At 47.1% G+C, this 135,665-nt stretch overlaps 10 protein-coding genes and 1 long non-coding RNA gene across 12 annotated transcripts; 3 read left to right on the forward strand and 8 right to left on the reverse strand.

Moving 5' to 3' along the window:
* Positions 1-13,156: 13,156 nt before the first annotated feature.
* Positions 13,157-31,274, reverse strand: LOC128729307 (neurobeachin). Its single transcript, XM_053822977.1, has 22 exons — positions 31,116-31,274; positions 29,815-30,046; positions 29,404-29,722; positions 29,087-29,333; positions 28,867-29,013; positions 28,506-28,793; positions 27,749-27,889; positions 27,533-27,669; positions 27,396-27,465; positions 27,180-27,323; positions 25,459-26,045; positions 22,404-25,398; positions 22,158-22,329; positions 19,970-20,758; positions 19,084-19,193; positions 18,221-18,511; positions 14,407-17,326; positions 13,994-14,334; positions 13,816-13,912; positions 13,544-13,740; positions 13,319-13,470; positions 13,157-13,254 (listed from the first exon to the last, which is right to left on the reverse strand). The coding sequence occupies exons 1-22, from the start codon at positions 31,272-31,274 to the stop codon at positions 13,164-13,166; spliced, it is 10,626 nt and encodes a 3,541-aa protein (XP_053678952.1). The 3' UTR covers positions 13,157-13,163.
* A 4,338-nt stretch (positions 31,275-35,612) lies between these two features.
* LOC128728488 (protein croquemort-like) lies at positions 35,613-37,641 on the reverse strand. The gene is made up of 3 exons (XM_053822114.1): positions 37,528-37,641; positions 36,879-37,050; positions 35,613-36,805 (listed from the first exon to the last, which is right to left on the reverse strand). Exons 1-3 carry the CDS (start codon positions 37,639-37,641, stop codon positions 35,613-35,615), a joined length of 1,479 nt encoding a protein of 492 aa, XP_053678089.1.
* Positions 37,642-40,166: 2,525 nt separating this feature from the next.
* Positions 40,167-64,936, reverse strand: LOC128728489 (proto-oncogene tyrosine-protein kinase ROS). The gene is made up of 14 exons (XM_053822115.1): positions 64,670-64,936; positions 53,884-53,946; positions 49,003-49,062; positions 48,564-48,908; positions 48,231-48,473; positions 43,831-47,944; positions 43,540-43,759; positions 42,775-43,472; positions 42,490-42,683; positions 42,300-42,407; positions 41,582-42,207; positions 41,358-41,503; positions 41,217-41,273; positions 40,167-40,624 (listed from the first exon to the last, which is right to left on the reverse strand). Exons 1-14 carry the CDS (start codon positions 64,934-64,936, stop codon positions 40,167-40,169), a joined length of 7,599 nt encoding a protein of 2,532 aa, XP_053678090.1.
* A 3,535-nt stretch (positions 64,937-68,471) lies between these two features.
* On the reverse strand, positions 68,472-79,730 carry LOC128728491 (uncharacterized). Its single transcript, XM_053822117.1, has 8 exons — positions 79,691-79,730; positions 78,602-79,434; positions 73,552-73,709; positions 72,982-73,084; positions 72,690-72,839; positions 72,457-72,604; positions 70,403-70,435; positions 68,472-68,539 (listed from the first exon to the last, which is right to left on the reverse strand). Exons 1-8 carry the CDS (start codon positions 79,728-79,730, stop codon positions 68,472-68,474), a joined length of 1,533 nt encoding a protein of 510 aa, XP_053678092.1.
* LOC128728466 (transmembrane protein 205) lies at positions 76,526-77,665 on the forward strand. The gene is made up of 3 exons (XM_053822093.1): positions 76,526-76,764; positions 76,854-77,092; positions 77,178-77,665. Exons 1-3 carry the CDS (start codon positions 76,526-76,528, stop codon positions 77,663-77,665), a joined length of 966 nt encoding a protein of 321 aa, XP_053678068.1.
* A 2,254-nt stretch (positions 79,731-81,984) lies between the features above and the next one.
* LOC128729117 (tyrosine--tRNA ligase, mitochondrial) lies at positions 81,985-83,455 on the reverse strand. The gene is made up of 2 exons (XM_053822766.1): positions 83,313-83,455; positions 81,985-83,233 (listed from the first exon to the last, which is right to left on the reverse strand). The coding sequence occupies exons 1-2, from the start codon at positions 83,453-83,455 to the stop codon at positions 81,985-81,987; spliced, it is 1,392 nt and encodes a 463-aa protein (XP_053678741.1).
* Positions 83,456-84,768: 1,313 nt separating this feature from the next.
* On the forward strand, positions 84,769-87,225 carry LOC128729257 (vacuolar protein sorting-associated protein 4). Its single transcript, XM_053822923.1, has 5 exons — positions 84,769-84,838; positions 85,009-85,179; positions 85,276-85,649; positions 85,734-86,444; positions 86,521-87,225. Exons 2-5 carry the CDS (start codon positions 85,044-85,046, stop codon positions 86,620-86,622), a joined length of 1,323 nt encoding a protein of 440 aa, XP_053678898.1. The 5' UTR covers positions 84,769-84,838; positions 85,009-85,043; the 3' UTR covers positions 86,623-87,225.
* Positions 87,226-87,334: 109 nt separating this feature from the next.
* LOC128729259 (uncharacterized) lies at positions 87,335-88,216 on the reverse strand. The gene is made up of 2 exons (XR_008411063.1): positions 87,649-88,216; positions 87,335-87,578 (listed from the first exon to the last, which is right to left on the reverse strand). It is a non-coding gene; the product is annotated as an uncharacterized LOC128729259 (long non-coding RNA).
* A 3-nt stretch (positions 88,217-88,219) lies between these two features.
* On the reverse strand, positions 88,220-92,870 carry LOC128729258 (vesicle-associated membrane protein-associated protein B-like). 2 transcript variants are annotated; one of them, XM_053822925.1, is made up of 5 exons: positions 92,481-92,870; positions 91,031-91,183; positions 90,722-90,952; positions 90,479-90,633; positions 88,220-90,028 (listed from the first exon to the last, which is right to left on the reverse strand). In XM_053822925.1, the coding sequence occupies exons 1-5, from the start codon at positions 92,536-92,538 to the stop codon at positions 89,792-89,794; spliced, it is 834 nt and encodes a 277-aa protein (XP_053678900.1). In that variant the 5' UTR covers positions 92,539-92,870; the 3' UTR covers positions 88,220-89,791. The 2 variants fall into 2 exon arrangements, with proteins under 2 accessions (XP_053678900.1, XP_053678901.1); XM_053822926.1 differs by having other exon boundaries at positions 90,713-90,952.
* Positions 92,871-96,219: 3,349 nt separating this feature from the next.
* Positions 96,220-97,923, forward strand: LOC128728492 (poly(ADP-ribose) glycohydrolase). Its single transcript, XM_053822118.1, has 2 exons — positions 96,220-96,223; positions 96,341-97,923. The coding sequence occupies exons 1-2, from the start codon at positions 96,220-96,222 to the stop codon at positions 97,921-97,923; spliced, it is 1,587 nt and encodes a 528-aa protein (XP_053678093.1).
* A 17,296-nt stretch (positions 97,924-115,219) lies between these two features.
* Positions 115,220-120,154, reverse strand: LOC128728494 (zinc finger protein 16-like). The gene is made up of 2 exons (XM_053822119.1): positions 120,131-120,154; positions 115,220-117,376 (listed from the first exon to the last, which is right to left on the reverse strand). Exons 1-2 carry the CDS (start codon positions 120,152-120,154, stop codon positions 115,220-115,222), a joined length of 2,181 nt encoding a protein of 726 aa, XP_053678094.1.
* Positions 120,155-135,665: the final 15,511 nt, after the last annotated feature.

Below are 135,665 nucleotides of genomic sequence, written 5' to 3' on the forward strand. Positions count from 1 at the left end.
AACAGCAACGAATCCGTGCTCCAAAAATATGCACAAAAATGTGAAGAAAGCCAAGATTGACAGCAGGGATAAAAGAGGAAGAAATTCCATTGGATTGGTTTGGAAAATACACGGAAATTTTAACAAAACAATCGTTAGGGAACATATTTGAAGTGAAGCAAAAAAAAATCATCGACTGCAAGCTATTTTTCAGGAACTTTACGAATACGTGCGCAACAGAAGAGCAAAATAATTAACCGTAACTCGGTTCTCGAATGAAATCATCGGAAATGAAAATGGAAACCCTTGCGCACTGAAAAGAGCATTTTCCCTCTCTAAAGCTTCATTCCTTCTTAACACACCTCGCTGTATTTTGGCAATTTTCCCACATTTTTCACGCGCTGACGGCAGGTTAGCAAAACGGAAAAAAAATCAAAGCAAGCTTCCGAAATAAAGAGAGAGGGGGGGGGGGGGGAGAGTTCAAAAGCCTGGTGCGTGTGTGTCGCTTCTCTTCCGAAGGAGTTTTTCTTATCCGAGCGAAAAAGCGGATGTGTTAAGCGCTAAAATAGATGGAAAAATCGAAACAAGTAACCCCCGGTATGGTATAATCGAACCACATACCTTTCAGGACACCTTCCCGGGTGCCGTATGCGTGTGTGCACGTGCGTAGAGCTTGCTGTGACACGGCTTTTCCTCCTTCCTTCGCGTGCGATAAATGCCCTCACGGGGGTGGGTTGGTATTTCGATGATTTATCGCGCGATTTTCCTCAAACAGCTGTTCCCAAAGCGCGCTGCGCTTAAAGACGATCTTCTTGTGGATATCCTGATCCTGATCCTACCGATGTATAATGCTGCGTCTGCACCAGGTGTGCGTGCGTGCGTTGTGTGTGTCTCGTTCCTTGCACACGTATAAAGGGCGCGCGCCTTCCTTTTCTCGAAAAGCTGGATCTCCTTTTTCCGATGCGCGTAAAGGGTTACTTTTCCCCCTCCGTAGTTCCTTGTGGGAGGGAGGGCGCGCACGGCTCGTGTCCTTTTTTTCTCTCTTTCCGTTTCTCCTCCCCCAACACTCAGAGGGGGCGTTTTTTCGGATCAACAACAAAACCCACTCGATTTGATCGCGGCAAAAACTGATGGACGAGCCTAATGGAGGGGGACACGGCGAGGTGGTGGTGGTGGTGGCTGGTTGATCGAAGGCAACTCCTTTTTCCTTCCGTTTTCCGGAGGCAACACCACGATTCTCTCTCTCCCCCTCTTTGTCCTCCTCCGCGCGAGGAACTCTCCGTAATGCCCCGCGTCTAAAGAGCACACACACACACACGACGACGACGCTCGATTCAGGACCTCACGCCCAGGGGTGGGCGTTGGTGGTGGTGCACGGGGTGGGACCGCGCGCCATTATTCGTGAAAGTCGTTCACGGCCCGAAGGATGCAACACCGGCGTCATCGTGACCACCGGTGGTGGTGGCAGGAGGAGGAGGAGGAGGGCAGCGGTGCCGATGACGATGACGATGATGAAGAAGAAGCTGCTCCTCTTCCTGCTGGTTCGCGTACGTTCCGTTCCTTCGCCTTAACACACCCGTCATGGCCACTCGAACGGGAGGCTCTCGCACGGGAACACCGCCCCGTTAGGGACACATCCGCCCAGGAAGCGGCAGGACTTCCGGAAAGAGGTTTGAACAAAAAAAAAACAAACAACAACACTGCTGCGGTGGCTGCTCCTTTTCTTGCGCCAGGACGCGAGCGCGCGCGCGTGTGTTTGATTTGTTTGGCTAACGCGACCGGCGACGGCGGTGATTTGACGTGCCTTCTCGTGTGATTATAACCCCGGATCGAGTTGACCTCTTCTGTTGGTTGGACCCATTGTTTTTGTTGTTATTTTGAATCTGCGTGTTGTTGCTGCTGCTGCTGCTGTCTGCAGATGTTGTTGGCCGTTGTTCGAGAGTGTTGCTGCCCCGTGCACTTCTCACCCTTCTCCACCCTTCTCTCTCTCTCACTCTCTTTCTGGCTAACCTTCTGGTGGCGGGTATTATTGTTATTGTTCTCTACGCGCTGTTGATATCACTCCCTTTCCCGGCCGCGATTTGTTTGATGCGATCCAGGGATGTGTGTGTGCGTTTTTCCGTCAAAAAGAGCCTTCTCGAACAGCCCAACAAACAAACAAACAAAAACTCCACCACACACAAGCCCCCTCTAACACGTCCGAGTAGACGGCGTTTTCTCTCTTCCTTTCTCTTAGCAACACTCCACCGCACAGCACACAGACGCACACACACACACACACGTGCAGGGGGAAAATGCGATGATGCGAGCGACACCTTACACACGCACACGTACACAAACACACGCACAGAGCTAGGGAGGTGCGCGTGTGTGTCGAAGATAAACCGGTCCCGAAAAGCGTCTCTCTGCTGCTGGAAAAGCGCTTTGCTTCCGGGCGTTTTTCCGCCGATATGTGCCCTGCTGCTGCTTTCGGAAGGATGCTCTGCAACACACCTTGCGAGGGACGGAGCCTTTAATGGCACCACCAAAGACGCTTTCTGTGGGGCTTTCGTTGAAGTGATTCACTCTTTAAGGGATGCGCTTTTTAATTGATGCGCTTCTCGCTCTCGCCTGCTGCTGTCTTGGGGGTTGTTCTGCGTCCAACTGACAGTGTTGTTGTTGTTGCTGCTAGTTGCTTCCCATACACACACACCCCTTCGATGCACTTCCCCCATCTACCGAGCTGCTGCTGGTGACGGGTTTGTCGTTTTCCATTTTTCACCCCCACGAGAGGGGTCCTTTCTTTCGTTTTATTATCCTTTCCTCGCCGTTGCACTTTTGTGCGGTGAATTCCAGACACACACACGCACGCACCTTCTGGGAAATCGGGACGTGTTGATGTACTCCTTCCTTCCTCCTCCTGCAGGGGGTGATGATGATGATGATGATGATGGCCCCCCTCTGCGGTCACCAGCCCGGTGCGGGTGAAAGATGTGAGCCGGGGGGGTGGGGTTGTTTGTTGTCGCGAATTTGGGTGTCTCTCTTCTCTCTCTCTCTCTCGACAGATGGAGACCACCCTCCCCCCCCTTCTCTTCACACTCCTTGTCACTCTATATCTCGATGAGTTCTCGGGCTTTTTGTGTGTGTGTCTCTCTCTCTCTCTCGAGGGCACAGGGGAAGGTAGTGAGGGAATGCCCCTTGCCCTTTCTTCACGCCGGTGGCACACACCCACACACCGCAAGGATAAGGGATGTTGTGTGGGGGAGGAAAAACAGCTCCCACTTTCCTCTCTCTCCACCTTTTGATGTTTTGCCGCAACGCCGCCAAAGCAAAAGGGCTTGATGTCCGTCGTCGTCTCCAACCTCCCTCCCTTCCCCTCCACCACTTCTTGAGGCTTTTCCACGGGGCGAATTTCCAAACGCGCGTCTCTCTCTCTTTCTCGAGGATGGGGGTGGTATAATTCGGCGAACGGCGGATTGGAGTGTTGCCCCCTTTTTAGCCCTTCGAGGAGAAGCTGCGCCCCCTCTCTTGCCGTCACACACGCACTCGTCTCTCCGCCTGGAGGATATTATAACTCGATGTGTACGATCCTCCCCGCCGAGATGGTGCAGGAAAACAACACACCGAAACACCAACAAAAAACACAAAAAAAAAACAAAATACACCGTGTGGCCAGGAGGAGGAGAAAAAAAACTGTTTTCTGATGGTTTGCTGGTGGTGGTTGGTTTTGAGAGCTCTAGGCTTATGTGACAGCCACACACCACACTCGCGTAAACGGAAAGTTTCCAATCCCAAACCGAATCTCATTCGGGACCACCCTCTGGTGGCGGCTGGGGATGTGGTTTAGAGTGGCTGGTTTAGGCGTTTAGGGTTGTGTGTTTTCATTTCATCTAAACTAAGCGCGCGCGCCGCTCGCACACACCTATTCCGTGGCTCGGCGTTGTAAATGTACTGGGGATCCGCAGGGCCGGGGGGGGGGGGGGGGGAGCAAAGAAAAGGGGCATCCGGCGAGGGGACTGGCAACCCTCCACTTTCTCACTCCTTCAGGATAGGGTGGTGGTTTTGATCCACATGTTTAGGATTTTTATTTGTCCCCCATTTTGCCGCTTTACCTGCTTTTTTCTCTATCTCTATCTCTCTCTGCCATTTTGTGCCCGGAATGTTGTTGTTTTTATTGGCACGCCTGTAGGTGTTAGTACCGGGCAGAGGTCGCCACTGAGCGGCGGTTGGTGATGCTTCACAAATTTGTGCAAAATAATCAAAACTCGATGGTGCACAAATCGAGAGGTCTCTTCCTGCATCCGCAGCTAAACACGAGCCCCGCATTTGCGAGCGGGAATTTTGTTTAAAAACTACGAATACTGCTCTCGTGTGCGATGTTCTCTCTCGTGGGAGGGGTGGAATTATTTCACTGGGAATATCAATATGTCTAGCGTAAAATATAGGTTAAAGAACAATGATCAAAGTAAGCCGGCCCAAGGCTAAAAGACGATTGTTGCGGGCTATATATGTAGCGATGAAACGTAAACGTTACTCCTCATTCGCGGACGGCATCGGCTCGGTATCGAGGATCGGAATGATCACCTCCGCCAAACGGTGCAGTTTGATGATCTCGCAAAACTCCGGCATCCCCAGCTTATCGATCTCATCGACAACCCCAGCCGCGAGCCTGTAGTTCCACATCTGCTCCACCAGCGCGTACTTGCAGAGATCCATCATCGACTCCACGCCAAAGTAGTCTGCCAGCTTGATCACATCCTGCAGCATCATATTTCCCGCGAACGACTTCAGGCTAACGTGGCCCGTGTGGATGTACTCCAGGAAAAGGTTCACCGCCGGTGTGGACGGGTTGAACGCAACCCGCAGCACCTTTCCATCCGGGTTCTCCTCATGCCACTTCCGCAACGGGGACTCGTTCGACACCTTCGCCAGCATCCGCGTCTTATCGAATCCGTACTTCACGGCACCATCGAACTCGAGCTTCGCGCTCGGCGCTCTTGGTTCCACCTTGTTCGCCTTCGACGGCCAATCGATTTCCTCCATTATGCGGTCGCTCGAATCCAACAGCTCCTTCAGCTGTGGCTCGGGATATCCGTGGATCAGGACCGCCGAAAACTCGACCGTCACCGCACACTCCTTCGGTTGGTTCACGCTCTCGGTCTCCCACCAGTACGGATCGACCGTATCCGTCAGCAACGACTCGAAGATGTCCACCGACGTTTTAATCTCATCCCGTGGCTCCATGCTGTGGATCTTGCTACGGTGCCGAATGTTCCCACCACGGGGTGGACACAACAGCACACACAACGCCCCGTAACTCGTTTGCGGATCGCTGCAGGCCGGTTCCACCTCCAACATCAGGCTCACGTCCAGCATGCCATTGTCAATGATGGCACTGAATTTCCACGAGGTGCCAAACTCCTTCAGTCTGAACGTTGGCAGATTTTGTTTCTGCAGTCCGAACTGGTACACTCGCTTGTACGAGAACTTGACGATTTTATCGCCAATCAACTTCTTCGTCAAATCCGCCGTGGGTATCATGGTGTGCTGGTGTTGGCTGTTTTTTCGCTGAAAATCCGTGCTGCTGTTAGGAGAATCGATCAGAAGCTTTTGACTCACCGGATGTACGGGGGATGGCAACACACCTGCGTCGTTAGGTAAGTACACTCTGCCCTGCTTTGCTGCTATCAATGCAACCTATTGTGACAACCCTTGGTGCCGGTTGGTTCAGCCGAGATTGAAAAGAAACTTTCGCAGAAACACACACGCGCTGTCGGCAAGTGTTCGAAAGAGAACTTTTGGTCCACGACACGAGGTTAAACGCAACGGATAACACACACGCGCTTTTGCAGGATTACGAATCGGTGCTTCACTAGTTTTAGTCTATCGTCTATTTAGTCGTTCACTACTACGACTCGGAACTGTGCATTCACGCACACTCAATTGTTCGCGGAAGGATGTAGGAGCACGAATGCGTCTCAACACTTGCCGTAAAAACACCACACTGAACGATTTCAAATGTTTTACACTTGAGCGAGGGACTTTTAACACTTTGGTATTAACACGCTTTTCACCAGAAAAAAATACCACGATTCTAGGGCACGTCCTGAAACACACGTCTGCACAAGTCAGAAGAAAGATTTGGAATAATGTCGGTTATCGATTCGAGCTAGAATTTGTAGTACCGACTTTGCACAACGGGCAAGTGTGCTGTGGACATTTTAAGTAAATGGTGCGCGTGAGTCTTGATTCGACGCAGCATACTTTGGACGTTCGGTTTTCGATCAGAAAACATACCAAATGGGATCAATAACTCATTGAATTGGATTGCCAAATCAACGGATATCACTTAGCCATGTTAAGTTGGCAGTACCTTTAATTAAATTGCGTATTTTTGTATTTTAACCGAGTGACTTTTTACCTACAGTGCGATCGGGAAACTGCAACATATTCGAGCAGCTCGATCACTTTCGATAAGCACACAGCGAGATATTGCTTTTTCGTTTCAACTCTCATGGCTTACTAAACTGCTCGAGACGTTTTAACCGATGTTAACCCTTCAGCGTTCATTCTTTAAATTAATCTGTGGATACTCATTCATTTGTTTTATGAACTAACAATTTATTTAACTTCACAATTGATGTATAATCCAGCAACAAATTTATTAGGAGTGTATTTTAGTCGGGATATGGCAATTAAAAACCAAAAAACCACCATTTTAAATCTGGAGTTGAAATATGCAGGAGTTCGGAACGTTTAAGATAATAAAATGCAAGATGATAAATTATAAAAATTGTTTTATTTGCAATTATTTTAATTTTTTTTACCTAAATTAATGTTTTCATAGAGATCAATGTTCATATTTATTTTAATGAAAAAAAATTATTATCTTTTTTATTTTGTAGAAATAAAATAACACATATATCACTGTATATCGCAGCAACACCAACGCTAGTGCAAAGCGGAACGCGTTGCATTAACTTGATACGTATAACGATGACTATATTTTATGATGTAATCAACTATTATAAAAAATAATTATTTTACAACATAATTATTTCTTACGTACTAAAGCATTTGTGCTGCATGGGGCTGTATACGCGTTAATTTTAGCACTCATTTTTTTAGCACAAAGTTCAAATGGGTCGTTAAAGTGCTCGACTCGTGCCATCGCACATGCATATAGCGAGGCATTCGAAGGTGAAAACGAGACAATACGATTACATCACAGAAATTACTTTGCATGGCCGCAAAATAATTCCAGAAAAATACGAAAATTCAATGTGCGCATGTTGGTTAGACAAAGGAATCCACACATGGATGTACAATTACAGCTTGAGACGGAGCTATTATTGAATATTAGTTATGAGTTTAGTAAAAAACATATTCTCATCATCGCATCTCATCAGCTCGGACACATGTGATATTTATTTGCAACGCATATTGCGTGTTAGTCACTAACGCTTTACCTGGAATCGTCAACAAAAATGGCTGACCAATGTAACAACAATGGCTCCCGTACCTTACCAAATGGATGAAAAATGGAAAGGCACAAAGATGAGCATTTAGCCAAATTCTTTATGCCATTTCGCTCAAGGCCAAGTCAAATCCGCGCCATTTTTTTGCCCCACATCGATGCATTCTTTCGCTCTCACTCCCACCCCACCCCCTCTCACAATCCTCTCTAACCTTGCCTCCCACGGTCCACCATCTCTCCCTTTCTTTCCTTAAACCGTCCTCCTCATTATCCACACAAGGCTCCCGGTTTTTTTATGGTACCGCCAGGGATAACTCGAAAGAGGGCGAACTGCATTCTAATCCTTCTTCCCGTTCGCTATGCTTTTGCGTTTTACCGGTTTTATGTCACTGCTGAAAATGCGTGAGCCTTTTGGGAAAGGGTGCTTGATGAAGTGTTCGCTTCACGTTGCACGATGTAATTAGCTATGTGTAACGAAAATGAATCGTGGTTTTTTGTTAGTTTTTTAAAAGGCTTTTGTTTTGCATAAGGAATATGGCGTGCTCTAAGATCAAGATCGGAAATCGGAATCAAGATCGGAAAGCTGAACCATCTTTTCCATAAGCCAATATCTAAAGATGCGCTTTGTAGCTCGTATGACTCATTAGTTGAATAAAAACTAGTAGCTCATCAGCAATATTCATCAAGCTTTATATCCTTCCGATGTAGGTGATCCTTCCTGAGTGTTCCCGAAGCAGTTTTCTGGTTTCCTAAGCACGTACAGAGCTGCTTCGTGACGTTCTAGTGGGGGCTTAAAAAGAAAGAAAATTAAAAATAAGGTCAGCGTGAGCATGAAGATGATGCAATGATCGGAAGGGCTTGCCTTGAGCGAGATGTCGGGTTCTCTTCGAAGCCCTCTGGAGAGTCAGAACGATCTGGAGGGGCTGTAAAGTTAATATTACCTCTTTTGACATTTCATTCGTTCCGGAGAAAACACAGATGTGGCTTTTTTTAGACAAGTAGGCGTTTTTGTATAGACTACTATTGCTATTGTGGAAGCAAATATTCTTCTCAACTGTATTCTGAGTTCAAAAGATATGAATTCGTTTACCTAATAACGCTGATTTCTTGTGATTGATAGAATTTAGACCCATGAGTCATGATGCCAGAGAATGATTCGCGTTAAGATTCGTAAAAGAAGTGCGAATGCTGGCTTTCCAAATAAAGTAGCTAACACAAACTTTGTTTTGATGAATGAAGAAAGAAAGTTTTATTTTCTTGTAATTTTTTGTTGTTGTGGTAGTGTGTGTTGTTGTTTTGTTGTTGTTTAGCTTGCTTGCATCCTTACGTCTCGTTATAAACATCTAAACCCATTACTTGCGCTCATGGAGAATAAACTAAGTTAAGTATCCTTTGCCCAACAACCGTTTCGCTTAACATTTTATGCTACAGTAAGTACCGTTCAAGGGCGCGAGGGAGGAAGGGAGGGAATGGGGTGGGCGGGAGGCGACAGTAACAACGAAAACATAAAAAACACACACACACACGCGCTCACTCCTCTCCTTCTCTAACCCTCCCCCTCCCCCCCCACCTCGCACTCTCTCACCTCACTCCACCCACCCCACCACCGTTACATCCGGCATATGCATCGAACGAAATGCTACACATTAAACATACTGACAAAATAATACAATTAATGGTCTACTACGTATTCACTAACACTTGAATGCGCGTGCCGCTCCCTACTAGCCCTTTTTTCTTTTTTTTTGTTGCTCTTTTTTTTAAACATTTTCTCGACTGGCTCCGGCTCTGTCCGTCGATCGCCGTTGATTACTTCTTATGTCTTAAGATGCCCCCTTCCCCCCCTCCTCCCACCAAAACCCTGCAGCTGGAGGGATGCGTGTTTTACTTTAGATAAGTTTTTCTTGCCTGCTATTTCTATCGTTAATTATGTATTAATTAATAGCGAACCACCGCAAGGACCCGGCGGCCTGTGTAACGTACAATACCATACCCCCTCCGGGAGGGGGTCGGACGGGTGGGGTGAGGGGGCGAAGGGAGACGACACCGAGCTGCCCGAGGGGACACAGAGGAATAGCGCGCCGGCGGTACTACGACACCCCAAATCGCAAACATCACAAAAATCGGGGGGTCCAAAAAAAGGCAGGACACTTGTGGCCTTTACAGGAGCAGTGGGAGTGAGGGGGGCGGGAGGGGGAAAGAGAGGAAGGGAGTTCAACTCATTTGTTTTCATTGCCTGCTAGATAGAACATAAAATCACACACATAAACACTTGAACACACACACGCAAAAAGCCCAAACATAGATTACAGTTCGCTGTAAAATGAAACGGTGCTCTATAAATATGTGCGTGTGTGTGTATGCATGTGTACACGCGTGTGTGTTATCGGGAGCAAGGCGGGGAGAGGGGGGGGGGATGGGTAAAGGACGAAGCTATTGTGGGGGCGGAGGGCTAGTATCCTCGCACAAGTACACGCACGTATCCAAATAAAGCCACCAGGCAGATGGAATGGAGGCGTGGAATGTGTGGGTGAGTGCCGTTTACTTGTGTATCTGTGTGTGGCTGTGTTGCTTTACTTTGCTTTGCTTTTTTTCCATAGTCAATAATTAATCTACAAATGTCCAATAAGTGCACAAACTGGTTGCACATAAGTTCCTCGGTATCAAATGCTAGCCTGTAGTGTGTCCTTGCTTTGGTACAAGTCCCGATTCGCGATTCGTCTCTCTCTCTCTCTCTCTCTCTCTCGCTCTCCCTCTCTCTCTGTCGCTATATCCTTTTTGTCCTTGCACCTTGCACCTGTGTGCGCTCCGTTTTCGCATCCCGACCGAAGCTTAAGACGTTTAATTATGTTTGCTGTTTTAAGCGTGTTTTATCAAACTTATATGTTTTTCTTCCATTAAGTACGTTTGCTTGTTTTTTTTTGTTTCTTTTACTTTTAAACACTACACGAGCACATTTAGGCAGGATTTTTTGTTTTGTGTTAATTTTTCTTTTGCGTTCCTTCCACCCTTTTTCACGCTTTCCCCCTCCTCACGTCTATGTTTTATTTTTCTTTTCTGTATTTTTTTTCGTGATTTTGCTTTGCATGCTGCTACTACTTGCGGGTTTCTTCTCTTTTTTACTTTCTTTTTAGTTTTTTTCCACTATCTCCTTTTTGCTGCACTGCCCCCACGCACTTCGAAACGTTCCGCTTGAATTGTTTAATATTGTTCTATTTAATATTATTTTGGCACGTGAAATAAGGTTTTGCGTTATTTGCATTTTATTCCCCCCTCCTTTCTCGCACCCCTCACTCGCGCTCCTTTCCACTTGCTATGTTACGATTTGGCTGCGGTTCCTTTCCATCCTTTTGTGTTTGGTTCGCGTCTTTTCACAGTTTTCCACGTTGCTATTTTCCTTCATATAGCAGCTGCTTATGTGTACTTTTTTTCTCTTTATTTTCACCGTGTCGCTCTGCTACACTATTCGAAAGTGAAATCGGAATACTTAAATCTCATGCGACTATCCATGATGGAAACCGAAAAGCAAGAAGAAAAGAACCGCGAGCATTCCAACACGCACCTTGGACAGAAAGCTCGCGTGTGGTGGGTAGGCGGGCAGGAGAGAGGATGTGTGTGTGTGTTTCTGTGTGTGGGTGTGTCTGTGTGCAAAGGGGTTAATTGTTCAATGCAAACGCGCGCGCACTGCCGAAGGATGAATATGTACGGGTACACGATATTCATAATTTTTACGTTCAGCTTTGGTTTCTTTACTCATACGTTATTTTTCTTCTCTCTCTTTCATTCTCTCTCTCTCTCTCTCTCTCTCTCTCTTCTGCTTTAATTCTTCTGTATTGTAATGGCTAATGTAAATATTCGCGGACGGATAACCTCAGAATGTTGCATATCTCTCTACACTGCCTACCACATTGCCCTGTTCTCTACTCTCGTTTCGCTTTTGCATGCCGCTAAATTTCTACTGCACGTTTCGCGGGATTCTGCCTACTGCATCCTTACTCGAATGCCACATCTTCCCTTCTATCCCGACTCGAGCCGACTCGCGCTTGTAAACCTTCTCCCAACACGCACGCTGCTAGCAGTGATTGGTTGGTTGTTTTGCGTCTGTGTGTTTTTGTGGAGCTAGTTTTTTTATCTGTTACCTCAGTTTTTGCTAACCTTTTTGCAGTTCTCTCACTCATGCGTCCGTTTAATGTAAATGCAGTATTTTTTTTCTTTTGTTTCTGTCTTCTTCTTGTCTCTCGTCTATCGCTAGTTCACCTCTGCTCTAAACCCCACACGTTGCAGCAACTTCTGTTAGCTCAATATATGTATATATATTTATATTTATATATATACTTTTGTTTGTTTGCTTTATATTCGATTTGTTAAAAGGCTGTTATTAAAATCTTTACAATTTGGCATTCATGTACCCAATGAACTTGCGTAAATGTATCGGTGTTGATGCGACTGTACGTGTGTGTGTGAGTGTGGTTGCTGTGTACTGTGTACTAGGTAGTAATTAATCGGTATTGATTACAACTATGTTATTGCATTCTTTCCCGTCCGCTCCCAAGTAACGCTGCCGGCACCGGTAGGCGGTAGAGTCGTTACTCACGCTACTAGAGCACATGCGTTATTGTGCGTTACGCACCCCCAAACGCACCACGTAAAATATCCATTCGTCCCCGAGCGTCCCCGCAGTTGAAGGGCGTAAAAAGGCGCACAGGGATTCGAAAGCCACCATTCCGATCCCTTCTCTCTCCTCAAGTTTTCGTGCCGTGAACACGTAGAGTCGCGCTAAAAGTGTCTCCAGGTGTAAAGGCAAACCCCGCACCTGTACAGGGCCATAGCGCCAACACCGATAGGGGTTTGGTGCCGGCGGAAGTCGGATTGGTAAAAAACCGTGATGATCCGCCTGCGTCCAGTAGCACCCTCGTCTAGGGCTTCCATCCTTTCGTCCTACTTCCTGGTGCGTACAACGATACTCCTGTTGGTTATCTAAAAAAAAAACACTGCGGGCAGCATATCATGTCGCGCTATCGACGCGGGTTGCTTACTAGTTAATTGCAATATTGGTAAAATCATGCGGGATGAAACGGGCCTTGTATAGGATTATTTGCATTGGCACCCGCTCGTACCTTAGGAGTTGCGAAACGTGCACGCCGCCATTTTTTCATCACATCGATTGCCCTCAAGATTGTTATCATTTTCTTTATCTCTCTTTCTCTCATTATCGTTTCCTGTTTTAAGGACGTTTCTTTATCTCTCTCATTAATGGAATGCTTTCATTTCCTGCGTCGGTTTTAAGTCTGCAATCGATAAAATTATGTAACTTACTTTTTACTATCCATCTTTATCTTGCTTTTCCGTCCTTTCTCTCTCCCTTTTTCGCGTCTCTTGCGATTTTGTTAAAGTATATCTGGGACTGGCCAGTTGGAATGTTTGCTTTTTTTTTGTTAATTGAGTTTGGCAAATTCTAATTTACTTTCCACATCCTGTGCTTTGCTGCTCGTGCACATGAACACACACACAACCACTCGGGGACTAGGCGTGAGGACTCTTCCTGGGCTTTCGAACGTGTTAAGCGTATCCGTGTCTGCTAGATCTAGAGAAGCGTAGCACCCGGGTAAACCGTTGGTGACGGCCAGGAAATTCGTCACGCACAGGTCAGTCGTGTGCAGCCCGGCCCTGGCCGGAAAAACTGTGGGCGTGTGGTCAACCCAGCAGTCTGGTTGACGGATTGGCGACTTCAGTAGCGCTGTTGGTATTCGTGATGCCAGCGGTTGAAGTCGATGTGAAACACAATGATCGAACCGGTTGCCAAACCCGCCAGCAGGTATCTGAACAAGATAACAACACGGATTTAGTAGGATGTGAAGGTTGCAGCGAGTCGAGTGCACTTACTTTTGATCGTGCGTTAGGGCGAGTGACCGAATCCCGCTGTTGCAAGCCGGGAAGGCGTACAACGGTGCCAGGTTGAACGTTCGCCAAACCTCCACTATGCCCTTGTTGCCAGCAGTCATTAAATACTCGCCATCACGTGACAGCAGCATGCACTAAAACGAGAGAGAAATTTTAGTATATTTGTTGTGAGATATCGTAGACTCTTCTGATGAGACAGCGTTCTACCTGAAGGTTATCATTGTGCGACTCATATCGCAGCAATTTCCCGTTGATGGTGTACGCAGCGACGCTACCCTCGTCGTAGTTGACGACGATGAAACCCTCACGCGATAGGGTTATGTTTTCAGGCGAGATGAAGTCCTTGGGAGCCTCCAACGAGCGCAATAAATCACCGAACGTCGTGTGTACTAGCACTGGACCATCTGGAGAAGGAGAGAAGATGACACGTGCAATTGAGAAGCAGTTGAAGGAATAAAAGATGCTTCTGAAATGTTTACTTATCGAGCCGGAAACAACTAGACCAAGCTCCGCACTGATGACCACCGATGTAACGGCCGTTTCGTGCCCCGTTAGCGTCGCACGAGGTGTTGGAATCTGATAGGGCGAGAGACACAAAAACCCTTATAAAAACTGCACATCACCTGAAGGTTCTATACCATTGGAGCTAGTCCGTACCTCGCCTTCACCAACGATTGATTGCGTACGAGCATTCCAGTGCCACAACAGGATGGTACAATCGGCGGATCCGGAAGCAATGTAACAGTCAGAGGTGATGTTACACTCGGACCGGGACAGGCACGTCACCACACCGAAGTGGCCGAAGATGATCTGCACGATCTTGGCGGTTTCGGTTGAGAACACCCGGAAGCTGTTATCCCAGAAACCGCACGCAATCAGGAACCGGCTGTCGACCGTCGTGACGTAGCAGTTGGACTTGATCTGTAGCTTTTGGCTAAAGTTATCTCCAAGATGGCGCCGATTCTGTTGGTTGCTGCTGTTGTGTCCGTTGAGTTGGGCTGTATTTTGGGAGTGTAGAAAGAGATAGGGTTAAAAGATCATTGATGGAGATTGTTTGCTTGCAAACTTACACAGTAGCGGATCCATCGTGAGCGGTAGGTTAGTGTTTAGGTTCTGCGTTGATTCGGCATAGCTTGGACTCTGGATGCTGGCTGTATATTGACAGTTCCAGCGATTCACCGCAAACTGATGGCCGGCAGTCACCGTGACTACCGACGGGAGTGGCAGCTGTGGATAGGTGTTGGCCGAGATGTGTATGATAGGTGAGTTGAGGTGGAACTTGAGCGACATGCACACGTCATCCGGCATCGTGTTGAACATCATCGGCGACAGGTGCATGGCGGACGAGCGAGGCGGATGCGGCTCCATAAGCAGCAGGCTTGGCGTCTGGCCGAAGTTTTTGATCTGGTTTTCGATGGCGTCACGCGTCACCGGATCGCCGATTGTTTCAAGATCAACACTGCCCTCGTACGTGAGGTAGTAGAAGACGTTGGTCGCTCGCATTGCTTCCGGTCCGCGCTGCTTGTAACCGAATATTAGGTCGATCCACTGATGCAGCTGACAGGACACGAACTCCGACTCAAGCGCCATGCGGTTAATGCGCACAAACTCCTCGGGGGTTTTCGCCCATGGTGGTAGATCCACATCGTTAACAGTGCTACCGTCATCACGTTGCCCTAGGCGATAGTCGGACGCATTGTAGAACATCTCCGGTAGGAAGTACCATTCGGGTATCAGCTCCTTCACGTCGGATGTGTCACGCTGGCAGTTCTTCCACGACAGTGCCACGGATGAAAACAGCCGATCGGGATGGTCGAACTTGCCACCCTGCAGCGCCAGGAACATCGTCGTGAACGGCTCGATGCGGATGAGCCAGTTCAACACGAACGCTGCCGTGGAGTAGTGCGTACCATAGTGGAATGGCGGGATTCCCGGTGTGTCCCAGGTCTCATACCGTTCCTCGAAGTACTCGCGACGGCTCGGGTTGAGCGCACCGATCGGTTTCGAGAGATCGCGGTAGTTGGATGGCTGACTGAGGTCCAGCTCGCGTGACTCATAGTTCGTGATGACCCACGGGAACACCGGGTACTGATTGAGATCGTTGTACGTCCGGCCGGCAATCGTGTTCAGGAACATCAAATACTCAAAGTTGGAGATCTCACGCCGCTGCCACTTCTGCGTCATATTCGAGTTGCGCATCAACTGGCGTGGTGACATCATCGAAGCGCGCCGTGTCTGAGGGATACCGTACTTGATGCCGACACCGACACGTGGTAGCGCCTTGATTACCTTCTTCACGGTATGCTGATCGGGGAAGGCGAAAAGGATCGAGGTGCGGCTGGCGAGGAAAATCTCAAGCGCCACGTTCTGCAGCAGATAGCGACGGGAGAAGATGGCTCGGATCTCCGAGAAGTACCACTTGCCGTGTAGGTGGTCGCAGTACTTCAACACCTCCTGATCGATCGACTGGAACTCGACGTTCTCCTCGTCCACCTCGAAGTACATCTCGGTGGAGGTAATTGACATGGTGCCAGGTGCGACCAGACCGGGTGCGATCAGCTTCGCTTTCGTGCTGATGTTCACCGGTCCAGTGAGATCAAGATCAAGCTCACGGTCTTCGATCAGCAGCTCGGAGTCATCGAGCAGATCCGGCTGCTGTGAGCGTGGTACTGCGATTTGCGAGTAGATTTCTTCCCTTGCCACCGCACCAGCCCGTGCTCCGTTCGGAGATGTAGTTCCCGAGCCACTATTCTCTTCTGTCGCTGTTGCACCAGTGCCGCTTGCCGCTGTTGTTGTCCCACCAGTACCAGTTACCGATGGTGGTGCCGTACCATTTTCGAGGGACGCCTTCAGTGTTGCCTGAGGATGACTAGAACCACGCGGATTTTGTACCATCCGCTTACGCCGACGTGCGTCATCTTCCCAGGCGTCCAGTTTCCAGAAGATCTGCTTCTGGTAGTTGGCGTTCATATCACCCCACGCACCATGCCGGTTGCCCATGATGTTGCGCACCTTCTCCAGTAGCCGGCTAGCGATGACGTTGTCACGACGACGTGCTGCCGTAATCAGGTGATCACACATGCGTTCTTCCTCGCGACGTTCTAGCAACGTCTGGGCGCATTGGGATTCGAAGTCAGCGTGTTTTAAAACATCGTCCGCTCGCATTCGGTTGAGAATGAATTCGGCCTCGTTGGCCACCCGCACGATGTGATCCTTCATGGCGTGCGATAACAGCCGACCCTCGTTGATTAGCTCGATGAAAGCGAGACCAGCGTGCTTCTGCAAGCTGTTCTGCCACTCCTGTGAGCATAGCAACATCACCAGTTCCACCACCGAATGGCTGTTTTTGAACGTTGTCAAACCTTTGCCCTCCATCAGCAGCTCCTGGCCATGCGAGCCGACCAGCGTCTTCGACAGGAACGGCGCAAAGTCCACCATAATCTCGCGCAACAGCGGGCAGACAGGTCCGAGGGCGATCTCCAACTTCTGGGTGAGACTCGCCTCACGCGACGGTATCGTCAGTGGGAGTTGGCTCACGAATGGTGCCTTCAGGTTGAGATCCTCCGGTCGGCCTCGGACGGAACCTGATGACGGCACGACTTGACCACCATACCCGTCCGGCACGCGAACTACTGCAATATCTGATTCGTGTTTAACACCTCCGGCACCTACGCCTCCGACCACTCCAACACCGAGATCACTCGGTCCTCCGGAGGTATCCATGCGACCTCCGAGCGTGCCTGGCATCGATCCACCGGCGCTCGTACCATTTCCGGTAGCACCAACACCAACTCCTATTCCAACAGAACCATCGGTGCGGGGTTTTATCTCGCCGGCACCATCGTCGTTTAGGTTCACGTCGGTCCAGCTTTCGTCGTTCGAGTTAGTCGGTTTATTGTCGTCCGGCATGATCTCACTTGATGTTTCCACCTCCTGTGGGTCGTTCTCCGTTGAGTTAAGGTTCAGCGAGCCACCATCAGAATCTACGCTCTAAAACGCACGGGGAGTATGAGGTGAGAAAACAGTTAGATCATAGCTACATTCAGAAAAGAAGCTTTTGAAATCTAGCGCTATCATCACATCTTATGCAGTGTACAAACAATATGAACCAGCTCGCATTATGCAGTGTGGAGTTGTCAGGTGGAGAAGCTTCTCAATAGCGCTTTGTCTGCTTGCGATCGAGCGCCGTGCAGGGCATGTCGCAGAGCATTCTCAGCTACGGACACCTCCCAGATTTGTACGTAGTTGCTCTTTGACATGGGGGATACACATGACAGTAAACGCTTTACTAACACGAAGATGACAATTTTGATATGCTCTCAGAGCCCATGTAACAAATGTGGATGTGGTTTAGTATGGTTATGCTATTTTGTTAAGAACTTTAATAAAACAAGAGCTTCAGCTTAAAACCCCATAGCAAAACACCTATGTTTGGAAATTTGTGGTTGCAGTTTGTCTTGCGATTTTCTTTATATTTTACAGTTGTAGGTGCTTTCATATGGAGTTTCAAGTATCGAAGCTGATCGCTAGTTTCCGACCCGATAAAAGATTAGATAACAACAAAAAAAGGGATGGCAATATCGATCTTGAAGTCACAACATTTGGATCTAAAACCAAATCATTCTAACAACATATATCCAACTAATGAAGCGGTAATGAGATAGTTAGTGCAATCACGATAAAAGCAGACAGTTAGGTAAGGTCTGGCTATCTACAGAGCGTGCAATCAACCCATGCTTGAACGAAGCAAATGAAGGAATCAAGGAAACATGGCGCAAAATGACAGCTGCAGGAAGCAGAAGCCAATCTCCGCAGGCCGAAGGAGAATGGAAAGGATAGGTTGGTGGTGCCTTCGTTGTGTCGTTGGTGTGCCTCAGCATTTACCTTCGGCTGCCCGTGCGAAGAGGGCTGTGCCTGACGATCACCAGCGGTAGGAAGTTGTTCCACCTCTGGACGCTCGTTCACGTCAATGGTGGCGGTCACTGCAGGAGTTACCGTGGCCGTCGTTGTAGTCGTCGTCGCTCCAGCAGATAGCATCGGTTGCTGGTAACAGGACTGGAGCCGAAGCTCGTTGGTCCCTGGCTCCGACGGCGATGTCACTGATGCCGAAGAGGACGCATGATCCGGTTGTTTAGCTGCCGATACTCGGCGTGAATTACTGGCCGAGGTAACGGCCTATCGGATGTTGACAAAACAACGGTACACAGCACAGTAGTAACAACAGAACGTTGGAGTTACAAGGCACAGGGACAGTGGATTGGTTGTTTTTAAAGTATATGTTGATCGTTAACATTAAAATTTAAAAGAAGGTTAGAGACAGGGAACGGAAAAGAATAAAAAGTCGTAACAGAGAGACATCCAGAAAAGTAGGAAAGAGATAATACTAAATAGAACAAATATCCATTACACGATACTAGCGAGCATGCAGCGCAAGGATATCGAAACGGTTAACGGTTTAAGAGTCATGCAGTACAACAATAGCCAGAAGGAAACAGGCAATTAAAGAAGGTATCTTGAATGTAACAACATCAACGAAATAATTTCTGACTTTGCTCTTATTCACTTCGGATTCTACATGTTAAATTATTAATTTATACCATAATTTTTAATAGATTAGTACGTTAACGAAGGTGTGGGTATTTTGGAGAGCAGTTTGCTTATTTAAAAAGTCTTGCTGAAATTTTCTGGGCCCGGAAACGACCTGTTCAGAGCATTAGATAGCCACGGTAAATACCGCAAGGACTTACCTTTATCGAAAGCGGACCACTCGAGTGCGAATCATTGTCGGCTATGACCGAGGAATTGTTCTCGTCCACTACGATCACCTCGTAGTCTCCTTCCTGCATCGATTGGGTTCCTAAAAAGGTAACAGAAAGCAGAAACAGAAATTTAGATACTATTATCAAGTAATCTATGTACGACGAGGACAACGCTTAAGGATAAGGGGGTTTGTTGTTGTTGTGTGTAACTGCCAGTTGAACAGCTAAAAGAAAACACGACAAATCACAATATCGTGCTTTACGAACGATAATATATAAAAACTATAATATTAAAACATGATAAAAACCTAAAATAAATCAGAAAGTAATCTTAATTATCATCACAAAAAGGCAAAAAATAAAACTAAACAAAAATATGTAACTCTATAAATAGGTAAACCATAGTTAAAATAAAATAAAATATAACAACGGAAAACTATCATAAACTAATAATAAACTTAAGCTGAAAATATGTGAGCAAATAAAACGAATAGCAATAAAAGAAAACACGCTGCACGTTCGCCACCGAGCGCGGCCATCGAAACTAAAAAACGGTTTTGACGAAAAATTAAACAGAACAACTAACTAAGGGACCTTCGATAGTAGCAGTGTGGTAGTGTATTTGGCAGTGTGCACATGCGTGAATGTGTGACTGCTTCCGCGTGACGCTTGCTTAGGCACTATCGTTGTGTGAGATCACATTCATCAAGCAAAAACCAGCAACAGGACGACAGATAGCAAAAGATCGAAAAAGAGTGAAGGAACGTGGGCTGTGTTTAGGCCGTGCGTGCGTGTATGCATATGTGTACGTGTGAGTGTCTGTGTGAATGAAAAACAAAATGGTAGCCAGGGAAAGAAGATAGGAAGCCCGTGCCTTTCGACAGCTTGCCGCCGACCGTGTGGCCAACGACACCGTTATGCAGAGCGGTAGAGGCGGCGACCGTTCCAGCTCGTCCTATTCCTCGCAGGTGTTGCTGTGACATGCCACCAGGAGCGCCACCAGTCCCGTAAGGACCGGGCCCACCCGCACCGGCCAGCGCCGTCAGCGAGTTGTTGTTCAGCCCGTGCTGCTGCGGTTGCTGATGTTGATGGTGCAGATGTCCACCTGCGATGGCGGCTGCTGCAGCAGCCGCCGCAGCTGCTGCCGCCGGAGAGTAGCAATTCAGCATTTCGCTCGTAAAGATGCAGTTGCCGGGACTTGGACCAGTTCCACCGCCAACGGCGGCACCACTACCGAAACCCTGGTTGTTGTTGTTGATCGCGTTGTTGGCGTTGGTGGCAGCCGTACTGTTGATGGTGGCAGCCGCATTGCCGTAGTACATCGGCAGTGCACCGTTCACACCTGCACCCCCGATCAGGACACTACCACCCGCATCCTTGTGGTTGATGTTGCCCGCATTGCTGCTGTTGTTGTTGATCAGGTTGGTGTTGTTGTTGTTGTTGTTCAGCAGGTTGCCACAGCCACCGGCGGACGAGGAGCCCGATGAGGAGGAGATGGTTTGCGAGGATGCGGAGGTGATGGTGTTGCTGCTGCCGTGATGCATCGCCGCAGGAACACCGGTGGCCGATGGAACCGTTGGTTGATGGTTCGGATGGGAACCGGGCAGGAACTGCGGGTAAACGTGATGTGACCATTGCGGGAATAGCGGCCGATTGCTCGACTCTGCTCGTTTTGGAGTGCCGTTTCGAGTTAGCAGCAGGTTGTTGGTGGGGTTTTAGCAACCGGTTCGAGCGAAATGTTACGTTACGCGAGGCGTGGATACATGGTAGGGTTAGAGTTATGACAACATTGTCAGTTCGATTGCAGATGGATAGAGATTAATGCGTGTGAGATTTATTTCGAGCGGTGGGGCGTTCCCGATTTTGGTTGTTTGAGCATGACATTCGATAATTGATATTGTTATTTTTACATTCCCCAACATTGTTTTGTTTTTTTTTTAATTAAAGCAGCATGAGAGAAACAGGAAGAGACAGAAAGAGAGAACAAGGGGAAAGAGAACATTGTTTTTGATTCTGGTTGGTATGTAGAAAAGCTAGAAAATTGTAGATTACTAGCGGCGATGAACTTGATTGACTGTTGGCTAAAGCGAAAATAAAAGTATATATGTTACAAACAAACATTATCGATAAGCGGAGAGTGGTTAACAATCGGGATCGGTGTGAGCCCATCCTGTGTCGGGCTGGTTGGTGGTGGGTTGAAAAGCTTGTTCAGCATGATATTCAGCTAAAGTTGGTGAGAAGAGCAACGGCAGCATGCCGTCACTCGTTGACTATTGGGCGAGTGCTGTACAAATAGCGGGAAACACATTCGAATCTCGAAAGGAGCACGGCCTTCTAGTGGAAGAACGCTACCTCCGTTGAGATGCTAAGGCATGGAATAGATATTAGACCTAAAGCTAAACTCCTCGGGATTCAAACATTATTTTGTTGATGACCTCTTCTACGAGCGCGTACTGAAAGAATTAACACTGCGGTAGCTTCAGGAACATAAACATATAAAAAAGCTTAGTTGGCTAAAAACGAAAGAAAAAAACAAGCTGTTCGTTCATAGTAGGAATACACACAATCTCAACTAAAACGAAGCTGCACTCGGGCGAGACTTTTTAAGGAAAAATTATCTTAGATAGCGTAGACAGTTTGACATTTAGCTTTACAGTTTTAACTGAATAGTCTTTTAAGACGGTTTATAATTTTATGCAGAACTCCAAATGAGACACAAAGACATAGATTAATTTAAAATGCCTTCTTCATTTGAAGTGTTAAACGACGTTAATTTATAAATTGCTGTTGCACCGTTGCTAAGACTCTAAGACATTTTTCTCTACAACCATTTGGCATAAGTCGACCATTTGACAGTAAAAAATACTAAGATACAGCATAATAAGTGGTGTGCAAACACGCTGATTCAAGCATTCATGCCAACCATTTGAATGCTTATCGCACCTCTTGAGCAACCATAATTTGAGATACGATGGGAAGATAATCAAACATATATAGAAAAAAAACCATAAGGGGTAAATCAATCGAAGGTTATCAAAGGCCCACAAATCAGGCGCACCTACCCTGAGTGGGCGTCGACCGGTGTATGACTGGAGACGAGTTGCGATGAATCTGCAGCTCGACTGGTGGCTCCAAGATGTCGCGGTACTTCGAAACCATCAGTACGGAGATGAAGTACACGATTGCGAGCGACAGGAACTGGGCCTGTTTGGTTTCCTCCTGAAAAAGTCGTTTCTTGAGATTATAATTAGTCGCACATGGCGTACGGCGGGAGTTGCAGCGCGCGTAGAATCGGAGCCGCCACTTACCACGTCGCGATAGATCACCGCCCGCAGCCGGTTGATGTCCATATCCTGTAGCAGTTTCTCTGGATCCTTAACCGGGCTCATCGGTCCGGACAGCGACTCGATGATTGTCTTTGACGTCGACTGAGCACCGCGAATTAACGCCTGTAAATGCACACCACCCGGAATGTCCTTCAAGGACATCCCGTTGTAGAGGCCACGTGTGCGCTCCTTACACTCGAGGCAGTTACGGACGGCGCACGTGCAAACGAGCCGCAAACACTGGCGCAGAATACCACCCGATGACATGTTTTTCTCCGCCTCGAGTTCACTGAAATTGAGCGAGCTGGCGAAGATGAGCACATCCGCCATGTTGACAAGTCGCTGCAGAAACGAGACGGCCACGTCTAGTGGCATCCCCTGCGTTGGTTCAAGCACGTCCAGTTCAGAGTTTGGTGAGGTAGCACTAGCCAGCAATGGCAGCAAACCACCACAAGCGATGATCAGGTTGTCAGCTAGCTGCGAGATCAGGTGTACGGTGTTCACGACGAAGATGGCGTTCTCTGCCGAGTTGACGAAGTCGAGCACACTCTTGGTCGAGTGGCTGCGCCACACCTGGATGTCCGTCTCGAGCGAGAACAGCACGTCCGAGAGCAGACGCTGATGGATGTACGACCACTTGAACTCCGGTATACGGAAAGGTGGCCGCGTTGGTCCGGGCGAGAACATCGGGCGTGTCGACGCCGACTTCGATCGTTTGCCACTGGTGCCTTCGTATATTATGGACTGTTGCTGAGGCGCCAACGGCACTCCAGTCGGTTGTTGATGTGCTGGTGCCATCTGCTGTTGCTGCTTTGGGTGTGACTGTGCGTCGATGTACTGCTGGGTGTTGGTGGACACGCTCACAGCACGCTTCGCACCGGTCCCAGAGACGATGGTGGAATTGACAACTGACGCATCGGACAAGGCATCCTTGGACCCGGCAGCACCTGAAGTGATAGCTTCAACATCTTCGATCATCGGTTCGGAATGACACTCGGATTCCGTCGCCACCACCAGCATCTCACCATCGTCCTCTTCATCTACATCATCTTCCTCCACATCGTTCAGACCGGTTCCTTTGTCGTCGATTGCCATGCCTTCCATCGCGTCAGATACTACCGAAATTCGCTGATGTTCTTCACCTCCGTGGTGATGATGGTGGTGATGGTGCAGATGGTGCCGATGGTGATGATGGTGGTTTTGGGTTCCATTCTCCTGCTCACTACTTTGCTCCTCGATCGTAGCATCAGGTGACGTCTCTTCGCTGGTCCTTGCACCTTTTTCTGCATGTTCGACGGCATCTGTTATGATCGATTCGACGACATGCTGCATCTCAGCCGCTAACTCGATCGTTTGGTCATGCTCGTGGGGTGCGTCATCTACGCGTTCATCAGCAGGACAGCAGCGATCGAGCAGCTCCTTCATGATGTCGTCAACAGCAGCCTCCACCTTGGTGGCATCTGATTCGCCTTGAAGCACCGGAGACGCCAACGGTTGGCTATTGCTAATTGCTACGGCTCTATCATCTGTCTTATCACTGGCGAACGCGACCGAAGGTGTGCTGTTCCCAGAAGAAGGCTCTGACACACTGCCTACAGGTTCTACGCTACCTCGCGCTTGATCGTTGCTACTTTGATTGTTGTTCACGTTATCGACGGCAGATGCACTGGATTCGTCGTCTTCTGTCGCCTTCAACGAACCTTGGTTCATCTTAACCACCTCGTGGACGGCCAGCTCGATCTCCTCGTCCTTTATCACCGGTGATGACGTAGGTTCTGCAGGGGCCTCCTTCACCATGTCATTCTCGCGACCGTCCGAGGACGTCTCACAATGCTCCAGCATGCTAGCCGACTTGTCGACAATTTCTTCAACGATTTTCTTCACAACACTCTCCGAAGCTTGATTGTTGCTAGCGATGACAGCCTGCCGGCTTTGTGCCTCGTCCACATCATCTTCCTGCTCATCATCATCCTCCTCCTCTTCATCTTCTTCCTCCTCAACACCTTCAGGATCGTCTTCATCCTCTTCGGGCTCTTCGAGCTCCTGTCCGGGTGGAGGTTCGTCTTCCTCGATGAGGTCGGCCTCGTCCCCACGCATATATCCATTGCCGGCTAGCGGTACATCGTCCGATGTACCTGTACCAGTCTGATACCCAGCCAACGCAGATCCCTTGCTAAGGACAACGCTCGTGTCGACCATCGTTTCTCCTGTTTCCGGTTCACAAACACATCCGGGCGCGATGGACACACTGGCCGCTCCCGGCTGCTTCACACATTTCCCGTGCAACTCAAGATCGGTGTCCTTACCGGGGCCAGCAGTACCATTGCTGCCGGCACCATGTTCCCAACCGCTGATCGTGCTGATCGGACGCTGCTGCCTGAGCGCCGGATCGGTGATGTTATCCGTCCGGTGCTTCTCATAGTGCTCGTACATCTGCGCGAACTGCAGCTTGAACTCCTCGTACGACACCTTTGAGTGTACGATCGCTAGTGTATCGACCCAGACACGCCACCCACCGTACTCGTACTTGATAGCGTGATGCAGCAGCATACGGAACAGCGAGTACACCATATCGGATAGCTTTTGCTCCTCCGAGTTCTTTGGGTGTATGTAGGCCATCGCGATCAGCCACTCCTGCCAGACGCTCATCTGTAGCACGGTGCGCCGGTTTTCGCGGTTGTTGTTGCACAGCAGCGTCATGTCGGAGAGGAATAGCTTCTTCACCTCGATCAGCTGCTCGGACTGCTTCGACTGACGGATGAGTGTTGCGACTACCTTCAGGATCATAGGGTTTTCGAGCCGATAGTGGCTCTCCGGTTCCGGATGCTTCGCGTACAGGATCTGCTGCGAGATGTGCTCGGTCATGATCTCATACAGCACGTTGTAGGTGGGCAGCGAGACCGACTCTTCGTACAGCAGCAGCCGCTCGGCGAGCAGCGTGTACAGGTTGTGTGGTGACATAACATCGTACTTTCGCCTGCAAGAGAAATGAAAATTGAAATAACTCCATCCTGAGGTGCTTCTAACCACGACTTACTTGTGCGTGCTGCGCGACAGGAAGAAACCAAGCAGCTTGAGCGCCTGCAGTCGTATCAGTTGGCTTTCGGCGGCCAATAGCTTGAAGATGGTACGTACACCATGCTTCACGTCGAACGCCGGCACCATTGAGCTGGGATGTTCGGACATCAGCGAGATAAGCATCTGCAGGACGTCGTGCAGGTTCTCGTCCTCGTGCATCGTCATCAGATAGTTCAGGATGCTCTGCAGCTCGTCATCCTTCACGCCGTTACCAATCATGATCAGCTGCTTGAGGAACAGCAGTATGTACGCCCGGATCGCAAGTATGTCCTTCTGAGCCGGTCGCGGCCCATCTAGACCCTTGGGCGTGATGCCACTCTTGGCCCGCGGGTTCACCACCCAGTAATAGAACTTGAGCGTATGCACTGTCTGCAAGACGGTGCTGACGCGACGTACATTGCTGTAGATCTGCGTGTCGCTGAGGAACTCCGTGGCAAGGTAGGCGTACAATCGTGCCTGCACCGTTGCCGGAGTGTAGATCCACAGCGACGGATTAAAGAGCACATGGTCTAGCAGCTGCCAGGTGAGGAAAGAGAAACAGAAGAGCTTTATTTTAACTTTGAATTTCATCTGTCCTGCCACAAGCCGATTCAATTTAGGCATGCAGCAAGAGTTATATGTATATTTATATTTTAAAACGAAAAAAACATCGACATTCAAAAACCAAACCAGGTAACACAAAATTACATACATTCCTTTGTTGCGCAACGAATTACAGTAAAGGCAGATTAAAAAAAACTGTATTTCCTACTTTTTTAAAAATCATACTGATAGTTTTGTTTGATTGAATAAGAAAACAAAAATCTAAAGCTGCTGAACAACGATCTATATTGTATTCCGTTGTAGCAAATGAAACAAACTTTGGAATGTTTCAAACAATTGTTGAGCTCAGTGGGCAATGGAAAAATGCCATAAATAAAAAAAAACAAACAATCTGGGATGCAAAAAAACTCCAATCAACAAATATATAAACATACATGCACAACGGTTTCATAACGTATACACGCGTAAAAATGTATTATAATGCCAAAATTAATCGCTCCTTTTTTCATGTTTCACTCTGGGAAGGGGTATTTAGTTCTTCAATTTTGAATACTTAGTTAATAAGGAACCATACCAGTTAACTGATCTTCAACATGAAAGCAGGCAAAAGCAATCTATGCAACATACGATACTGAACAAAACAAAACAAAACCCTGACAGTGGACAAGGAACGGATGCAAGGAAAAACATCTTTAACCGAACAATGATTTCAATGCATGCATAGGTTAAAAAAATTCGTGTTTTGCCAGAACTACGAATGATGGCCAATGCCGACGGTGAGCTAGTTCTGTTCCTTCGTTCCGGTTCTTTGGACACCTTTCTTCTGCGCTGTATTACAATGCAGTTGCAAACATATTGTAAAACCAAAAAAACAACAAATTGGAACACAAAAAATGGAACAAAAACAAAAAAACCGGCCCAACGTGGTCTTGTCGCAAAATGCACCGTGGTGGAGCTAAATGGCACCACGCCGCCAGCGGGTTAGTTAACATTCGCGAGTACGCCTTCATCTTCTGGTCGCTAATCCTGCCTACCGGATGCCCTATAGCTATCGCACCTTTTGGTGGCCCGCACGCCGATGGTGCTGGAACCGCAAAACTGTGCTGTTGCCGGTACCGGAAGCTGGGCATGACATACCTGTTTGAGCAACAAGTCCGAGTTGGCGGACAGACAGGTCACCAGATACTTGGTGAGGCTGAGAAACGAGCCAAGCACGTCTAGCGACAAGTGATCGCGAGAGGACCGCTGCAGCATGAAGGATATCACCAGGAAGCCACGGTTCTAGAGAGGGCAGAAGGTAAAGCACAAACAATGAGTATCATAACCTCCTACAAAAGTATCCTCTATTCTCACCTGGATCATGTGTTGTTGTACAGTTTGTGAGCTTTCGACAAGCTCGCATATAAAACCGAGTAGTTTGGCGCTGTAAATTGAAGCAGAAAAATCGCATGATAGCTGGAGGTCACTTTAAATACAGCACATCTACGTACCATAGCGTCGGGTCCTTCCTAACGTCAGTGCCTTCGTATGGCATATCAAGCTGGGAGAATAGAGGAAACAGCACCTGTATGCCGCCGATCGAGTTCAGCGTACAGTGGATGGAATGTGTCACTACCGCCTTCACGTCCTGTGTGAGACAAGTTCGAAGGAATCGTTCGATGAAAATACTTCAAATATAAGCAAGAAAAGTGTTATGCAACGCTTACCTGCAGCATGAGCGAATGCGGCGTATGCACGAAGTACGACAAATTGCCCTTGGGAGCCGATTGTAAGCACAGTTGACCGTCCGTGGCGACAGGATTGTACATGAAAACGATAGCACTCGAGAGTTTGCCATCGTAAAGAACCTGCGCGTGGAAATTTTTGGTGGTAATATTTCACCCATTATGCCACCGATCGAATATCGGTGGAAATTTTAGAGACAAGCGGGAAAAAAACAAGAATGGCATTAAAAAACGTTACAATGGTAGGTAAGAAAAGTCAAGGTTAGGAGGGAAATACATGTCAGGCCGTGAGTCGCATATCATAAATCGGCTGCTCCGTGGCAAGTTCAAGGACTATTTAAAGCAAAAAGCTAGGGTACAACGAAAGGGGTGAAAAAATAAAACAAACATAGCACACCCCTGAAATGCGACACAGGGGTGTGAAACAGAAGCCGAGCCGAACATTCTCCCGAGGACTTGAGAAACTAAACGTCATGCATGTTCGGCTGGAGCAAGCTACGCTCTAAATTATTAATGTCACCCACCCTAAGGGCACTAAAGCTTGTTGCACGGATCGATACGCATAACGGAAAAGCGCTCTAGACGGGAGCGGGAAAATAGGAAAATGGTGCTTCCGAACTCTAGTGGGATCGGTCGGTACGGGACGCTCTACGAACTTACAGCTAAAACTTAACCACTAAAGACGAAAGACAAAATCAACCAGATACAAAACATAAAAAAAACATAAAAGCATGCTTACGGATACTAAATCAAACGGTTCGCCACCGGAACCCGGGGCAGCAGAAGCAAGCGCAACACCAGCGGTGGCCGGAACCGCGGCCGAGGACGAGGAAAACGAGGGCGGATCTGCGGCACTGGCAGCAGCCACACCGCTGGCACTGCCACTAACTAGGTTTCTATGGATAGTCGACTCGGTCGGAGCCAGTGGCGTTGGTGAAAGCGAGGATAGGACGGCTTTCGCATCACTCACCCGCTTGTGGTTGTCCGGCAGATTGAGATAGCACTCATTGTCGAACCGGAACTGGGACTGCGGGAGAGACAAACGCCATGTTGTGGGTTAGTTGGGATTGGATTGCCTTCAACTTCCGGTATACGCTTACCTTGTAGCCCGGGCCGAGTCGGTGCATTGCGCAAATTTGTTGCGTGGTAAGAGCTTCGGAGAATAGATAGATTGCGGCCATTTGGCCACAAAAAACGCGCTCCTCGTCCAGTTCCGGTGTCGCACCGACGTAGCACTTGTCGAACGGCTGCAGAAAAGCCAAAGGAAAACGCTGGTTATGATCGGCTGTCATCACCTGCAGCAGGTATTGCTGTCCTTACGTCGTTCGTCGATACGAGCCAGGCCATTTCCGTGCTCGACGCCAGCTGACCGTTCACCAGGCACTTGATCTCACTCTTCGTCCACCGGTTGTAGATATATACAATGGCAATCATGTACCACTTGCGCGGTTGAAACTCGTACTTGACGCAGTGCTGAAATCCCTTGCCTTTCACCTTCATTGACGTCAGCACGAGGCAGTTGCCGACGAAGTGTGCCGTGTAGCCGACTCCTTTGGACGTTTTGAAGCTGTTTGAAAGGACCGTAGAGGAGGTGCAATCAGAACCTGCAGATACTTCGCAAAATATCCTATACGTACCAGTATAGGTAGGGTTTTTCTCGCTCGATGTTGACTGAGTTGATTGGATCGAGCCGGAACCAGGTGCTGAAGGTGAACCCACTCTCGTACGGCCACTTTGCAAGGGGAGGCAGTACAACCGCCGAACCCTTCCGACCTGGAAAGCTGAAGAACACATCCGGCCCGTTTCGGTGCGGCATTTGCTTCAGGACATTGAGCAGCTTGGCTGAATGGCGTGGCCACTTGCCGTTGATGGCCTTCATCGCACCGAACAGCAACTTCAGCTCCTTCACCGTAATACTGTAGCTAGCCAGCACGCCGAGCATCTCGATCAGCAGGTCTGTTTGGGTGGTGTGTTTGTGGTGATCGAGAAAAGGATAAAATAAAACGTTAGCATAGAGGAGAAATCGTCCAATTCCAGATGAAGCTTACCGGCCACGATGGGTTCGGCCTGCTGCAGTCGAGCAAGGACATGCTCGATCAACCCAATCTCGGTGCAGGCCTGCAGGTTGCGTACGCTCTTCTTCAGGATCGCAATGAATACGCTCCACACTTCGGCCTGCAGGTTCGCTGGGCAGTGATCCAGCAGCTCCAACATGTGCTTCACGTTTTGCGCATCCTGCACGACGAAGTTCAGCTCCATGTCGAATTCGCCGCCAACAAGCTGTTAAAAGGGGGAGTGATGAAATCGAATGACACTTTCCATCTAGAACGTATTTCGTCCTCTAGACGCTGTATGTACTGCTTCTAAATCTCTAGTACACGATAGAAGCAACATCAGCTCACGAGCAGCACTCAAAGTTGCTTATCAAAAGTACCCCTTACACAATCAACTCGATAAGATTTTGAACGCTCTTAGGTGAGTTGTTTACCTCTTGCAAATGAAAAACTTGCCGATTGACGTTTCATATCGGCCATTTAAAAAATGGCCAGCATCCGTCAAATAAGGCGTTGATTATTCGAGCAGTGATAGCAAATCACAGCAAGTAACTCCGCGGAGTTATATGTACAAACTGCAGATCTAGAATGTTGCTAAACGTTCAATATAAACCTCAGATAATGCTGTGAAATTACCTCCAAGCTGTATTTCCACCTGAATGCGCCTGTTGTCACGCAAAACTACCGTACACGGTACAATACAAAACCACGCAAACACTCGCTCAGGTGGAAGTGCAATTATATTAGTGGTTTGGGTGTCATCATTCTCACCCGTGCACTTTCGAAAATGATGCAGCGTAGGCATCTTTCGGTTGGCATACCGATAAACGTTAACTTGAACATCTCCACCCGAGCCGCTCTTATTGGAAAATCAAATATTTTCCGCTCCACCGGACACGTCGGCTTCGCGTGGAGAGATGTTAGAGCTGTCTAGTGAAGGAGGTTGGGGAACTCCCCGAGTCGAACCAATTTTCCTTGCATGCACTATCAGATGCGGTGCAGCAGCCACAGGCCGGGCATGCAGCAAAAATACGCATGTGCATACGTTGCATTCGCCAACGAGGCAGTGGCAAATAACACGACCAACCCTTTGCTCACTGCCATCACCTCCGTGCGACGGTGGTAGCGATTGGTATGACAAAAAAAGCAAGATAAGACCAGTTCCCCAGACAGCACCGATAACGCCAAGTGGACGTACGATTTCGACATACTCAAGCCCACTCCAGCAGGTGTATGGAATTCGCCCTATCACCGGTGGCACATTTCGAAAAACCAAACCCATTCCGGATCCTTACCAGATGCAGCACGGTGTTGACCACCTCCCGGTTCGACACCTGGCCGACCTCGATCAGCCCGATCAGGACGGCGAACTTGAGGTTGTCCGTCATCGACATCTTCACTACTTCCTCGGGTCGCTTGATGTCACACAGGGGCGGCCTCGTAAGATCCGCCATGGTGAGCGGGTGTTCTAAAACGACAGTGGGGAAAACAGGGGGTTGGAGATGGGGGTGGGTGGAAAACAGAAGCAATTAGAACGGGTGTGCAGCAGCATGGAATAGGGGCGAAGTTATCGCCGATGGTATCTCTGCTCTCGTTGCAAACTTTGAAGGACTCCGGGTGTCGCTGCTACCTTTCGCTTATTTACATCGATTTACATCTTCCTGTCCCAGATCTCCCCCCCCCCTCCTCTCCCCAACACTCTTTGACAAATGGCGGATGAGAGCATTTTCCGGTGGATGGAAACAGCGAGAGAGAGAGAGATCGAGATATTGAGGGGTTGTTGGGAGGCTTCGCGAGAAGAAGGAATTGCCTGTTTTTGTTCTCCTGCAAGCGCACTGCAAATATTGACGTTTGCGCCTCTTTGGGCGACGTTGATGGTGCCGCCTGCTATTAGCGAGGAAAACGCACTGTAGATACTGCTGTGTGCAATAAGGGGGTTGTTGTGTGGTGACACATGAGACGGATGGGCAGGTGTAGCGCTCTGCCACCTGAGGTTCTATCGTTCGTTGGATCGGGTTCGCAACGCACAATCAACCTTGCCTGGAAACACTCACACACCTGTGCGCACGTCCACAACACCCACCCACACAGGGTGGGGGAAGGGTCCCCTCCCTCCCCCTATCTCTCTCACTCTCTCTCACACACACACACACACACAAAACGTCACTAGGGAGCGATTGGTATATGAATCGCTAATAAGCAAGGGTCGCTTCCTTACGTCACCAGCAGCAGTTTGAATGGTTGTCGATATTTGGTTGTTGATAGTTGATTGTAGTTGAAACAGGACACACACCCACCTTCCTCTCCTCGACTTACCCTTCCCTCGTGCTCCGGAAAAGCTCTGTTCCACCCCGTCCCCGCCCGGTCACTAGGGACAATGCGAGTTGTACAACACTTGGCGGCGTTTCGTAAACATTAATGTCCTTCCCCGCGACCCTTCCCTTTTTTCCGCCGGTTTCGCCCTTCCCGCAAACTACTTCATTTCACAAAAGAAGAAGAAGAAAAAAAGGAAGAAACCACTAGAGCGAACTCCTGTGACACCTGCAGGTCGAAGTTGAAAGGTACGGCAGAGTTGAGGATGGTTAGCTGACTATCAGCGGCCTAGCTGACGGTGTGCACCTGTGTGTGCACCTGTGCCACACACCACGCTAGCTAGTGCCCTTTCGGAAAGGTTCGCCTCACACCACGGCGCGGAGATATCATCCCCCTGTTCGTGGATCACACTCTAATTTCCCTTGACGTCTTTACGCAATCGTCTTGCGGGTGTTCCGATACCTTAGGGGTAGCTGCAAGCGGCCTGGGCAGTCGTCTTACTCAGCTCCAGGGGCTCCAGGTTGTTCTACCACGAAGGCACCCTTACAGGGAAGGGTCTAAGGGAGACTTTCGACGGGGGTTCGTTCCTTGGTTGCAATCTGCGGTTTTTACTCTCCAGCGCGGATAGTGATTTCTCACGCACACGTGCGCATGAACGTGCACATGCCCGCGCACACCTACGAACGACGGGCACACGTACAAACCTCACACACACACCCGTGTGTGCGCGCACGCTCGCGGTGGGCTCTTCTCCACTTATATCACACTCGTTCAATTTAAATCCCTCTTGCTCACTCTATCACACACACGCGGGCTCTCTCTCTCTCTCTCTCTCTCGCTCACACACACCCTCTCTCCTTCTCTCTCTCTCTCTCTCTCTCTCGCTATCTTGCTCTCTTGCTTAGTCTTTGGATTGTTTTACTAATTCATGTTTCACGCACAACGAGCCTCTAATGGCCTGGGCTTCGAAAAAGGTAGCCCTCCCATGCGAACCCACCGAGCTGCGAAAGGGACTCCGGTGGGGAGGGGTGATGGTGTGTGCGAGGGTTGTAAAGGGTGTGGAACGCCAACTGCTGCAATCTCGGCGGTGGCGACGACCCACCGAGCTTTGCACGGCGACGTGGAATATCCGGACAGGTTGCAGCAGTTTGGTGACAGATAAAACAAACAGACAGTGCAGGGGTAGGAGGAGGGGTGAGGGACCGATTGGGCAGGGGTGGCGAAAGGGTTGAAGATGTTGCACCCATACCCAGGGTAGCGAAAGGACACGCCACGGGAGTCCTGTAACGGGCCGGACGAAAGACGAAAGCGACAGAATGACGACGCAGAACACTGACCTGGCAGTGGAAATGCGGGTTACATGGATTGCTTGGAGATTTTTCTCTCTTTTTTCGTCCTTCTTTTTTGCTCTCTTGCACAGACACACACACGCGCGGGCTCGCACACACACACACCGTTCCGAGGCCTACTGCACGTCCACGGGTCTGGTAACAGGAAGATGCACTGGATGCGCCCTCAGGCTACGTGTTATTCTTGGCCTTAAGAAGGCACAACCCTACGAAATTAGCAAACCAGCAACACGACACGCACGGAGGTTTGATTCGTGTGCACAAAATCTAGTACGTCTTATGTTTTTTTAAGCTGGCGAATTCTGCAACAGCGCGTCTTCGCTGTTCGGCAGGACGTATCCTCGCGACACGGTGCTCGCTGGCAGGATCATCGATTTTCACTTTTTCACACGCTTCTTTCTCTTCTTCCCCATAGAATGCCTTTTGGGTCGTGTTCGAGAGGGGGTTGTTAACTGTGCCAGCGAAGGTGAAAATTGGTACCGTACCTATTCGAGCGGATTCGGGGTGACCCGCTGTGGCCTTTTTTCCCCCTGTTGTTCGTCCCTATAAAGCACTCGTGTGGCTACGGAGTAAGCCAACATGTAAAAATTTTCAAACGACTTGACGCTATTCCTTTCCTTAATTAAAGGTCGAAAAAGCTTCGGGTTCCCAGTGACAGCGGCTGTCAAAGTGAGTTCATCGCCGTTTCGAAATGACACTGCACACGCGTTGGCAACCGCGTAATCATGCCGCCGGTGGCACGTGATTTCGAAATGACGGTTAATGCGGCAGCCTTCGAAGAATCCTTTCGAAGAATCGAATGAAAAACGCGAGTGTTGGTTAGATAATGCGCTTAAAAGAGACTCTTTGCAGTCTATTTTAGGGGTTTCATATGTTGTTCTCATAAACAGCACGCGTATCTCTCATTGAAACAAACAAAATGGAGTATATAAAATGACCGTTCATATTCAAAACTTCAAATAATGGGTGTGCAGCCACCTTAACTCGCTGGACTCTGCGGTGGGATTTGATAGTATTTTATATCGAAAATCTTCACTGTTACATTACATGTACTCAATGACGTTTGTAAAAGTCGTGCTACAGAACAAAAAAACCCAGTTCACGATTCTGCGCAGTTATATTAGTTATATTTTCTTCTCCGTCCTCCTCTTACACGATGAACACCATATTCAAAGAAGGTGAAAGAGTCGGAAAGTTATTGTCTTTCATGCAAATCGACAAAAAGCACCACCCTCTGATAGGAAGAACACCCTCTGATAGGATGATACTTCTGACACTCCACCTTCAGGTACTAAATGGCCGCACAAGGTGAAGTGTGAGACTGCTTAATGGTCAGATGTAAAACAGTTCGTTTTTTTAAGCATTTAAACCATTGGTTCAATATGGAAATTAAAAAACTTGTTGATCAAACGAGCTTTCATGAGGGTTTTTTTGCGAAACAGATCTAATGATGTCAACGTAACCGGTCCGTCTTCTTGAGGCTTACGGTTTGTGCGCATCAACGCAGGTGAAGCACGACAGATGGAATAGTAAACCATACCATGACTGGGTCATTCACACCTCGATATCCATGGCACGATAAACGGTGCTTCATTAACACTTTACAATTTGTTAAAAAACATCAAAATCCGCAAGTTTCTCAGATATGCAATGGGCTCGGTTCGATGTGACTTGCGTTTTTTATTCTATCCATAAGATCCGGTTTGAAAAAGAATCTTGAACCGTGTACTGGAAGTAAGAAAAGCAAACAAAAGCTCTCCTTAACTGATGGTCAATTGTTGCATGCTCTTCTAGAATATATGCAAAAATGAGCTTTCACCCTTTGAGAGGAGTAAGATAGAATCTTTTGCACATAAGAGCGCGATCTTCTCGTCGCTCTAGGGAGTTCTGTTCTCTCTCGTTAATTTTTATAAATAAAATCTACGAACATAATGCAAAATTCCACCCTCGTAATAGACGGAAGTTCATCAAAAGTTCATCCGAATGAACCCCGTTCATTGTACACGAAAGCTTATTCGCAAAGCTTGAAAGCTCCAATAACACGAGCTTTCACGCGATTTCGCCGATTCGAAGCTTTGCAGCTCGTCCGCGAGTAAATTGATTTATATAGTGAAACGTTCTGTTTATTAGCTACTTTAACAAATGCCCATCCCTGCCAATGCTGCTCAGCTGTGTCCCGACGATGCTATAATCGGCGTTCAATTTCCTAGCATGTCTTCCTCGGTGTCCATTCCAACCGGCATACAGAACCGTGAGCACAACTATCGCAGCTCCCAGGACACAACCAGCAAGAGCCACCTGGTATCCGAGCTGCATGAGATGAAGTAACTGTTTCAGCTTCAATGCCTTGGACTCGTTCAGGCGGTACGTGCGAGTAAAGCGAAAAAGCGGCACTCGAAACTCCGGAACGTCCTGGAAGAGGGCGATGTGCGGATTTGGTTTGAGGTGCGTGTGGTACGTTAAACCGATGTGTGATTCCAGCACCGTTCCCGTAGTAGGTTCTATCACGAAGTAATCATTTCCGCTTCCTGCACCTGCGATTTCCGCTTCCGACTCATACATCGGTAGCTGGTAGCACTCGTGGTTATTCAGAATTCCGTACCGTCCAGAGCGAGTGGTCTTGATAGGGCATTCCTCCGAATTCTCCTGTTTAACAAAGCTCACAGTGTACAAATATCCTGGTATATTGTCCACAAGCACCTCTCGGTTAAAGGTAAGAGTCAATCTGCGGCAAAGCTCCGGCAGTACTACGTTAATAGGCTCATTTAGGTCGAGTCGAGATGGAAACAGTTCACCAGTAAGAACCCTCTCGGAGTCATCACACGCAGTATGTTCGTTTTTGCCAAATCGTTGCATTCCAAGCCCTCCTATCAACACTCTACCATAAAGGGATCGATCCTGAGCTCCGATATCAAGACTGTAGATGTCACTAGCACGCCGACTGACGTTAAACGTGCGGAAGTAAGCCAATCGATCATCCTGACACGGCATACCGGTGTCCTTTTCCCTGCACACAACCTTCCGTATCTCCTCCAGTATTGGTTCCCGAAATCCGGTGAACAGCAGCTGTCCGATCGGTTTGGTAATGGTAACACCCTGGTTGAAGCTGTGCAGAAGGTAAGACAGCTCCCGCTGCACGGCGTAGTCCTTATCGCGAGCAAGATGAGAAACGATAAGGGCCAGGAAGTTAACGCTGGTAATCTCTAGGGTTTTGGTGGGGATGCTTTGTTCATTTCTGGAGTATGGTTTGAAAAACGTCCGTTTGCGATACGTAAGCGTACCGTTGATCGAGTGAAACTTGGCGTCTACAATTTCGGAGTGCTCTGTGAATGAAACCGTGAAGAAGGATTAGCTTAGAGTGGTATCCTTAGCTCGTAACACTCTCAACCATCGCACCATCGTACGTGAACGGGCCCAGCTGTTGAAATTGGGCAGAAGACTGCTGTTGGGGATGACTCAGGACGGCGTCTGCGTTGGTCCAGTTGAACACGTAGAGCTGCCAGGTGGGATGTACCGCTGGACGACGCCATTCCTTGTAGAATGCCGTTCCAGGCAATAGAGATTTCTCCTAAGCACAAGGAAGCAAAAATCCACGCAAATCAATCAAACGCCTTTGAGATATTTTGTGCGGTGATGAACAATAAAACATCTTAGACCCTGCTGACCTACGCGCCTGTACTCGATCTCGAAACATGACGACACGGCGGGTCACTAACTGTCCCAGCAATCTACTTTTGCTGTCGTCATTTCGAACGTGTACTGGTTACCTGGATGGCGTGATAAACATCCGTGCCTTCCCAGGTGTAAGGTCAGCGTAATAATAGGGTTCGCAGTGAAATGGTTTTTAGATCACTACCACAATACTCAGGTGAATGCGTCGTTTCTTAACGCGTATAGGGTTTTTTTTTAAATAGCAAATCAGTGAACACATTTCTTGGCATTGAAGATCCAAATGACCACTTCTCGGTGAAATAACTAACCGCATTTACTCCCCTTACACGATTTCACTGGTTGATTGGGGTTCTTCTGCTGAAAACATACCTACCTCAGTAACAAGTATGTCAAAAATATTCCGCCAAGCCAGGAGAAATATTAGTCCCGTTGCGGCAATGCCCAATCCAAGCCCGACCAGAAGATACCAACGGCAACACCGCAGCATTTTCGAACACACACTCGGCAGATGAACCTGCGACGTCTTTCGCTAGTAGATGATGGATAGCAGCACTAAAGAGAACGCTCGCACCTGATCGATTCCGATCGTACGAATGATTCGTTACGAGATAGCTGCAGTATGGTGCCACACCGTGTTGACGGTGACAGGTGCTCACACACTCAGAACAACGTGTGCAACTAGATTGAGAGTGCTTCCCCCCACCGCCTAGTGTATGAGTCTCTCTCATACCTTAAACGTAATTAATATTCTCCCCCTTCAACAGGTACCTTCCATTTTAACAACTTGCTTCAACCAGGTGTGATGGATCATGCATGGAAAGCGAGAAACCAATAAAAAGCTATCAGGAACTCCCCCTACTGAAAGGATCTTCCTGCGCAAGGTCAGCAAAAGTTCGCCTTCTCGATTACAGGTAACGGACGTCCGGAAATGCAGCTGATTGCAAGAGGCAAGAGGCGAAGGTGCGAACCTTGATCTAGTGGCTGCCATCGCAAGTGTGCCGGTGATTAAATCCCGACCTGTCCAGTGGAGAGGGAATACTAGAAAAACTGCCACCCCGAGGGGTTTTTTTTAGCGTAACCGGTACAGCATCCTGCAGACCTTGTCACCGTTCTCGCGCCATGGCGCCGTTTCAACAACATTGACGTAGAGCGATGCGTGACACTCTTTGACCGAACATGTGCGATGGTGGTGGTTGATGAATGTGGTTCGTAATTATTCATTCTCGTGCGGCATTCCATTCATGCGCTTCGGTTCGGCGTTGAGGCGTACTCGGTGCTCGCGTAGTGGGCATTAATAGATTTTGGAGTTTTTATAACCTCTCAGATAACACGTGCGCGCGCTCGCGCTTTTTCTCAAGCAGCCGTAAAATTTAATTGCGCTTGGTAATGACCTAAAGATGCGACGCGAGTCTACGGGGGGATGAGATACTTTTGCGTTATCAGCGCCCATAAAATTACATGCGTTGGCAATATTACGTCAGGGTGGACTTCGTCGAACCGATAATGAATTAATGAACAGCTAAAAACGACGCTGCCTTTCTTTCTAGGTTATTAACTCTTTGGTCAAGAGAGAGTGAGTGATAGAGCTCAAGTGGAATAAGAAATCTTATCGGTAAAAGAAAACTACACGTTCGGAAAACCAATCGGGGGGAAACAACAACAGCTTGCGATAGTTTTTATTGGTAGGAACAGCGCACCGGCAGTAAACCGTTCGTTCTATTAATACGGATATCGGGCAGGGTAATGTTAATACAAGCTTACTAGAATGTTTTGAATGTTTCTGGAAATGGCAAAACCGTTGGTCGCGATTGTAAATTGCAACCGTTGCGTTGGGTTGATCGAACGGTACAAGTCCACTGTTCTCTGCTAAACCAGCAGACCCTACCGGAAGCTCGCAACCCAAGCAATAAGGCTCAACTCGTGACCAGCAAGCTTTCCAATCTTGTCAAAATATAATACTTGCAACGTTGTGTAAATATTTGTATTAATATTATGGTATTGCCATCAACATCGTTAAAGTTAGACGATTAGATTAGTCACACGAAACATCGCAGCACACAGAAAGCACCAAACATAACCTCCCGAAAGCTGCAGCATGCCAGTACAGCTCAGGTGCCAAAATTTTATGGATTTATAGCGATAGCAAAAACCATTCTAGTACACCATTTGCTTTAGTGCGTAGTATACCCGAGGTGACGTCCCAGAAGGCGCAATGGCTCGTTCTTGTTGCTTGCTGTCACAGTTAAATGAGAGTCTATTTCTAAGCACAAGCAAAATGTCATTCCTAAAAAGGGCAAGGATCATCCGATAAATTGGATTTAAGTTGGTTGATGGAGACCACCACACACAGCGTAATGGATCGTTGCCCTACTAGAGTATTTAATATACAGAAAGCTGCCATTTTTTACGAGATCTGACTATGCTTTGTGCATTGGTTTGGTGATCAACATATTGAAATTGAAATTGTAAACTTCACTATCTGGGAGGGAACAACGAGCATACGCAAAGAGAAATGACGTGTAAAGGTACCATCGCTTCTTCTGGGTTCCGTACTCTGGTGCAGCAATTCAGCTTGGTGTAACTCTCCTTTTTCTTCTACTCTTCCTTCTCCTAACACACATACAAAAATTGATTGTTTTCTAAATGACTATTTACACAGGTGGTGAGTTCACCTACTCTAAAAGTACAATTAACAGTCCCGCACGGACTCTGACCCGGTGCGGGTGTCTACAGCTGCCTCGCTTAACCTGACCTAATCGCGCTACACCTATCTGGACCTGCAAGGATCAGGTCTTGAGAACTTTGGATTGATAGATAAATACAAGTATCTCCGCGCACACACGACCGGTTCGCATGAAGTCGAATGAACTTACTCTACTAGGTAATCTCCGCGCCATCGTCCATGTTTAACGCCTCTGGCATGACACTGTACATACCTTGGGGCCTTCTGACGCTATGGACACCTTACTAACCTACCAGTCGTCTTATCACGAGCGCAACTCAACAGCTCGCTCAGCTTCTAGGCAGCAGATCATCTCGCTCCGTAATACTACTGGTGGGCGTGGCGGGGATAGGTGTCTGGGGTCCCGCTTGCTCATTGCCCCGACCCATACCGCCTGTGCCGTCTGGCAGCAGTACGGCTAGGTTAGGAATTAGTACGGCCAAACTGCAGGGTCGGCTACTACCGCTGGCTTCCGTAAGAGGACCTACCCCAAGCAACTGCTGCTGACAGCGCGAGTCGGTGATCGGTATCTCGTAGCCGTTGTCAGTCGGCATCGAGTTAACGTTGGTCACAGGTGTGTGTGGACCGCCATGTTGAACACCGCTGCTGTCCTCGTACACCAGCTCCAAGTACTTCGGTGTGTTTGGGCCGGGACAGGCGGTTGCTCCACTGCTGCCACTGCTAGATGTTGGTGGAGTGGCGATCAGCCCGGAATCGCTACCACAATCGGGGTGATAGCGCAGCGAACCTGCACGGATGTGTAGAGGTAGGGGTAGAGTCGTAAAAGACACGTCAAAAATTGAAAGAAAACGAAAAAAACAGAATGTGTACTACGCGTTACATATGCTGGGTGCAAATGCATTGAATAATGCAAGAATAAGAAACTGGCATGCACGAACTGTTCAAAACCTTGCACTGAGCTGTCCCCTGATACATAATTTTTCTGCATTGGGTAAAAACTCCCAAATTAAGACCCCATAAGATTGTAAAAATAGTGAGCAAACGATTGAGTATTATGAAAAGTTTGATAAAAAGTAGATTGAAGTATTGTGCAAGTGAATATCCCTAAAGGTAAAATGTTTCTCAACGCTAGTATCCTTTGGATTTACCCTTCAACCTTCTTCTAGCAACTCTCGAATTAGAGTCCGTGCAAAAGCCATGCATGATCGTTTATGAATGGAGGTCAATGAGCAGATATACAAGAAGAGCAGTACAGAAATGAAAATTCGTGAAAGCGAACAGCTGAAATGAATATTCGCATGTTTGGTGTATACGATAATGGTGATGTTTCTGGTGAAGCAATGGTAGCTGTCGTAGGCTCGAGGTGCAACTCTATCTACCTTGTGGGGATACCTGGCCGCTATCTGAAGCCAGGTAAGCCGGATTGGAAACGGCCTCTGCAACGAGATGGATGAATTCGCTTGATTGGCGTGCAGTGCACAGAAGAAAACGTGGAAAGCGTTGGCGTCGTGCGTTCTTACCTTGGTGAAGCTTCGCCGGGAACGGGGAGAAGATCTGCGTGTCCTCGCTGGTGTTTTCTCGCAACGTCTTCAGCACTTCTAAGCAGTACCGGAACGTGGGCCGCTCATCTGGCGAGAACTTCCAGCAATACTTCATCAGCTCGTACCTAACAAAGACGTTAGATTTTCATCACTGTGTGTTGGTACGAAAGCTCAATCGGTCTCAAAAGATGAACTCTACTTACATCTCATTCGGACACACCTTCGGCCGGTCGAGATGGCCACCCTCGCGGACGTGGTTGAGCACCTCAACGTTATTCTTCGCCTGGTATGGTTGCTCCCCAAGTGTCATGATCTCCCACAGCAACACCCCGAACGCCCAGATATCTGACTGTGAGGTGAATACACCATCCACCAGGCTTTCCGGAGACATCCAGCGGACCGGCAGCAGACCCTCACCCTCCTTGCGGTAGTAGTCGTTTTTGTAGATGTCCCGGGCTAACCCAAAGTCCCCGATCTTGACGACGCGCTCGACCGGATCGACAGATGAGACCAAACAGTTGCGGCAGGCTAGGTCCCGGTGAACGAAGTGCATCTCCTCCAGGTACCGACAACCGGACGCCACGTCCTGGCACATCGAAACCAGATCGAGCATCGTCAGGCGAGCTGCTTGGCCTGGTAGTGAGCGACTACGTCGCAGATAGCTCAAGAGATCGCCACCCTGCATAAGCTCCATGATGATCAGCAGCGTGTCCGCTTCCAAACAAACGCCGAGAAGGCGCGTGATGTGCTTGTGCTTGAAGTTACTCATGAGCTGAGCCTCCTGCAGGAACTCCTGCTTTTCATGCATCTTAGCACCCTTCTTCAGAGTCTGAGGAACATGAAAGTAGAACAAAACAAAAGGCTTAAGCTTTAGCAGCTGCATGCAATGTTGCCTGCATATGCATGCTTCATGGTACTGACCTTTATTGCAACACGTGTTTCAGCTTCGCCGTCAACACCTTTCACAACGCCCTCGTAGACTTCACCAAACGCGCCACTGCCTAGTAATGAAGAGCTCGCCATGTAGATCTGTTGAATGGAGAACGGAAACAGTTGGAGTCCTGGTACGTCCTTGAGATGCACACCAAAGCCTTCTTTGCTGCCATTTCACCTGATCGCTTCGTATGCGGGGAAGAAGGGCCATTTCCGAGTCCGGCATTGCTCCCGAACTGTACAGGATATTCGTACTGTGGACGAAGTTACCGCGGCGTGGCAGTTCTCGCAGGTTCGCCAGCTCAACATCCGATAGCCGCGTATTTGTTGGGTCGATTGGAAAGTTCTTCATCTTCTCCGTTTGGCGAATCACTGCAATATGAGAGAACGGTGTCGAACACCGATATGTAACGCCGGTCAGCTTAATTCTTTAGTTGTTTTCTCGCCAAAAAGCGATACTTACAGAACAGCACGAGCAGCATAACGCAGATGATGATCATACTGAGAGTACAAGCAAACGCCGCAATGTAGACGACGGTACGCTGACCATAGAACCCAGAATCGATGGGACGACTCTCGTCACTGTACGGACCCCAACCGTACGAGTTACGTGCTCTAACACGGAACAGGTTATTGTGGATGGCGTACCGCTCCGGGATGATCCAGTAGATGTCGGTGCCGTTGTACACCTGGCTCCAATGTTCGTCGTACATGTCGAGCTCGCTGGCAGGAACCGTACCATTCAAGCCATCCCCACCGGCTGGCTCTTCGTCATCTCCGTCAGGTGCTCCAACAGAACGAGCAGCTCGCTTCGACTGACTCACGAGTGCCTCGAGTCCGTACTCCTCGATTGTAGCACCATTATCCTTCGCTGGTTCCCAACTCACCTTGTACACGTCCTGCCGCAGGTGTGTCACCAACGGCCGTCCAGGAGCAGCCGGTCGGTCAGCCATCGTCTCGAAGAGAAAGACACGATCACGTGGCCACAAGTACGGCTCTTCTCGTAACGGGTAGTGCAGCAGTATCGTGAACAAGTACTTTGTCTTCGGTAGAAGCCCTTCCAGCGTGTAATAGTAATTATGCCACACCGGTACAGGCACGAGCGAGTCGAACAGTGTCACCCAGTTGTGATGTCCCGCGATCGAATATTGAATTTTGTATCTAAAAATGAGAGACCGGTGAAACGGTGTACCGAAGGAGCTTAGCATACTCTAGAAGAAGTACTCACTTGTGGCAGTTGGCTGGAGGGATCCAACGCAGCCGCACTGCCGTCGAGTTGACTGACACCTGTTCAATGTCGCTCGGTTTCGGGTAGGTCTGGATTTCAAACGCATCACTCTCACTGTACGCGTGAACGTTGGAGTACGCTCGCACCCACACGCTATATGTTTGGTTCGGTTGCAGCTGTCCAAGCTCCATCGACATGAGTGTATCGTCTAGCTTGTAATCTGTGGAACGAAACATGGCCCCTTAGAGAACCGTCAGGGTATTGTGAGATTGTTACGTCGACATTACTTACCCGTGACGAGCTGCTGCTGGCGGTTCTTGTGTCCATCCGTCTCCGTTTGCCAGTAGATCTCATACCAGACGTGATGGCTGTTGAGTTGACGTGATGGTGTCCAGCTGACGATCGCCTCTGACGGGCTGATGGGCTGCACGATTATACCTTCAGGTCTGGAAGGTGCACCAACTGCGGTCGTGAAGATGGCAGGCATAGCTCGTTCAGGTGGTACAGGTAGAACGTCTCCAGCGGACAAATAGTGGTTAGTAAGCGTCACTCCAAAACGGTACCGCGTGTAAGGACGCAGGTTACCGATCGTGAGGCGAAGCTCGTATGAATGCACGATGTGGATGTCTGGAGTAGGTTCCTCGTTGAGTTCGTGAACTGCTAGCATCCGCTGGTATTGCACGCGGTATCTAACGGCAGGTGGACGTCCACTGCAGTTCGTATGCCGCACAGCCTCGGGAAGTCGAAGTGTCAACGAGTCCTCGGTCGTGTCTAGCAGCTCCGGGACATACTGAACATCTTCGACGACCGGTACAAGACAACGCTCGGGAGGATAATGCTGGCGTTGTTGACCTGGAAGTAGTGCAACGGCTCCGATATGTGGGAAGGGCCGCGTGGTAGCTGTTGGAGGATCATCTCGTGCTCGCATCCGCACCGTTCCGTCAGGTCCGATCCAGTAGAGATACCCATCATCCTGCACAATCCCCCGTCTTCCTGATCCATCCAGAAGACGCTCGTACTCCCGACATACCCACTCATATAGATCCTCGGTCTTACGACCACTTGGTCTTTTCCCCGTACAGTTGAAAGGGACGAACACGGGGTCGGATTGATCGAGTGCGACAGTGTATCCAGTCCTTGAGATGCGTGATGCAACCAGCAGTATCGGTTGATCTGGCAACACCTGCAACAGATCGATTGGTCCAACAGCGTCAGAGAGCGGGAGTGATATCGTGCGACGAGCTGCGTCCGAACCGCCTCCTTCCAGACGATTCAAGTCGTAGGTGTGAAGTGTGCTGGCATTCCCAACATACACCGTACGCCCAACCCAGTCGACAGCAAGAGCGGTCACAGGTGGTGGGAGTTGCGTCAACTTTCGCTTCCCATCCGCATCATCGTACATGAACAGCTCTCCATTTGCGTTCACCCAAAAGAGTCGTCGCTCGTGCCGCAATTCAGCTAGAAGAACGGCAGGTACGGCAGTGGCAACGATCTGTGTCGGATTATCACGCAGATCAAGATCGAGTAGCAGGATCTGTTCGGAAGTAGCCACGTACAGTAATGGTAGAGGACGTCCATCTCGAAGTCCCACCGAACGAACCTCACTCGGACGGCTCTCGTGATCGACGTTGCGGACTCGCACTTGCAGGTAGTACGTCGCGTTCGGTAAGACTGGCTCTGCCACGATCAGCTCAGTCCGATCTGTGCGTACCTCAGCTCCATCGAGTAACACACGTCCTTGGGTGTCATCATGACTCGCCCAACAGTCAACACGGTACGCTACGATCGGTCCATTAGGCTCTTCAGGAGGTGACCAACGGAACACGATACCTGCAGCTAGCTCATGCGTCCCTGGTCGATATCGGTGCTGAATGTAGACACGTGGTGCTATCGGAGAAGTAGGGGTACCAGCAGGTGTATGCCTTTGTACACTCGTAAACCCTGACGATCTCCAGTAGGTGAACGCGTGCAACGTGATGTCAATCGGGGTATATGGTGGGATCGGTTCCCGTTCCGCACTGTGTGTATCAGCGGGATCGGTGTTGAGGTCTTCATCGCCATACACAAAGTGTGGCACTGTCAACTCCTGCACGAGATCTCGCGCATTCGGTAGCTTGAGTGTGAGCTTGTAAAACACAGTGCTATAGTTGACGTTCTCTACCGGTGCCCAGCTGACGTTGAAACGTCTCCAGTCCCCTGTGACACGGATCGAACTAGCGACGACATTCGCTGGCAGTACATTGACCGTCGGTGGTACAACACGTCCTGGTTCGATGAGGGCGAACGCACGCGTCCCGTTCAACTGCTGAGCACGGATATACGCCAGGTTCTCGCCTCGCACGTCCCCAACAACGGCTTGACCCTCGCGCAGCCACAGCAAACGATCGCTGAAGTGCAGTAGAGGTCCTTGCGGCGTCTGATCGGTGAGAGGTAGTGAGGGTGGAGGAGAAGGCGGACCGGCAGCTGATGCAGCTGCACCAGAAGACCCCGCGAGAGGTGCCCAATAGAGATGTGAGTGCGAGTAACTGCGCACGATCCAGTACAATCGCTCCGTGTCATGATCGAGCGTCATACCTATGATCTGTTTGCCGGTAAACAGCTTCTCGCTGAAGTACTGCACTCGACCTTTACCATTCAGCCGGAACGCCTCTAGAATGAGCCCAGACGAGCAGTAGATATACCCACGGTACGCATCGAAACGGATCTCACGCACATTCATCACACTGTGGATCGGTTCCGGCTGCTCACCGAGTAGACCTGCTCGTACGATCAACTGCTGGGCTGGATTAGAGTAGTACAGTCGCTCACCGATCCAATCGATCGCGACACACTCGACCGATTCCAGCTCACGTACTTTCGCCCACTCACCACCAGGGGCGCTTGGTTCGCGATATAATCGCAGCGTAGAATTGCTCACCACGTATAGCGTTCGAGCATGCCAGGCTAACCCGGTAACAGCTGCACCGTCCAGCTCGGGTGAACGTGCTATCAGCGTGTCGACATGCTCACCGATGACGTCACTACGCAGGATACCATCCGAGCTAGCCCACACTAGATGGCGCTGGCGATCAGTACGGAGAGTTCGCACACGGAACTCACGACTCCACGGGCCCTGACCAGCGGAAGTGAACGCGGCGGCTCGAACAGTGTACACGCGGTTCGGTTCAAGTCGTCCAGCGACGTCACAGGAGTAGCTCGTGCCGTTGACGGTGGCGGTGTGCAGAATGGTCGCAAACCGTTCATCACCCACCTCAACCTGATAGCTCCAGGATTGCCACGCACCTCGGCCCTGAACTCCTAGGAGATATGGCACGTCCCAGGACACGAGGAGTTTGTCAGGTGCAGCTAACGCCTGTAGGTTGCGTGGAGGGTTTACAGGAATGGGGATTGGTTGTTCCGCTGTCTGGTTGACGCTGATGCTGAAGTACGTGTTGTTGGCCGCGATCGGGAACGCGTTGTGGTAGTAGCTGTTATGTAGCCGGTGGTAGTCCTCTGCGAACACCTCAGTCCCGTTCGTCCAGTAGAACAGTCCGTTAGCACGGGCTAGTGATTTAACACGCTCAAATCGTGGTCGTTGCGTGTTGTTCCGGATGTCCTCAAGCCGTTCCCCGTCCAGTGACACCGCTAGCACAGTGTTGTTGCCTTGATCGGCGACTAGCACGCGGAAGTTGGCGTAATCAAGCGCAAACGCACCCAGATTGCGTCCTCGCACCATTTGCTGGGGTCTAATTTCATGTCGAACACCGTTCGAGATGTCCCCAAGATCTAGCCGGAAGAGCCCAGCATCAGGTCGAACACCTCCTACCACCCAGAACAGAAAGCCATTGTACGGATCAACCGCGAAGTGGTCAGGTCGGCGTGGTAGACCTGCGATTGCTACTGTCAGGTGGCCACCTGTGAAGTCGCAGTAAGCGATTTGCCAGAGTTGAGTGAGACGTGCCTGTCCCAGTACGTACACATGCTCATTCAACCAATCCACCGACAACAACGTCGGACGGAAGTTGTTGGCTGCATTCGGCCCAAGGATGGGTACGCGGGAGCTCTCAGCTCCAGGTCTCGATGGCGCTTTGTACAGGTAGCCAGCGTCGTCTGAAACGAACAGTAGTCCACGCCGGATGTGTGTGGCAGTACCTCGGATCTTATGGTCCGGACTTGCGTACACGCTTGTGGGTGGGTCTGAGAATAAGTTAGAGCTCTGCGTCAACACCGACCGCTCAGCTCCAAGGATGAGTGTTGGCAGAAGAACCTCCTCATGGCCAGTTGGTTTAGGTGGAGTGGCGACTAGGGAAACCGAAGCTGGACCTTCACCAGCAGGGTTACTCATCGCCACCGACACCGAGTAGTTGTGGCCCGGTTCGAGCTTCTCGAACATGTAATGCCGAGAGGTGCTCGTTTCCGGGATCTCCTGCGAATCGAGACAAAACACCTCAGGTCAGGAAAAGTTTCGAGTACTAGCGACACATGCACAACACACCTACAGCACACATGCACACATACATACACACAAGAACATAAAAATGCGTTAGTCAGACAGCGTGAAGGGTTAGGTGAGCCCAATACAATCAGTGTTCGAGCCTTATCGGAAGAAAGCAAGGTGCACTGAGAACGACATAACCACTGCAACGCACATGCCAGCCAGTGAGCGTGATAGAGAGAGAGAGAGTGAAAAAAAACAGGAAGCAAGAGAAAACCTTGAGCGCGGTGTAGCCAGTCGGATGGAGATCTTTGATCTGGAGCACGTACGACAGGACAGGACCGTTCGGAAACGGACCCGGCTCCCAGGAGATGGATATCCGCGAGTGATCAACAGCAACCGCCCGCACAATGGTTGGTTCCGACGTCGGTACGCCTGACGGAAGCGTGCTGATGATGACACTCTGCTCAGACGTCAGGACCTGGTCGTGATGAGGTGACAGCAGCAGTGCCACACGAAACTGAACGATGTAGAACGAAGAACGGAAGAACGGAGACGGTGTACAATCGCACCACGAGCGTGTAGGCGCACCCATCTGTTCCACCCTTACCCGGTACTTGGTGTACGGCTGCAGGTTGTCGACACGCACCGTCGAGCTGTCACCCATACTCTGATTCCTGCAGTACTTCCAATCGCCCGCGACTTCCTCGTAGCGCCACTGTACCAGATAACTCCTTGGTCCCCGGTTCCTGTACCGTGCCAGCCGGGCCAGCCGTTCCGGGACCTCCCATTCCAGGGCTAATGCCGTCGCGGTGAGACTGTCAGCAACAAGGGCTGGCGCATGGGGCGTCCCTATCTCTGCCTTTAACCACCGGAAGTACCTGCCCAGCCCATCGTTGCAGCCGGCGATGCAGGACCATTCGCGCGCCTCCAGCAGCTCCTGGTCACTCACGTTCTGTCGGTTATGGTGGCGGGGGGAAGGGGGGTTTTCAACGGTTTTTGGTCAGTTTGTGTGGCGCTCGTTTACGAGTGCGGGGTTCAGTACTTACACACGCTTGCTGGCAGCTCGATTCCAGTGCAAGCTCCCACTGCCGGCAACCCACCGTACACTGGAACGAGGAGGTGGAGGAGACGGTCAGGGATGGCGGAGGTGTGAGGTGGTGGGGGGGGGATGGCGGGGGTCTTGGTCGCAAACCTCTGCGGCTGCGGCTCAATCATCCCGCTACCGTTAATAGATTTAATGGCCCTAACCCTGCGCCACGCGAGCTTAACTCGAGCCGGAAAGCGCGGGCGGACTCAAAACCCGACGGATCGTCCGCCTTCAACAGTTGTGCCCCGGCTGATTTCGTCCACATTTTGATTTGTTACGAGACAGAGGGAACCGGCGTCCAGCAGGAGGATGTTGCAAGGGGTCCGAGATGCGCATTCTGGCCTGGTCCGGACACCGACGTCACGGGTATCACGGATCGGGCTACATTTAGGGACGCTGTTCGAGGGGGTCTATCACTTGATGAGAGCCAGTCCGGCACGATGGGGCAATCAGTGGACATTGGCGGATGAAAGGGGGATTTTTTTTTTTGAGAGGGAAGCGAAACGATCGCTAAACGAGTGAGAGAGCGCGCGCAGAGTGCAACTGCGACGGCACGAGCTTAGTTCCGAAGGTCACAGGGGTTGAAAGGTTATTCGGAAGACATTTTGAGCTAGCGACGAGTGTATCAGCTGTCAAAATTTCACCAACAACTGCACGCACACGCGCGCGCGTATAGGAAATAGATAAATCCACTGACATCATCAGCTTTTAATTGAGCGGCCATTAAAGTATGTTCCCGGTCTCATCCGCCCGATGCTCAGATGTACGCAATTATATGGCCATAAATCAGAACGCTGACAAAAAATTCTGCCCCCACCACACGGACCATTCGGTGCGTGAGGGTGAGTGAATTCTCACGCCCACTATCGCAGCTTGGTTGCGCCAAAAAAAAAGAGAATAATTGGGGTTTCAATGTCGAAACGCTCGCATGGTTGGAGTCGACAACCACGACGGGTGGATGCAACACGTTCATCTTCGCCTTTTTTCACGGCTTAGTTGTTCCTTGCTTTCTGTCAGTAACTCTCCTGCTTGCACTGCTTGAAACGAGCCGAAAAAGCGAGCTATTTTGTGATAATGAATACTTTCGAAACCATCAAACCCCGCGTGGCCTGACAACCTGTTGATGGAGCAACTTCTTGCTGGTTCTTTGACAGCTTCCTCACGAACGAGCGTGATAAGCAGGAACGCGGAACCATTCTGCCGCCCACAATATCGTTGCCGAGCCCACTGTGCAGTGGAGCTTGAGATTGGAACCGCGCGATAAATCGTCCGAGGCTCCGTTAATGAAAGCAATCCGCTCGTTCAGCAATTTTTAGACACATTCGGCAGGACGACTTCCCGGCGCATCGGCTGGACGCATCTGTCGGTGGACGATCCCCTTTGAAGCGCCTTTTGCAGCACAGTGGCGGGAACGGAGAAAGTGGAAAAGATTTCTGCCTCATCCGCCCGGACACGCACGCTTAATGCAGCTGAATGCCATAAAGGCTGAGCGCGCGTTAATAAAGGCAATAATTGTAAAACATTAAAACAATCTCCCCACAAGCGCGGCGTAGATGTTGAACGAGAGAGAGAGCGTGCCAGCTGGTCAGCATACGGCACGGAGACTATGCGCATAATAAGCCGCGAATAAACAGCTATAAGCTTGTGGTGTAAAAGTATATACACACCAAACAATCGCAGGAAGTGCATCGTTAGGCCTGGGGCCCTCGCGATCGGGCATAAAGTGCCCCTCGGTCCTTCAATTGGTTTGTGGTGCGTAAGAGCCGTTTGGACAGGCAAAACAGCAAACAGCTACATTCACACACACACACACACGTGCACGCAGCTGTCGAGGATGCTGTGAGAGATAGCAAAAAAAAAGAACCCCTTTTTCCGGACAAAGCTCCGATCAATCGCAGGCGAGTTGAGCTGATGATGACCTGACAGTCAGCCCAACACCGATCTAGAGGCTTTGTTCGTTCCTCCTCTTGAGACGTCTGAACATCGAAGAAGGTGGAGTGGCGCAAAATGACGCAGCCGCGTAACACGTGGGAACCAAACTTAGCTTCAGGCAACCTAGCAAAACCCGGCGCCTGAATCGACTGGACGCTAATCGGCCACATGTTCCCGGTGTGGTAGGGTTTCTCAGCGCGAAGTGTCACATCCAGGGAACCCCTTCACGAGCTCTAGCTCTCTACTTCAGATAGCAGCTTCCTCAGAGGTCAACCCTGCACTGTTGGATTTATGCTGGTTCCCTGATCTGCTCGTTTCATCAAGCACAATCCGAGGCTCGTTATCCGGCGCTCGAACGTGAGCGGTGTCAAAGGGCTAACCCTAGCAAAACAGTTGTCAGTGTGGTACGCCCTCGGTGACGTCACCGATGGTGTGGGAACCGCACGAGAACGAGTAGATTGGTGCGAAGATCGCGATAGCGGACCCTATCCGTATCACTTACGACCAATCGCACCCGGTCTGTTCTGTGAGGAGAGTTATATTTTCTGTTCGGGAGCTTTGAAGTTGAGAAAATTGGTTAAACATCGACCTAGATGGGAAAATTATTGAGCATTTAATTTGTCTATTTGCTGCATGCACACACTCTGCCAAAGCTCGAAACAAACTCTAACAGGTATGCAGGATGTTAGTGCAAAACATTCAAGCGCCATAAAATTAAGACGGAGCCATTTATCTAACTAGTTCGGGAGTCCAAGATGTATAAGCCGTCTAAGATAGGTAATGAATGTAAAATGTGCCCTACATTTTAATCCGCTTTATCAAGGTATCGAGTGTTTCGAAAACAAGCGCAAAGAGTTGTCTTTGTAAACGCCTTAGAACGCTCCACTATCAAGCTAATGATGTTCTTCTGGAGCTGCCTAGCGAAGAGCCCGCGCATCATCTGTCTGGCACGTTCCGAAGGGTGCTCAGTAAGGCATACAAGAAAGAAAGAAAAAAAAAGAAAACTAAAACATAGCATACTGTGGCGACATATGCGACGGTTACATCACAGCATTAACGCTATCATCGGACGTCGGAATTCGATGCGTAAGGGAACTATCTCGCAAGGAAAAACGAACGAAAACTACCACCAGATGGATGTGGACGGTGTCCCTGATCGGATGCCCGGAATGTTGTTTGGAAGCATCTTATTTTTTGTGACCCGAAGCTCCATGCGTATGGGGATGAATTATCTCTCGTTGTTGTACACAACGCCGCGGTTGATGATTAATTCCTAGTTTCCGCATTTTATACGGCCTGGTTGTAAAGGCGTTTTGTGGTTCCAAAATTAGACCCATCCCGATGGAGATGATGGGCGGGATTTTCATAAGCACAAAAATCGCACAAAAGCAGGACACCCTTCAGAGCACTTCAGAGGCATGGGCACTTGGGCGTACCAGAAGAACGAATAAACACCCCGGGTGTGGCCACGCGGTCCACCCAAAGCGACGATAATTGAGCGTAATTAAAAAGCCATCAAAGATTGCTCCGCGAACGCAGTCGGATAAACAAAACCCCGGCGTGTGCATCTCCACAGGCATCTCGGGTGCATCCCGAATGGGCGAGACGCCAAGGAGTGGGCTGTGGGAAGGGAAAAGAGGCGAAAGAATTGCAGGCATATGCTCGCGTATGGATGCATTTTGATTACGACCGAATGCGGTTGATCGCCACCGGATGAACTTTATGGCCGTGTGCTCTTATTTCCAGGATCGCGTGATCTGATCCCGACGATGTCAAAATGGGGCTGTTTGGCTCGGTGAACATCCGTTTGACCACACAAGCGGTTCGATGTCATGGTTAATATTAGACTGCAGGCAAAATTTTATTGTTTTTCATGCACAAAGATCCCATGATTCAAAACAACCCCATTCCTCCGTTTCTCGGAACGTTGCAATCAAAGGGGCGAATTCAGCTAGAATCCGTTTCTGCTCCGGAATTTGGGTGCTAAAGTTTACAAAAACCTGCATTTGGAATTGCTTATTGCTGGGGGCGTATCTTGGAACACTTGCATGAGGGCGGAATGAATGCCTGATGTCATATTTTTGCGCTTGTTTAGACGTACATTCTCTACACTAAAAGAAATTTGAAAAACGATATGAGTGTCCAAATCGACACTGAAGCTGAAAAATGATCTCAAACCATTCTGCATCGCATAAAGCAATTGTTATTGAGGGAATCAATACAAAAGCAAAAGGAATATGAAAGTAACTCTGGGGCAGAAGCTCAACACCTGATAAAGCTGATCATAATCTTGAGATGCAACAGCACCTGCTGCGTCATTTTCACATCTCAAACGACTTCAACATGCCCCATTATGTCGATGAGTCGACAGTTCTTTTTTGCTAGTTAATTACGAATTCTCACGCTGCTCTCATGAGACATTGTAGTACAATTCATATAACTCTTCAATCGCGTTTGCATCAGGCAAACCGTTTTCCCATTCGGGCTCTTAAACCTGCAGCCTATGAGAACAAAATCGCAGAATCGCTAATGGAACGGACCCTACCCAGACCGGTCGGACTTGAACCGTAACCGCAGACGATCAGCATAGCACGTTCTGCACTCTACCCATCCACAACACCGTGCAGTCTTCAGACGGAAGTACGCCTCAGTTGGCAGGTGCGCTGGATACAACGTTGGAATTCACGCTGCAACGCCTCTGCGGTGGAATTGGGCACCAGACATTCCCCATCGCTTTGGAGGAGGACCGGCGAAAGATAGAAGCGTTAAGTTATCGCAGCACGACCATCCGGACATTCCCAGATACGAGACAGACAACGGAACAGCCCAGACGAAGCAATAGTGATGGAATGGCGAACGGACAACACTGGCGAAACGGAACAGATAGAAAGCGAACCGGTGTACTTACCTGTTTGATGTAACAATCGCTTCCACAGCTGGCGTCGACATGCTCCGTGAAGCTCGTTTGGTTCTGGGTGAGAAAGAGAAAGAGAGAGGGAAAAGAATAAAAAGGATCACATAAGGACCAAAGCGACGAAGTGCGTGTGTAATGCAAACAGGACGTGCAGCAGACGCGACGCCATCTCGAGTGCAAAAGCACGCGTCCTCGGCAAAGGACACGCAGCAGGACCTCGGCGTCGGGTGGCGTTTGTTTATGCATGTGTGCGACATCACGGGGACACTCGTGTTTGTAAACAAACACCCCATGTTGACAGCATGATCGCAACTGAATCTGGTCTGTGTACGATCCGGGTGCAGTGAAGTGCGTCTATCGCAGAATCTAATGTTTCGTTCTCTTGGCGCCAACCTGCACCTTGCTCTCAAGTGCATCCAGCCGCCTGACAGATGGAGCCCTTTTGGACTTTAAGGAAGGGCTGGCCTTTTGAAGGATGCGCAAATGATCACAGGCTGGTTAGACGGATTATCCAGCTTTTCTATTTGGCAGGTGATATATCCGAGAAGCACAAGAAAAAAAAACCCCAAACAACGCGAACGAGCGCAAAACGAGGGAAGAAGTGAAAATGAACACCCCTTTTTACAGGGCACAAGAGCCCCGGGATTTAGATGGCCCTGATGCTGGTAGCCGATGGTTTGCGTGTCCACATTCATTAGCGGCACCGGAAACGGGCCAGTTTCCGGAGGTACTGCACCCCGTCTGTCATTTCGCTGGTTCTTCTCGTGCAGTGTTGCTACCGTAACGCACATGACAGCAGTTTATCTCCCTCACTCACTCTCGGTGCTCTCTTTTGCATTGTTTTGCCTGTCCACGCGGCCCGGGGCGAGTCATTAATACAAATTGAGGAAACTCTCGCCACTCTCGTCGAAAGGCGAACAGAAAGAGAGAGAGAGAGCACGCGCGAGTGGGTGGGTGGGTGGTAGGGATGATCTGGTGCATACCACCCCGGGTTCGCCCTTCACCCGGTTCGGAGGGTGAAATATGAGCTGGTCATCATAAAAACGTAGTAAATAATAAACGCCGAGCATCCGAGCTGGTGGACGAAAATCACCAGCACCGCATATATGCCCTCACAAATCCCAGGCAGAACAGAAGCATAAAACAAAAGCGATAAGTCAACCTCCCCTTTTCGAGCGAGGGCACGAACGAAGGGAAGTTGGAATAATCCCGCGCAAAGGCCCGGTAACGCGAGAGCAAAAAGAGAAAAAGGAAAAACGAACGCCCTCAGTTGTCACTTGAAAAACAGTGAGAAAACGGATAAAAAAGAAAAACGCTAAATCAGGGTAGGAAGCGGGGTGGGAGAGGGAAGCAGTACACCACAAACACACCCAGAGCCCCAGAGAGATTGTGTCGTTCGTCCATGGTCCGGTTGCGGTTAATTTATTATGATTGTCCGAGCGGCCAATTTTGGGTGCAATTCCAAAGGGGTGGGTTTCGTTCCGGCACCGGTGGAGGTGGTGGAAGCCCCGGGAAACCGGAAGCACCTCCCTTCCTGCGAGGAGGAAGGCTCACCGCGAAGGAACCTCAGGACGTCGAGCTATTCCGGGAAGTCTGGAAGCCCAAAAGCTTGTCCACTGGCGGGAGATCGGAGATAGACAAATCGAACGGTTGGATTGACGTATCTAATCGGTCCACCATTCTCGACATTGGTCGTCCAAAAGGGCAGGAAGGACTCGTCAGGGCGCCATTGTGCGGCTAATGGAAAGACCTCAGCCGATCTGCAGGACGTCTCAGGTAGCGGCGATGGGCTTTTTTTTTGGTCTGTGACAGCAGCAGGAACGAACTAAACGAAAGCAATCAATCTTTTCTCGTCGTTCCTTCGCCGCTATCGCGCGATTGTGCGTTGTAAACGAAGCGTACGAGGAGGGTAGAGCGTGACGGTACATGTACATGCTTACGGACACAAAACTAGACCTGAGCACTTGACAGGGGACAGGAACTTCGAGCGTAATGACACGGGACATTGTTGCTCCAGCACCAAGAGAAGGGTTAAAGGGCACCAAAAGCGGAACTGAAGGTATCCATCCGGGGAAAGGAGGGGGGGGGGATGCTAGCACACATCGACCGAAATGCGTTGCATATCTCGAGTGTGCAATCAAACACATACACACCCGTTCTTTCTTCGCCCTCTGAAAGAGTTGACGATGGTTGAAGCGAGCGCCCAATGCGTTATAAATTCTAATTGAGACCCTAAAGTAACCCTTCCGGTCCAAACTGCGCCGGGAGGCAGGGGGGGGGGATACCTGCCCCGACCCGGATCATTTCCCCCTCCCCCCCCCCCTCCTCCCCCCGTGACCTCGGGCACCCACACCTTGGGGCTTGACTCTTCCGCACCTCGGAAAAAAAGCCATACTACGCACACTTTCGTCGTGACTTTTCATTCTCGCGCTTCCCGAGTTCGTCCGCCCTTTCTGGTGGGGTGTGGAAGTGCGTGCGGAAGGTGATGGGAAACCGACGCATCCGCGTGGGAAATGGCTGGCGAGGGAAAAACCCTCGACGGTGGAGGTTTCCCATTTCCCGGGATGTTTTGCTCCCTCGAACCAGAGCCGCGTGGTTTGCATTCCATTGCGGAATGCTGCCAACGAGCAACGTTGACCCGTATTTAGAGATATTCAAGAATTCGACAAACAATTTTCCTTGTGGGGGAGGGAGCGATGGAGAGAGGAGAGGAGGTGGGGGGGGGGGGGCGGAGGGAAGCGAGGTGAAAATCCTTTCCTCTCCGTTTCTCAGCATATTTCCGCTAAGGCGTTGCGCGAATTTTGCCACGAATTATCATTGCTCCCGTGCCACCCTTCCCTCCCGCCATTCACCCTTCATCACCTCTTCCCTTTTCGGTACACCCCTTCCACACGCGCTGCCCCTTCCACACTTCCCTCCCACAGGGTTTGAAGGCACGCTTGCGATCATTGCGTCACTGGCGAAGGGTGGATGGTGGAGCAGGGCGAAGGTGGACGAGCGGGGTGACCCGTGAATAGAAATGCAGGATAAAATAAAATACAACCAAAACGATAACAGCACACGAGCAGTAACAACAATCGAAAGAAAACCAACACTCCGCCAAGAGCCGAAACACAGTTTGTGCATTTTTACGCAAATTTTGCGACATTTTTTTTCTGTTTTGCGTTCCTCGCTTTACCTCTCCTTTTCTCCTTCCTCCTCTTCTCCTCTCCTCAACCCCCTATCCCGACCGCAGCGGTGCTAACAGAGTTGATGGGAATTTTCCGCGAGTTTTCATTTTTCCCCTTCATCGCGATTCGCAACGCCCCATGCGGACGAAGAAGGGGCTCTGGGAGGGGGGGGGGGGGGGGCGGGGGCGGGGTGAGGGCTCAAAAGGTGGGCGCAGCAGCAGAGGTGTGGCACGCCCGAAGTTCACATTCGACGCCTGCAGGCAGCCCCAATATTTATAGATTAAAACAAGTGACCAAAGGTTTGAAAAAACCCCGAGGAGCATCGTGGCAGAAAAAAAAAACAAATAAAACGAAACACAAAGATATGGTGCGGACGTAAAAGATGGCGCATAACAAGGCACAAACCCCCCTGACAGAAGTGATAAAAAAATGAGAAAACCGGGGAAAGGGGGGTGGGGAAGGGTTCATGACCCCCACCCTGCCACCCACGTGCCACGGTGACTTGTGCGGGTTGTTCGCGAATTCACCTCTGTCTTAAGGATGCACAAGCGATGAGGGGTAGAGGACGATGGGGAAGGGGAAGAGGAAGGGGGGATGGTGAAGAGGGAGAGGAAGGGGTAAATATTTGCATGCATATCTGCCTCGTGTCGATGACAGTGACATTCGAGTTTGAGAGGAAAGCGGTCTAGCGGGGAGTCGTTGGCTTCTAATCTCAGAATGAGGGCTGCCCAGGGGTGGGGAAGGGAAGGGGGAAGGGAGCGAGGGGGAAGGCTAAAAAAATGAAATAGGACCCGCAAGGAAATAAAACTTTTGTCGCGCGCTCACATGCGCCGGTGTCTTATTTTTAGCCTCCCAAACTACCTATCTACCCTTATTCTTATTTCTTTTCTCTATCTCTCTCTCTCTCTCTCTCTCTCTCGTTCTCGATCGTCCGATCAAGTGCTTCCCACCCGGATAATAATTCGGTAATGATGGATGACACACACACACAGGAGAGAAGGAAAACGAAGATGTCAAGCGAAAAGGAACGTCGAGGCGATATCCCTGGGAACTGCGGTTATGAGCTGTCAAACAGGTTCGTCAGTAAACCGCAAATGTCAAACGGGCATGGCTCCAAACGAAAAAACCAATACAAGCGGAAATCAAAGACCCTGCCCTTTCCGTTCCCACCGACCCCATCGCCGGGACACCATCAAAAGGATGTCGAAAAGCCGCGACATTTCTCCCGATTTCGAACAAAAGCTTTCCTGCCGCTAGGGGGCGGTAGCAGTAGCACGAAGCTGGACCGCGCGAAAAAAAAATGGTGGCCATCGCAGGATGCACCACGGCTCCCGGACACCCCCCAGGACGCCCCGTTCCCCGTTCCCCCCCTCCAAGCCGACGTGCCGTTTCTGACAAACAGTGTTTGATTGAGATTTCCGTGAACTCAATTTGCAACTTCTGCTCTCGCCGGCGCGTTCTGTCCAGCCGCGGTTCTGACCAGAGCGATCGTTCGCCGCTTGCGATCTTGCTCTCGCTCGCACACTTCGGGTAACCTTGCAAACGTCAGCCCCCTTCCCCTTTTAGCCAGTGCCTAATCTCGACGGGTTCATTCAACAGCAACAACAAAAAAAAAATCACCGGACGATGGAGACGCACCCCCACAATGTTCTCGTCTCAGCCTCGTGCAACTCAGCCTGCTATTGCACCGGTATCCCAAAAGGGGGTTGGAGAGGGGGTTGGGGGCTGGGGGAGGGGTATAAACCATGGTGGGAGGGTGTGGGGGATGCCTCGATTGCTCGCTTTTTTTTGGTCCATTTGTTCCCTCTTTCTCTCTCTCTCTCTCTCTCTCTCATGTCGAACCACACACACACACACACACATGCCTTTGTTTTCGTGTCTCTTTGGACGTTCCAGTGGCGCTGGAGGAAGCTGTCAGAATGCGGCAACTGATCCGATGCGACGCCACCCGCTTCATGTTGCGAAATCCACTTGTGCTCAGAACCCGATTCTTTCCCCTTCTGGCTCCATAGGTACATGGGGGGGGGGGGGGGAGAACTAGCTGAAGTGTGTGGGGAGAGATCCCTCATCTGATCCACAGAATAGTTCCCAAACATGCGTGTGTGTTTGTGTATGTGTCCGCCCAATTGCTTTCGCATTAGAATCACAAAGCGTGGAGACACGGAACACGAAGTAGAAGGACGGATGGGGAAAATCATTCATCTCCCCCCCCTCCCCTCCCCTCCCGGAGAGGGCATGAGAGGTGGGTTGGGGTGAGGTTTGTTTAGGCTATTGTTCCGCTGTCACACCGCACCACGGTCAGAGGTGAAGTGATGTCGCAAACCTATGTACAAACATTGTACGGTCAGATCGCGCTCGAGCGCCATTGTGGAATGTTGTCTACGCTCTCTCCAAACAACAAACAAAAAAAAGGGCACGACATCTGCTAACGCCACCTTCCAGAGATGCACTAGGTCTTGTTGTTTGCGAGGTTCAGATCCGCACTGACAGCTCGAGCAGCTGTCAAGCGCTCCGTTGAACCGTGCTGATGAACCACCACGTGGCGAGGTGAGCGTCTTGATAGGTACCGATAGGTGTTGGCTTCTCTCTACTGCCGCACCTTGCCGGTGAGACGGACTGTTCCATGTTCCACCGACCTTTTCGCGCGCATCTTCTTCCTGATGTAAGGGTCTTCCGGCAGCAGATTCCAGGCTATCATACGACAATCTTCTGCTAGCTCGCAGAGGTACGCCACAACCAGAGGCTCCGTGTGCGCGATAATTCCTGAGAGTAGACCGTGCTCCCTGCCTCCTCCCTCCCCTTCCCTCTTGTCCCCCAGCTTCTCAGGCCCCTTGCGGGCTTGACAACTTGAAGGGGTTGCGCAGGGGTCATCGCGAGTCAGCTGCGATACGGCAGGGGTTTACAACGCGAGGTATTTTCGAATCCACGCATCCACGAGATAAGCCACCCCGGGGTTCGATCGGTTCTCTTCCCAGCCAATTACGGCGCACATGGAGCTGCTGCTATCAACGTGCATAATGAACTCCCCGGGGCTCAGGGTCGGGCTAACGAGCGGAAATGGGACGGTACGAGAGTAGAACTCCCTTCCGGAGGGAGCGTTAAGATGTTGTAGCGTGCTGAAAGCGAATGCTAGACGTTTTGGGCTCAACTCTGGGGTGTGTTTTTGCGAGAACCTGATCCCACAGCGCAGGTCTTGACCATAAGCGAGCGGTTCACTGCTAATAAAGCCCCCAGAAGTACCTCCACTTCTACCGACAATCAATCAGGGTGGCCGCGAGTCAGCCGAAGCGGTTAATCTCTCACGAGCTGACGTTAAAACGCTCTGTACGAATTGCAAAAATCGTCCCCTCTCAAACGTCAAACATGACTCCCTCCCCTCAGGTCCCTTTCAAACCACCAACCCGGCAATGGCGGTTGCGGAAAGAAGATGAAAAAAAAATTGTAATACTCCGAATAGCAAAAACGAAAGAAGCAAAAACGCGCGCAATGATTAAATAACCGCCGGATGTAGGCTTCCTGTTTTTTTTTGTTTTTTTTTTTTTGGGTGATGAAGGGCGAGGGCCAGCTCCCCGAGAAGGTGGAGGGGGCACTTTCCACACCCAACCCAACCCCACCTCGTGCCATTCGTCACTGGGTGGCATTTTATTATTTGTACATTTTTCATAGCCCGAGCTCAGTACACATTTATTGTAGTTAACCTTTTTTTCCCCCCTGCACGATTTTTTCGGTCCCCTCGGACTCGGACAGAGACCGACAATTGACCATTGACGAGTACCGCAGCACGCGAAACACTGTACGAATGGGGTACAAATTGGCCCCACCAGGAAGTGTTGAGGGGATTTCGGAGGAACTGCTCGTCAATTGCACTCGCCTTCTCTCCCCCAGGATGTTCCGTTCGAGTGTTGCAGAAAATCTGGCGAATTTGATCCCGCTCAACACCCTTTCCGAGGTCTAACCTGCGAAGTGGTGATGAACACCCTTCATTCGACAGGTGACGTCCGCTGGAAGTATAACGATCCGTTAGATGAACGAGTTCAGCTGAGCTAGCAGTGCGAGTAGTCAGCATTCATCCGATGTCCGTTAATCGTAGAAACTGAAGATCTAAAGAAGTTCTACTTTAAGATCGTTGCTCCCCTGGAGTTTATTACCACTTAGTCCTACAGCCTCCTTCTACCGACCTACCGATCAAGCTAATCCCATTTGAATATGGAGTTGTGTTACTCATTCGTTATTCGATCTCTTCCTCAGCATCCAAAGGAGGTTGATGTACCGACACATGCGCACACACACACACGCACCCACATCCGATTCGATACAGGTCCGGTCAAAGCCACCGAAGTAGCCTCACAAAGCCTTCCATTGATAAAAACCATAACGGGCTACCGAGTCGAGAACGGCCGTTAAAGCGACCTTTTTTTCGCTTCATGATTTTTATGACCCCGTTCATTTCACTTTTCGCTTTCCCCTCCCGCCACCCCTTGCCGTAAGCTCATGAAATCGGAGAAAATACCTCTTGGGCATATGGTGCTGGTAATATTTTTACGATCTTTACGTGACGATCGCGCCGCTTTCCGTGTTCAAGTGCGCGCTTCTGATTGCGCTCTGCTTTTCCGTCTCCTTCTTGCACGATCCTTCGTCCTCGTGCGCTCTATCGCGTTCTCCTTACTCATCACTTCTGCGGTTGGGTGTTCATTTTCTGTTTTTCTTTTCATCAACGGTTTCAGTCGTCTCGATCGCGTTTTTTTATATATGGCCGCGCCGTTTGGTGCGCTCGATCCGCTGATTAGAGAAGCTCATGCACGGAGTCGCGCGATTTTAAGCCACTATCTAATCGGTCGGGTAAGCCACGATTAGGTGTTCGGTAGGGGTTGGTTTGGCTTCCATCGCATTGGGGTGGAATTTTCGGTTTTCATTCAAATTTATGTTCCTCCCTTATATTACGGGCTTGGTTTGATCGTTGGATTATTTTTTTTGCGATTTTTATGAGCGCGATCTTGGGATGCGCGATGTACTTGACAGCTGTCAAGAGAAAGTCAAGTTCGCATTTATAGCTACTTTCTTTGCGGTAGCGCGTAGAGAGGGCCGTTCTTCTTTGAAGTTCACAAAAAAAAGCCATTAGCGGAAATCGAATCACGCAATGCCGATTCGGGTAACACAATTAGAACCCAGCTAGATCGCAACCGAAATAGCATGGAACGCGGCTTTTCTTTCCCTTCCACACCACGGAACAATCCCGGTGGTGATATGGTAGAGACAAGCGAGGCTAAAACCAAACAAATTAAATAATAGACATACCACCGGCAAAAACAGCAGCGCGTGTTAGCCGGGCTGCGGGTTTTTGTGCCTTTTTGGGTGGTTTTTGTTCTGTTTTTAGTAACGGAGATAAGCCCCACAGGCGGGGGGAAATAATTTCATTAGCAAATGGTAATGCTTTCCGCCAGAATTGCTCTCGATTGTGAAATCGAGCAAATCATTTCTTAGCACGCGTAGTTTCGGTGGTAGGCGAGACTTCGAAATTATTACAGGTCTCTAGGTTCAAGGAAGAGCAAAAACAGCCCACCATGCCGCTGGAAACTACTTGCCGCGAATGGAATGCGGCACAATTAAATCCTTTCCCTAATCTACGCATCGAAAATTATCATCACCAGCCAGTTCCCGCCCTGAAATCATCAACTCCTCTTTGGCCCAGAGAGACGTGCGAAAGGAAAACCCCGTTCGCAAAATGGTTGCCCTTCAGCACATGCGATAGCACGCGAGCATCGAGCGGAGAGCAGAAGTAGGATCGCAGCAGTGTGAAAGCATATCGCTGGACCATCGGCTTGCACCGGAGCATGGTGACCAATCATTTTTCCAGGTCAACTCCACAAGTTCCGGTAGGCGAGCGTTAAATTCCCCTGCCCTCGGTTGGGTCGCGGACTGCGTCCAAAGGGGGAGAGGGGTGTGGGAACGGCGGGGGAAGAGGAGCAGCAGTGGTACTGGACAGTATGGCCGGCCATCATTGTTCACGGCCCTGTGTTGGAGGCGCGCGTTCGAGCGCAATACCACAAATTGTCACAGATAAGGGGACCTGTCAGGGGAAAGGGGGTAAGCTGAAGGCGGGTCGTGAAGAGAGGAATGAAGAGGGGTATTATAATTTTGCCTCCATTATGAGCGTATTAGCAGCGCTAAGCCGGTACCAGCATCAATAGCAGCAGCAGTAGTACCAACGAAGCGGCTCATGATCACCTTCGGTTGGGGTTCGTTTACTGTGAGGTGGGTAGAAGGCAACGTGTCATACTGCAGGAGAACCTACCGTTGGCCTTCACTAGCCATATGATAGGTTATGAACTAAGGATAGTAGCAACCGTTAGCACCTGCCAAAATGATCCTCCCAAAACATGCTAAAGATATATGAACAATATATTCTGCTAAGAAGCTGTCTACAAAACTGTACATTGTCTTCGTATAACATAAAGAATGATCATCAAATAAATTACTCTTGACAACAACTCGTTATAACCTCCAACCTGCAAACGAAAATCGTTTGATAAGTGATTTAAAAAGTCCACAGATGAGAGAGCAAATACGCCAAAAACAAGATCATGATCGCGAGCCAACAACTCCAAAGGGGCGTAAATATGCTCCAACATTTCCAACATAAAATCTACACGAGATTGGCCACCAACAGACCGGAAAGTCTTCGCTAGAAACTGAATCTCTCGAACAAGCTTTGCTGGTCAAACTGATATCGGATCGCCACGCAAGCACATCACACACACGGTTAGATGTCTGACGTCTCCAGAGCCACAGTTATCGCCGAACGGGGAATCAAAACAGAACAGTCAGCATCGTGATCGACAGACGATCGAGTGGCAGGTGGAAGCAGCGATAGAGCTGATGGCAGGCCACACGCTAAAAAAACAACAACTCCGAGTATCTCTAGGTGGTCGCAGGTGTTTGCCGTAAGGTGGAATGCAGTAGCGCGGGGGCACAGATACTGACTCGTCACACTGACATGCCCCAATCGTACTGGCAAATGAATCGGATGGCAGAGAGGTCAGCGGTGAAAGGGAAAAAAAACGAGCGGTGATCGAGAGGAAACGGAGCTTGAAGAAAGAGCAGACTGAAACAAACAAATCCCGCGCTTCTTTATCTGTAACCGATGCACGCTTCTTCATTTTTGTTCTCTTCAGATTGCTCCTATCCGCAGAATAGGAGCTCTTGTAATGGCGCCCATGACACTCGGATGCAACAGCGATCGGTTTTGTTCGATTGCGGCGAGAAGAACCGGGCGAAAGGAAAGCCTAGAAGACTTTGTAGAACGTCCAGAGGTGTCACAAGAAGTGTTCGTGATTCAACTCCATCGAGTTTAGTGCATGAAGCCCTTTGGATGAGTTTTACTCTTCCCACTGACGGCTCACAAACAGCTCAGAATGAGGATCTCGAATGTTCGGATCTTCTTTATGCCGAGAAATCAGAACCTCACAACATTTTAAGTGTAACGAATTGGACAGCCCAGCCACGACCGATCACAAGAAACTGCAAGTCTTATCTCCCAACCCAAGGACACCGTGGATCGCTCGACTCTGGAGTTGTGCATGCCCTCTTTCAAGAATCTAAAGCCGACTCACCTGATCTGGGCACCTGTTAACGCACCGAGCGATGAGTTCCTGGATCGCACCTACATAGTCGTCCTCGCCGGTTCCTTCGCCAGGGATTGCATTACCATCCACTCCGGTTGATAGCAGGACGATGGCCGCCCCGAGTACCGCCACCACTACCACCAACTGCGCCGACGTTGATAGCGTACGGTTGACGGTCGGACGGCGGCGTTGTTGATTGATGGGCGGCACCACACCACGGGCCCGGTCCCATCCGGGAGCCCAGGCCGCCGACATAATCTCTGGAACACCGCCGAAGGTCTGGATCTACCTACAATTCCTGCGCTCTGTCTTCTCACCGGAATACGTCCAACAATCCTTGGACCCGGTTATCAGGCTATACTCCTCACACGAGGATCTATCCTACGATTTGCAAACAACGTTCAATCCTTCCGGAATCGTGGCTCAGAACCCTACCGAACACATTGTGCAGCGTGTAGTAGTTGGTGCGTGTTCCACCACGTGTTTTCCGGTATCCGGTGGCAGTTAATTTGAAAACTTTGTCACCCACGAATACAAACACTCTCGCGCACTTTCACACCTCAACCTGCGTGGGAAAACATGACACACGATTTTTACCTGTCCACTTGTGGAACAGTTCAACCCGAGCTTCTTCTAAACGGTCGCGGGATTGTTCAGTTCGCTTCAATTTTTGAAGAAAAAAAAAGCAAAAGCTCCAAACTTCAAGCGGTCGAATTAGAAACCAAAGGTCTCCACCATCCGACTTTTACCTATCCGGAATCTGTTGCGATCTGTTCCGGAACAGCAGAGGCTCGCGGGTTGTCCTTGCACCAACGGTTACTGCACTTTAGCTACGCAACGCCACACTGACCCGAACACGAGCAACGGAACACATCCGTACGCGTTGAAGGGAGATTTCGGAATGCGAGCAAAGTGCTCATGAGTGCCTTCGAGGGCGCCCGTGAATGGCCTGGCACTGGTGATCATTTCTGACCGATCGGTTCATGCGGGCAGGGCTCGGGAGAGCGATATTGCTGGGGGTTTTTTAGGGCGTTAAATGGAGTCAAAAATTAATATATCATTTAAAGCTTCTGCACAATAAACCACGTCCACGCTGATCACGTGTAGCTCAAAATGATTATACTTTTTTTTTTATTTAGGTACGAAGCGACAACATATCGCCTCAACGCTGGAAGGTTGAGGAGCCCTGGTTCATGCATGAACACCTCAAAATGCAATGATCGCGCAACACTCATGCCAGCACGGGCTACTCGAGCACACTGAGTTCAGCTACTCGCCGCTAGATGGCGACACCGCTCGCAAGAAGACTGATGAACACGTGAGTGATTCTTGAACAGGGATAGACACGCGGCATCTGGCGTGCTCGTGAATTGAACCTCTAACTGCAGCTTCCTTTCGGGAAAAAGGGACCATGGGCAGTTGTTTTAAGTGGGCAGATTCTCATTTTTTCAAATGCTTATCACGCAGCTACATTGCTGGCTTTCAATCGCAGCCGTTCAAAGAGCGCGTATCGTGTTTCCAGTGTTTTGGGATGCTCATCTGGTGTATGGGTATCGATTGCAGGGTGATGTGCACCCACGTCTGGGTGAGAGAAAGGATTGAGTCCTAAAAACTGATACAAGAAGGGTGATCAGCGTAGGACGCATTAAGTGAAATTTAGCAGATCCGCTGAACAGAGGGCGTCTTCATCCCTTTGAGCTGGGAATTCGAACTATCCGGAGCATTTCTTTAAACTTTCTTTACCTCTAGCGCGTTTTTTACATCTAATTTGTTGTTCGGAACAAGTGATCAGTACGACAGGCACCTTGTTTGTCGCAAAAATCGACAATCGTTTGTCGGAATCAGACATCTACTTACGTTTCAAATAGAACCACCGTTCATTCGTCCTTCCACGCGCGGGTTCTTTCAAGAACAACAATAAAAACCGACCACAAGCGAGAGACCATCCATTAGTTACTGATTCTATTTTCCGCTTCTTGTGTGTCCTTTTTTTTTGTTTTGTTTTTGTTGTTACCTTCCGGACCGCGCTCCAGAAACCGGAACCGGAAGGTTGTATTTAAAATTGTCTAATTGTTTCGTACATCGTACACTTGTTCTAGAGGGTGTGAGTGTGTTACTTTCACTTCGTACGGTGAAGTTGTGTGAGTGTTTGTTTCTTGTTTTTCCTCTTTTACTATTTTTGTTTACTCCGCCCAGCCCACACATTTAAATCTACGGCTGTCCCGAATCCGCCTCCTTTCAGGACTTCCATTCAGCTAACTGGTAATTATTGATTAGTTCCACCGCCAACCTTGGCCCTTCACCCTTCGTCGACGTTTTTCCCCTTTCCCCTCTCGCACTGGTGCCGTTCCCTGGCGCTGGATGATTATATTTTAGCCTATCTAAACGGAAACGGGTTAAAACACCTCCGCACAAGGTCCCGTGCCTGCCGAAATCGCGCTCGCGCCTCCCATATCATCACATGGTTTCAGAATTTATCTCATTAAATTGTATAACTAACGCAAGGGCACCCGGCGTCCCTGGTGACCACATCCGGGATGTTTGCGAAACCGGCCACCTCGGGGAATCGGGCACCTGACAACAAATGCAACCGTTACGCACTAATTAGATTTTCCCATCCCGCCGACACGTTTTTTTCGCGTTTGTTTTTTTTCCCACCCAAGCTCCTCGAGTTCGTCGTCTCGCTGTCTTCTGCCCTAGCTCCTCACCCAGGAACGTTCCCGGAGTTGGGGTAAGTGTATATTCATATACATATCTGTGTATATCTAATAATTTATATATATATGTGTATATATGGGGGAGTTTTAAAACAACTATTCCGCAGAACAATGCGCACCGTAAGTTAACCTGCTTTCGCGGCGAAACACACGCACATCGATGTCACACACTTAATGCAAATAGGGGTTCTGTTTAGTCACCGTTTTTTTTTCGCACCGCTTTCACGCTGGCCACACCACGTGCGATGCCACGTGCCCGGTAGGGGGCGCTGGGCGCCGTCTATTTGCAGGACTCAACGGACAACCGCTCCAACAACGTCTTTCCGGTGCAGTCGTAAGGCAAGCGATTGCACAAATGTATCTTAGTTCACTAGAGCACGGGTGAGGCTACTGATCACTACCTAATCTACTCATCTTCTCTTCTTTCCGTCTCGCCGCTATGCACGAGGATCCTTCCCGCGCGTCCGGGTGTAGAGGTGTGTAGCAAAAAACTAGACTGATTCAAGACACCGGGACCGAGCAAACCGAAACAATCGCAAGACGGTAACGCGCCGGGAAAGCGTATTGTCATTAAATGTTGTATTTAGTGTTTACGTAACCTCAAAATTGGATATAGGATATAGGTCTTCCTGGGGGAATGTGTACGGGAAAACAGGGGAGAGAAGCGTTTGAAGAACATACAACACAATCTTGAGAAAGAGAGAGAAGGAGAGAGAGAAAGAGAGAGAGTAGTGTAGGATAAAGGAAGTGGACGATAGAGAGACCGCGGGAACGAATGCGGCACTTGACAGCTGTCACCACGATGACCACGTGTTTGCAATTCCTCCCGTGGGAATTATCGATTCCCTTCGGCGACCGAAACAGCCTAACAACCGCGAGTCACCGTCCCCTCCCCCCCCTCCCCCACAGGCCGCCCTAGTCCCGTTCGCCCTACCGACCCTTCGCAAGGTCGCTACCGATTACAACATGCAACAGTATCACAAAATCGGTCCGGTGTTCGGGGCCGCCCGTGTCCCAGCCGCGTCCTGGTGCTGCCGGATGCGGCCAAGGCGGCTGTCAACCGGTTCCGGTTCCTATACGGCCGTCTCGTGGTCAGTTTCGTCGATCCGGCCCAACCGCCAGGCGTTGTGATCGGTTGCTACTAAAAGAAGGGTAACAAGACAAGAAGAAGCGGCGTCAGGTCGCTTGGCGCGTCAGATCGAGTTATTGGGGTGGGGGTTGGCTAGGGCTCGAAAGGGTTTACCGGGAGGCACGGGCAAAAGGGCAGGTCGGACTGATCGACCAGATCACCTAGTTGTCCGTACGATCTGGTGCCGCGAACGGCCGATATCGTTAAAAACAAAAAAAAACAAAGATAAAAATGAAACAAAAACCGGAAGGAATGCACCACGCGGCTTAAGCTTCCGTTTGAACCGGAACCGGAAGCCGAATTGAGTGACATTCCTCCACATCCGGTGGAAACAAAATTTATAAATGCACATACAAGAAAACATCGGGATGGGGAAGAGAAAATCCGAAATAATGCCGAAGTGAAACAAAACATGGAAAAATAGACAAACATACACACACTTTCCAACAGGATAGAACACACTGTGCACGGAAAGAAACCTTTAACGGGGAAAAGGGCATATATATATATATATCTCATAACAACATCGAAACGAAGCAAACGGCATGTTACGACAAGCGGCAAGATTATTAACAATAGTTATGTATATATATTTCATAAACGAATAGGAAAAGAAATCATAAAAAACTAGTTGCAAATACATTATTTTTCTTTTCTGTTCGTAATAAATAAAACCGTTGCGAAATTTGATTCTAAAACTAAACGACACTTCGATTCGATAGCACCCAAAAAAAACGAAACAAACGAGTAGAATAACTCCATGACAAAAATGAAACAAACAAAAAACACTTTAATATTTGTTACAAAAAACATAATTAATTTTATTTCAATCTTTCCATTCACGAGTCCTGGGGGTGCAGTTGATTTAGTTTTATTATTGTTTTTTTTAAAGATTATTTTAAGGTACAATCGAGTGTGACTCTGCACACAAGCTTAACACATACCACTGTCGTTGAAATTAAATAACACAATATTAATCGAGTTATGTCGATATTAGCAATGTCAATGGTTTATAAAGAGTCAGAGCAGGAGGGCGCATAAGTCCTTCTCTCTATAACTCTTCGTTGTATAAAATATTTATCTCGGTCCCTCGAAACCTAGCGCCAGTCCTTTATGTTTGTCCTTTTAGTTAAGCTAAGTTTAATTAAATGCACTGGTAGGTACATTTCGTCACATCTTATCGCTAGTTTCGATCGGTGTTCAGCAAATGAAACAAACACAATCGATTGGTAATACCATTCCTTTAAGCTATCGCTAAAGGTCTTTTCGTTTCCAAGGTATATTCCCTTGAGGATCGTTTGGCCCTAAGTCTTGCAGTTTCGTTGTCAACGCAGCGAAAGCATATAAATATCGTCCTTCAAAATCGATATGACATGATGGTTTGTTGCTTTTTTCTCTATCTCGTTTAATATAAACCAAACGTCTTAGGATTAGTAACAATCGTGTAAACAAAAAAAACAAAATGGTAATTCCTTTAACACTTAGAAGACACAGGTGGGAAGCCGCCAACCTGCCATCAAGACCGTGCCAACCCTAGTATACAACCACCAAATGTTAACGATACGGATCACACGCTGCCGGGAGCGCACACGACAAGTTAGCCGATAGAGAATTTCATAAATTATAAGATAGTTAGTATAACATCGAGGTTGAATTTTGCTGAAAACATTCGTCCAAACTGTCTCTGTCAGTCGCTCAAATTTGTGTCTCCTACTAGCGGGCGTTACCCTGCCGTGCTTCAACATCGTACCCACGTGGGCTAGCTGAAAGGTAGGTTGCAGCGAATAGGGTGAGAAACGAAAGTTCGAAACGAAAACCAAATGGAAGGAAAACAAACAGAATACCTCCAAATACGGCACGTTTTATGAAACTTACCACAGTAATAATACTTCGAGATCCGTGGGAGAGCTTTTGTGTAGTGGTAATCGGTAGTAACAGTGGTAGTAGTAATGGCAGAAGTAACGGAAAGGTGATAGTAGAAACAGTTGTAATAGCGTTAAGACGAAAGAATGAGGTAAAGGCCAAGGAAAGGAGCAATAGTGTTGTTAGTGTAGCATATAGCAGGTCGTCGTTGTTAGCAAAATTAATTGCAATGGATTCACTCGAAGCAGTTGCGTTTATGCATAGGCCCGCAAAAGTTAATTCCTTTTTTTATGTTTTATCCAATGTAACGAAAGGGTGAGCTCGATAGGATGAAAAAGTGGTTACGTTAAAGGAAAATAAACATAACAACTGAAACAAGACATGAGCAAAGCATTCGCATGACACAAATAAGTAAGAAGAATGAAAATTACAATGAAAGAACGAAATAACAAACAGAATAGTGTTTATATTGGTTAAGAAAGTTATGCCCGCAAGTGGCGAAAGAAACGAATGTTAATTCTTCTCTTCTATCGTCAAAAGTCTTTTTAAAGCTTGTCTACAAGAACGTTGAACACGTTATCAATTCTTCAGGATTGCCACTCGATAGGCGGCACAAATATAGCATAATGGTTAACTGAAGTTGAACATCCTTAAGAGAGAACTATCAATCTTAATAATAATAAAAAATTCACACACACTACACATAAAATGGCATGCAGTTTTTCGCGCTCCTGGAAAGGGGTAATGATCCTATACACGTTCGGGGAGAGCGTGGGTGGGCTGGTGAGGTGCCCGGCTAGCATCTTTCAGAGCTCCTACTCCGTAATTAATCATAATATTTGGCATTCGCCTGCGTTTTTTCATGCTTGCATGTGGTACGAGCGCATTTTATGACTATCAAAGGTTCGGTTCCTTTTGCTTCTAACTAAGCGACACTCTCTCTCTATCTCTCTTTCCCTCTCCCTCTCTCTCTCTCTGCCCGAAAGTCAGAAGAGACGGCGACGGCTACGGCTGATGGGATGGTGATGGGCGCTGTTGCGCTGCAGGATTCAAAACCTAATCCACCTCGAGGACGTGGTACACCTTCTCAATCAGTGCCTTGCCGGAGCTCAAAGACGCGGCGTTCGGCAGAAGGGGAACACTTTCATCTATAAGCGAGAAAATAAAGTAAAAGAACAAAACAAAAACAAACAAAATGGCGCAGGAGTCGTGGAGTTGGAAAAAGGATAAAAACATGGGAATGAAGATCAAGTGTCTGGGGTTTGGCGGAAACCGAAACGGAAACTTAACCCTACTAGATCACTAGCGGTGACTCAAACAGGACAATGGTCACGCGCGCGCAAACACACACACACACATAAACCGGTGGGCTGGGGCGTTCTACTGACCGACGTATTGAGGGAAAGGACGACGCTGTTGGCCTCTTTACGGTGGCTGCGGACGAAAGGGCTTTGCTATCTGTCGCAGGAAGAGCTCAGGCTTAGAGTATGATGTACATATATGAGATAGAAAGAAAAGACGCATGATGTTCAGAGAGCATGTAGTAGCCGAAACCGAACAAACTTCTCCATCACTCGGTGGTGACTCGTGCATACGTGTGAGGATGGTGCGTGCGTGTGTAAGCAGGCAAAATCAGTTTAGCAAACACATGAAAACGCAATAAAACACATAAAATAACACGATCGTGCAAAGGCGCTTACGTTACGTTATGTTGGGGTGTAGAAGAGTAACAAAACAAAAGAAAAAGGGAAAACAAAATAAAACCAGCTCAACAAAGAACGACGAACATGAACACATAAAGCCACACACGCACTTACAAACGATGGATTGAAAGCGCAGGGTGGTGGGTGCTTGCATATCGGGCTAGGGAGCCATGACAGGTGCAACATATACTTGCAATCTACACATGTAAGCCATACCAGCGAAGGACATTGTGTGGGTTAAGTTCGAGGGGGGTAGAGAAAAGGACTTGTTGGTGATGTCCACACACCGGTGCGAAGCAAGGAGACACGGTAGGGATGGCGGAAAGAGGGGCCAAAGGATGCGCACGGTGGCGATCGACTCACCTTGGAGCTGGCGATTGATCAACGCCGTCAGTCCGTGCCCGCCATTATCGGACGTTTTGCTCTTCATCACGAGCATCGGTTTATCCTCGGAATCATCGCCATATCCTGACGCGATACAACCGTTGCTCTGCGCCATCGTTTCGCTGACCTAAAAGCACAAAATGGCGGCAATGTAACGCAACGTAACGTGAGCATAACACAGCTAGGCCGGTGTGATGGACCCAGCGGCTCACCTGCGTGACCTGCATCAGCTTCTTCACCACGTCCCGACCGAGGATGTGATCGAACACGGCCTGCAGGAACGGTTCGGCCATAATGGACAGCTTCAACTTGTCCCGGTGCCAGATGAGCACGCGTGACTCCTCCATCGCCATGATCGACACCTACAAGAAGGCAAAAAGCACAGAGCGTTAGCAGTTCCTGCACGTTCCAGCCACCGAAACCCTGCGACAACGAGGGTTTCTCGTCTGGTGCCTGCGCATATGCGCACAGATGTACGCCTGCATCGCGCGTTTTGGTGTATACCTGAAAAAAGTCATCGGTGGAAACACCGAACCATTCGGGCGAATCGAGAAACTGATGAGGGAATACTATATGAAGCGCTTTTTGATTCTGTGATACTACTAATCTGTACGAGGATGAGAATGGAGAATTGAAGAGAGAGATTATAGAAAAACAAAAAACCGTGTAATGGACGAGAGGAGGCGACGGTTAGGGTGCACTGCGGTGGCGGGCGGGTGCTGCTGCAAAATGGCGGCGCTGGTAACTGCATGGCATTCGCGCTGCTGACTACTTCTGGCCGAGAGCCGTAAAGCCAGCGAGTAATGCGACTAGGATGAGGCTTGTGAAACTGAAACAACAACAGCAGCAAACAGCAGCAATACAACGCAAAAGGAACCATTCGCATCCGCACAGGCCAGGCAGAAGGAAGGTACTCGTGGGTCGCGCCGGTACTGCGAGCTGGTGGCTGCTCGAAATCGCGCCTTCATGCAGCATGCGTTTGAACGTTTTTTTGTGTTTTTTTTTATTATTCGCGCCATGAGTCGATCCACAGCAGTCCCTTTTGTCGGCCCTCGATGGGCACCGCGTACTTACTTTCCCGACAGCACTAGGGACAAACTGTCGACTTTGGTTATTTTCTCCTGCACGTAGATTTCCTGGTACTTGAGCGGCCGCACGATTTTCATGCAGTTCAGCACCTTCTTGAATTGGTGGCGGGACACGCGCAGCGGCTTGAACAAGGCAACGTACACCTGCAGGAAAAGATAGACGGAGAGGAAAATCAAGTAAAAGTGTAACATTGTACCAATCTCGTCGTGCGGGTTCTTGGATCTGTTTGAAGAGTGTCAAAAACGTCGGAAACGATCTAAAAAGATAACGATCGCATGTTCTTTTTGCATTTATATCAAAACTTCCAAGTGTCTACAGTTCGAGCTACAGTTAGACAACTTTGTAACAGTAGCAAAACCCCTATCAACATGTGTACACCTTCACTAAGGCTTTAATGTTGATAGTCGTGCCCCAAACAGACGTTTCCCACATGAATGCAGTTGCGGCGGCGAAAAAACGAACAATCAAAGCCATGGCGCATATGCTGATGCCAGCGCTAAATGGTCACAATTTACGGTCCCGTTTCTCAAGCCCTCCCTGCTCTTCCCTCCTGCTGCAAACATCGTCAGATCGCACAAGCATGAAGCACGTCACGGACAATCACGTGTTGGAACAAGCGCGGGTGCCAAGAAAACGCCAATATCAACACTTCAGTCCACCCGATGACCTAGCAATAAAAGCTCACCCCACGACACCTTGGGGCGAAACCGACCTACGGCACCAATCTGGACATTCGCAGGGCGTAATAGCTGATCAAACGTACACCAATACACCTTTGCTCATCCTCAGGAACGGAGGCACGACCTCGATCGCGCGCCACTTCCGGATTAGAGACAGGAATTCTGAGAAATCGAAGAGCCTTTACTTTATCTCCAACAGGAAGATTAGTCTGTCTATTACGCAGAACAATCGTTTACCATTATAAAAATAATAGACCTCCCAGCGTATAGAAAGGCTTCTCCTACGTCAACACCTACAGTCGCGGAATCTTAGCCTGTTAGCGCACATGTCAGGTTGCTAGGTCAGTGCATCGTTATCAGGTGAAAAGTGAGACGCGCTACAACTTTAACAGCCACACATGGAGCTGCCTAAATCATGCCTTAAGATCTGAAACAGCTGTAGCTGTCCTGTCACCTTGGCGATAACGAAAGAGACCTGTCTCTATCGAACATTGGATCGAGAGCATTAAGTTACTGTGGTTGACAGTGCAAAATTGGCCCCGTTTCGGGTCAGTGTACGAGAAAATTAGACACCCAAAGAGCGAGAGAGAGAGAGAGAGAGAGAGAGAGAGAGAGCGAGAGAGGAAAGCAGAAAAGCGAGAACCGATAGCAGATAACCTACCGGATAGCTGTCAAATCGGACTTCGAGCATGAGAAAGCGCAACATGCGAATAATTGCACGCCAATGCCACAACATAACCCTTCTGCTTCGTGTTCGTTTCTTCCTGCCACACACCTCCAAAAGCAAAAGGGAGAGACTATCTCTTCCCCCCCACACGTGGGGGTTCGCGAATCGACCCCAACACCTGCACCTCCCCTCTCTTGTCGCGTACAATTCGCAATGCGCAAAGTGCATACTTGCGGTTAGTCACGTAGACACAGTCGCGCTTTGCGTTACATATATATATACATATATATTTAGCACGACAGCAACCCTACCCCATGTTATGTTTTCGCGCCCACTACCCTTTATCCTGACACCTGGCCTCCCTTTTTTTCGGTGGATTTTCCCATGACACGCTCGGACGGGCGCGAGATGTCAAACGGCAAATTCCGAGCGGTCTTTCCACGCTAAGAACAGGTATTTCGTCACGCATTGCTGATAATCCCGACGTACGAAACAAACGCGAATATTTTGAGGGGAGAAAATCACGCGCTTTCAGATGATTTAACCTCAAGCGCGATCGCGAAACGATCGCACAGGTAGGACTTCCTGGAAGAAAGGAGTCTCATTAGACGAAATACAACCTCACAGGTAACGTCAGACAGAGTATCCTCCCTAGCGCGTGCTTGGCCCTGGATTAATAAACGATCAACCGCGATAGGGCAAAGTCACCAATCACGATGACGAGGAGCTAGACGCGCACTGCCTACGCCACAAATTTTGGCGGGAAACACGCGTCCCAAAAACCTGTGACCATTTATGGACGCATATACAACCCCACACACGCGACGTCTGCTGACGAAAAAAAATAATAAAAAAAAACGCGATCCGATTATCTCGTGACTGCGGCGGGTTTTTGGTCGTCTCTTTCTGCATGGTTTTCTCTTTTTTTTGCTTTTGTTTTAAGCAATCCATGAGCAACCCATCCTGCTTTAGCCTGCTCATTGATTGGTCGATCCTGTGGCGCCGGTGGTTTACACACCTACACATAATAAGCTTTGATCCTCCTGGCCCTCATGACAGCTCCACCCTGTGGTGCCTACAGCGCCGCTGGTGTTGGTGTGAAACGAAAACCAACCACCCCAACCCCTACTATAGAGGGTAAGGTTTTCCCACGGGGATGCGCCCACATGCGGGTTGCGATTGTGCGTGTGTATATTCGCAACATGCCATCGATGTCATCGTGTTGCGCCTTAAACCACGCACGGTCACCCTATGCTTGTGGCAAGGGGGAGTGCGCGAGGGCAGGTGCAGACGCAATTGATGCCTTATATACGAACCGGCTGTGGACGGGATTGTGCCATTGCACTGGTTGCCCCGTGACAAGCTAGCTGTGCGCTTAGCAGTGACGATTTCCTTCTTCGAGAACGTCAAGGTGGCTTCACTTTTCTTTTTTTTTTACTCACACGCAGAGTTTGAAAACTCGAGAGTAATAGTGCGAGTGGAAAAGCGAGAGAAAGAGAGAGTGTAAGAACGATCGAACAGTGCTGAAGTGTGTGTGGTAAAGCGATCGAACGATCGATTCCGCCTGATCAGTCTCGTCTAAAATCAAGACCCAAGTCAAGTGCACAAAAGGATGTGTTGCCTTCAGCGTGTAGTTGACACAAAGCCACTGCTTCAAAGCAAACATGGCTCGGAATTGCTGGGTGAAGGTGTTAAATCAGATCCTCGCCCGCTTCCACCTGCAGGTGGTGTGAAGCAAACCGAAGAAAAGGTCCACCAGGACCTGCTGGGTGTGGCGACGACAACGACACGTGCGTTGTTTCGTTCCCTACGCAATCAAACACATCATCTGCAACGTAGCTCACTGTACAAGTAAGCCACCCACACACGCATGCGTCACACATGGCTAGCTGAGACTAATGAGACATCTTTCTATTTATCCCCAATTTCTTCTCCCAAAGAATACTCACGAACACCACGCAACCGAGTCACGCGATCTCGGCGATTGTTGTGTCCATGGTTCTGGTGGCGTTGTGGCCAAATTTGATCATCTCCCGAAGTGGCGACGGTGACACCCAACAGTGCTTTGTGGGAAATGCAGCAGAAGTACGAACCAGCAGCAATGCTCTCACACAGATTGCTTACCTTGGTTCCTTCACCATCCACTTTGGGGCGCAGATTTGGATGACCTTTGTATCGGGTGAGTCACGCCGACGAACAGTACGATCACGAGGGATCGAGAAATTCTAACCTATGTCCTTTTTCTCTTGCCTATATGCATGCAGGTCTCGCGCTGTACTTTTCCCTACCACGCCACACGTTCGGCTTAATACAGGAGGTGCTTTTCCCGAAGTACTTCACGCTGGGTACCAGCTTGAGCACGATCAGTTTGGTTAGTTTCGTGGAGCTGCGGCGTAGCACCAAACCTGAGCTAGCTGTAAGAAGCCTCGCCTACTGGGATTCAGCCGATCTGCTCCAAATCGTGGCCCTCGCACTGACCGCCGCTCTGGAGCTGTTCGTACGGCTCTATCTTGCACCTCCCATGTTACGTTTGATGCACGAAAAGCACCGTATCGAGGCTCAGGCCAGCGTAGGACAGGAAGTTGGACAATTTGATGGAGCTGGAAATGGGTGGTTGGAGCGTTCGCGCCACTACAAGGCGACACACAAGAAGTTCCGTCAGATTCATATGACCACTGCCATCCTTAACATGATCTCGCTCAGCTGTACGTGTGTACATTTGCTTTACCTCGCAGCACGAATGACCATCTAACACCCACGATCATTCCCAGTACCATCATCGCCATCATCACCTATCGACGAGCGAACTCAACCCATCATCATGTCAGTGCCTCGGGTCCCAAAAGGCGCTGTAGGATATAAGAGTATTTATTTCCGCATTTAGAGGTGCGTGCTTCTTAGGTGTATATCGACGATAATCCAGGTCACGATCACGTTCAATCTGATCTCTCCCGCTTCTCAGCAGGGACAAGCGATCCTGTACACTGATCTCCACTCAATGAAGCCTCAATCTCAGACACATTAGTATCATTAGATAGGTTAGCGGAGTTCATGCAGTTACTATCAATATTCACCCTATCGATGGGGGTGTATCAAAGGCCTCCAAACTAGTATTGCAGCAACTTGACCACTCGGCAGTTGTTTTAGTGCCATATGCTTTTTGGGTCTGGCAAGACGAACGATCAACGATGTTCCTTGGGTGGGTCATACAGCTTAGGGCTAATAAACTGTAGCAGTATCTGAAAGGCACCGGGAACATCCCGTGCGTTGTTCACTAAATGTTCGCAATTAGATGTATGATGTAAAACAGAGAGGTAGCTCAAAAACAAATGGCAGTTCCTAATAAGTAAGATCGACGCGTTACAGATAGATCACGTCTCTATTATGGTAGCCTGGTATAGTAAAGAAGTACACCTGCAAGGTATTAAAGTACGTACAATTGAATTTTTGACAAAATAAAATAACACAAAATATGAACAAATTAAAAATCTCCCAAATCGAGTTTGGATGAAACGATAACGATGTTGATAGATGACGGTTGCTGATTGCAGGCTTTGTGTGTGTAAAATTTGTATACATTGAAAGGTTTGGATAAACGAATTTGGATGGGTTCCACAGAGAAGATTTCATATTCACAGAGTACGACACGTATGGTTGATTGAAGTGAAACAATTTAAATGGCACTTACCGATTCGATCTCCTTCTCAAACTTAACCGGTCGCAGCTTGCAGAGCAGCACTACCACGTAGACAGCGTTAACAAACAGAAACAAGCTGAACCACACGACCGCATCCAAGCTGCAGGCGACGAACCAGCCCCACAGAACCAACAGGATACACCCGGCAATGGCCGCACATCGAAGCCACAGAAACCCGCACGGGATGTTTGGTGCAAGAAAGGCCACCAGGAATAACGCGTGTCCGATGTGATAGTACAGGTGTTCCTTCGGCTCGAACGTGAAACACTTCGGCCAGCTCCAATCGATCAGCGTCCGGATCATGTGGCCATTATCGTGCTGTACACTGGCCCCGTTCATCTCCTGTGGTGCCTTCTTCGGTGCACGGTACGATGTTGACTCCACGCCGTTCGAACCCGCCGAGCCATTATGACTTCCAGATCTCATGTACGGTTGTTGCCCTTGCGAACCGGTTGCACCATTCGTGCCACCATTCGAACGGTCATACGACCTCCCGTGACTGGCGCTGATGCTTCGGGACACCTGTGGGACTACCGTTTCCTCCTCAGCAACTGCTCGGCCCTCAACAGGGCCCTCAGCCGGTCGATGATGGTGATGATGCCCATAATCGACATTCCTTACACCGGCCGGATCGGGTTTGTCGGTGTCAAATGTGCTGCCCTCGATGCCTTCGAGCTCGGGTCGTTCATCCGGAAGCGTGCCATCCGCCACCGGAAAGCCATTGGGATCCGGTACGAGCGAATCGGCGTCCACATTGCGCCGGTGTTGCTGCTGCAAGGCAACGGAATCAACCGGCACGAGCGCCAGTGCGCCCACCAAGCACACTAGCCAATGCAGAAGATCCAGCTTGGAGGTGGAACACACCGAACCGCACCGGCCGGTGTTGCTTCTCGTGAGGGTGATGGTATTTTCGTTCGAACCTGAACCTTGCCAGCTAACCGGTTTCTCTTCCTGCGCACGGTGGAACCGTTACTGGTGCGTTTTTTTTTGCGATTGCGATTTGCGATTTGGCTCACTCGCGGGTGACCCACGGTCGCGGCATTTAAGCGACCTGCCCGATTCCGAAGCGTGTCCGCTAACGTTCACAGCTCGTACTGCGACCGCAGGGCACGTGTTTCATCGCGCCACCGTGCCGGTAAGCGTTGGAAAGAGCGCTTTCGGGTGCTGCTGGCTCGTTGCGCCCACAACCGCTCGTTTGCTGCAACCTGCTGAACCTACAACGAGAACCAAACACGGGTGTGCCGTATGAGAAACGGTTGTGAATTGTGGTGGGGATGATGGGCCTTCTCGCAAGCTGCGGTTTTAATCATCCGGTGCCCGCTAACGAGCACGTAAACGAATGACAGATTTATGCAAATCCCTTTCAGGCGCACCTAGGTGCAGGCGCAAGCAGTTCGGCCACCCCCAAGTTACACCTACGCAAGTCCTTCAAAAAATGGTGCCGTAAAAGATTAGCCCACGCAACGGCAGCGCAGATCCAGCAGCTGCGCGAGGATTTTACGCGCGTTCGCTTAAAGGGCAGCACCAAAATGCATCCACTCAAATAGCAGCATGCAGCTGCAGCTAAAAGGAGGAAAAAAAGGGATGAATCATTAGTGAACTTGACCACAGAAACAAAAAAAACAACACTTCACCAACCGCTGGATACACACGGCAACAGTGCACCGAAAGCAGCTTATCAGTGGAAAATATCTGCCACAACTTTCCAGCCCAGCGTCACTATCTGACCTTTACTTTGGTTTTGTTTGCAGCTCGAATCGAGCCTGCAGCAGCCAATTTACGCACGCTGGTAGGCGCTTTTGCAACACTCCAAAAACAGACCGTTTTTCATTCGAAGAAGTCCAGGACCTACGTCGATGGGGGGGGATGCATTTCCCGGGCAGTGTATATGTGTGTGTGTGTGTGTGTGTGTGTGTGTGTGTGTGTGTGTGTGTGTGTAAAACATCACGATATCGATGTTTGCTGCGATGAGAACCATTCTCGAGCCCGCGGAAGTGCACGGGTGCTACTTTCATTGCAACGCCGTCTCGCTCTTGCGCGGCAGCTTGCTCGTTTGGCCACCAACGCATGCCGTCCCGTTCTGGCGCTAGTAGCTGACGTCGGTGTTGCAATCGCGCTCTGCTGGATTCTGTGTTTCCATGCGCTGGGTGCTGCACCGTCGTAGGGGCTTTTTTATGCTCTCTGTTTTCCTTCGAACGATCGAACATAAATTGTCGACAGTGGTGGATGGCGAGTGGAGGGAAAAGGGAAAGAGGAAGGGGGTTACGAGGGTCCGTAATGGCGTTTGTCGAATGCCGGTTATTTGCAGTTGATTGATGATGATGTATTGGGCCACTTTTGTTGGTCTTGCTCGCCGAAATGAAGGAAAACCGCGCCACAGGATGAGAAAACCCCACTAAAGCCCATTTTCGCTACATATACATTTGAAATGAATTTTGGAATACGATTCTCCCCAATTCGCACCTTATGTATCGGTTTTGCTGTTCGTCGGCCACCTCCATAGGAAACACGAGCTGGAGGACTTCTCACGCACCGCTCACTGGACACTTGCGGGCGGCGGGAGGCGACCGCATCGAAGGGCCGGGCTCTCTCTGGGCGGCCGAAGGGCTTGTATCATTAACATGAAACACTGACCATGATATGCGCAGGCTTTCTTCTTCTTTTGCTACGGGGTAAATTATGCCACGGTAGTACACAGGGAATCTATAGCCACTTGATGATTTCTTTTCCACAACTCCAAGCAAATGCGTTTACGTGCTTGCAGCTTGGAATTGTTCACTTCTGGTAGATAATAGTTAACAACAGCGCAGAGAAGTGAGCAAATAGGCACGGAACTGTTGAATTATTCCACCGAAACTAAAAGAACTATTTATAACCTTTTTTTTGTTTCAAATTGACACTTTTCTGAATCATATTTTGACAACACGCAATGTATAACGATAGAAGGTAGGATCATACCTAGCAATTCGACGTATATTTCAAATGAAAATTGAATTTATTTCATCGTTATGGATAGTGCATAAAAGCTGATACAAATGGAATTACTGATACGTACAGAAAATACGTGTGACAAATATAAGTATTTACACAACCATGACTCACCATAAGAGCTATAAAGTTGAGAGTTTTTAATTTGAAACAATTATGGTATTCACCAAAAATATATTCACCACTCCGATCGCAACTGGAACAGTTTGAATAAAGATAATTTCTGCACAATTTTTATATAGAACATTTTTATGTTACCACACACGTGGAAAAACACGTGGCGTGCATGTCCATGGCGTAATTGAATGTGTACAGCACGTGGCTCATTCGAATTTTCAAACGTTTCTATATTTCTGATTTTGTTAGCATAGCAATCCAGTAGGGAACTATATCAACCACTTCACGATATAATAGTTACGTTTGCCTACTCTCAACAGAGATAACTTATTTGAGAGAATATGCACGGATGGCGCTAGTACCTCGGCAGGATTTTTAGCTTTCTTAAAATTTATGGTGAATCCTCCGGCGCCGATTATTCGAACGGCATCCGATTTGCTTGGAAAGCATTTTGCACGCAGTGCCAAATCCAGCACGTTCATTCCAGGTTCAGGAAGCAGTTCACACAACGGTGCGCCACCAAAGCTTTGCGAAATGTCTTTAACGTTAAGATGCTCCAAAGTAGATACGTCCCCTTTGAAAAGAGCTTGGCTAATAGCTTTTGCTTTGTGTAATCCCTCTTCGCCGTGCACGAGTTTTGTCAGCTGTTCGGCTAACAGTTTCTGCGCTTCCCATAACTCCGGTGTTCTTTGGTGGCGTGCCATAACCTGCTCTATCGTTTGTACTGGGAGAAAAGTAAGCAGTCGCAGCAACTTTTCCACTTCCGAGTCGGGCGTACGAACGAAGAACTGATACATTGCGTACGGTGATGTGCGTTCCTCTGCCAGCCACACGGCGTTGCCTGCCGATTTGCCAAACTTATCACCCTCCTCGTTAGTAATCAAGGGCAGCGTTAAACCAAACACCTCCTTCGACTCTGTCCGACTGATCAGCTCTTGGCCGGACATTATATTTCCCATTTGGTCTGATCCACCGAGCTGGAAACGACAGTCATGGTGCCGTAGCAAGTGCAACCAATCATAAGCCTGAAACAGTTGGTAGGAAAATTCGGTAAAGCTCATTCCGGATTCACTGTTTAGTCGGCTCTGCACGGACGAGCGTGATAACATGGCACCCATACGAAAGTGACGCCCAACGTTGGCCATAAAATCCACGAAATTGTATTGCTGATACCAGTCGGCGTTATTCACGACCAACACTGGTTTGAGAGGAACGGATTTGTCCCAAAATAAGCGCTGGTGGTTGGTAAAAATGGTCTCTATCTGCTTCTTGATGCACTCCACATTATGCTGCACCGTCGCTGTTTCTAGCTGCTGTCGCTCGGATTTACGTCCCGAAGGATCACCTATCAATCCAGTAGCTCCTCCAACCAGTGCTATCGGTTGATGGCCGGCACGCTGCGTGTGTAACAAGCCAAGAATAACCAACAAATTTCCCACATGCAGACTGTCGGCTGTGGGGTCAAACCCGGCATACAAGGTTTGGCTGGAAGATCCCAGCTTCGAACGGGCTTTGTCACTGCAACAGAACAATCAAGTATAACATATTTTAGCGACTAATGGCAACAGCTTTTTCATTTCATTCCATCCATGCTTACATCGATTCAGCTGGGAAGACGTCCTGTATGAAGCCACGTTCTTTCAATTTCAAAATGTTTCTCTCTGAGTACCATCGTGCTTGACACTGAAAAATTGTTTTTAGTGCAGCGTTTTGCTTAAATACACGCGCGCTGGCGAACATGAAGGCTATGTTAAATCTAGAAATTGTGTATTTTAATCGACCAATATTTGATGTAACCGGCTGCTTGTTTATATTTTTTTGCGCTTTGTTTACGTTTGTATGTCATTGCTGTAAAACTCAGCTGGATCTAACTTTATAGCATCCGTTTATATAAGCAAATGGGCACATGGGATGATGCAGTATTCACTATGTTCATTCTATCTAAATAAAATCCAATAAAAGGTTTCAATAATTTTGGCGCATTTAAGGATCCTTTAATTTTTTGGTATTTCTATATCTTATATTAGTTTTTAATAATTTCATATAATATTACTTTTCATTCGTTCAACGCAAAATATTTTTAAAAGGATAACCATCTCGATTCTCGACTTGTGAATTCATAAAACAATCACATACAAGAATTATATTGTGATTTAAATATTAGAGCTCGCTCATTAGCTTTCTCGATCAAATGTAGCTCATTTGCCCTGAAGCTTCAAGGAAATTTGAATATTATTTCACCATACTTCCTGTGCCGTTTAATTATCGCTTGTTAATGTGTCATTCTAGTTTGGCTAACAAATATAAACAGTGCCGGAATGTAAACAGAATAGCATCTTTCTCTTTCCTTATTTTTGTAACTGATTGCGATAGTTTTAGATACTTATTATATTACTTGATTCATAGGTTATTTTCATAAAGTTTAATCAAAATAAAAACATATTCTTTATCGATTTCAACTTTATTCCTATTATTATGGTTATTCCCTATTTGTTATCTATGTCCGGCATTACAAACGGACACTCATATATTAATAACATAACCTAATCCAACCGAACGCGTAATCAGTAAGATATGATAAAGCAGAGGTAATAGCAGCAAAACTTACCGCCGCTGGTCTTGCCGGGCTTACAAATATCAGCCAAAAGGGCAATTGCAAATATTTCAGCTGCTTTGTATTTGACGGATGCGTAATTTGAACATGACATTTTGCACGTCAAAGTGGGTGTCTTATTGCTTCCGTCGGTTTTTTGTTTGGGAAAACTTCTACAGCTTTTTTTCAACAAAAATTGTGTTCAAACCATACTTTTGTGTACAAAGTTATCCAGATATTAGTGAGTTAAACCGTGCATTTGAAAGCGCAGTTCTTTGAAGCTGCATTGCCTTATGATATTATGCTAGACGACTCGCAAACGACGCGACAGAACACACCTCTTAGTATGATATCTGCCTAGGTCTCATAGGAGGATACAATTGATGCACTAAGTAGGCGAAGAAGAAAAAGCAGAAAGGCCTCTGTCTCTTTAACATTGTTTCGAACAACAACAGATAAAACTACATACGAGTGCCTTCAGTTATAGCCATCGACCGAAATTGTGGTGAAATATTCCCGAAGAAAGTCAGGTAAGTTGATAACTGGCTGGTACCGTATCGGCTTTCGGCGAGCTGTGCCATTTCTCCCACCCTCGAGGCGGCAGTAATCAGATTTAAATCGGTAGCATTAGTCATCCATGTCATTGATTTGTGCGTATTTGGTGCGTCCCAAACATTCTGCATGTGTTCCGCAAGACTAGGCAATACGGGCTGGCAAACATAAACTAGCTTAGCGATGGCGTCCGGTTCAACCTTGCAGAAGGCGATCGACATCGTGACGAAGGCTACGGAGGAGGACCGGAACAAAAACTACGAAGAAGCGCTGCGTTTGTACGAGCACGGCGTGGAATATTTTCTGCACGCGATCAAGTGTAAGTAACCGCCACCGGTCACTGGTGTCTTGCGTTTGTTTTCCTAACCCCCCTGCTTACCTTTCCGCTCCGTTTGCATGCCCCACTCAACCGCAGATGAAGCCCAAGGTGATAAGGCGAAGGACTCGATACGCGCCAAGTGCTTCCAGTACCTGGACCGAGCCGAGAAGCTGAAGGCATACCTCAAGAAGGGTAAAAAGAAGCCGGTCAAAGATGGCGACAGCTCGTCGAAAGACGACAAATCGAAAAACGACAGCTCCGACTCGGATTCGGACGATCCGGAGAAGAAGAAGCTGCAGGCGAAGCTGGAGGGTGCGATCGTGATCGAGAAACCGCACGTTAGGTGGTCGGACGTGGCCGGTCTGGAGGGGGCCAAGACGGCACTGAAGGAAGCCGTGATCCTGCCGATCAAATTCCCCCACCTGTTCACCGGCAAGCGCATGCCGTGGAAGGGCATCCTGCTGTTCGGGGTATGTGTGGGGCAATGTGCCACATTTCTTGCGCCTTATTGATCCTTTCTAATTCGCTAACTTCTCCCTCACGCTCTTCCGCAGCCACCCGGTACCGGCAAATCGTACTTAGCGAAGGCCGTCGCCACCGAAGCGAACAACTCGACCTTCTTCTCTGTGTCCAGCTCCGATCTGGTCTCGAAGTGGCTCGGTGAGTCGGAGAAGCTCGTGAAGAACCTGTTCGAGCTCGCGCGGTCCCATAAGCCCTCGATCATCTTCATTGACGAGGTTGATTCGCTCTGTTCCGCCCGCTCGGACAACGAAAGCGAGAGCGCCCGGCGTATCAAGACCGAGTTCCTGGTGCAGATGCAGGGTGTCGGTAGCGATAACGATGGCGTCCTGGTGCTTGGCGCAACCAACACCCCGTGGATATTGGATTCCGCCATCCGGCGACGTTTCGAGAAGCGCATCTACATCCCGCTGCCGGAGGAACACGCCCGGTTGGTGATGTTCAAGATTCACCTCGGTAACACTGCCCACACGCTGACCGAGGACAACATGCGCACGCTCGCGGGCAAAACGGAAGGCTTCTCCGGTTCGGACATCTCGATTGTCGTGCGGGACGCGCTTATGCAGCCGGTCCGGAAGGTGCAGACGGCGACGCATTTCAAGCAGGTGAGCGGTCCGTCTCCGGTGGACAAGCAAACCATCTGCGATGATCTGCTCGTCCCGTGCAGTCCCGGCGATGCCGGTGCAATCGAGATGACGTGGGTGGACGTGCCTGGCGACAAGCTGTTCGAGCCGCCGGTGACAATGGTAAGCCATACAACCCGACTGGGCTGTCCTCGATGAGGGCTGATATGATCCATTTCCTTTCTTCATTGCTCTGCAGAACGACATGCTGAAATCTCTGGCCAGTACCAAGCCGACCGTGAACGAGGATGACATGAAGAAGCTGGATAAATTTACGGAGGACTTTGGACAGGAAGGATAAACTCCTTTCACTGGCGATCGAAAATAATATTATATACAGCGAGGGGAATGGGATTGCAGGGAAAGAGCAAGAGAGAGAGAGAGAGAGAGAGAGAGAGAGAGAGAGAGAGAGAGTAAGTGAGTGAGAGAGAATATGTAAGGATCGGCTAGGAGCGAGCGTTGAGAGCATTGGCAAATGTACGTCATAATATATATATATATACATATATTTGATTACTTCACCATTCTTCTGAAGCATACCCTTCACCGCCCATGCACTGCGGGCGGTGAAACATACGCGAAATTGTCTGTAAAATGCGCGAAACAGAAAACCCCTATATGAATGTACCATCATTTCAATAATTGCCTTGCAGTAGCGATACTGGATTGAAATAAATCTGTTATTTTCTGTTACAATCGATAAACCGGAACCAATCGTTAGTTTTCGTCGCACTGCTCTAGTCCGAAATCGAGCTAAAGTACTTCGGTGAGAATCAGAAACTGCAGCAGAATCAGCCTGGAAAAATCTCCCCGTTGATCCTCGAATCATCCTCTTGCAACGGAAGGAAATGCGTGGGTCCTTCCTGCAATTTCCTCCCTCTAGGCCATCGCCAAATACGACCACATTCCATCAAATTCCAATCGAAATAGCTAGTGGTACATACTTTTATTTTGCAGTTTTTTTTGTTGCCCTTTTTACGTCAGTATGTTTTACAGAACAGCAATGATAAAGATTTAGAAGGCCTTTTAGACTCATTAATATTTGTTGGTTTTTCCTTTGTTTTTTTTTTGTTCTTTTAATCCATTACATTCGCTAACAGAGTACGCTGTATCAACCCTTTGATTAATGCAATAATAATGCTCTATTTAATTATCGTTAAGTTTCCGGAAGGGTGGCGGCTGGATGTGGTTGTTGCCTTTTTGCTGGGATTTTGTTTTGTATGTTTCGCTCCATTTGTGGTTTGCAATGGAGGGCAACTAAAACGATTGTGAAATGAGTGTTTTGTGTGTAGTTTTATTCTGATGTATTACATTACTCGATACTAACCCAATACTACCGCACCAATCAAAACGCAAACCCCCCTCTTTCGAGGACGCAACATTCGAAATCCTTCCTGCGTGCGCGTGTGTGTGTGTTGTGGCTAGTTGATTGGGGTCTGTTGTGTTGCCCACGTACAGTATTCTCACATACACCCCCGCGCACATACACGCGCATTCAGGAATGCAGCTTGCATATCCTTTCGCTATTTTCCTACACCATTTTCTACGGGCCTTAGGTCGGGTTTAGAGGCGCTGTTTGGTTGCTCAATGATTGTTTCCGTAACCGTATCCTTTCCTCGGTGTAATTTGCTTACGTTTCGCTTTATTTCCTCCTTTCGCTTCTTCCTCAGCAGCATGCATTTTCCTTCCAAGAGCCCTCGCTTCAACTGAAATCCTTCCGCACACGTGGGTCCTCCGCTTGCAAATGCTCCGTGCTCTTAATTTTTGCCGGCTCCGAGTTTAGGATTCTTTGTTGCCACCCGGAAGTATCGTTATCCTTGTTTGCTTTGCTTCGCTATTCCATCTACCGCGTGATTTTACATCCACCCCCCCCCCTCCCTCTCCACCCCACACCCTCTTTAGTCTCATCTATTGCTATCCGTGTGCTACTGCTTCTCGTCCTAATTGTGAGTTTTTTTCTGTTTTTAGATTTTACTGTTCCTTATCTAAACAGGACCTCTATGAAATCAAAACTACACTCGCAAAATGTCCACAGTTCACTCCCTCGCTTTTCCGTTAGCCGCTTTTTTTCCGCGCCGCACGCCGCCTCGCCTCTCCCACCGTTGGCCGCGCTCCGGCCGTCATCCGGCGAATGCGGTGAAATGGTTTCAATATTGCAATCATTATTACTATTCTTTTTTTTTTGTTTCCTCTTTATTTACTGCCTGCGAGCGAACAGCTCGCGCTAGCACAAAAACGCATGTCAACCGGAACAAACCAACAACATAAGCAAAAAGTATGTTAACTAGCACATAAAGAAAAAGCGTACGAACGAAAACTAAACCTATCAAATATAACCTCCCACCGATTCTCACCCGCATTCGGGTTGTTCGTATGTATGTGTGTGTGTAGTGTATGTCTGTGTGTAGAATTTTCTTCTTGGTTGCTTTTTGTTTGTTTCGTTTTGTTTGCATATCTAGGATGCGTCAACACCTACTTATATTTGCGTTAATATCATCACCACCGTAATCTAATGCGCCGTCTAATAATCGACATCATCTGCAACTTGTTCAACATGTTCACCTCTTCCTCCACCTATTAACCCCTGCTAGGCAATGTACTGCGTCGGTTGCTTCTTCTGGTATCCTTTGCTTTATTTAAGATAGGCATTTATATAATGTAAGCTGCATGTAAGCTGGTGTACCATCCATGTTTCTACCAAATTCCAAATTCATTCCCATGACGAAATATGTGTATGTATCGATGTGTATGTATCTGCGTGTAGGTGTGTGTGTGTATATGTTCTGTCGCTCCCTGCCAGAGTGTAGGTTGCGCTATTCTTCACTCATGCTCCCCGTGTTGGCAGGATGACTTAGTGAAGCCATTCCCTCAACCAAAGGACACCTTTCATTCCCGTATCTTGTTGCCTTAAATTCCTTTTACATTTTTTCACTTTACTTACTCCCTCTATATACTCCTGCCGTCGGAATTCTATCCCTCACCATTTCCACTGGGTTAAGGGAGGGGAGGAGGGGGGGGGGGGGTTACACTTTAGTTTGCTTTTAAATATTCGGTACGGGCATGCCACGGCGTTGAAGAATCCCCGTTTCGTCCTGCGATGACCACCAGCGATTAATCTTCCTATCCTAGGTATCTCGCCTAGCTCGCTCGCTTATACAGCTGATAATGTTGTTGGGCAAAAGGGCGCTGCTTCTGGCTCTGTGTATGTTCGTACGTTCGCATGTCTTTTGTAAATTCTAGCAGCGCGGCCACATACCGCGACCGTCCCCGTTTGCTCCTATGAAGTCCTTCCCCGGACCAAGCCATGAGATATAATCCGCGGTGCCTCCTCGCGCAACAGTTTCCGCCACCCTTAAAGCGCCCTTTTATATGCTTTTTCTTCTTCCCTACGCCTTCCGCAGGCATGCCCTTTCTCCTCTTCCTCCTCCTCCCGCCTAGCCTCCCCGCACCGTGTGTCGCTAAATTAAACTTTATTTGCTGCCCTCGCTGAAAACCAGCTTGCCGATCCACACCCCGACAATGGCTATGATAACGGCTGCAATGATGGCGATGTAGATCTCATGCGGATTGCGGCCCTGCTGGGACGGTGGCGAATACGGATTCTGATAGTGTGCGGCTCCCACCGACTGGATCGATGCCTTCGCTGCGACCGCCGGTTGCTCCTTGTTTCGGCCGGCCACCTGCAAGCGTAGCTGCAAGATTTGTTCCTGCGGATGAACGACGATTGAGGTTAGTGGTTTGGCAGATGGATTGCAAATGTAGGGTTAGTTTTTTATGTGCCAACGTCCCGCTAGAACTGACAAGATCGATTAGCTATGAAAGTGAAGAGAAATCGTTCTATTTGGGTTCAAACAGCAAGCAGTTTTTAAAAGAAATCTGCGAATGGTATCGAATGCTGCCAGTAATTATCCCTGCGTGTGTCCTTTACCATCCAGTACTGAACGTAAAGCGGTGAAAGTGATCACAACCTCTCGTTTGTAGGCAACTGTGTTTACGTTAGATAAGCTCTTTAGCAACTACATGAGGCACAGATGATCTAATCACCCGTTCACCCCACAAATGGATAACATAAGCCACGCAGTATCGTGCACGAAATTCCCTCGAGAAACACCGGAAGCGCGCCCGATGGGTGGCCACATTCAGACACCACCACCTACCCGTAGCTGGAGATTTTCCTGCCGCAGCACATTGTCGTGATCGCGCAGTTTCTTCACCTCCTTTGCGAGCGGGGATTCCGATTGCAGCTCCTCCTCGATGCTCGTGGCGGCAGGCTGTGCGTTGACGAAGCTACCAGCTTCGTTGCTGACCGTGGCTGTGAGCAAAAAAAATGGATGGATTATTTAATGAGGCAAACGAACAGTGGCGCGAAAGGGCCAAAGCAACGGCTCTGCAAGGCGTACCGCTCGTTTGTTTGCTGGTGCCCGGTACGGCCTCGGCTGCCGGGGCCGGCTGATTGCTATCGATCGGGCACTCGAAGACGCACCGGAGCTTCGAGTCCATCAGCTTCTCCGGGTACTTCCGCCAGAGGTCCTCCAGGTTTACGTCCTCATCTTCCGGCTTCACCATCGACTGCACCATGAACTTATGCTTGTTTTTCTCGTTCGAGTCGAATGTGAACGGCTGCAGCACAACTGTGGAGAAGCGAAGGGATTCAGCTCGGGTCAGTGAGGGTGACCGATGGAAAAAGGGGGCAAGCGGGGAGTACTCACTGGCGATCTCCTGCAGATCTCCCGGCTCCAGCAGGCCACAGTTCGGGCGCACGCAATACTTCTTCGGGGCGGTTGTTTTGATTTTAAAATAGATCTCATGGTCGGTTGGGTTGGTGAGCCGCATGTACGATGCGACCGCGGTCCGGAACGGACCTGTAATTCAACAAAACAACAAACAAAAAAACAAAAGAATGGAATCCTTGTAATCAATGTAATTACCACGAACGAACCACGGGACAAAGGACATACATCTTCACCATCGGGAAGGGAGGTGAAAAAGGAAGGGGGGTGATTGTTTTCCAGGCATTTTAAAAGTTTTGTTTTCTCGTTTTCTCCCCTTCCCCACCCACACAAACAAACACACACACTCACTAGTGTCCCGCGTTCTGGGAGCATCGATTCATTGATTTTCCATTTCTCCATTTTTGCTCCCCTCACCGTGCGCAACGGAGCCCTTCGCTCCCTTGCACAGACAGGCAGGTTGCCTTCCGATGACCACCACCACCACCAGCCCCGCTCCTCCGATGCCACGAACCGCTCGGTTGATTGAGGTGCCTAGAAGTTGATTGGAAACCGCTGCTCCCGCTGCTTTGATCGGTGGGCTAGGCGCACGTGGGAGGGTGGTGAACGGGGGTTGGGCGGAGTGGCCCCTGGGGGCTCCATTGATTGCTGGCAGGGATAAATTTGTGCTGCCACCATTTGTGGGGCATATTCCGTGGCGCAGGCAAATGGAAAGTTCCCGACAAATCCGTGCTCGCACATATTATATATATTTTCTTTTTTTCGTTTTTTTTGGCAAATTTCCCGAGGACGAGCAGTACGCATGTACACACGTCTCTCCCCGCTTCCCGGGCAGCGCTTTCCCACCATCCCAGCGCGAGCGAGAGATATATACATATAAATATGTGCAACATAACCGTGCCGCACACTCCTCGCGCTATGGTACGCAGTAAATGTATGCACAACTAGATGCGTTGCGCATGTATTCGACAGCGAAAAAACCTACGGCATTCGTTTACCGAATGTCGTCATCCACTGGGACTGGGTGCTGCCAGAACGAAGAGACAAAGTCGCTGCATCACGTCGCTCGAAAAGGGCTGGGCGAAGGGCGAAGAATGGTAGTAGGATTGGGTGGAGAGGAGAAGAGGGAGGGGGGAGGCATGCAGTGGACGGAAGGTGATGGGGCCCTCTTATCATAGCCCCCCCCCCTCTCCTCCTCCCTCCGCGTTCCTTCTGGGATGTCGCGCTGCGGTAACCCCAGGGTGGACCCTTTGAGAGTCCCTTTTCTCGCGTCGAATGGGAAAAACCCTTCTTGGACGCGAAGACAGATGCCGTGGCGCTCAGACCGGCCGGAAGGTTGGGTGGTAGGGTGAGGAAGGGCATGGGTCGGGAACGGGCGAAAGGTCCGTGCACGGACGCGGTGGTTGTTCCCCGTAATAGGTTCGCTTACCCTGGAATTTGAGCTCGGTCGCCGGTTCAATATTTAATAACTGAAGGGGCTTCGCCATATTTGAAGCAGTTGGAAAGGCCACACAACACACGCGCTCGCACACACGGGTATCTTCGATTTATTCCCGTTCTCTCTCTCCGCAGCTCCGTCACTTTTGCTGGCCGGTTTGCCTCTCGGACCGTCGGTTGTTGGTGGTTCGGGGTTTTTTTTTGTTTTTTTTTGCGCGTTACCACGCGTCCACGCGCCTCAGGAGCAGGGCTTTCGCTGTGCAAGCAAATCGCGTCGCGTACGCACCGTTTGGTTTTCGCTTTTTTTCGGAAATTACGAATTTCACCAGTGCACCTTCGAAGGGTTTATTTGCGCGGTCATCCAGCTCAAGTGAACATGACAAAAAGGGGAACTGACTGAACAGAGGAAGTTTGTCACACGGCGGAACGCTTCAGCGGCGCTTCGACAACGCTTCGACAACGCTTCGGCAACGCTTCGAACTTCATAAACGTTTCTGACGCAATCGTGCCACAATCGAAGCCGATACGCAAAGTCCGTTAAAAATGGTAATGTCAGTTGACATTCAAAGCGCTGGCGTTTGGAAAGCTAAGCTTGCTGACGTTTGCTACGATATTCAGTGGTATTTAGATTTAGTTAGGGCAAAAGGAGCAATACTCCCAGGAACATGCCATCATCTCTTTGCTATTTATATTTTGATTTATGCTGATGTTGGTGGTGTGAAACGATATCACATTTGATATATTTAAATTATATGTTTTTCAACTGTTAATGCTTCAAAATAAAACAAAATTAAATAAATATTAATACGCAGTTAATCGATAGTAAAATTGTACTTTTAATTTATAATATAAATTACCTTTGTACTGGTGGTAAATTCGATCCCATAATCCTTTATTATACAGTAAATATAAAATATGCGGGTATAAAAGTATAGCGATGCAACGAAACGGACCATTTAGTAAGCCATAATAAGTAGTGAGTATACATTGGTTTACAGCAGGATGGAAGAAAAGTCATAGCTAGCAATTTCTTAAAAACACTTAGGTATCGAAGATTTTTAGAACATAACTTACCTAGTCACTGTAACTGTGAATTTCAATTTCAAAATAACAGGCATCAGTCTTGCGCTTGTAGTATTGCAGTAACATCACGAACAACCAAGATTGCTACATCAAAACGAGACAGGTCTTTTACCAAGATCTAAAAGCAAGAGTTCCATTTCATGAAAACGGATTCAGAGTATTGAATTCATGAAATTTTCCGTGTAATGAATTTGCATTCTTCTGTTCTTTCGCATAAAAATAAGTATATATATATATATATATATATATATATATATATATATATATATATATATATATATATATATATATATATATATATATATATATATATATATATATATATATATATATATATATATATATATATATATATATATATATATATATATATATATATATATGTATATATATGTGTGTGTATATATATATATATATATATATATATATATATATATATATATATATATATATATATATATATATATATATATATATATATATATATATATATATATATATTATAATTGATATAATTATAGAACTAATAAAATAATTCGTTTAACACCTTGCGTGTCGCGACACCCAAAAAGTGGACGACCCATTTTTGAGTAACGCTAAAAACGCTTGATTTTAAAATGCAATTTTTGTATATTTAATAAAGCGATTATTCTCAAATAATAAATTTATGGCCAAACAGAAATACAAATGAACGTGAAGAAAGCCAAAAATTCATCACAATCATAGAACGTAAAGAATTAGAGCCGGTACAACCGTGGCTGACATTCGAGCAAGAAACGCTTGAATCGTTGCATTCTGTGCGATTTCATAAAAAACGCGGAGTGTTAACTTCGAAGGAAAACCCTAACCTCAACTTAATGGTGGTAAACAAAAGAATATTGTAATGCTTACTCAGAATTTTTGAGCCAACTAATTTGTTGAGCCTGCCTTTTTATTCATATAGAGTCAAATTAACATCAACATTTATATCGATTGGTAACATCTTTTCATGAAATATGTTTACGCGAATGTCTAACCAGCCCAGTATGTGATCATCCGGCCAACTTGAAAACCATCCTAGTTCACAGAACTTCCTTCGCACGTACGTCTTGTTCTTCAGTGTCTGTAACATACTTCCCATTGCTACATTTTTCAGCACATTCCTCATCTTGCTGGATAAGACTGCGATCAAGCTCAACAATTATACATTTTATAATAATGACCTTTTCCAGCTTCTAGTAAACAGGATTGCAAAATGAATTGTTCTAATTAGAATCCTCGCTTGATATATCTCCGTATTGCTCAACAAGTTCCGATTCCAGTATTGCTATCTCCGCTCTTATCTGGGCGATATAATCCTCCAAAATAGCAAGGTAAATGTGACAAAAAATGTGTGATTTGGGCATTTTTGAAGCTATCTGTGAATAAATTCAATTAAGGACATCATAAATATTTGCTTAGGAACAAAATAAACGAAATAGATTGTTATTTTATACATACCCGATGAAAATATGTTAGAGAGAAGTTCAGTGTTTGATGTTTTGCAAAATACTCGCTTTCGATTGTAGTGACATAACACTCTGGATGTTCGAAGCATCCAGATGAATGATGCGTAACGTAAAACAGATTGCTTGGATGGTAAAGAGAAGCTAAGCGGGCGGTGTCTTGAAATATGTTCGCGTTGGATTGTAGCTGTTGAATGCTGAATTAAGTATAATATATAATTTTGATGGTGCGATGTGCTGTGTTAGTATCACAGTGTCTATGCGTTAAAAATGTGCCTCATCAGCTGCATTAAATAAATTCTGTTCAGGATCATCATATGGATCTTCATCGTGTTCCGTAATTTCTTCAACATTTACTTCAAGGATTTGTTCAGTGATGTAATCAATATTTTCTTCGATAGTGCTTTCACGATCGTCTTCGTCATCCCCATTGACACTGCGAGATGGTACTGAATCGTTTTCACTGTCAGAATCGTTTTCAGAATCGTTTTCAGAATCGTTTTCAGAATCGTTTAACAAAACATTGAATCTTTGTTCCCACTCGATGTCTCCTTGCATTTGCATGAAAACTTCTACCTGTGATTCTAATGCAATTTCGTCGTCCATTTCAAGTTTCTCGAACAGCGGAACGTCGCATTCATCTTTCAATCCCATATTGAAATGCCGCTTAAAAAATGGTGTCTGCAATATTTGGTTTTGTATTGCGAATAACAAGCACTTCTTTCCGCTAGTGCTTCCAATGACAGCGAATTGAAAAGCTACACAGTAAAATATATTTCGTTTCGTACTACTTCTGTTGCACCAGATAGAGTTTGTTGAACATCAACACAAGTGACTGCGAAACCGCGGTGAGTATAAACCATACGAACCGGACTGAATGTTACTCGTACGAGCTTGAACCAAACTGAACACACCGGAGCATGCTTTGATTTGTCGCCGTTGGCGCGACGTTCGAAGATCAAGTTTAGGGTAGGCAGAAACGCTTCGCTAGATTTGTTGTGACAGTTGATTGGACTGACAGCGGAATCGAATTCCATCGCTCCCGTATACGTTTTCCTGTTAATTCGTGTTTTTGCGGTTTGCTAGTTTTTGATTTCTACCTTTCCGTTGCCGAAGTGTTGTTGAGAGTGGATAAATTAAAACCACCGTTTGTCCGTGGGCAAGATGAGTAGCGACGAGGATTCATTAATGATCGGAAACGTAGCATTAGGCTTCAACGGTCGGTTGAACGTTTCACTAGCGAAGGTGTAAACCGTTTTTCACTGGCACCGTTTCTCGTTTGCAGGTGATGAAGAACATGGCTGCACTCTCGAATCGATCTACCACCACCGGGCACCTCACGATTTGGAGCACTTCCACACGATAAAGCCCTCCGTGCACCACACGGTGCTGTACGAGCTGCCGTACCAGCCCAACGGAGACAGCCCGCCAACACCGTATAGTTTGAGTGCCGCGTGTGAGCCTTTTACCAATTCCGTCCGCCTGGCGCCCAACGTTCGCTGCGTAATGCGCAACCCGGACGGCATGCAAACCGTCGAGAACCGATGGACGATCGTATGCCGGTCGCTGGCCAAACCAATCGCCAACTCGCGCCAGCTCGAAGCGGCCATCGGGAAGTACAACTCAGACTACCGGACCCGGTACCAGTTCACCGCCCTGCACCGGCTGTTCGAGGAACAGTGCGACGACGCGGAACGGGCCGCCTTCTTCGGTGAAACGCTGCCACGAATTATCGCGCTCGCCCTCCGCCTGACCGAGCTGATCCGCGTGCCGATTCCGCTGCTGCTGCAGCGCCAGAACCGTGCCGTCTCGATGACGCAACAGCAGGCCGCCTGCCTGCTGGCGAACGCGTTCCTGTGCACCTTCCCGCAGCCACGGGCGTTCCTGGCGAAGAGCTACCCAAGCGTCAACTTCGCGCAACTATTCGCCGGCACCAGCCAGGCGGTGATTGAGAAGCTCAAGTGTCTGTGCCACTACTTCCGGCGCGTCTGCACACGCATGCCGACCGGCGTGCTGACGTACCTACGGCGATGCGTGCCAAAGCAGGACATCCCGGACTGGAACACGTCGCCGGTCTGCTTCACGCGCCATTGCATCCCGATGCGCGTCACGGTGGACGGTACGATCGAGGACCAGGGCGTCGGGCTGCTGCAGATGGTGTTTGCGAACCGCTTCATTGGCGGTGGTGTGCTCGGCAGCGGGTGCGTGCAGGAGGAGATCCGGTTCGTCATCAACCCGGAGCTGCTTGTCGGCCGGTTGCTGTTCGAGTCGCTGCGCGATAACGAGGCGTACCTGGTACTGGGAGCCGAGCAGTACTGCACCTACGCTAACTACGCGTCCAGCTTCACCTTCCACGCGGACCATCAGGACGAAATGCCGCGGGATGCGAGTGGCCGCCGGCGGTGTTATATCGTCGGGATCGACGCGCTGCGTGTGCAACCGGATGTGAACCAGTTCAGCGAGGAGGCCATGAAGCGTGAGCTCGCCAAGGCGTACGTTGGCTTCCGGCATGAGCTGATTGATTGCCCTGCGCCCGGTATCGCCACCGGTAACTGGGGTTGCGGTGCGTTTGGGGGCGATACGCAGCTTAAGGCGCTGCTGCAGCTGATGGCGGCCTGCGTGGCTGGACGGCCGCTGCTCTACTTCACCTGCAACGATGGGGCTTTGCATGAGCAGCTGGTTAGCATGTACAAGTTCCTTGTCACACGCCGCATCAGCGTTCGGAGCCTGTTCCAGGTGCTGATGAGCTACGCGGAAAATAACCTGCACGGCAAAGCGGATCTGTACGGTTACGTTTATCAACATCTCTGGTTTTCTGTGGTGGGCGGTGCGCCGAACTTTTATCAATTATCGGATGTCGCCAAATAAATGCTAAATTGCGCAGCGGTAGCGTGTAAATTCAAACATTTTGTTGCCTTTCCTATTTCTTTGCGTAATTCCGTTCATGACACTGCTCGATCTAGGCACAGCCCGTCCGGTTTTAATTCGGCTTATACCGAGACACCGTTTGATCCGCATAACGCTGTGTCTCAATGTGCAATTGTGATTGAAAACAATCATACCCTAATTTCTGGGATTTTAAATAATTCATGCGCTTGAACTGTACAGCCTAGGGTGCTTATTGTCTAAAAGTTGCTATTTTTAAAAATGACCCCGCACAATACCTGGGCCATCATCGTTTTTACTATATCTTTGCCTGCCACGTATAAATATGTAAGAAAATATATTGCGTAGAGTTGTGGCATCGTAATGAAAATACGACCGCCAGACGGAACACACATAAGAGAACACTGAACACAAACACTTACTAGTTATACATGAAATACTACATTAACTACATTTGTTCGAACAACTCGAACGTGTTGGACGTGCCGATACAGTACACCCGCTCACCGCTGACAATCTCGATGCGAGACGCCAGCAGGGCTTCCCGATCATCCGGTGCAAGGATAACGCCGGTTCCTACTCGCCGTTCCCGCTGCCGGTACCGGATAGCAATCTCTCTGCTGCTGCCCGCCAACGCAAATTGCAGCTGATCAGACGTGATGGCCGTGTTGCCGGGGCCGTCCTCGACGACGGTATCATCATTCGGCCGGTAATAGCTGCAGTGATCCGACGAAATCGGTGACGACGATGAGCCGGGTGTGATGGGATATCCAGGTGTGTTGATTTCGCTCGGTTTGCAGTGGCTCCCGAGCTTCACACTGGTCGATAAAGTTTCGTTTGTTCCGCTCAATAGGGGGGAAGTAAGCGCTAGCCATTGTAGAGGCCGAGTGAGAAAGCGCGGCGTCATTGGGTACATGATGAGGGGGTCGATCGGTGAGGACGACCTGGATGTGGTTGGGAAGAGACAGCTGGTTCGGGAGGGGGAGGTTGCTTGGAGACGGGAAGGACAATCTCGCACCATGGTCTGGCTGACGTCTTCGTCATTCGCGTCGTTTGTGTCCAGATCGGTACAGGATGTGGCTGACCGAAGGGATGGCTGGAGATTGTGCGTTGGTGGGTGCGGAGGATTAACCCGTTCACCGTTCTAGAAAGAAAGCGTACGAAGAAATCGGTGAGTGTGTGGCTGTGTGAACATCTACAAAACGATAAGCATCCGTGGCAACGTGGAGTGAACATTTTATTAATTTTAAAAGCCAATTATAACTACTACGAGGGGTCAATTTACTCGGTATTAACGGTGAACTAAATTGTTCTATTATGACGTACGTTTTAAGCATGCGAATGCGCTTTAAACGCTCGGCCAAAAAGTCCTCAAAAGAAAGTTTTATTTCAAGCGCGCTGGTACTGGTTTTATTTCAACCGCGTATGGAGAATATCCTGCGAAATCCGCTCTCTCATGTGCGTTGATGGGCTATATGCTCTGAGAAGAGCAGGATCTTTTGGAACTTGTCTTGCGTGTCCTGATAATTGACCTTGTGCCTCGTTCGACCACGTTGAAACCGAGAAATATGGTTTTTTGTGTTTCATTTTTAGCCTCTATCATTAATCTATTTTAGCCACATTGAGTAGGGAACAACTGCTTTACAGTTTTTTTTAACAATGCATCGAGGCAATGAGGTGCAAAAATAATGAATATATTTCGAGAAAGAAAAGTAGATTTCCAAAAATTCTTTACTGATAAATTGGTGTAGCTTGGTATGTTTATGAGAAAGGGTGACATTAAATATTCACCCTTGCAACAAAGGGTGACCATTTTTATTGGTAGTTATTGGCAAGTGTGCGCCAAGAAAGGAAGGAAAGGAGCTACATCCTGCAGGAAACCGCACTTAAGCCTTTGAAGCATTGAAGGATACAACCTGGAGCTATATCGATCCTGTACTAAAATACACTTGGAAGGTTTTTTGTTCTATTATTAATAAATATTATTATTGCAACATATTTTATTTCTAGCATACTAACCATTGCAGGATCCTTTTCCACCTCATCATCTTTAACCATCCCTGTCACCGTCTCAACCGGCCGCTTCTTCGCCACCGATCGCTTCGAGACCGTCTTAGGGCTCAGCAGCCGTTTGGAGTGAGAATTTGGTTTCTTGGATGTTCCCGTATCCGCTTGGCCCGGAACCGCACCGCTTTTATCGGGTGTCGGTTCTAGCATCTTTGGTGTTGGATTGTCCTTTTTGTGGGTGGTCTCTTGGGTGATGTTCACAATCGGTGGGAGGGCTTCCGGTGGTTTGTCCGGTTTGAGAGGACCCTCGTGAGGTTTTTCATTCGATTCAATAGCGACCCTCGAATCCAGCTCAACCGAGTGAGAGTTCGTTTCCGGCGCGGGACTGTTTGCTTCGGCCGGTGCAGCTTTCCCCGGTTCGGTTCGCACTTCCACAGCATCCGTTGAGGTTAGTGATGGCGTACCGTTTTCGCTCACGAGACTGTACGCCGGGCTACTTTGCTTTGCTGGTGTGTCGAAATCAAGAAAGCGGATGTGCGAATGCTTCCGGCTGGATATAGAACGCGAGCTGCTTGATCCTGGCAAGATGGGATGATCAAGCGGGGTTGCGTTTGATCGCACACTCCCGAGTCCGGTCAATTTTTCGACACGCTCTACCGAAACAAGCGCACCGGACCGATCAGGTCCGTTCTCGCATGCCTGCTGCACCGGTGGGATTTTCGTTGCCACAATCAATAGCTCTGACGATGCAGCGACGGTTGATTGTTCCGGGTTCACGTGCTCGATCGCAACCGGCTCTGTTGAGGAGCTGACCGTTGGTAGGTCGCTTTCTTGATTGATTTGATTGTCTGACACGCCAACCGTCCCGAGTGTGGCTTGATTGGAGATCCAGCACTCACTCTGCTCGTGGGCGACATTTACAATAACCCGCATTGGGACAACGTCGGGTGGCAGTTGATGGTCGCTTTGCACATGCGTGACCGTCATACCGATTTCAGGTGCCAGCACATCGACCATGCTTTCGTCCGATGAGCTGAGCAGAATGTCCTGTTCGGCAACGTTGGCGGACTGGTGTGGGACGGTGTTGGTATGGCCCCGCACCGGATTGCCTGCTGAAAGCGTAGAAATGAGCGCGTTGAGCGCCTGCGCTGTACCGGCCGATTTCAGGAAGTTTATCAAATAGTTCACCTGGTCCAGCAAGGGCTCGGAGGGTGGAAAGGGCACAACGGCCGCAAAGCGATGCACTATCTGAAACACTGCCAGGACATTAGCAGACGTAATTAGCACGTGGGCGGGCTGGCGCCTGGCTTGTCGCGCCCACTTACGCTGGCTTTGCATCGCTGCGTAATCCTTTATGATGTCCTGAAGCGAATGCCTTAGGAAGTTGATGGGTATATCGCCTCGCTCAACGAGGATTCTTTCCGCTTCGAGGTAAGGGCTTTCTTTGCAGAGCTGCTCCGCTAGCGCGTACAAATCCTGTTCGTACAGGAATCCTGGAAGGAATGGGTTGCAGGAAAAATAGGTGTATTGTTAAAGTAAACGAAGGGACGCGCATTGATCGACACAGTCTCACCTAAAACCGCGCGAGCTGCTTGTTGATTGTAATGATTATCCATAGCAAATCAACACCAGCGAGAATTTAATCTATACACATTTTTTCATATATCGGCCTGCCGTATGAGTACAAATATTTCATAATGACGCTTCTAACAAGAAGCACGTTACACTTAAGTTTTTACAGGTAAACATTTAAGCTGAAATCCATGCCATAAACCTTTCGTTGATAGAGATCATCTTTACCGCTCCTCTGCCGCCGTACACAAAAACACACAAACTTACATGCTAACATGAACACAAAAATAGTTACAATTTATTTGTCATAGAGAATCTATGCACTGCATGTTTTTTGAACACACCTGTTTGCTAACGCAATAAGGTGTAGTAATAGCTTTCAAAGAAGCATTCTTCATATTGCGATCACAAGCGTCGGTTGCCGCGGCGAAGATTGTTTGAGCTTGCTTGGATTGGTTGTTGGTAAATATTATGTTGATACCGTTAGATTTAAAACTCACACGACGCCAGGATGCACGAGCTTAACACCTTGCGTGCCAAGCGTTTTTTTAGGAAAGTGCACAAAATGCCACGATTCAAGCGATTCTTGCTCATACGTCAGAGCCACGGTTGCACCGGCACTATTTCTTCAAGTTCTTCGTTTGTGATGAATGTTTGGCTTTATTTGAGTTCATTCGTATTTCTGTTTGGTCATAAATGTGATAAGTGGGAATAATAGCTGTTCTAAATTTTCAAAAATTGCATTTAAAATGAAGCGTTTCTGCTGTAACCCAAAAATGGCTGCCATGGTATTATAGCAAATTTTCCGTTAGTCACTTTTTTACTGACAGGGCACACAAGGTGTTAATTTACTCTTAATGAACTACCAACTTAATACCTAGAGTGCCAAGCATTTTTTAAAGAAATTCTGCAGAATGCAACGGTTGAAGCGTTTCTTGCCCATATGTGTTAGCAGCGATTGCACCGGCTCTAATTCTTCACATTCTACATTTGTGATGAATATATTGAATATTGTGGATTTCTATACGCTCATTCGTATTTCTGTTTGATCATAAATTTAAAATTTGGGAATAATAACTGTTCTAAATATTCGAAAATTGCATTTTAAAATCAAGCGTTTCAAAAAAAAAACAAAACAGATTCAAAAGGTACTTAATATATAAATTCCAGTAATGTAAAAGATAGGTAATTATATAATGAACTTTGTCAATGCATTGTATTTAACTCAAGTTTAAATTTTAGCTGCAATTTTCGTTCTTTAACAAGTTTTCCACGATTTATCTTGATACTTTAGCTTATTCATAATCACGGCTATCATCAGTATATAACAGTAAACAGTATATAAGAAATGATTTTTAACGTAAATTCCTTTCTTTTGTAATAGCCGTAACAAGCTATATTTCTTACTCAAAAACCTCATGCTGTGATTTAAAAATAAAATAAATAAAGTAAATAATTGTCCATACGGCTTGTCCGTCCCAATAAAGGAAAAAATAAAGTAAATAATACACAAATTATTGAAAAATACTACACACAACATTTCATTATTATATTTTAAAGAAATTATTTCGAAAAATGGGACCATAACGGTTGATTAGCCATTTAAGAAGAAAACGATCTTTCTTCAATTCTGTTTTATATTTTTCATGCTAATTTAAAGATATATAACCTTTTTTGAGGGATTCTAGATTCTTTCCAATTTTCTCATGGGGTAATAAAACGCAAACGTTCGACATCGTGAGATATTTTTCAATAAATATAACATTTATTACAACAAGAATTAAGAAGTTTGTTTTATTTTCCACATAATTTAATATACTTTTGCTTCGTCTATTCTGCTGGACAATGTGTGTTTTAGTTCTCGCTCCCTTGGCGTCTGTACTACTGGTAAGTGAGGGTGTGAAGTGTGTTGTCGGTGCGTGGTCCTGATGCGTGCTCGCCTCACTTCCGGCCCGTCTTTTGCGCCGGCCACAAGTGGTTCAAGGGATTCTACCCCAGAAACACAGCAACCAGTCCTTTGAGACAACTGAATTCGAGGACGTTTTTCAATGGCTAGCCGCACTTGCTTCGTGGAGTAGCTCATCTTGTTCCGATGTGTGCGCGTTTCTTTTCTGTGTATGTATTTGTGGGTCGCTGTGTGTGCGTGCCTTGTTTTTCCAATCATTGAGGATTGCAGTTGCATTTTTGCTCTGTCGAATGTTGCACAAAAATCATTCACTGTATTGCCATTTTTTTCTCATTTGTGAAGTTCTTTTTTAATGTTACTTTTCCTAATGGTTGCTCTTGTGCTAGTGAAGAAAGATTCAATGCCGTTGTTTTAGTATTATTCATGTCAATTTCAATTAGCAATTAATTTTCACGGGCTCTAGGAGCCGCGCGCGTTCAATTCGAATGAAAATTCGTTTTCACCTCGCCATTGAATTGTGTTTTTGGACGAGAGTTTCCTATTTGCGTCTCTCTTTCTGTTTAAATTTGTAATACACCGCATCAATTTGTCGAACCACCACCCGTCTACCTTTCCCCACCCAGCCCACCCACACAATTCAAAATGGCGGCGGTTAAGGTTCGTAATTATCTCCAATAGCGATTAAATTTTGGACGTACAATTTTTTTTTGCAATTTGCTCCTCTCGCGATCCTGCCGATCGATTACCCGATAATTTAGCTACACAAATGAAAGCGTGAAAAGGAGGAAGGAAAACTGACTTTGGTAGGTGGAAATAAAAGGAGGAGAGGGGATGTTTTGTTGCTGCTTGTTCTTAAAAGGGGGTTTCGTTACTGTTTAGTTTGCTGCCAAGTTTAGATCGCACGTTAAACATGCGGCTTCGTTTTTGTTCGTTTCGATGCATCGGTTGTGCGTGTATGTGTTTGTGTTTGGTTTTCATCAGATGTGTTCTCTACTACTCCAAGGCGGAGATGGGGAGCAGCTACCGCCCTCCCCACGCCTCCTTGGTTATACGATTGGTTTTCATTGTTCTAGCTGCGTTGTTACTATTTTTTATTATCTTCTTCGGTTGTAAAAATGTTTCGTATCAAAAAATATTATTGTGTTCTTTATTTATTTTTCCGTTATTCCTGCACAATATATTGTTACTTTACGTCTCCGAGCTATGTAAGGTGTGTGGGAATAAGTATGAGTGCCTGTAGGGCGGACTTGTGGGGGGTATGATTTCGACTGAGCGGCGCGGAGGTCAGGTTGGACCAGTAACGATGTAACGGAACCGGAAGTTGGAGTTGAACTGCTGCCTTTAAACGATCGTCGATCGCTGGCGGGTTCTGAGGCAGAGGAGGTATACCATCTCGCAACGAACTCCTGCTGGGAAATTCAGATCCTTAGCGAGAAACACGCAACAGTGCGTCTTAATGAGGGTACCATTATTCGTGGAAGTCTACTTCGTTGTACAAAGCGAATTGAGCGATTGGAGTTGGTGGTCCCCTTCAGAGCGGTTTTGAAATGCACAATTTTCACCTACATGTGGTGTATGTGGTGAGTGATCCTTGCTAAGTGTTGAAGAGCGTGTACCAATTAGTAGGGTTAGATTGTTCTTTTTGTAGTAAAAGTAGAGAGACTTACAGAAACCTTCATGTGGCAAACATTTTTCGAAAGCTGACATTTGAACAGCTCGTATCTTTGAATGAAGATTTTCACTTAGTGAAGATTTTATGCTTTGGATAGTGCATTTGAGGAGATTGCATTTCCTAAAATAATAGTGTTATGAGGCAGTTCGGCAGTGTCCTAAATTATCGTAACAATTAAATGAAACTGTTTGACACAAAAACGAAACTATTTGGTGTACATTCCTCAAGTGTGGGAAATGGAAGGATGAAAGAAAAAATCTTACACTGATTATTCTTCTCCTGATCACAATATATTGCTAAACCTAGTCTGTCTGCCCTTTTTCCCTCCCCTGCACCCAAAAATTTCGTCGCTGGTCGCGTGTCCATAACGTGTATCTTAGTACGTTGGTGTGAATGTTGAGTCTGCTGTATGTGTGCATTTTCAGTTATTAGCTTTCGATTCGGTTAGCTCTTTTCGCTATAAATTGGACACCAAAAGCTTCTCTTACAAGAAATAGGATTCAAGTGTATCTGTGTGTGTGTGTGTTCTTGTGTGTGAGTGCACGTGTGTGGCTGGTTTGATTTTGCTTTGTTCTCGTGTATGTGTGCTTGCAGTTGTATATAAGTTTAGATGTTAGTGAAAAATTGCCTAAAAATTTGTTCCTTTTCCTTGTTTTCTCTGCTGCTTTCTTTCGATTGCTAATTAACCCTATTAGCTTTATCCTCAGTCGTAATGTAATTTTCTTTTTGGTTTCATCACTTTCTTCACTCCGAGATATAAACACGTCAGGCGTTTTTATTTTCTTTTTGTTTTTCGTAATTTTCACATTGTTACTTCCCACGTTTGTCTCCTTTCTCCAGTAAAATACGGGCACGGAGACGGTTCATGCAGTGCTTTAAACAGGGAATGGGGGGTAAAATGGAGAGGGAAGTTGCTGGAAGGATTATTTAACCGAATAGGATCACTGTCTCTGTGTGTACGCGTGTGCTTGTGTGAGCGTGTTTAAACACCATTTAGCACTCGGTTTTGTGTAGGTGTATGCCTGCCATAAATACCGCGTGATTGGCGCTTCTGTGCTAATAGTATTTTCTTTTTTTGTTTTATTTTTTCTTTATTTCTTCAATACTTTCTCCCTTTTTTTCTTTTAGTCACATGGTTTATGTACTCTCGTTGCAAAAGAGGAAATAGATGCGAAAGATGTACAACACACATTATAATTGAATTTTGGAATACTTATGGGCGGAGAATATAAAACATTTTTTGTTTCCATTGTGTTTTTCCACGCTTCGCTCATTTGTTTCTTCTAAGTTTTTTGTTGGTACTGGTCTACCCTTCCAACAGTGGGTTAGCAACCGTCGGATTGCATCTATTTTAATTTGTTTCTTTGTTGGTTTGCTTTGTTTTGTTGTTTTTTTACAGTGTTTGCTCACGTTGCACGCAGTTCTAAGTTGAAAGTTAGTTTCATTTCTTTTTTTCCTTGCTCCGACATGTAACTCCGCAGCGTTTTGAAACCATTTCGATCAAATTACACATCTTATCCGATTCTTTTTTAAATACATTTTTTGTCTGCATACGTGTGTGTGAATGTTCCTGTGTAATGCTTGTGTATGTATGTTTAATATGAATAATTTTTTCCTGTTGCTATTTGTTTCTTCCAGCTATTTCTAAAAACAGAATCCCCCATGCACAGGCGTCGGGATCTTTCTATAGTTTAGTTTTCTGACAGCATTCTTAATAATGTTCATTCCTTCATTTCCATTTTGCAGCGTTCCTGCCTGCTTGAACTACAGGTTGTAGGACTGTTCGCCCCCACTGTTAGGCAGCCAAACCGCGAATGGTAATATATGAGATCGGATAGGCTACGATCAAGGGCTCCTGGCTCACAGTGTGTTCTTCGTTTTTTTTCCAGCAGCATTACCCTCTCGGCGTTATGCCATGGTTTACTTTTGTATCATTCTTAGTCTTCTATATGACGCCGTTTAACAATCTTTTTGTTTGCTTATATTTTACCGTAAGTGTATGTCTGTGTTTCTTTTTTACCTTATCAATAATAATTTTAACGTTATCACAATCATTCCTTCATTAAATCCTTCTAATACCATGACCTCGCCCGTCCTTTACCTTTTGATGCTTTCACCTATTCGGTGGTACATCTACGTTCGTTTCCGGCTGGCATTCGCTACTTGACACATCCATCTCTCGTGTACTTAGTACACCGCGACGAATGTGTAGTATTTTTTTATGTTAGTTCATTTATATTTATTGATCATTATTGCTCTCTAAAATACACTGACATATGAATGGAAAAGTTCATCTCATTAGTAGTTCATAGACGTCTCTTCCTACTCTTGTGCGCTAACAGGATACCATCGTGATGTAGAACGCTTCTGCTCAGCTGTCAGAAAGCTAAGACAGAGTGGTAAAACCAGTGTACAAGCAAGAATGAGGATATCTTGCCCGATGTCTTCTAAATGTTACCGGCTGGATGTGATCGCATTTTATGCCATCGTGCAGATGTGTCCTTGCTCCAACGCGACACCGTTGTCAGTGTTCTACCTATAGCAGTTCTTCCTGTTTTTAGTCTCATCAGTCATTAGACGGCCAACACTCCCATAACATTTGTAACATCCTATCGCTAGTTATATTGGGACTTCCATGTTTTCTCGGACCGTAGTCATGGGGTTTAGTAATTTTAAGTTTCGCGTTAGCACTTTCACTATCTGTTCCCCTCCAACCTTGCTCTCTCTCGCTTTATAGCCCGACGGTATATTCCAGTATCACTTTGCTTGCAGTGGAATGTTACGAATAAGTAAGTAAGTTAGTAAGTCACAACACCGAATAGTATTTGTTTAGAGTTGCGCCCACACATACGTTTTTGCTCGCGCAGGTTGACGACAAGCTGCCCTTGCATTTGGTTAATTGAACGCTACAACAACTTCGAACTGCTGTAGGACACTGCTCTACCAACGAGAGGTGTGCTTGCGATGGTGTTCCGTCCGCCTTCGTAAACTTCTCGATGAAAACAGCCACCCAACAATCCGAACAGTGCCCTATCGCTCCATTGGTTATTAACTACTCCTGCCGAGCACTTCTGTGCCAGGCTATGCCTGGCCCAACGAGCGCTATATGCCAGTTCCCTCTATCCTCGATAGTATCGACGCCTGGTAAATCTTTTTTCGCTCAGAAAAAGATGTATTTACGGGAAAAGATAATTTAAAAATTGATTTAACTACCAAGTCTATTGCCCCTCCAAAAAATGTACAGATTTTTGTTTGTTTTTTTTTTAATTTTAGTTCTCTTATCTTAATTTAGTCTTGCCCTAATCAATTAAATTACTTTTTTTCCTCATGCCTTAGTATGCATTAGTGACCAGCTCCATTACCTGCTGCTGTTATGGATAGGCTTGGTCTGCGTGGATAGGCTTGGTCTGCATCACACCAATACACTGCAATTGGTGCTGCAGCAGGACATTCCAACTCTTTTACTGATACTGTCCTTGTTCTTATCGCTGTTCGATTAAGGACAGCCCAGTCCATTGCAAATTTTGAACCATTTCCTCTTCCCCCACATTATCGCTCCAAATATACCAATAAATTTAGAGATCCAAGTAAACTACATCAATCTAGGAAGGTTGATTCTTAGCCAATATTAAACTAAGCTGTACAATTTCTACGTTCAGAGGGTACCGCCATACATCAGATTCATGGAGCTATACGTACAAAGAATATCAACGGTAAAAATCAAATGGTAACATACTGCAGGAACCTTTCACCCCTCCAACAGCAGTAGTGCTACAAGCACATAGTTTGCACGGACCAGTTCGATTAAAATTAATCAAAAAAAAAATCCATCAGCCATGGGCGCATCCAAGAGGGAGCTGTTTTAACCGGTATAGAGGCTCGTTAGGCCCTCTGAGAGAATCTTTTCAGCTATGGATGCGTTGGCTTGAAGGTTTCAATTATCACAGGCGGCTACGACGGGGTGTCGGTCGCTTGGTACTTACTGCTAGCGTTTGGTTTCTTAATTTATAGTTCTGTGGATCCTCAGAGGGACCATGATCGGCAGTACGAGCGTTCGGTAGCGGTGTTAACGGTCGTTGTCAACGTTGTGACGGTATCAGCGAGATCACAAGTGTAGCTGCAGCTTAGAGTGCCATTTAGTAGAACAAAATGGTTGTTTTGCCAAATGCCAAACCCTAATAAAGAGCCAAACAATCGAAAGGCGCCTGTGCTACACGTGTGATCTGGCTGTAGAAGAGCAGCTGGAAGAGTACTAACCAGGTGAGAATGATTGTAAAATATACTGTAGGGGGGTAAAAATGTGGCCCCTTTTCACTGAGAGTTGGTGGTATTCGTTTGCTCTTTGCATATTTCAAGGAGGATCTTAAAGAACGCCTAATCACACTAATATGCGCAGTCACATCCGTCCTTATCTAGGCAACGTTTAATTTAACCGTTAATCTCGCGTGCACAGTTCATGCTATTCATACCTAGCCTAAGAGTCGTAAAATATTGTTTTTGGCAGTAGAACTTTAACAAATCGGTGTAGTAGATGATTTGGCCTGCTGTAACATACTCAAAATTATGAGAAAACAAATCATGTACACAGTAGCCTATACCGATTCGCTGTTAGTGGTTGTATTTGATGGAACCTGATCAAATGTAGCCCCTCTGATATAGACTCGCTTAATATAGCTTACATATAGTGCACCTGAACTACTGGTAATCAATGGTTTCACTCTTATATATCGCTTATTGCACACATTCAAACGTGTTGCTTTAGTAATTGGACAACTGCACGGTCATGTTACTGTACCTATATTTAGCAAAAAATCAATCGCACTCTTACCTGGGGGTCTCCAGGTCCACTGCCATTTCTAACAAGCCTTCAAGAGCAGGAATTTTTCGTTCATAAATTCCTCCACACAACGCGTCCACTTCGACAACCCATTCCACATCAATGAACCAGTTAAAATCTAGCACTTAATACTTTATATATCACTAATTCATATTATTCTCGGAGCCTTGCATGCTCGGTGCAACGGTTACCCAACCACTGTGAGCTCTCAAGTGCATCGAAACATCTCACCGTTCGACCCTCGAGTGCGGGTTTCGCTCTCTTGAAGAACTGCTACATTACGTTTTGTATTTTATACTTAAGATACTTAAGTACTAGCTTATGGCGTAATAGATCTTGTTCACATGACTGGCGATCAGTTTACTATTAGTCACACTTCAATATTGCTTCAGTTATTCAATTTGTCTGTGGTTTTTCATTTGCGTGCTGTATGTATTACGGCGTACGTTGATGTGTTATGGATGTCGTAGGATGTATTTGATCCGTTACTTTCTGTACATGTTCATGGAAGCTGATTGGTTTTTAACGGACGACCCACTCAAAAATGAAGTGGCGTCCACAAGAACGGTCAATAATTATGGTAGAATGTCAGATATAAACCGCAACACACAGAATCGAAATGTTCCATGTGTACCGAGGCCACGCGCAATGATCACACCAGATGTTAATGTGGTTAGTGGGTAGAAAAGATCACGCACTACGCTGTACTGTCATTAGTACGATTTGATGGTATGATCTCTCTATTATTCTCTTTTACTCTAGCTTGTAACTCTGGCGTATGAAGAAGGGAAAGGTGGCACACCAAATAGCGAGGATGCCGCTAAAAACAAGTGAATCTAGCGTCAAGATCCTAGCGTCTAGATCCTTATCCTGAGTATCGGCGTACCCCTCTAGACACATCGTTGGCCACCTCTAGTGTGTCACAATTTACACCGCTGCTCCATAACATACATTTCGTTATTTAACATCCATTTATTGCTGATACAGCGTTTTGCTGTTATGCCCTACTACTAAACCTATTCTCCTTGCTACATATGCCTCCTGCTATATCGCATCTCTGCGGTTGCATTACACTCCCCACCCAATCCGCCTATCAAATACCATTCTTTGACTAAAAAAATTTGTACAACACGTTTCAAAAAATACACATTCAGTTCCAGTTACTAGTTATTCCGCTAAAGAAACCCCGTTACGTTCAGTACCCTCATCGTTGCGTCCTAGCTAGAGTCCGAGAGAGCTCGTTTGCCGGCAATCCCGAATGCCAACGGTTAGGTGATACCACTCACACCACGTTCTGCGCTTTTTCCTTAGTCGAAGATGTCCGGTTCCATAATCGAATCACGTGTCACGTCGCTCGATTAACAATGCTTCGCAATTGTAGGTCCGGCAACGAAATGCGACTTTGGAGCAAAACTCAAAACCCTCCTCAACGGACGTGATTGGCGAAATGAGCGACGAAAGCATTAAACAGTGCCATTGTATGTAGCGCTAATCGAATTCATTTGATTGTATTGCAGTGGAACGGATGCTGCCCTCGGCAGGTGTTCCGGCCCTTCGTATCGCATGAACCTGATTTCGTAAGTCTTATCGGTAGGAACTTAATTGAATCTCAACCAGAGTATTTGCTATTGATACACGTAACTTTATGAAGAACAACGTGGCCGTCACTTTGCGTATGCAAGTATGAATTTGTGTGGCGTATACGTGTGTTTGTAAGTAGGTTGTATGTGGGTTTGTAATTACAAGAATTCGTCAATGGTTTTACTATTCTCGATAGTACTCCGAGACGCCAAAAGCAGAGTGGTGTGTTCTCTCTATTGCTATCGGTGAGTACTATTCCCTGCCGTTGACAGTTGGCCTGACAGATGAGCGCTCTCACGGCTTTCGTGCTTACTATTTTCACACTTATTTTGTCCTCCCTTTGTCCTCAACGCTTTGTCCTTCTTGCAGTGCCATGTACAGACAGTATCTTCAATAGCTTTGTGTGTTTTTGGTTCTTAAATTACATCTCAATCTACGCAAAATATGGAAACATTACAGACATCGATCAATAGTGTGCATCACTTTAGCAGCATAAAACCGAACAAGCGAATGTGGTTTCATTGTATGCTTTTTACTTCATGCTTCCCAACCTGAAATTAAAAACCAGCAACCACAGACTATACTTCGTCCGCCCCTCGTCCGATACACGGATTACACGTCATTAATAATTAGTAATTATTTAATTTTGCATTTCTATGCTGTATAGTTCATTTCTCTTAGAGTTTTGCTGCAGGAAATAAAACAACACCGAATATACGTTAATTAATTAATTCTAGACTTAGATTGTGTGTAAGTGAGGGTGTATTAGTATGTGTTGAGTGTGGACGTGACAAAGCAGCAGTGCCGCCAAACTGTCTCTAGCCCCAATGGCGAAGCCCCTTTTGCTATAGCTTAAGGACATCGTGTCCTTGGGTGCCATTACAGTTAAAGGTTCATGCAAACCTAACCTCCTTTGGTACCTCGGCTGAACAAGCCTCGACGGTAATGTTCTGGTCAACTTGTAAGTATCAAGTTGTCAGCATTCAGCAGTGCAGGCTGTGCTTTTGCCACTTCCTTGTTTGCGTTTGTCAGCGTGTCGGTGAGTTTAGTATGTCGTTTGCTACATTTGTTTATGTTACTCTGAGGTACATTTAATTTGGCACAGTGAAATTGTAACTTTTCCATTTATATGCTAGAGCTTCAGTTGCATGTAATTTTTCTGTTTTTCTTGCTCATCGGCTGTGGCTTATTTGCATAGTATGGGTTCCTTGTTCCGCCGGAAACACGGAGTTGTTAGTAGAGAATACTTTCCTCTAACGATAGCTTTTACTCGGTGGACAGCTCGCTCTCTCTCTCTTTCTCTCTTTCTCTCTCTCTCTTTTGTCCTATCGGATTGCTGTTTGCTCAAGTGCAGTTTTCCGACCCTGAGGTGTCTCAATCTCAATAACATGCGACCACTGTCGCCGGTGTAGGCCGGATGCGAAATACAGTTGTCGCCAATGTCGATCACTAGCTAGAACCATGCCCGCTTGCCATCTTCACCGCTTGGACGTGTGGTAGGGCACCCAAAAAACAACCATTTCTCGTGTGTATGGGAATAAAAATAAAATCTCTCTGTCCGAATCAGACTCGTGCGGTGCGCTGAGCGTTCGTTCGTTGTTCTATTACGTTAAAAACTGGATTTGATCCACGTGCTGTATCAAAAAACATTGTATATTGCCTTAAAATGTACTGGTGCGTGGCGGAACGAACGGATGAGGTTGGTCGCGCCAGCCTGAGCGGATAGAACGCCGTATCCCAACAGCATCTCCTTGGCGGGATGTGCTGCCCTGCTCTTTTGGGCTTCCTTTCGGCTTAAGATTCGCTATTACGTTACAGGAATTGTTCCGGTTGCGCTTGGTGCGTATTAACGGAGGAGTACTCGACTAGCTGAGCCCTGCCCGGCTTCCTGTCACCCGCTTCCCGCACAAAAACCCTTTTGGCTTAAGTGTATATAAATATAGAGTGTATAAAAGTAACTAAAACCCTTGCTCCCGTTCGGTGAGCATACTGTATATATCTTCTTGGTATCAGTTGCCTGCTTAGTTTAGTTTAGCCTCGCTTAGTACTGTACGGTTTGAGTCGGTTTAGGTTGCTCGGTGTGAAGTTAGTGTAGTCCCGTTGTATCTCACTGCGCAGTAAAGGAAAGACTTCTTGCATTCCATCTGAAACGATCTGATCGTACCTTCTCGTTTACTAACCCTTTCGTTCGACCTCTCACCGTTGTTGCGCTTGTGCAGTACCTATGGGACATCATGGACTTTCTTACAGCTTTATTCGTGGGTATTCGTTTCCAGCGCCATTCCTTTGCCCTACTCGCACCTTCCACGAGACGGATTGTATTGTTTCATTATTCGTTATATTACGTTGCTCCTTGTATTAGATATTGCGTGTAAAATCACTATTGAATCTCTGTTTGATGTATAAGTATAAATAGCTTAAATCTTTTGAATATATAGAAAATAATCACATTCAGTTGTTGTTTTTTAATATTCCCCCCCTCCTACTATTTCTTTTTCATCTGCTGCTGCTCCTTCTCCATCTTTCATCCGTCTCGCCCGTGATTGGGTCAGCTCTCCGGCAACTGCGTTAAATATTATCTTGTGTATATATACTCTAGGTCACTATGCGATCGCGCGGCCCTTCGCAAGATGGCTGCCCACCGGCAGGGTGTCATGTTCTCACGAGCATGACTATCGAGCTATCTGCAGGTCTATCGTCCTGCCCTGGAACCATCCTCCGTTCCAACGGGCCGGCGACAATCGCAAAACGAAATCGTGACGGCACGTTAACGAAACACATCAACCTAAAACGGAGCATACTTGCTGGTGGCTTGTGTCGGTGTTTTTGCGGATGGTTTGTGGAGGTTTTGCTCTGGTAACTTTCAAGTACAATGGACGCCATGTTTGTCTTGTCGATTTGCTCACTATCCTACGATCCCGCGTCGGCTGTCCTCCGTGCCGTGTCGACGTCTCTAACGATCTACTGGCGTATGGTTTATGGCGTTAAATCACAGATAATTAATTGCGGATGTTCGCACAGTCGACCGGTGCTGCCCTCTCGTTGACCTCACTGCTCAATAGTTTGCGATTTGCCGGAAACACCCGTCAACGCTAAGGATGCTTTCAAGTGGCTGAAACCAGACGGTGGATGGCCAGTTAGCAGTACATCTTAATTACTCTACGTCACAGCGTAGTTGCACTACGTCTCTGCGCAGTTGCTCTTTCTCTTTACAATGTCACTGAGCTGCTTCTCGCACTGTACCGTCCCAGGAAGATGGCGCGGACGGATGCGAATTCTGAGAGTGAAGGAAGTGTGGTCGAGAAGGTGAGTGATGGAGGTTGTAGAACCGACTGTGTCTATGCGCCTGTCTGAGGTAAAGTTGCTCCGGGTGATGCCAGGTGCAGGTTCAGCTCTCCAGCTGCAGCTGGTGCCGGTGTTCGTTACGGTGTTGGCGTAACAGCAACGAATAATAGACTCAAAATGGCCGTAGTAGACCTAGCAGGGTGTTGTGCCGTGGTAAGGATCCAGTCATGGTGTCGTATTGCTTTTGCGTTGCTCGGACGAGAGGTGCCGTCGCCGGTCGTGGCAGAGACGGAGCGTCGACCGCATCTCCCGCACTGTAGGTAGGTTTCGGTGCGCTGTTCCTAGCCCGGATATGGCCAGGTCCCGATCACTTCCGACAGAGGACCGACATGCGCGGGCGCCTCCGTCGGCCCTCTTCTCACGGGCGCGGTGACAGCTGGTGTACGTGCGTGGTCAGGTGTTTGGAGAGGTAGTCAGCTCGAGCGAAGCACTTACCGCAAGCCTCACAATGGTACGGCCGCTCGCCGGTGTGGATGCGTAGGTGTCGAGTCAGGTCCGACTTGCCACCAAACGCACGGCCACAGAACAGGCACACGAACGGACGCTCACCGGTGTGCTTGCGGACGTGAAGCTTCAGGTTCTCCTTCGACCGGACGCATTTGCCGCAGAATGGGCAGGCGAACCTGCGGTCGCGCTGTTTCTCAGCTGCATCCACACGCAAGAAGTTCAATATGGAGGCCTCCTGAGGGTCCAATCCCAGCAGCCGGTGATGTGGTATCGTTTCCGCGTTAATGAGGCTGTTGAGCGTGTGACTGAGCGAACCGGGAACTGCCTGCGAACTGCTGCCGGATGGTGCGACACCATGTTGGAGTACGTTGTTGCCTGAGACACCTGAGGTACTGCTCGATTCGGCCTCCATCGAACGGACGCTGCTAGCGTGGTGGTGTTGTTGATGGTGACTTGTCGTACCAGCAACAGCAGCAGCTGCAGCTACGGCAGCTGCTGAAGCCGCCTGGTAGCGCTTTAGCTCACCTGCCAACAGCGTCTCGCAGGCTGCGTCCATCGGCGACAGGCCTGTTCTGGAGGATGCGCTGCTGCTCGTCTGACAGCTGCCACCACTGCCGCCATTACTGTAGTGCGTCGAGATGCCATTGCTATGGCAGGTGGCACTTCTGGTGGAGCTGCTAGTGCTGCTGGGGGCTCGGTTGCTACTGCTGCTGATTTTGGGCTGAGTTTCGTCGGTAGAAGCCGTCGAAGGAGCTACCGAGTCGGTGCACTGTGTCGAGCTGGCTCCAGACCCTGACGGTTGGTTGAGAGCGGAATCAGACACTGTATCATCCTGTTCATCACCACTAGCTGCTACTGTGCTCTCTGCTAGCTCTACACCACCTTTTTCTGACGTACTCGACCCACCCACGTCTCCGGTCACACTCTCCGAGTCTCCGTCACGCTGGTCAACGATCACTGAACCACCTCCAGAAGGTTCACTACCCTCGTTGGTGCTAGACACAGCCGGCTCACTGTCCGCAGGCACCGTACCAACACCTGCACCTGAAGCCTTCTTACCGTGGAGTCGCTCAAGCGCATGGTTCAGCCGGTGTTTCTTAAACGACTTCAGATAACGGAACTGCATGCCGCAGACGTCACACGTGAACAGCTTGTCGGCAGGTACGCGACTTCTACCACCTGGATCGGCTCGGTGGTGCTTCGACAACACCGTCCGATAGCGGCAACACGCGTACCGACTCTTCTGACCGCACAACCCGCACAGATACGGCTTGTCATCGTGAATGGTCAGGTGCGGATGCTGCAGTGCCGAGTGCTGCTCCAACAGCCACGCGGACGGAAAATTCGCCATACAGATGTGGCACTTGGTGTCGGAACCGGACGCCGGTGTTGTCACCACTCCAGTGCCCGATACCGGTGTCGGTGAGCTGAGCTGACGTACGTCGCGGAATAGTGACATCGTCTCATCGCATGGTGTTGATGACGAGCTTCCGGTAGGGGGCGCTGTTGCGTTCTGCGAGGTGACTGCCTGGGATGGCGGTGCCTGCGATGACATCGGTGGAGGTGGCTTACGCAATAGCAAATCCTCGCCACCTCCATTATGGAAGCCTTCCTTCGTGAGGCCATCGCGCACGCGGATCATCGTCATAGCTGCTTTGGGTGAGGTGCTACTTGCACTCAACGTCTTTGACGAGCCATCTGCGACTTCGAAGGGGTTCCCGCTGGTGACGGTAGTGGCTGCGTGCAAGTTCAGTGGCTCCTTACAGTCATCTGGCAGGGATGAAGGTGCAGTTGGGGAGCTGCAAGGACCATCACTGATCGAGCCACCACCAAAGAGTAGGCTGCGGTAACGGAGGGCTTCTTCAGCCAACGCTGACTGGTGGTGTAGAAGTGACAGCAAACGCTGCGGGTCTGTATCGAAGAGCCCAAGTCCGAGTGGGGCGAAAGGAAACACGAACGGGATGGCTCCAACTGCTGCTCCTGGAAAGCCGATGATTCCTGCAGGAGGGGCTGACTTGATGCCAGATCTAGGATATCCTCCTTGGCCGATCAGGAAGCGACTGAGAGACTGGAAAAGAAGAGAAAAGAAGAGAAATGAGCTCACAGATTCTTACTGAACACTCAACATTTAACACTGTATTGCTACTACTGGTGTACTACTCTGTACAATCAGCTGTCATCAGTGAGAAACGCTTCCGCCGGTCGATGCATTTCAGTTTTTAATTTATTTTCCATTTTCTTTTTGGTGATTTATGTGTTTTTTGTCTTGTCTTTTTATTTTTGCCGTTTTTTCTTCATTTTCCAAGTTTATTCATATCGCTTTCCTGCTTTCTTACTTTATTCTGTCGCTGTCACTTTCCTTCCTTTCGCCCGCACTGCCACATATTGTTACATTTAATCGATTTTCCCGCTCGTTTTCTTTCTTTCTCTTCCGCATTCCTTTTGCCATATCCAGTGTTATCTGTTTGATGCTGTTTGTATTCTAATTTTAGCTCACAGCTTGACTACCACCTGCCTTCGTCCTTCCTGCTCGTCTCTGCTGGGGAGGGGGCTTACTACGGGTTCAATGTACTGTCGCTGGATGTGCCGCTCACCAGATCCCTATCGATAAGCTTCGAGCTCGCCTCGATCTACCCTCGAGCTTCTGCACCGATCCAGCTCGCTACGGTCCCACCAACACTCTTAGCTACTGCCTAATTGAAGTTGGAATTGCATACTTAGTAATTACTTTTTTGTGTGTCATATTTCTTCACTGTGAATTCACCCAAACTGTGCGACACACTTTCACCTAGTCATATTGCGTCATTTTCTGCTTCCTTTTTCCTTCCTATCCTTTTCTTTTGTGTTTCTCTTTCACTCTCGTGATTCTGGTGCAGCTTTGAGAGGCTGTTTAACTTGTGTGTGCCTTTTTTTTTGTTTCACTGGATCTTGAAAGTAAAGCCTCAAAGCCAAAAGGAAGTACGGCCGCCTTAGGCGGTTTGATCAGGATGCACCGACGCTTATTTCTGCCACCATCGCACAAGTCAGAGCCGCTGGTCACATCCGTTCACCCACTTCTACTGTTATGTCACTGGGTTGGTTGTATTTGTTTGTTTCTTTTATTTGCGTATTTTTGTTTCCTTTTTTTTACACCTATGATATGCATTTTCAATTTGTTGCTCTCATTGATCGTTTCTCTTTATTTTATGTGTTTTTTTCTCTTCATTTTTTTATCAAAACAGTTCCACATTTCCTTTCCCACCGCCCGAACGCACCCAGTACCCCCTTTTGCCCTCTCTCCGCTCCCTTCTCAACAGCGCCGGGTCGCTCGGTTAGTCGGTAAACGTGAGGAAAAGCTACTGCCTCATTTTGTTTCTTTTTCCTCAATTTTTTTCTCATCTCATATTGCTCCTTTCCTGTCTAATCATGTCCCAGACTCCAGAACAAGCACGTCCACCCAATGCCGACCCCTCTTATCACCCCCCGAGCGGTTGCGTGTTTTAAATGTGTGCATGCGTTTTATTTCATTTTCTTTTTGTTTTACAATTAATTTCGTGCAGCGATATTTTTGCAATCAAATGTATTTTTTTGGGGAGGTTTGTGCTATATATTTTTTTCATTCATCCTTTAAATGTTATTAATTCTAAATGTTTTGCCAGTTTAAAGCGTTGTTCTTTGATCTCCCGCCCGTCGCCGCCTGTCGCTACGCTAATCGCGGTGTAATTATTTGTCTAGCAATTGTAGTGAGTGATTAAATGTTCGCGCGTGTATGTGTGTCCCTCCGTCTGTGTGGGAGCGTTTGTGTGTTCCCTAATTCGTCTCGAATGTGACGTTCTCGTTCAATTTTCCATTTTCCCGCTAGTGTGCGATTTCCAAACATTCAATTTTCCGATTCGATCGCTTCCAACTTTCGTTCGCGTCTCGCCTTCTGTTGGTATTGCTTCTGAGGGGTTCCCTGGGCAGGGCTAGTGCAACTGATGGGCCTGGGTGGAGGGATCTGACGCCGGCATGGGAAGAGAAATCCTTCAGCTTTGGCATCGAGCCATTCAGACAATCGACATCTTCAACAGCTGATGTAACAGCGGATGTAACAAGTAAGTGTAAAGAGCGATATCTGCAAGGATCTCGCATTCTTCCGGACGCTAGTGTGATCATGCAATGCTCAAACGCTCGCAAACAAATTGTAACAGCCGTGTGCGATGGTTGGTAAATAAATTGAAGCTGCGAGCTTAACCGAACAGCATGCTCATGTCCTTAAAATGCAATTTTATCGGTTTTATGCGATGAGATTCAATTCTCTGCGCTTCAGCAACGCTTGGAAAGCATTTGCTCTCTTCTGTAACGCATGTTGAGGATACTTGAACATGGCCCTCAATGAGCTTTCCTGCAACTCCCTCCTACCTCCTACGCCACGCATGTTGCACTAGCTCCGGTATAATAATATAATATGACTGTCAACACTCGCGTCTCCGCTTCTACTTCAGGTAAAAAACTAAAGGCTCCTGTTGTTCGCTATTGTATATCGTTCAGTGGTTTGAAGGACACGTTGTATAACATTGTCTGGCTAGTATCGGTAATATATATTGTAACTTGGGTTCTCTCGCATTCGACCCAGCTGCTTGTATAAAAAGTACTAACAAAATCAATCTGGTTCTATTGCAATATGCGTTCACTCTTTCCCTCCCACTTCTCTTCCCTCCCATAATCCCACCCGCTGTAAATAGAGCACTTTAAGTAAACTGTATGGCATCTGTTCCCTCGCAAATCGCTCGTTCCTGCGTTTCGCTGGTGTGTGTGTGTATGTGCGTGTGTATCAGTGTCCGTATTCCGACACTTCCTTTACCTTGTCCGAGGCAATGTCCTGCATTTTTGCGCTCTGTAACCTACAAGTTCTACTGCGGTTGGAGCACCAATACACCAGATTCCGATGTGGATGTGGAGGTGTCCTTGTTTTTTTCTGCTCCTTTCCCGCCAGGACTACTAACCTCCTGAAGGATCCTTCTGCCATTAGGGCCACCTGCTCGGTTGATAGTACGATCTCTTTCCGGTTTTCTTTTTCGGCTTATCACCTCTATCACAATCACTCTTGCGCTCACGTTTAAGCTCGACAGCTTGTATATCGCGCGGTCATTGCACTACCTGCCACGTCTTCTTCTACGTTTTCACTTGACGCATCCTGCTCCACAATCGAACCACACCGTTTGAGTCCCTTCTCTACAGCATATCCTTGGGTGTTTTCGGGTTTCAGTGTGACTGACTTTGTGTGAGTGTTTTTTTTTACAAATTGCCTCCCACGCTTATCACTGTAATGCACGCCAACGAGGAGACTGGGAGAGGGGGGTTTTCGAGCCATCCATGCTCATTGTGTGGATCAGCCGCCATTTTGTCCACACCTCAAATTGATGCATTCCTGTCTTTAACCATGCTATCTGCTTCTCTGCTCTTGCTAAAGATATAATTGATATTTTATTTGTATATGTTATTTATAAACATATGTATACATGTACACACATATAAATTTACATTTATACATGTATAAATATATAAATATTTGAATAAATAAATATACATGTATATATGTATGTATATACGAATGTTTTATTTTTATTTTATATTTTACTTTTTTTATTCCAGAACAGGCACTACAGTGTGTATGTGTGTGAGGGTGTGTGCGTGCGTGTGTATGTGGGTGCATGTGTGTTTGCGCCATCATCTACGCCCTCTCCGGGAAAGATAACGTCGAAGGACATTGCTTATTGCAACATCTGCGCCCACACGTGACTTATGGCTACGGTCATCAGAGTACTATTTCACCCACACTTCCACACACCCACACCCACTCACGTAAACTATAAGATTAAAATGAGCTCGATTGCAACGAAACGAAAGGATTATCCGTGGCTTTGCTCCTCCGGTTGGGCCGCCTCATGGCGGTTGGGTGTTTCGCCTGCGATTATTCCCCTTATACTTCTTTGTTCCACTAATTTACACCGTCTTCGAACTGTTCGAACACGTGATTTTCTTGGTACTGTTTCCGTCTGTTGCTTCTCTTGTCTCCTATGAAGAACCTAGTCGTTTATGGGTTTAGTCAGTTAAAGCTTGGCACTCAAATTAACGGTTCGTTTTATTATTGTTATTTTTTTTGCTGCTTTATGGAGTGAGTGTGTTTCTGTTATCATTCTTGAATGTTTGCACGTGTAAGTGTGTGTAATTGTTTTCTGTGAGCTATTGTCTCCCTATCCCACCCCAGTCTGATGAACAGACGGTTTCTTAGGTTTCAGGTCGATATTAGATGAGGGAAACAAAGGTAACAAAGGTACATCAACTTCAGATCACCAACTCAAAACAGTATCTTAGATCGGCAAGATGGGGTTCCGTGGTAGTGGGCTGCGGTTTTGTTGGTTGTATTGCATGCTGATATGAACAAAACAAACGAACAAAAAATAACACAAAGCTCTGCTGTAAGTATTCAAATCCTAGGTCTAGATCAATTCGACTTTAGCCCTCCTCCTTTGATGTGGCTGCTGAGTTAAATGTATTCTTGCATGTACTCGTACTGTTGTATTCTGAGTCAAACAACTGGTAAGAAACAATAAGGAACAAAAAGAAACAACGGAATGATAAAGTAATGGAGTAGTCGGAAGATGTTGTAAAAAAGAAAGCAATTTGCTATGAAACAAAAAAATCAAATGATAGCGGAAGAACAACTGAATGAAAGAACGAAGAAACAACTCAAAATTGATGAACGACACACGAAAACTGATGAAAAGCATCGCCAAACGATGGGAATATAAATCAAACAACAGAAATAGGAAACAAACCGAACTAAATCCAAACACAAAAAACCTATCGGTTTCAATTTCTTTATTCATTTCCTCGCCACTTAACTCAATAAGTTTTCTGTACCTTATTTTTTTGTTGTTGTTTTGTTTTTCCGCAATCTGTCTGATTTTTCTTCTAATGATTTTCTTCTCTCGCGCTACATAATTCTGCTCTTTATTCATTCTTCGCTCATAGTCCTGCTGTCGTCGTTTGTCTTACACTAATTTGCTGTCCTCAATTTATGGATTATTTCTATTTTCCCTTTCGCGTTTCTTTTTCTCTTGCTATTTGTTTTGCTTCCACATTTTCTTTATTCTCACTATCCCATGCATTTGCATTAAGATATACTATTTATTCACCTTTATTAGTTTAATGTATTTGTTTCTTCTTCATTTCCTCGCCAACCCTTCCCCATTTCCACCCACAGTTTTGCACATGGTTGATGTTTTGTGTTGCTTATTGAAGTCTCTACCCATTTTTAAAATTGCTTTCTCTTAACAGTTTCATATAAGTTCACATCTGCCTGGCTGCGTTCGTTTGTATGTTGTGTTGATATTGTTGCGCCGTCTTCTTCCTGATCTCCCTTTCTCCTCTTCTTATCGGTTGGTTTTGCCCCACCGGAGAGGAGCACTTGTGAAAGATATTCCGGGATTCGGTTCTGGCCAGGCGCAGCCACCCGCGTTATGCGAGCGTCTATATTAGATTGAGCTACATTATTTCATAGTCGGCTATCGTATCCTCCTTTCTTTTTCTCTTCTTCCTCGCAACCCTTCCACACGCAGGGCTGTGAGGAGCTCACAGTAGTTTGACACATACAAAAAAAGAATAAAAGTAACGTTAAAGGAGTAATCATCGTAATCATAAAAAGAGTTTACCAGTTCTATTGTTTTATCTGCACTGCTCTATTGTATTGTATTATTCACCATGTGGTTTAACCTGTTTCTGTTACGGCTTGTATATGTATATATTTTGTTTTAAATGTGTATATATATAATTACACATATATGTATATTTATATATGTATATATTTCAACGGAAGTCGTATATAGTTGTATATTTGATTCTATTGTGTAACGGAAACGACGAACAAAACAAGAAAACCGCTCAGCGTGTATGTTTCTTTTCCTTTTTTATCTCTTTTCCCTTTTTTTTGTATTGTATTGATCTTCTCTGCCATTGTTTCACTTTCTTCTTTTTCATTTTTATTCTACACTAGAGAACATATTCCTTTCGCTTACTCACGAAGTGTATAAGAATGCGCTTTCATGCAAACTGGGTGGTGGTGTATATATATAAAGATTTTTTGTTATACGCTTCTAAAGTGTCTGTGCGTGTTGCAGTATCCGTGTGCGGGTACAAAAAGGTCACGAGATGGTGTGTATGTATGTGTATATGCATTCGTGTGTTGGTTCCAAAAAATGGGCTTCCGCAGGATACAGGGTTGTTGTAATGAGGGATGGAGAAATAACACAGGATATATCGTTGTGAGGGAAAGCCTTGGATGAATGGGATTGGGTGGTTAGTACTGTTGTTACACAGCGTATGTGTGAAATCCCGTGCAATATGTGTAGCAGTGTGTGCCGGCGCGGTTGCACACGAGCCAGTACCATTCGCGCTTTTCGATTTGTTTCGCGAATCTGATTTACTGCCGATCGCTTAGATTCCTTTTCTCTGAATGCACATCCACATCTCTTTTCTTCTCTGGCTGTCTCGTTCACCTATCCCAATGTAATTAATTTGTACGTTCTGTAGAATTGATCAGTATTCCACCGCAATCAGTGCATACGGATGTGCAAATTTCTCGTTTATATTAGTCCTACTATAGTTCATTCACTACTAACTAACCCATGTTTTGCACTCGAGGCTCTAGATTTGCTGATTGTGAGTATCCTGTTCAACTGCCGCACCTCGATAACGCCTGTCGTTGCTACCACCTGTAAACAGGCTGGTTCTATCGGGACTGGGATTTACCATATCTTGTTTGTGAATGTTTGTTTTGTTGCATTCGTGTAATCATGTGTGTGTGTGTGTGTGCATATGTGTTTGGGTGTGTGCTTTATCTGCCTATTGATACGTTATGGAAGAATTTGAGTTGCCCTGAGCTATTATTACATTAATCATCTGTTGATATCCTGCATGTCTGGTTACTTGCTTTGTTTGTTTGTTGCTTGGTTGGTTTGGTTGGTTGGTTTTGTAATTATTCGGTTCGTTTACATCCACCTACTTCACACATCTATGGTAATGCATATCTTTCTTGCTTATTGCATTTCTGTTGAACGGTGTTTGATTTTTTTTTCTTGATTTTCTGAACGGGTTTTTAAAGGAGGTAAGGTTAAAAGGAAAATGCGGAGATGTTTGCCTTACTAGTCTCCTTCGGTATTGGGAGCTTGAGGCTGGTCCAGTTTGATCGAGGAGTAAGTTCTGTTCTCTAGCGTTCTACGTTCATCGCTGTCGCTGTGGCGGGGGAAATCTTGTACGAGGAGTCTTGCGTTAGGATTAGACTTACGAAAATCAAGCAGAGTCTAACGGATCTTGGTGGAAAGCAACGTTCAAAGACGGATGTTTTGAGGAGTATGGGACTAATTGGGTTTACTTAGTACTTTATAGAGGAGTGCCTTATTTGAACATTCCAAGGCTTGACCACGGTTCCGGTTTAACTAAATTACATGAGCTTCTAACCTCGATTGATCAGAAACCGAAATGAAACATCGAAATCTTGTAGACTCTCGTTAGCCAGCTCCTCTCGCTTACGTACGCTGCGTATGTGAGGAGTAGGTGTATATGCATGTCGCTGTATATGTGTTTGTGTGTGTTTCTTGTGTTGTCCTATATGGTATTGATCGATATGTGCTACTTCTAAAGTTAAAATAGTACCAACTAGTAACAATATGCACAGTCGTGAGCATTTGTCCGCTCCGTCCTGTTCCGTTTTTTTGCGGTGGCTGACTTCCCTGGTTGTGCTTGTCCTTTCTGCTCTAACTCTCCTTGTTGCTTTGTTCCATTATATAAGCGCCGGAGTGGTCTTTTGTTGGTTGGGTCTGCGCGGAAGCGTCGGCGATTTTCAATACGAAACCCTCTTCATCTTTTCAACCACACATCCCCAGCTGCTCGGTGTGAGTGAGTGCGTACTTTGCTACCAGAATTGAAGCCATCTGTACCTAACAGATCCTACACCTTTTATGTTGATTATACGACCTGCTACTTATGCATTGTGACAGACGGAAGCCACACTGTCAGCTTCACAAATTAAACGCCGTACATCGATGCGGCTCTGTCGGTCTCATCACCAATAAGGAAGCAATCGTAGCTGCACGAAGGAGCAAACCAAACCGAAGCTGATAATGTCAGATAACAAACTACATCTAAACACAGGAGGCGATGGGTTAATTTTGAATTTAGACTAGATTTGTTTGCCGAAAAGTGAGTGCACGCGCTACCTGCCTACGCCACGTGGTAAAAAGTGGTGAGTCTGTCAAGGCATCCGTGATGGGCGAAACAAAGCCAAAAGTTTCTCGTGTGTGTTCTGCTTTTGTTGTTTGTTCCGTGTGTGTTATTTATTTATTTTTGTTTGCCTTCGCCTTTTTTGTCTCTCATTTAGTCGCCCCATTCCCACTTATACCTTACTCGCTCCTCCGTTTTACCAGCGCAGAAAGTCGCACGCAGCGAGCATTCATTCATCTGTCAACTTGTAACGTAGTAGCTTTCTTACCTTTTTACACTTTAAATTTTTGTAATTTTTTAATATCTCAGTTCCAAAAAGTTACAGCCAATTGTTTGTCTCCCTTGCGTTAGATTTGAGTTTCTTCTTAGTGCCAACAACGTGTCGCTTGTTCTAAATTTATTGGTAGTTAATCTTTTTTATCTCCCTCTTCGTTCGCACCGTTCGCCGTCGGCGATTCGTTTTTACCTGCGATCGCAGAAAAACATACACAACACGATTCGTGCCTGTCTTCAAAATTTTCCAATGAAAAATGATTACCCTTCTCTCTTGGGTCGACGACTTTGTTTTGTAATTTTATCCACTTTTGCAATGCTTAGTTTTGCTCGTTCTTTTACTGTGCTTATCCTGTTTGCCACGTGAAGCTTCTTTTCTTATCTTAAACTCTTCTTGCTTGCTTTCTTCCGTTTCTCTGCTTTGTTTGTTTGTTATCCTTTTTTTCGCAATGCTATTTTAAACTCAATGTGTTATTATCGAAATCACAGATTATTGTTTATACACACACCATTTCTTACTTGTGCCATACATCTTTCGCGGGTTTTGCGACTTAGTATTGCATGCTTTTGTTTTTTGTTACGCAATTCAGTTTATTTTCTGTGTTTCTTTAATTGTTATATGCGTACACACACACGCGCGCGCGCTTAGCTTTTACATAGCTAATTGTAAATGTTGATTTTCATTGAATGCCTTAGTAACGTTTTTTAATTATTTATTTCTTTTTTTTATAACTCTAACTGCCGAAATAGGAAACACATAACTGTTTATTTACACGAAGAACAAAAGGAAACTAAATATTTATTAGTCGAAATCTATTTTCATGAAGCAGTGAAGAAATAAAGATAAAACAATTTCACGCTAGCTGGGTGCTCTGGTTAAGCTTGGAAAACATACAAACAGATTATGAACCTAATATCGAAAGAACAACTCCTCGAAATCCAAACGCCAGGCGAGGTTGCATTCTAAATTATTTGATATACTTGGTGTATGCCACCGATTGGTGTACGATCGTTGGCGCCAGTGTTGTTTAATCGAAGCTATGGTTATTTGGCTCTTAATTTCTTACGGATTACGATTTTTATATATAATTTTTCATATGTTTTCGGCTCGCTATGTTTCCGAGAGTATATTGAATAGTTTCTGTGTTTCGCATTCGCTTCCTGCATTTCGCTTCCAGAGGCACTATAAGCTAGAAAATGTCCAACGGTACCGGTGGAAATATTGTTTGATTGTTGGGAGAAGCGTGCAGTGATCTGCGACATCGTTTCTGCCTTCTTCTTGTACTGAGCACTGAGTAACTTTAGCTTCAATACCGCAGACATACAAAAATTTACTCTTGTTACATATTTCCTGTAATGAAGTGCATTTAAATGTTCTCTCTTTTGATAATTGCGCGCAGGCGTGTGTGTGCTTGAGAAGCCTTTCGAATGAATAGAACAAAAATTTACTACGCATAAGTAATTTGTCGCACGGGTATGTGTGTGTATGTGGCTCTCTATCCACCCCTCTAGATGTATTCGAACTACGCACAAGGGAAGGCCATTTCCTCAATGTCGGGGATGTAAGTGCAGGAATATACTTTTTGCTTTTTTTTGTTGAATTTTTAAATTTTGTGAGGGAAACCTAATTCCCGATTTCCATCATTTTACGTTCAACGTACGTTTACGTTTTACCGTACAACATATGCCAGGGGTGTACTAATGGAGTTTAATTGTCGTTAAATTTAATCTTGGTTTTCTTGCCTGCCTACAAAGAGTAGCGATAATTTGATTATTTTGAAATGCCGTTCATTAGATTTATTTCGTTTCCTTTTTCTTGGAGCCAGCTCTATCTTCGATAGCCGCGCATGGAGAACCTTCTGTTGTAAATGAAGCAATATTGACAAAGGATAGTTCTTGTAGTACTGCTTAACAATATCCTTGCCTTTATCCTTCGAGTTAGTAGCTTCATATGAATGAGTCTCATCTTCTACACACTGTATTTGTCACTTCCTTTGTCCTTTGTTGCTGATCGCTTTTTATCTCTGATACAAAACTGTAAACGTATTTTTATAAATATTTTTCACGATTCCAACCTGTCCGAATGACATTGACTGCATGCATGCGGCCTGCAACTGCAAATTTCCGAATGTATCCGGAAGGGGAGAGTTATCGAGCTATACGAATCCATCCTTTCTGATGAGGCTCGTTTCTTTGCATTATCAACTATTCATTTTCTTTTTCGACAGATGCACCTGACATTTTAGCCTTCCGTTCAATTCGCCTCTGTGTTTGTGATTCATTTTAAAATTACAAATATTGCTATCATTTTTTTAATATAGTTTTTACTTGTGTTGTGTCGCTCGGTACGCGTGTATGTTGGTTTTTGTGTGATTTTTTATTCGCCTTAGTTCGCTAAAATTATACGCCCCTGCACACGTGCCACATCAAACCTACACGTGGGTCACAATTGATGGCGAGTAGGTGATGTGATGGTGGGGGAGTCCTTTCATATATAAATTAACTTACGCCTCCCCCATGTCCATTCTCCAGCCCTCGATCCTACCAGGACCATCTAAACTGCCATGATCCATGTGGCGCTTGATATTATCTTCTCAATCAAAGTCTACTAAAATATTACCTATAGTTGAGTGGCGTATGTGTTAATAGGTGTATATTTATGCACTCAGTTTTCATTGCCGTCGTCGTTTCATCTTCATATCGTGCTACTGAATCGACTGCGCAAGCGTTAGATCTATTGAAACGGTTTAGCCTCTCAGCCGTACGACGCGCTAAACAAATTTTCCACGTGATTGATTGCCACCCCTTATTTTTCACCTGTGATCCCACGTTCCCTTACGATCTCCATTTTCGCAGATGCAAATTATACCAATCGAAATCACGAATGGTTGGAGGTTAGAGCATGTAAGTCTGCAAAACCAAACAGCCTTTCGAAGAGCATTCACAGTTGTTATTAATGCCCAGGATAAGGCGACTACATCCCGTACACCTTCTAGTGTATATTAGTACGAAGCGGAATTTAGATCGTATGAGTGTGCGTTGCTTGACACTCAGCCCATCACATATGCTTCCCTGTGCGTTTCTTGTCTGCAATCGGTTTCGATTTCATACCGCCTCCAATCTACCAGCTGTCATGCTTTCAAAGCTGTAGCCCTTCCATTCTCCATGTCTCATTTCAGGATGTGTTTCCTTTGATCAACCCACTTAACTTACTTTTCGCTCTATCTGCCTTTAGAAATTATCGTGTAAATATATATATTAAAAAATAAATATTACAATGTTAATCCTCTGGATGTGTATGTGTGTCTGTCTGTGTGCTGATGTATTCTGTATATTGTTGCGCCCTGATGGTAGGCTTGCATAATGTTGTTCTCTATTTGTGGTGGTCTGTAGGTGGTGTAGCACATCTCGTATGTGCTTGGGAGCGGGGCTGACGGAGGGTTGATGGAGGCGGGATGGAATGGAAGCTTGTCTACTATTATTGCGGTGGGGCTACCGGTGTATGAGATGGGAAGGAAAGTTACACTTGAAACAAAATAAAAATAGAAATAAACTCAAACGTATATGTATATATGTAGTAGCTAGATAACAGATTTAACAAACAAAAGAGGAACTTTGCGCTATGGTAAGATACATATATCTATATCCAATTAAATATATGTATGTGTTTTATCATCACTTGCTTGCTTCTCCTGCCTCAACGGGAAGCTATCGCCTTAGACGTTCCTCTTTACGTGAGCTCTTCAACCGCCCATTTAATGCCTGTGATGTGCTCATGAAAGGTCAGTTGACCGCAGGTGTTGACCATGCCTTCTCACGCTCACCCTAGCTTGATTCCAGTTCTCTGATTTGTGGGACTGGAGCTTGAAGGGACTTTAATCCTTGTACTTCTTTGCCGCATATAAGCGCGCAATCGAGCATAAATATGTATATGTATGTATGCGATAAGAGAGTGTTGATATTGGTGTGGATTCGATACTAACAATAAAAAAAGGCCTCTCTTAGACACTAAAACAAAACGCACCATCCGTTTCCAAAATCTACGTCCAGAGGTTGTGGTGTCACATCACGCGAAAGGTGAAGACGAAGAAAAAGAGGAGAAAAAAAGGTTACAACGGAGCTACCCTTATGGCTGATATGTTTCAACGCTAGTCAGCGCCGGGCACGATGTGAGGGAGCAAAAAGCATTATGCACCGATCGTACGTTTCGCATGGAACCGACCCAATCCAAAATTCTCCACACCATCCAAACATCAGGAAGGAGCCAGGTATGCCAAAAGGATCTGCGCAAGATCTGGATACAATCCTTAGGCTAAGCGCAAATTACTCTTTATGATCTCGGCTGAACAACTGTTTGTCCGTCAAATTACACCTGCGCTGGAATGTACTATTGCTTCCGCTTTTCGTTTGCTTATGCATTTTTCCGCTACCACTAAATGTTTAAAGGGTTTTCCTCATTTGTATGGTTGTTTGCTTGTCCTCACTAAGGTCTGTGTCTCCGGTACTCGGGAGGCATTCATTCCGTCTACAAGTGTTTGCCGTACGTGCCCAGTGTGTATGCATGTTTGTTCGATGTGTGTATGTGTGTGTGTGTATTTATGTGTGTGCTTGTGTCGTAATCATCGGGCCAATCTGACCAACTGGTAAAAGAAAGAACAACTTGCACAAACCTAACTACCGTAACGTCCTTAAGTATTGACATAATATTACCAACGGTTTTTTTAAACGTAAAGGATCGGTAATTTGAACAAATGGTAAAATATGAAAGTGGGTGGGAAAGAGATAGGAAGGCACCTAAAGGGCCGATGACCACCATCCTTTCTTGTCTTTCCCACTCCTTTCTTCCCAGGCCCTGGTCGCGCATCAATTGCTTTTCCATGTATGAGTGTTTGCGCGCCACGTAACTGATACCTACATTAGTAAAGCAAATGTAAAGAAAATTTCTTAACGTATGTCCTTATACAAACTACGAATGATCGAAATTAAACTTACAAACAAAAGCAAAAAAAGAAAGAAAAGTGGAGGAGAATGGCATCAAATTAGTTGTGGTTTGTTCCTTAAATTTCATCCGAACGTAACCGAAACAGAACAAACATCCACTTTGCTCCTTTTTGTCACCTAAGCATCCTGCAACGGTGCACGAACCTAGCTTTGCTCTTTTTGTGTACTAAGGTTTTTACGAGCGCATGTTGCTTACTCTTCTTGCAGCACTTGCATTCCTAGGATTAATGCTAATGATTTGTTTTTAAATTTTGAAACACAAAACACTTAAAACTAACGCTACCATCAAAAACGGGGGCAGAGGAAAGGCCTTTCTATAATGGACGCTCGAGAGCTCGAACCGAAAGCGTAAAACTAAGCGGAACCGAAACGACGAGTTCACCTTAACCGTAATATATGCCTAAAAATATAACAGGACACGCTATAAATTTTGGAATCACTTGCTTGATGATCACACTTGCGCGGGTGGGTTTTGCGGAGTAATTACATCGTTACATCTAATATCAAAACAGCAGCCTAAACGTTACGTTCTCTCCCACGGATATAATTTTGGTAATAATTCGTTACGAAACGAGCGAAATAAATTTTGTCTAAGAAAACGAAAACACGTACATATATATGGCCGAAAGAATCACAATTTCGTTGCGGGAAAATCAATTTCCAGTAGGTTTTTGGTTGTTTTTACCTTAGCAGATTTCACATTCATACTTTGCTAAATTGCGCCACCGACGGTCTGGCAGGTTAATAAATTTAGAAATTTTTAATGCCTAAACGTTCTTACGAATTTCTAGCGTACATCTTAACAGCGTTTTCAAAAGAAAAACAAAACTGATCACATGCCGTTGTCAAATGAGATCCAATGGGTTTTCACATTTTTTTCTTAATAATTTTGTCTCCTAATATCAATCCAAAGCCAAAAAGCAAAGCATTTTGTAAGGGTATATTTTTGTTGTGCTTTCACTCTTCATAAACCTCACCTTTTATGTGTGTTTTTCTCACTTCACGGTGAGGATGATCCGTTTGGAAATTGACTTCTATTTCCGCCGCTCGTTTTGGGCAGCTATGAGCTAATTTTGATGGTTTCGTTTCTTCATTTAAATACTCCTTTTTGCATCGTTGTCTTTCGCTCTCGCCAAGCAAGTGACGCGTTTTTTTGCCGAACATAATCCGAAAGAGAAATAAAGGCCGGGAAATACATTTTTTAAATGGTGTCCTGTTACGTCTGTTTCTTTTTGCTTCCCTTCTTTAGTTTTCCTCGCGCGTATTTTAAATTGGTCTCGATTGAGAACCATGGTTATATTACGACTTGTTTCATGTTTGACGAGCACGTTTGCATTGCGAATCTTAGGGGGTAATTTTCTATAGAACTCTTAAACCTCGCCCATAATAATTTGTGTGTTTATTTCTGATCCAAATCACAGCCAATAGTTACCGAAACGAGTTATATTTCCGCGGCTTCCTCATGCGAAGCACGCCTTGTCTGATATTACCGTTCTTCTCCTTCATCTTACGGTTTCGCTTGTTACTTTCTACCTTTCAATTTCAGGTGTTTATTTTTGAATTTTGACCTTCTTGGTTTCTGTGTTGTTCCTCCTAAATGTCCTGATTTTCAGGAACCCCCATTTCTATTCGCGTATCTCGTGCTCAGCATTTCTGCACTCGATCATGCCTGCGCAGGATGAGTTTCCATTGTTGACACCCTATTAGTCAACTTCAAAAGGAAACTGAAATCGAAATGTCAGAAAACCGAACCTAACGAGATAAAATGCGCTTTAACATCGAATGCTTACGGCACTTTGTTCCTTCGCTTTGCTTATCAACTTCACGCAACGTTCCTTATCCAGTTGCTTACGTTAGCTCTCTAAATAAAAGTGAATAGTTTTTGTTTTTGGGATTCGTTAAACCTAGAAAAGAACAATTTAGACGACAAAATTTGAACTACAATCATCACAAAACGTTTGCCAAATTGGGGATTTTTATGCTTGTTGCTTTCTGCTCTCTGTTTGGTTTCCTTTTCCTTATGTCTGCGCCCGATTTTAACTTACGTACACTACGAACCAGCAGTGAATTTGTGTAAAAAAGAAATTCGTACCATTAATTAAACATCTTACCTAAATATTTAGCGAAACGAACTGGCAAATGGTGTTTGAGAAAATAATAATTTTGATACTCTCCTCCACCTTTGTTGAAACAGGGCTTCACTTTAAGACTTACAAGTGACGGAACGCAATGTTCCGTCCCGGAATTTAGCGGTACTCGGCGAAAGTTGTAACTGACTATTTCCAACGTCGAATGTATTTGGTCAGGCAAGGTGTGGTGTAAAAAACCAGGTTTTGAATCTACGTTGGAGATGGAAGCATAAAGGCTAACTGAATTAGACAGACTGAGAAAAACGATAACCACCGGTAACTACAGCACAGCTTTAGTCGAATTGCCCAATTATTCCACGGCTCGTGTAACGGATCGATAGGCACAAAATAGAACGCGATTGATTACATTATTTTAAAGGAAGAGAACAGTTAACATGCAACATTATACGAACACGTTATTGCTCTTGCTTTTGTCTCTAATATGCTGGCACAGCTTAAACATGTTAATTCTTTTCACTTCTAGTTCTAGAAATGCTAAGCAGTCAACATCATGTAATGAATCAATATTATGAAACAATTGAAAAATGTTCTATCAATCAAGAACACTGTTCCTAACGCTAATGTTTTGCAAATGGTTGTAATATGTCTCTAACATCAAAAATGATTTTTGTTTCCGATATTAGATTTCACGTAGATATTATGTCTAAGTGATTAGATTCGTTTGGAGATATAGATTGATGTTTGAGGCTCTGCTGTAGGGTTCTTTAAAAGTTTCCAGCAGTAGAGATATGATTAATCTGCCAGATTATTTCAGGAAAGTAAAAATATTAAAGAAAGACATTTGTTGCCATTATCTATAAAAAGTACAATTTAGCTGTTTCATCAATTCTGCATTGTCTATGTAACTTCGGAAGCATAACCATTCATCCAAAATGAGAATGAAAATTTTGTACACAAAAATTCAAGTCACTTGTTGAAAAACTTGTTGAAATGACAAAAAAAAGTATAGCAAAAATTGCTAAACAAGAAAGGATGTTCAAAATGCATTCTTTTTTTCAAGTGATAAACTTTTCAATTTTAGCTCATTCAAGAAAGAGGCCATTCACGTAGAATCTTGAGAAAGAAAAAATCAGATTAATTGCCGTTTGCCATCTGCTCTTGGGTTGGATGTGAATAAAAATTAATGCAATTACACTTGATAAATTAATGTTAAGTAAGATCACAGACGACTTTCCATTCGATCGTTCTTTGCCTTTCAATGCGAAGATGCAAATTATCGATACAAAAACGCCCTTTTTATGTTTTGTTAGGGTTGCTTCGTGTTATAATACGTCTCTTTCTGTACCTCTTGAGATGTGTCTGATTTCCACTGGTTTTTAAGATACATAGTACACAGAGAAGTGCGCTGAAATTCCGGCTGATTTTGGTTATCGTTTTTCGTCGTTCAAATTTGTTTCTAAACACAGTTTACTAACCATCATCGCATACTGTTTTATAACAGTTGCATTTGCATTTCATGATAATGGGTTCCTACGAAAGAAATGCCGTTCTTCGCAACACCTGGATTTGCGACCAATCATTCGACGTTTTCCGACATCATCCAAGATTCCATATGCAACATTCATAGCAAAAATGGAACGGTGATGCTCTTCAGATAGCTCAGTAATTATGTTATGCCGAGCAGCCTGCTGGCCTTCCCAAACATGCATCTTTTATCCTCCCATGCCCCTTCTCTCTTCCATGCCAAACCCTCCTTCAACTTCATAGTAGCCATCTCTCACTCCTTTTACACCCTCGCTTTCTCTGCCGCCTTTAAAATAATCGCCTATGATAGGATAAGGAAAAAAAACGTTAAAATATAAACTCAGCAAATTTCGCACAACACCTCCCGTTTCGCCATTTTCACCACAACGTCAGTTACTCCGAGGAGCGTGCGTGTGTGCGAGTTTCCTACGCCGCACGTTGCCTTTTTCTACGCGATCGGAGCTCCCCAGGATCAGGTGATCCTTGTTCGCGATCTTATTAGCTTCCTGAGCTTGTGTACTTCGGTTGCGACGGTGGAGGGAGGAAGAAGTGGAGCCTCATGCGGCACTGCACAATGCACTCTCCTCCTCGTGAAGGTGTGCTTCAACTACTTATCTCCTGTTCAACTCTTCCCGTTCCTCCACCCTGCGCCGAGCACCTTCAGCAAGCTGCGTAGTGTGTCTGCGTGTGTGTGTGTGTCCGTGTACGTTCGTGTGTGGAATTCCCTAATGCTACGGTACAAGTTTACTAGCTTCTGTAAGCTTCGTCGATGTAGCGCCGGTACGCAACCGTACGCCTTGCGGGATCCTGATTCGGATCCGCGCCATTTTATGCAAAAGATCTCCCTTCTTCTGCCTTCTCCATCGATACTCGGGCGATGGAAAAGCTCTCCGGCAATATTAACTATACACACATGTACATATATCGATCGCTGAGTTCCCTTTGCGTCTGCTGCTCTTTCTCTTCCTGTCACAGCCTAATTTGCTTTTAATATATATCCCCGGTTTCGGTTCAGAAAATCGTCGAGGTAAGAGAGGTGCGGGGAAGGTTGGTTTGGTGTGCAGGCGGGTGTGTTGTGTGCGCTTCACGCACACATTACGCTACACACACACACACACGCTCGCACCCGCCGCCCCTCTACGTGAAACCGAAGAGGTTCCCGATGCCAGGTGGCAGCGGTTTCTTCTTCGGGCGCCCCTGCTCTTGTTGGTCCTCTGGTGATAGCAA

This window comes from Anopheles nili, chromosome X (assembly GCF_943737925.1).
Source record: "Anopheles nili chromosome X, idAnoNiliSN_F5_01, whole genome shotgun sequence".
Classification (NCBI taxonomy): Eukaryota; Metazoa; Arthropoda; class Insecta; order Diptera; family Culicidae; genus Anopheles; species Anopheles nili.

What these genes read in the sequence shown, in the direction of transcription:
- LOC128729307 (XM_053822977.1), bottom strand. Translation starts at nt 31,274, where the DNA reads ATGGCGGATCTTACGAGGCCGCCCCTGTGTGACATCAAGCGACCCGAG. An exon ending in GAAAAACCCTACCTATACTG is followed by an intron (nt 29,334 to 29,403) that starts GTACGTATAGGA and finishes CCTTTCAAACAG; the next exon opens with CTTCAAAACGTCCAAAGGAG. An exon ending in AACCGTTTGATTTAGTATCC is followed by an intron (nt 27,890 to 28,505) that starts GTAAGCATGCTT and finishes TTCCACGCGCAG; the next exon opens with GTTCTTTACGATGGCAAACT.
- LOC128728488 (XM_053822114.1), bottom strand. Translation starts at nt 37,641, where the DNA reads ATGCTGCGGTGTTGCCGTTGGTATCTTCTGGTCGGGCTTGGATTGGGC. An exon ending in TTGACATACTTGTTACTGAG is followed by an intron (nt 37,051 to 37,527) that starts GTAGGTATGTTT and finishes CCTTGTGCTTAG; the next exon opens with GAGAAATCTCTATTGCCTGG. An exon ending in GGGCCCGTTCACGTACGATG is followed by an intron (nt 36,806 to 36,878) that starts GTGCGATGGTTG and finishes TTTCATTCACAG; the next exon opens with AGCACTCCGAAATTGTAGAC.
- LOC128728489 (XM_053822115.1), bottom strand. Translation starts at nt 64,936, where the DNA reads ATGTCGGCGGCCTGGGCTCCCGGATGGGACCGGGCCCGTGGTGTGGTG. An exon ending in CGAGCTGCCAGCAAGCGTGT is followed by an intron (nt 48,909 to 49,002) that starts GTAAGTACTGAA and finishes CATAACCGACAG; the next exon opens with AACGTGAGTGACCAGGAGCT. An exon ending in CCCGCATACGAAGCGATCAG is followed by an intron (nt 42,408 to 42,489) that starts GTGAAATGGCAG and finishes TCCATTCAACAG; the next exon opens with ATCTACATGGCGAGCTCTTC.
- LOC128728466 (XM_053822093.1), top strand. Translation starts at nt 76,526, where the DNA reads ATGTGTTGCCTTCAGCGTGTAGTTGACACAAAGCCACTGCTTCAAAGC. An exon ending in CAACGTAGCTCACTGTACAA is followed by an intron (nt 76,765 to 76,853) that starts GTAAGCCACCCA and finishes CTTCTCCCAAAG; the next exon opens with AATACTCACGAACACCACGC. An exon ending in TTGGATGACCTTTGTATCGG is followed by an intron (nt 77,093 to 77,177) that starts GTGAGTCACGCC and finishes ATATGCATGCAG; the next exon opens with GTCTCGCGCTGTACTTTTCC.
- LOC128728491 (XM_053822117.1), bottom strand. Translation starts at nt 79,730, where the DNA reads ATGAAACACGTGCCCTGCGGTCGCAGTACGAGCTGTGAAC. An exon ending in GATCAATCGCCAGCTCCAAG is followed by an intron (nt 70,436 to 72,456) that starts GTGAGTCGATCG and finishes ACTACACAAAAG; the next exon opens with CTCTCCCACGGATCTCGAAG. An exon ending in CTCGAAGTATTATTACTGTG is followed by an intron (nt 68,540 to 70,402) that starts GTAAGTTTCATA and finishes CCCTTCTTTTAG; the next exon opens with TAGCAACCGATCACAACGCC.
- LOC128729117 (XM_053822766.1), bottom strand. Translation starts at nt 83,455, where the DNA reads ATGTTCGCCAGCGCGCGTGTATTTAAGCAAAACGCTGCACTAAAAACA. An exon ending in GTCTTCCCAGCTGAATCGAT is followed by an intron (nt 83,234 to 83,312) that starts GTAAGCATGGAT and finishes GTTCTGTTGCAG; the next exon opens with TGACAAAGCCCGTTCGAAGC.
- LOC128729257 (XM_053822923.1), top strand. Translation starts at nt 85,044, where the DNA reads ATGGCGTCCGGTTCAACCTTGCAGAAGGCGATCGACATCGTGACGAAG. An exon ending in TTTTCTGCACGCGATCAAGT is followed by an intron (nt 85,180 to 85,275) that starts GTAAGTAACCGC and finishes ACTCAACCGCAG; the next exon opens with ATGAAGCCCAAGGTGATAAG. An exon ending in AGGGCATCCTGCTGTTCGGG is followed by an intron (nt 85,650 to 85,733) that starts GTATGTGTGGGG and finishes GCTCTTCCGCAG; the next exon opens with CCACCCGGTACCGGCAAATC.
- LOC128729258 (XM_053822926.1), bottom strand. Translation starts at nt 92,538, where the DNA reads ATGGCGAAGCCCCTTCAGTTATTAAATATTGAACCGGCGACCGAGCTC. An exon ending in ACAAACGAGCGGTACGCCTT is followed by an intron (nt 90,634 to 90,712) that starts GCAGAGCCGTTG and finishes TTTTGCTCACAG; the next exon opens with CCACGGTCAGCAACGAAGCT. An exon ending in AGGAAAATCTCCAGCTACGG is followed by an intron (nt 90,029 to 90,478) that starts GTAGGTGGTGGT and finishes GTTCATCCGCAG; the next exon opens with GAACAAATCTTGCAGCTACG.
- LOC128728494 (XM_053822119.1), bottom strand. Translation starts at nt 120,154, where the DNA reads ATGCAGGACATTGCCTCGGACAAG. An exon ending in AGGACATTGCCTCGGACAAG is followed by an intron (nt 117,377 to 120,130) that starts GTAAAGGAAGTG and finishes CTTCTTTTCCAG; the next exon opens with TCTCTCAGTCGCTTCCTGAT.